The 143174-nt window shown below is 48.8% G+C and overlaps 1 protein-coding gene and 1 long non-coding RNA gene across 2 annotated transcripts; both read right to left on the minus strand.

Moving 5' to 3' along the window:
• Positions 1-11248: 11248 nt before the first annotated feature.
• Positions 11249-58441, minus strand: KY (kyphoscoliosis peptidase). The gene is made up of 11 exons (XM_040480244.1): positions 57799-58441; positions 54689-54751; positions 50820-50882; positions 41029-41103; positions 39237-39299; positions 36202-36284; positions 31249-31357; positions 29625-29742; positions 20858-21046; positions 19403-19593; positions 11249-15689 (listed from the first exon to the last, which is right to left on the minus strand). The coding sequence occupies exons 1-11, from the start codon at positions 57932-57934 to the stop codon at positions 14794-14796; spliced, it is 1986 nt and encodes a 661-aa protein (XP_040336178.1). The 5' UTR covers positions 57935-58441; the 3' UTR covers positions 11249-14793.
• Positions 58442-60894: 2453 nt separating this feature from the next.
• On the minus strand, positions 60895-72127 carry LOC121033706 (uncharacterized). The gene is made up of 3 exons (XR_005792076.1): positions 72011-72127; positions 64887-65033; positions 60895-61262 (listed from the first exon to the last, which is right to left on the minus strand). It is a non-coding gene; the product is annotated as an uncharacterized LOC121033706 (long non-coding RNA).
• Between the last annotated feature and the right edge of the window lie 71047 nt (positions 72128-143174).

The following is a 143174-nucleotide window of genomic DNA, read 5'->3' on the forward strand; positions in this document are numbered from 1 at the left end:
AAATATTACTGTCTATGCTTTTTATGTGAAGTCTTCGAAATGTTCAGTCATGAGAGGAGAGGGCCTCATGGCGGAGCCTGCCATGAGTTCTGGCACGTCATGGGCCTGCCCCTCCTCCTCTTCCTTTATATGCCTCAGCTAAAATATTTCTGCAGTTAAAATCTATTTTGATTAATGGTTAAATATACGTGAGCTACTCAGATGACAGCTCATCCATTTATTAGTTCATTCGTCAAACATTTAATCAAGCAAACCCCTCAACTAGGAAACTAGGAGCCTGAGCACCTGCTACTCCCTGCAGGTGCCAGCGCAGGTGACACAGACCCCAACTCCCTTTGCACTCCCAGAACCTGACAGGTGTGCCTGGCGGCCTAGTAACACACCTGTGCCCTGAGCACTTTGTATCTTAAAAGTGCTTAAAGATAGCCCCAGTGCCCAGGGCGATGGGGCCCAGAGAATGGAGTCTCAGAGCAGGGGGGAGCACCTCAAAGCCTGCTCACCACTTAGCAGCTGTACGCCCTTGGGCAGTTTCCTCATATGCAGAGAGTGGACTCTGATCCTTACTCAGCAAGGCTGTCAGGAGACCACGTGAGAGGCTGAGTAGGGAAGAGGACGGAAAAGCTGTAGATGGAGCCTTGTAGGTAACACCAAAGAGGGCAGCTGTAGGAAAGCATCCACTCAGGCATCTGACCCTGGCCTCGGGGTCTGGGAGTCAGAGGGGCAGGTGTGAGGCAACCCAGACAGCCAGCTCATCCAAAGGAGGGGTGGGGGCTGCATTGCAGTGCAGATGCTCACAGGCTTCTGGAGAAATGCTGGCCAATCAGATTTCGGTGTGATTTTCCTGATTTTTAAATGTTGGCACTGATTAACTTTTTTTTTTTTTTTTAAATACTGCATGCTGAGCAGTTTTCAACCTCTGCCCACACCAGTATTGGGGTGATAAGGATGACCTGGTACCAGGCTCCATTATCCCTGGCAAGGCCCCTCAGAAAGGGGGTAGCAAGGCAGCAGGAGGAAGGGTCATCTTTCTTGCCTGCAGGGCTCCCGGGGAAACTGATGCCACGGAAGGTGGCTGCCCGCCATGTGTTCCATCCTCAATGGAGAATGGGGCTCATCTTGCAATAGAGTGGACTTCTTTAAGAGTTAAAACCAGGAGCACCTGGGTGGCTCAGTCAGTTAAGCATCCGACTTCAGCTCAGGTCATGATCTCATGGCTTGGCTTGTGAGCTTAAGCCCCATGTCGGGCTCTGTGCTGACAGCCTGGAGCCTGGAGGCTGCTTCAGATTCTGTCTCCCTCTCTCTCTGCTCCTCCCCCAGTTGCATTCTGTCTGTCTCTCTCTCTCTCTCAAATAAAAATAAACTTTTAAAACAATAAAAAAAGAGCTAAAACCATAAAACTTGTAGAAGAAAACAAAATCTTTGAGACCCTGGTTTAGGCAAAGATTATTATTATTATTTTTTTTAATGGTGGCACGGATGATTTCTTTGCCCCTGAATTTAATGAATGCCAACATTTCAACATACATTCTTCAAAATTACATAGAATAAAAGACTACTGAAAATGTCTTAGTTTTGGTCTAATTCCATGCCTTTCTTCTGTCTCCAAGAAGCAAGTGCTGTCCTAGTGATGGTGTTAACATCTCACAACTATATTTTTGTAGTTGTTATATCTATATTTTTGCTCACCCACAAAGAATGCACAGCATGACTTCATGTAGTATAATCTGTATGTCCATATGCTAGAAACAATTAGAAAATGTACTTTAAAATTTATGCCATTTACCACATCATGAAAATACACCTGTAAATATCTAAAAATATATCTAACAAAAGACATTACTAAACACAAAATCTACTAAACATTACTCCTGAGAGAAAGGAAGAATTTCCTACCTCAGCCTCAAAATTGGAAGATGGAAAAGATGGGCGGGGCTAGAATGGCAGGAGATATCCAAACACAGTGTCTAATGCAAATCAGTACTTGACCTTTACATTATTATGACCCTGTAAATACCCGCATATAATATATACCATGATTAATATGACTTTTTTGTACAATATTTCTTCATGAAATTAGTATTTGCTTTGTTTTCATCATAGCTTTCACCAAATAGTCCTGCAAACTCCTCAATGTCACTGTAAAATAGCCCCAGTACCTCGGGTAACTGATTTAGTGGTTCCATTTTATTTTTTCCTGTGATATGCCTCCTGGACTGGTCTGCCCTCTTCCTTTCTAGACCGTGTCCATCCTCATTGTCATGCAGCTGTTCCCCAGATTTGTCCATTACCATCCTCCTGAGTACCCCCCTTGTCCTCCCTTTCTGTAGGAGCTTCCTGGTCCCAGTGCACACTGTTCTTGGCTTACAGGAGGAAGTGGTAATGCCTTATATGTCATAATCTTGAACATCACACACTGTTATTTCTGTCACATTCTAATTGTTAGAAGAGAGTTACTAAGTGTAGCTCCCACTTAAGGGGATGCAGATTAGGCTCCACCTTAGGAAGGGAGGAGTACCAATGAATCTGTGGAAGTATTTTAAAACCACCACAGGGGCACCTGGGTGGCTAAGTCAGTTGAGCATCTGACTCTTGATTTCAGCTCAGGTCATGATCTCAGGGGCATGAGACTGAGCCCCACATTACGCTCCACACTGGGCATGGAGCCTGCTTAAGATTCTCTCCTCTGCTCCTCAAATGTATCTCACTCTCTCAAAAAATAATATAAAATAAAATAGTAAAAAAATAAAGTAAAACCACCATAGATGCCATTTGCAAACTCTGTGTGTGAGTGTGTGTGTGTGCATGGGGAGGGATCCTAGAGGAATCCCTAGAGGTCTAATAGGGTCCTGATCCTGTCACTGGAGACCTTGGATTGGTTAGTTTTCTCAAAGAAGAAATGTTTGGAGGGTATAAGGCTGGCAGCCAGGGGCATTATGTGGGATAAGGGCTTGGGGTGGTCTCACCATACAGTATGCAAATCGTATATATTTTCTAACCATTACTTTTCTTCATGTGGTTTCAGATGCACTGGCAGGCTCTCTTGAGTGGGAGATTTTCCTTTTCTTTCCCTGTCTTTGGACTCTCCTTCCTTGTCTAGGTAGATTACAGCTGTTCCAGCCAACTCCCAGAAACCCTGGATGAGCTGGGTTTTATACCTGGTGGCTCAGGATGCCTGCCATCTAGTGATCTTGGAAAATTCTAGGTATGTTCATGGACCAGGGGGTGTATTGGCTCAACTGCTTGAATTTAAGGCAGTTACCTAGAGGGAAGGTCTTTTAACAGAGCTGTCTAGGAAGGGAATAGCTGTTTCATGGAAGGGTGAGCTCCTGGTCTCTGGAAGATTCTAGGAGAGGTAGGTGGCCAAGTTGTGGAGACAGGATTTCTGCTCTTAGAGGCTAAAATCAGTGATGACTAGGATTTCAGGAGGAGCCTGGGACGTTTGGATTCAACACCGCACTGGGAACAACACATGGCCCTTTAATATCATCCTCATAATGCCGAGGACACCCACGGTGTGGCAGTGATGACAGCTGACACTCACCAAGCAGGAACTATGTGTCAGGGGCTCTTCTGTTCACTGTATTCATGTTACCTCATTCAGTCCCCATAAGAAACTTGCATGCTGAGCGCTTTGATTATCCCTAGTTCACCGCTGAGGAAACCAAGACAGGGAGGATCAGTAACTTGCCGAAAGCAGAGGGAAGTGGCTGAGTTGAGATGGGACCCAGGGGGTTGCGTTCCTGTTATGCCAGCCTGATGTTGGCAGACCGGGTCTGAGCTACAGGCCTTCCCTGGCCTTGGGCCGGCCAGAGCTCAGTGAGAAGGGCTGTTCAGCTAGCTGCAGAGCTTCCCCAAGTTGAACCAATGTTTACAGAAAGAAACCACGGCTTCGATCATACATTAATGGCTCCCGATGACGCAAGACAGCTTTCAGTCAAACGGGACCAGCAGCTAAGAGGACATCTTTCCAGAAAGAGGCCCATTCTCTTCTTTTTAAAATGGACTTTTAACGCTCTTGCTGAGCTTTAAAAATTTCAAGTGAAGCTTTTACTGACAGAGTGGATTTCCTCCCGCAATCAGGTTAACGTGTTCTCTTCACTGTGTTTCTCCTGGGAGGTGGGGAAGGAGATCCGGCTGCTGAAGAAATGGAGGCCAGAGGGTTCATGGTGCCCACGTTTGCCCAAGTCCCAAGGGCAGAACCATCACAAAGGATATGGGCAGGGGAGGGGACAGCCTCTAAATGCCTCAGGCGTCTTGGCTACACCTAATTTTTTTTATAGTATAATAAATGTTAATTTTCCCATCCCCTTGGTTTCACGTACATACACATACAGCAGCCAGTGTTCAGGGAGCAATTTGTAATCCTGCAGTTGTTTCGATTTAAATAAACGTCTCCCCGTTTTCCCCTGTCACCATTCTTTGTCCATGTGGGAGCTGCCAGGGGCCCTTACATCTGTACTTCATTAATCATGTGGCCCAATTGTTCTTGGCTGTTCAGGGCTGTGGCTGCTCCTGTGCCCTCATGCCCCAAGCGTCTGCACAGTCCTGTCTGCCACCCGGGGCAGGGCGCCACGGCCTCCGTCCCTGCACAGCCGGGGTGCAGTGATGTCTGATTCCTTGTGTCAGAGAGGCAGTCAGCCATCCCTCCTGATGGAAACAAAGCAATCTCAGCGCAAGCTGAGGACCATGGGTTCCTTGAGAAGAAGGGTACTCCTCTGATCGATCTGGTGCCCTGATGGCTTCCTGGTGGCAAACAGTGCGAGCGCTCCCGGCTGGTGGCAGTTTCTGTCTTCCTGTAAACATACATTTCCCTCAAGGCAGAGACACTTGCTGCTGGGCATGTATTTTGTACTCAGTTGAGAAAAAGAGGGAAATGACTGCTCTGGATGTTGTAACTCAACAGCCTTTTTGGTCAACAGCCCTGGAAATTAATCCAGTGATCTAGGAATTCGCTTTTGAAATGACAAATTGATGTTTACTTCAGAAACTTACTGATCATTTATTCCAAATGCAGGTGTCATTTAATCATGACATGAGATGAAACAGCAGGAACGTCCAGCCTGGGCTCCTTCTTCCTGGGGTGGTGTATACCTGCGTGCACTTGCGAGCTCCAAGTGGGTATGTTGGGTGGCATCTCCCTGGAGCCCAGAGGCGTCGGGAGGCCTCCAGACCATCCTTGGACCTACGGTTGGGCAGCTGACTGGTTGTTAGTGGGCTAGTTGGCTCTGTTGGGATTGGTGTGGGGAGGGCTGCAGATGCCTTGAGCTATATTTATGTGCTACTAAACAGAAGCACTGAGCTTAGGCTATAGAATCTCCTTTAAATAGGGTCCTGGAAGGGGAAATCTGGGCCAGGATCCACAATTAGGGAGAGGAAAGGCAATTCCATGAAGCTATTCATGGACAAAGAGTCCTGACCACCCCCTGCCACCCACATTCACACACAGGGTGACCATTTTTCTCTTGTCAAGCTGATGCCCTTTGTTTGAGTCCTGTTCTGTGGAATATGCATGTGTTCTCTTTAGAGCCTCAGAAATAAGTGTGGGCTGCTGGTCTTGGTAAAAAGTTCACCCACGTCTTTAAAGACCACCATGAACTACCTCCCCCACCATCCCCAGGGTGGTCATTCCAGTATCTCCCCTGCCTCAGGTTCCCAGCCCTTCCTGGGGGTGTGGCCCTCCCTGAAAGCATCTTGGGTTCTCCTCAAGTTCAGGCTGTGGTGTCCAGAGCTGGGCAAAAGGCATGGAGCCAGTCTTGGTGAATTGGAAACATTTCAACAAATGTCAGTGAATTGGTTACTGGACTGTTGAGTTACGTAACTTTGCTGATCCTGCCTTCATCTTTCCTCTCTGTTTTCCCAATGAAACACTTGCCCAGCATTTATCAAACCACTATTTTGTGCCGTGGAGAAAAACCAAAGTATCTGTGTTCAAACAATTCATGACTAAGTGTGTGGAACCTCCAGCAACCCCCACAATCACATAAATCACGTAGAAGGTACCTGGTTAACAGATGAGCTGACAAAGTGCTAAGTGGAACAGGGAAGGTGGGCAGATAATTCCACATGAGATTGGTTAGTGGGAAGGCTAAGGAAGGGCTGACAAAAGATCTGGGGTTGGTTTGGATCCCTGAAGACCAGGCAGGGCTTCTCCAGAGAGAGGTGGAGGGAGGGGAAAGAACAGCATGTGTAAAAAGTATGGTGGGGGGGGGGGGGCGGGCGTGCAGTGCCTGGGTGGCTCAGTTGGTTGAGCATCTGACTCTTGATTTCGGCTCAGGTCATGATCCCAGAGTTGTGGGATCAAGCCTGCCCACTGAGCCTGGAGCCTGCTTAAGATATTCTCTCTCTCTCTCTCTCTCTCTCTCTCTCTCTCTCTTTCTCCCTCTGCCCCTTTCACCCATTTTTGCCCTCTCTCTCTCTTAAAAAACAAAACAAAACATGGTGGTATGAGGGTCCATGGCCTGCCTGGTGTTATGTAGTTAATTTTTGCAAGAAGCATCTCATGGAATCTCTAGCTAAAGTAGAGAAAACATTGTGAAGCCAGAGTGCGTGCTATAGATTGAATGTTTGTACCCCTCCCCCAAATTCATGGTTGAGACCAAATCCCCAAGATGATAGTGTTTGAAGACGAGGCCTTTGGAAGGTGATTGGGTCATAAGGGTGGAATCCTCATGAGTGATATTAGTGTCCTTATAAAGAGACTCCAGAGCTCCCTTGCCCCTTCCACCATGTGAGGACACAAGGAGAAGAGAACCATCAGGAAGTGTGTTCTCACCAAACACCAAATCTGTGAATGAGTTGATCTCAGATTTCCTCCAGAACTGTAAGCAATGAATTTGGATTGTGTTTTTTTTTTAAGAGAGACAGAGAGAGAGAGAGAGAGAGAGAGAGCGAGCAGGAGAGGGGCAGAGAGAGGTGGGGACATAGGATCCAAAGTGGGCTCTGCATTGTCAGCAGCTAGCCTGATGTGAGGCTCAAATTCATGAACCGCCAGATCATGACCTGAGCCAAAGTCAGATGCTCAACCAATTGAACCACCCAGGTGCCCATAAGCAATGAATTTCTGTTGTTGATTAGCCGCCCAATCTGTGGTATCCATTATAGGAGCCAGAACAGACTAAGACAATGGGGAACTGAATCTTATCCCTTAGACAATGGGGAGTCGTCGGCAGGTTTTAAGTAAGAGTATAATATGAGCAGATCCTTCTGGCTTTAGTGTTGAGGTTGTCCTGGTTGACAGGATCCAGGAGGCCAAGGAGGAGAGGGAAGGAAGAAGCTGCCTTCTATCAAATTGGTCCACAGCACCTTGAAGGTGGCTCTTGGAGAATGCATTCCTCCTGTGCAGAGACAGCCAGACATGGAGCCCGCCCCTTTAACAAACCCTTGGTGGCATTTCACCAATGATCGCTGGATCCCAGATGGCTTTGGAATCTTCTGTCCCCCTCCTAGAACCTCCACCCGTTCTTATCTGAATCCTCCTTGGCAGACACAGAGGGGTGCTGCTCAGATTTCCCTTCAAGAGAGAACTTGCTGATTATCTGCAAGGCGTGTATTGTATCAGATAGTTTAGAGCTTCCAGTTGGCAGCGTCTTCAGTGTCAGCCTTAGCTTTTAGACATTGTTGGATTCAAGTTGCTGATTTGGGGGGAAGATTTTTTATATCTGTGTTGATGAGAGATATTAATGTGTTGTTTTCTTATAACGTCTTTGGTTTTGGTCTTATGATAATGCTGGCCTCAGATGAGTTAGGAAGTAAGCCCTCTGCTTCTATCTTCTGAAAGAGATTGTAATAAATTGGTATACCTTCTTTCTTAAATGTTTGGTAGAATTCGCCAGTGCACCTATCTGGCCATGGAGCTTTCTTTGTAGAGGGTTATTGATTATTGACTCAATTTCTTTAATAGATTATAGGCCTATTTGGATCACTTATTTCTTCTTGTGAATTTTGGAAGATTGTGTCTCGCAAGGAACTGGACCATTTGCTAGCCTAAGCTATCAAATTTGTGGGCCTAGAGTTATTCATGGTATTCCTTTATTATATTTTTAATGTGCATGGGATCTGTAGTGATACTCCCTCTTCCACTTCTGATATTGGTAATGTGTCCTTTTTTTCTTAGCTAGCCTGGCTAGATGATTATAGATATTATTGATCTTTGCAAAGAACCAAGCTTTTGACTTTGCTGATTTTCTCTGTTGATTTCTTGTTTTCCATTTATTGATTTTCGTTCTTTTAAAATTATTTCCTTTCTTCTGTTTCTGTTGCTCTTGTTTTTCTAGTTTCCTAATGTGGAAGGTAATGTAAATTGATTTTAAGAGTTTTTTTCTTTTCTAATATGTGCCTTCAATGCTCTAAATTTCCTACTAAAAAGAGCTTTTGCCACATTTCTCAAATTTTGAAAAGTTTTGTTTTCATTGTCATGTAGTTCAAAATATTTTAAAATTTCCCTGGAGATTTCTTCTTTGACCCATTAGCTATTTAGAAGTGTGTTGTTTAATCTGAAAAAAAATTGAAGTTTTCCAGTTATCTTTCTGTTAATGATGTCCAGTTTAATTCCCCTGTGGTCTGAGAGAAGACAGCACATGATTTCTGTTCTTTTAAATTGGTTGAGGTGTGCTTTATAGCCCAGAATGTGGTCTCTCTTGGTGAATATTCCATGTGAGCTTGGAAAGAAGGTGTAATATGCTATTGTTGGGTGAAGTAGTCTATAGGTGTCAATTATATACAGTAGTTTGTGGGTGGTGTTGAGTTCTACTATGTCTTTACTGATTTTCTGCCTGTGGATGGGGTCCATTCTCTCACTCCAGATGCCGGAGGGGATTTTTCTCTGATATGCCTGGTGGGACCCAGTGGAGATCTGAGAGATAAAACTCAAAAAAATATGGGGGCCCTGATTATTGGGTCCCTAGAGAGTTTTCAACTCTCAAAGTTGTCCACATGGAGCCCCAGCAATTTGTCAATTACAATTCAGGTTGTCCCACCCAGGCAATGCTTCCCATGGAGGTTTCTGCTCTGCTGGGTTCTGATTCTCTGTACCACCTGTCAGTCTCTCCAGTTTACCTTGTGACATGACCTCACTTGTCCTACAGACATAAGAAGAGCCGTTGATTTTTCAGTTTGTCAGCTTTTTACCTGTTAGGAGAGAGTGATGGCTTCGAAGCTTCTTACATGCTGGATCAGAAATCATATGTCTGCCTTCGCTTTTGAACTGGGGCCAAGCTCTTTCTGAGAAACCCCCAGCCAGTGACTGAGCAGACTAGGGTCTGGCCTGGCCGTTTCTGCACAAGGGACTCTTCTGTTGTGTTGTCTGAGACTTGGACCACTGCCTGAAGTTCTCCCTGCCTGATCCTACTTCCTCCATTTTTATCTTTTGCAGGTATTACCCTCTGATACCCTGTGTGCATTCCTAACTCTGTCTCAGAAACTGCTTGCCAGGGAATTCAAGTGGTAAATTTGAACATACGCTCGATACTGTTGTTGGTTCCAGGAGGAGAACAAGGAAATCTATGAGCCACAGGATATGGATAATCTGATTTACAAAGTGTAGCTTGCTAACCTTCGGGCTAGGCTCCACCACTTATGGTCACACATCCCCATTTGGCTGTGGTGCTATGAGCCATCCTCCACAGTACTGCCCAGGAGTGAAGACCTCAGCACCTGGCCTCTTCAGAGTCCAGAAAAAGGAGGAGTTTCTGCCCCTCTGTTAAAACCAGTTTTTGTTTGAAGACCTACCTTTTCTACCCGCACCTGACACAAATTATGCTTTCTCCTGAGATGGTGAAGTTCTTCTGGGAGGCTTTCACGGAAACCTTGGCTTAATACACCAATAGTCCTGGTGTTCTTACAAGAGGAAACATGGGGAGTCATGGATCAGGTGGTGGTGGGGGGCCTCGGGTCATCATGGAAAGCAATCACCACAGCATGGCTGAGAGATGACAAAGGCCTGAATTAGGGCAAAGCTGTGGGAGTGCAGTGGATGTGGGGGTGGGAGAGTGGGTCAGAATGGACAAGATTTCATCATTGAGGGGAATGAAGGAGTCACTAGTGACCATCATAAATCTGACTTAGGTACCTGGGGGATGGGGATGTATTTACTGTGTTGGGGACCCAGGAGGAGTTGGAGGTAATTTGGGGGAGAAAAGTGACTTCAGTATCTTTTGACTTGGGGATGCCTGCGGGACATCCAAGGGAGAGCATCCCAATTGCTCCCTGACTTTTAGTTTTCTTTCGTTCTGCTTGCAAAATCAGAGAGAAGCAGCATCCTGTCAGGGGCTGTTGCTTTCCCTTTGGTCCCGCTGCTGGGTTTTCTCCAGCCCCATGCCCTCAGGCAAGAGAGGAGCTGGCAGCGCAGTCTGCTGGGGGCTGCAGGGCAGGCTCTTAACACAGCAGGGCCCTTCAGATGTTCCGAAACTGACAATCTCAGGTCTACCACCTGCCAGCATTTGTTCACAGAGACACAGCATCACAAACTCTCCGGACTGGAAGAGACGTTAGAGGTCATCCGTTCCAGCCTCGGGGTTGGCATTTCCAGACTGTTCTAATAATTTAAGAGTTCCTCCTCCTATTAATGTGGGAGACTTTCTTCTAACTTCCCCTTCATATGCTATTAAAGACATGGCCCTACCCGTCCGTGGGCCTTCTTCCTTGGGAGAAGTGTGCTGGGGCTCATGTTTGTGGATCTTGCAGGGAGGGACATGACGAGGCCAGGTTTGGGAACACAAGTTCTTTTTGTCCTTCACACTACAGCTACGAGGATGGTCTCCATGGTTACGGCAGCTTTTCAGAGGTCTACATTTTCATTTTCTCTATTTCCCTAAATGTCTAATTTATGAATAGTCTGTTTAGGCATCCTACTGGAAGTTTCTGTATGGATATGAAAATCAAGAAATACATATAGTGAAAACAACAAAACAAGCAGGCTGATAGGCATTTTGGGTACTTTTTTTTCTCCTCCTAATAATAGAAATTAGGATTGACTTTAAAATTTTCAAGTTAAACAAGATTCAGTGAAAGAAACACTGCCTTCATGTTCTTCAAAGGCATGTGAGCCAGAGAGGGGCTGGAGCTAACCCAATTATGTTTTCTTTAACGTGAAATAGCTATTTGCCTGACATTACATTTGCACCTCACCCATGGGACATTGATTTCCACCCCCCCATCCCCACCCCCCGCCCGGGCTCCCTTTGAACATGAAAGTGTTTTTTCCTATTTCCCCCCTTGTGAGAGCAGTGATAAGAACAGATCGATAATTACATTGTTGGATAAAAATGAATATAAATTTTATTGAAAAACAACACCAGCAACAATGTGGGGAAAGCATACGCAACAGCCACTGGCCCCCACAACTCAACACACACATTATGAAAAGTAATCACCTCTTAAGATTTCCAGCTACTTATTCCAAATGAAAAGAAATGATAGACCCCAGATAAACTGATGTGGGACACAGACGCACACCCCCTTTGAACACACTGCTAACAGCAAAGGATGCAGCAGCCTCGCTCGCCTTGTGTTTGCTGCGGGCCACTTCGTGTATTTCAAGGATTCACTGGTTTAGAGAGAATTTAGTCCTTCCAGTTAGCATGGCATCTAAAACCCAGACCACTGGGAAAACTTTTCAAGTCCTTTCAGAAGAGGATTTCACAAACTTTCTTGGCAACTTGTCTCTCCTGCTTAAAAACAGGAAGTAGTTCTTTCTGTCTAGCCTAAATCCTTCATGCTTCAGTTAATCTATTTATTTCCTTTTAGTCTCAGCAGGCTGTGAGGAGTTTGTCTTGGTGGGACAATGTAGCATATGGGGAACTCACAATGATCATAATCAGATTGAAACGGGAGTCCAGCTGTGCTGCTGGCATTTCTGAAACCAGCGAGAAGAAGGTAATTGCAGTTGTGGTTGTAGCCCATTTGCCTCCCACTGCCCGACCCTCCCCAGCCTTCTGGACCCTTCTGCCTGTGGCCTGAGGTCTGCCACCCTAGGACGTGCCAGCCAAAGCTCTGAGATTGATCAGTTTCAATCCTTCACTGACGAAGTAATGAGTGCGGTGAAAGCTGTCCCTTCTAGTCCCATATCCAGGGTTTCCATTTCACGATGTGATTCCCGGGCAAACCACTCCCCAATATTATATTCCGAGTCTTATCACCCTGCCAGGCAGTCCCCAAGCTCACCTCACAGCTTGTACGTAGCAAAGATGTGCTCCGTGTGCACACGAGGAAGCGGCGAGATTCCACGAGAAAGCACCCAGTGGATTTAACACAAACATCTCAGCAGGATATTTCAGATTCTGCGTAAAAACCCTGGTGATAGACTCAGCCTCACAGTTTTCCTCACCGGCAGCTCCACACATTGGGCACCAGGGAGCGCCCGTGTCATTCCACCAGGCGCTGGGACTCCACCGCCAGGAGACAAAGATGGGGATTTGAATAAAAGATTTCAAAATGCAACCCCGAATTCTACCCTGAGCAGCATGCGTATAAAAATTCATGAAGATTGGATTTCATTTCATGTATTTTTACTTCAGTGGAAAGAAATACAGGTGATTTTTTACTGTGCCTACAGATGTCTTTACAAAGGTGGGGGGGGGGGCACGTGGTTGCTCTGCAGACACTTTGAGAGGCTGGGCCTTGTCTTGGTTCCTGGGGCAGCTCCTGTTTTGCTGGGTGGCATTCTCTGCATGCTCCAGAAGGTATTAATTATATTATTTTAAAAAAGATACATGCCGTTCTCATCAGGACTAGCCATGGCTCTGGGTCCAGTGAGTGACATGAATCACAGAAGGCACTTACTATTTTGACAAAACACAGCACATTTCTTTCAGCCCATAAAATCAAAGGTGTGAAAAGAGGCTGTTTTCAGGGTGTAAAAACTCCCCTTGTTTTCCTGTCTTAGTGCATAGCAGTTCCGCCTCTGGGGCCTTTGTGCATTTTCCAGGCCTGAGTGATGCAGTGCCAAATGCCTGGGTGGCGGAGCCTGCCAGAGGACTGGACATAGGCCAGGGCAGAGCTCAGACCCTCGTGGTGTACTCCCTTCATTTCCAGGACCCCCAGCCTGGTAGAGGACGGGCTTCCCTGTAACGTGGCCGTGGGCCAGGTCCAAGCTGGGTGGCAGCGGGGATCTTCGGGGAGATGATGGCCTGACGTGTTGGGATGGAGCTTTAGACAGGCCTGTGCAGGGGAGGCTGCTGCTGCCCACCCTGAGCTCTGAGATGGCAGGGGCAGGGGCCCCTTGGTCCTGCCCATAACCCCAGCATCTAGCACAGTGCCTGGTGCATATTAAGTGCCCCGTGAACATTTGCTGAAGACACAAATGTGCGGATGAAGGCACGAGCATCGGGCTGGCCCTGGCTGTGGCTGAGCCTGAGGATATTTAGAATGGTGGGGGGTGGGGGCAGTGCTGGCCAGTGCCAGCTCTCAGGGTGGGGGTGCTGGGTTAGGCAGGGGCCACAGAGCTGAGAGGCCAGGAGACAGGGAGCACCTGCAGGGCCTCCAGGAGCCAGGATGGTGTTGCAGTGACCACACAAGGCCTCTCCATCCCTCCCTCTCGCGCTGCCCTTGCAGGAGCCAGCCTCTTGGTTGTTGCCATGGCAACACCGGCCTGAGGTGCTGCTGAGGGCCGGTGGGCAGCTGAGGCTCCCAGGGCTGAGCAAGCGTGGAAGGCAGGACCCCAGGGTCTCTCATGTCAGAGAAAGGAAGGAAGGGAGATGGAATATGGACGAGCACAGAAACTGCTCTCAGAGCAGGTGGAGGTCCCCCCACCCAACCCCAGCCAGGCTTTGCTGGTAGGGACCACTGGGGGCCGGCAGAACCGTGTTTTTACATGAGTCTGCTTGGAACTACGGTATTTGCACTACTTCCTGCCTGGCCTCCCTGCCCAGGTCTTTGTTTAGGGTTACCAACAAGGCCCCCTCAAGGCTCTAGCAGCCTCTTATGAAAGCTGCAGGCCAGGGCCTGCAGTCAGGCTCTGAGAGGGCCTGGAGGGCCACCAACTAACTAGACTGAACTGACCCTCAGGTTCCTCTGGGAGCACAGAGTAGGAGGTCTCTCACCCTTAGACTCAGGTGGCAGGGCTAACGTGGCATCTTTCACCCCCGGGCCCTCTACCCCAGACACCCAAGGGTGGGCACTGGGAGTCCCCTTGTAACTTTTCTGTTGCCACATCACAGGTATGCACAGGGATTGTGGAGCGTCCAGCCCATCGTGGGCCAGCCAGCTCCCTCTTCACACCTTCTTTTTTCTAAGGCTCTTGAGGAGCAAGAGGCAGCAGGAATGCTGAAGACGGTCAGGTCTGGGAAAAAAACGGCAGTGCAACCCTCCCAGGGGTCCGGGAATTGGTGAGACACACTGATGCTGCCTGCAAGGGGCTCTGTGATTCAGAATAACTCAGCCTTGCAGATCAGGTCCCTCTTGGGCACAGAGGAGAACTCTCCCACCATCACGTGAAAAGCTTTCTGCCTGAGCCGTGTCCCTGCTTTCCCACATCAGCCCTATAAAAACAACAACAGCATTAACACGAGAAGGGGGCATCTGGGCAGGGGTGTACAGTTTACAATACCTTGGATTTACATAGCACCTTTTTCTTCTAAAGGGCCTTTGCCTCAGTCCCCTCGGCCACCGCCACAACCGAGTGCAGCCATCAGAACAGAAGCATCACAGCTCCCGCGGCAGAGCGGAGAGACTGGGGCAGAGGCCTAGAAGTGATTTCATGCAGACTCGGTGTCCAGGGCTCTCTGCACTTCCCGTTGGGCTCTCCCTGGGCAAGTGTGGCCTCGGCCCTCTGGGAGGGTGTGGCCGGGGTGCCGGCCCTCACTGGGCGTTCACTTTGTATTTCAGGATGTAGGAGTAGAAATTGTGGTTGGCGTTCTCCAGCACCATGACATAGACTTCCTGGCAGCCGGCCGTGTTGCAGCTGCCCTCCCAGTAGCCCTCTTGATTCAGGGTCAGGGGCCACGTGTCCTGCCCCTTCACCAGGGCTTTGGCGATGCCATGTAGCTTCAGTTTGAACGGGACGTTCCGGTTGGCAGGAAGCACGCCCGACAGAGGCTCCAGCAGCTCATTGTCCTGCCCCCAGTTGCCAAAGCTCTCGGGGAACATGGGCCAGTTCACCTTGGTGTTGGTGCAGCACAGGAGATAATTGAAGACGAAGACATAGTTGCCTGGCTCCAGCCTCTTCTTGACAAAGATCTTGAGGGCAAACTTGCCGGCCTGGGGCAACTGGACTTTGAGCTCTGCCCGCTTCTCCCGCTGCGTTTGGAAGATGTAGCGCCGCTGTGTCTCCTCGGTGATGGGGCCTTCGTCCCCGTGCAGGGAAGCCAGGACGCTGATGCCCTCCTCCACGCCGAAGCTGACGGAGCAGCGCCCGTCGCTGGTGTGGATGATGGGGTCGGGGTGGGAGGGCTTCATGATGCCCATCTGCTCCGAGAACCAGCTGGGGCCCACGGGCTGGTGCAGCTCAGCTGGTAGCCGGACGCCGATGTCCACGTAGTTGCACTTGAGCGTGTACTCCAGCACCGAGCTGTAGATGTCAGACTTGCCTTTGGCAAAGATCTGCAGCTTGTGGGTGCCCACGGTTGGAGGGTATATGTCCAGCTTCATCCCGTTCTTCCTGAGGCTCAGCAGCCCATGCTCCTGCTTGCCATTGAGCATAAACATGAAGAGCGTGGGGGCACAGCTCTCAACGGTGACAGTGGCCTTCCCGTTCACTGTGGAGAGAGAACTAGGGTCAGGTGGGATGGGCCCAGTATGTGCTGATTTGCTGGTAAATGTTTAGCAGCTGGGTCTGTGGGCGAGGGGTGGGGGTGGGGGTGGGGGAAGCCCTAATTTCTAGTGGCTGCCCACTTCCATGGTGTAAATACTTTCAGCACGATGGATTTTAAGCAATCGAAGTGATGTCACCGACCACGATGTGAGCCAGCTGCGGCACACCGCTGGAAGGGCTCCCCTCCACGCTGCGGGTGGTTCTCTTAGAGTGAGCTGAAAGCTGAGGGTCTCCAGAGAAAATCTGCCCTGGCTGGATGTGCTTGCCCCACCCAGGTGATTCACATTAGATGAAGGTTGCATGGAGCCTTAGTCTGGTTCTGGAGCAGGGGAGAGGGTCCATGACCAGTTGGAGAGACACCCTTTGTCTCCTTCCAGTCTCGAGTCTTGCCTCACACCTCCCCCTCCTGGCATCTGTTCTTTACAGTGTCAGCAGCTGTCAGGTGAACGCAGGACCTTAAAACCTGGCTGGAATGGTTCACCACCGAAGGCTGCGCTCAAGGGGTGGGGCTGCCTCCTGGCTCCTGGAGCCCCCACCCAGGCCTCCCACATGGACGTGGCTCGTGTGTCTCTGGAAAGGTCAAAGGTGAAGGGGAGGGCCTTTTGCATCCACCCACCTTCTGCCTCTCCCTGTGCCTTCCAGTTTTGTCTTCCTCTGTCCTCGTCACTTTTTCAGGGACAGGTGGCCAGTTCTCTGGCTTTATAGCCCATGAGCATTCCCCTACTTGGTTCTCCCTGCCTCACGGGACCGTGGGGAGGGGCGGTGGCTCCTTTCAGAGCCTCACCCACCTTCCTCCATGCGGAAACCTTTCCCTACCTTCCACTGCCAACCCATTCCCACTGCAGTTCCCCTCCACCCATGTAACTCTCTTCTGGCCCCTGACCCCACTCTCCAAAGACTTCAGTCACTTCCTCCTAGAGTCTGGACTGCTGGCATGCCCTCCTGGAAGTGCTCTTCTCCCCTTTCACCCACCATGCTCTCTAGCCTAGCCCTCTTCCCAGCCCGCTGACCACTGCCCCATCTTTGCTGCCATCCCTTTCCTTCCCGGTATATCAATTGTGGAGTGTTTTGTGCTTTGGTGCTATTTTCTTTGTCTACTTTCTTTCTCTTGGTTGAATCTCTACTCTCTCTTTGCTTCCTCTTCTAAGCCAATTCAGCGGGCAGAAGCTGTCTCAGCCTTCAACTGCTCACAGATCCAGTCTGTTCCATCTTGCATGAGAGTTGGCTGGTGAGATCCTGTGGAATTCATGTCTGATGTGGAGTGCCAACCAGCACCTCCACATGGCTGCCCGAGGACCCCGAGGAAAATACCTGGTCACTCTTGGGCTCACTTGTGTGGGTCACCATCAAACTGGAGACCAGTGAGAGACCTGTCCCTCCTGCCTGGCCTGACTCAGGACCCTCCTTTTGGGGACCACAGGGCATTCTCTCACATCCTCCAGGGCACACCTCCTCACATCCAGTAGCCTTCACAGTCTTCTTCCCTCCACTGCTTTCCTCCAAACCAGGTAAGACCTTAGTATAATGTCTGACTGCAAAGAATGCAAAAAAAAAAAAAAAAAAAAAAAGCCTTTTTCCAAGCCCTCAAGTGACGTTGAGCTCCCCGGAAGCCTCTCTTGTAGCTCTGCATCTCCTTCAGAAAACTTAGCACCAGTGCAATGAATTAGTTCTCTGCAATGTCTGTCTTCCCTGCAGGGGTGGGGCTGTGGGGAACTGCACTCCTGCCTCCTTTCCTGACTGTCCAGGGAAAGGACCAGGGTGCCTGGCCCAGCAGATTCTAGGCAAAGGTGAGCTGAATGGCTGGAAGACTTGAAATAAGGGCTGGTGACTCCAGGGACTCTGCAGGAGCCTGTGACCCACCCCTGCATCCCTTTTCCCTCCACCTCCTCTCATCCATCTCAGTGGTATTCCACCCCCTACATCCTGTGTCCTCTTCCTTCCCTGCTTTTGCCCACCTGCTTCCCTCTTCTGCTTTCTTCCCGTCCCCACTCTTAACAAAACTAGCTCCAACAAACAAAAATTCTTTAAATATGCATCATGAATATGGAATCAAATTTGAGATTACTGTATATTAAGATACCCAATGTTTACAGTTCTGTGTCTCTTGCAAAGGCAAGTTTTACTCCGCTATTAATTTGATGTTGCTGTAGCCTGGTCCATTCTTCCCTGTGGTTCCATGGGCCACAACAGACCGACCAGGCTCCCCATCGGATATAAGCACGGAAATGCATTCTCAAAGACAGCAACCTCATGCTGTTATTGTAACAGCAGGAGCCTCCAGGTATTTGCAGTTTTAAAAAAGTAGCCCAGAGCTCAGCAGACTGGTTACGGCAACCACTGTGAGGTGGAAGGGACAAATCAGTTGGAAGGAGTGTGGGGACACCTGTGCTCCCTGCACCCCTATCACTGTGCAGTGTGGGGTGGGGCTCACTCACAGACCCGCGCACAGACCTCTCTGTGCTAACAGCCAGTGTGAGCTCAGGCCTTCCCAGGCCCCATGCAGCAGAGATGGTGCTGACCAGCAGTCCTTTGCTAAAGTGTGTGGTGGGTGGGTGGCTGGGTGGGGGCAGGTGCATTGACAGGGTTGTGCTGGGCCCTGTAGTGTGTCCAGGTTACGTTCCCAGCCCCAGACCAGGCACGAGGGCCTTGAACATACATAAGACAAAGTCCTCTGGAGTCGGCCCTGTGAGGCTTGTGACCACAGTTCTGTGGCCTCCCCTCCCGTCAACATACAGGTGGCCCCCGTAAACCTCAGAGCGTACAAACACACCAGGCTGGGTGCCCGAGGCCACTGTGGGGATCCGGGGAGCAAAGGTCAGTCCAGGTCAGCCATGGGACAGCTCAGCTGGGTGTCCTGCACTGCCTACTCCCAAGGAAGTTGGCTGGGAAAGGCTGGACTCTGCCTCCAGGAGGGAAGCAGAGCCAAGGGGCATTTGGGCTAGTGAGGGAAGGGCGCCGAGGAAGCCAGGCTGTTCCTCTGGAGCCAGCCCTAGCCTAGGGGTGCCGGAGGGCTTGCTGTGTCCAGCCAGTGCATGTCTGTCCCTGTGTACCGTGATGCCTGCTCTCTTCCAGCTCCCAAGACCCAGCTCGGCAGCCACTCCCCGTAACAAAGCCTCCCCCAGTTCTCTGTCCTGGGAGACCCCCATTGCTCCCCCACTAGCCGGTTAGACCACTGATACACAGATCCCAGCTTGGCTGGGCCAACACGTCCTCTTTTCCAGGAGGTCGGAACAACAGAGCAGGCTAGTGAGCTTCTGTCGAGGATCTGAACTGGGAGGTGGGTACAGCCAGGCCTGAGGCAGTCCTTTCCCTGCTGTGGGCACTGGGAGAGACTCACCTAGCTACGGACCCTTCAGTCCTGACTTGCTGACAGGTTGGGGTGTGAGTGTGGCCCTCAGGGGCTAGGGAAACCCAAGGACTTCCTACGCAAGGATGCGTAGGTGTGCTCAGGCATCTGTCCCTGCAAATGTGACCTATGGCTGTGTCCTGCCCTGATACCCTGTTGGCCTTGGCTGCCTTAGTAGCACCTGCACATACATACAGCTTACAGCAAGCTCACGGGCCCTGGCAGTCCCCTGGGGGCCCGGATGCCTTGAGGTACAGAGCAGGCTGCTCTGTCCCTGCTGCTACCCCACTGGCCACCTGCTCTGGGCTTACCTGTTTTGATCACCGAAGTCTCTGGGTGGGCACTCAGCATCCCTTTGTTGTAGAATTCACTCTTGTGGTACATGTTGTTCTCAAACTGCTTCAGAGATTGAGGAGGTTTGAGCAGTTGCCAGTTCTTGTTGTCTGGGAAATGGTCCTCGATGAACAGTGCAGGATGGGTGAGGAAGTAGAATTCATTGTAGCTAGAGGTTGGGGAAGGGGGAAGCTGGTCAGTAGCCATGTGGGGTGATAGGCCTCAGCTCTGTGGAGAAGGAGGCGGGGGCTCGCAGGGGGATCTCTGGGGCCTTCTTTTGCCTAGCATATCCACAGTAGGGGCCCTGCCAACAACCCAGTGGAAGGGCCACTATCTCCAGTCTTAACATGGGCACTGCAGATGGCCCCTCAGTGGCTGCTTCCAGAAATAGGAGCCATGGCAGGATCTGAGGCCCCTTTTAAGAGAAGACCATAGTCCACTGGGGCTGTCTAGGTGGGGAATGGGCTCCTGCTAGTCTCAAAGCCAAACAGAGATTTGAGGGAGCAAAGGCATAACCAATGGATCAGGTGCAGCTAGTGGGGTGGAAAGCCGGCAGGCAGGGAAGGTCTTGGGTGGGCAGCCCTTCTCTGGTCCCTGGGGCCAATGAGACATGGCTCTCTAAAGGTTAGTGATAGGGAACAAGAGAAGAATTGGGAGGTTCATCTGAGATGGGGATGCTTCACTCTTGGCTTATATTTGGTCTGTGTGCAGAACTGTAGAGATTTAAACTGCAAAAATCAGAGACAGTGCTCTCATTTTTCTGGATAAAAAAGAATCTGAGCTGCAGAGAGTTTATGATCCAGGATGAATGTCATGGCCTTAGGTTAAAACCACAGTTGGTCAAAGCCTTGGAGAACAGACATGCTTCAGCGCCATGCACCCTGCCACCCTGCCCCACCGTGTCTCACGGTGACTCTGTGCACCCACAGCACCCCTTCCTACAAGCCATAACCCCTTCCGCACAGATACGATGTGGCTGCATTCAGCCCAGAGAGGAGGAGGAGGAACCCTGGTGTCTGGTGGAAGCAGACACCAGGAAGAGAATTCTGGCATCCCAGTGAGAGCTGTAACACGGTCAATGGGCCAAAGGCCTGAAGGGAATCTACAGACTGCTAAAGAAGCTTCTCAGCCCCGCCTTTCCTCTCCCATACGGCCTGTGGGCAAATGCTGGGCTTTTAGAACTTGGGTGGAGGGGGCAACCGGGAGCCAGAGGAGGGATTTTCGCAGGTGGAGGGTGAGGTGACAGAAATGTCTGGACCCTTACTGTCGGCTGGGAGCTGGCTCATCTCAGAGCTGGAGGAAGGGCGGGAGTGGCCAGCAGCAAGCAGAGCCCACCTTCCCCATCCACCTGGCTTGTCTACCCGCTGCTTCAACCTGGCACCTCCCCCATGTCCACCAAGCAGACAGGCAACAGAACTGAGATTTATACTTACAGGAAGGTGAATTTGGAGGTGGCAGAGTCCACCAGGCCGCTGCCCCAGGTGCTGTCCAGCAGGTGCCATCTCCCCTCCAGGTACACAGCATTCCAGGCATGGTCAAACTCCCCGGAGAAGCTCTGTCCTGTCTGGTAGCCAAAGCCCTTGGAGTAGCCAGGCACGGTCATGCACTGCACTCCAGCGATCCTGAGGGTGGGACAGGGGGTCTGAGAGGTGGGCTCCTGCTGGCGCTGCCCCTCCCCCACAAGTCTGTCTGTCCACAGCCCCAGGCCTCAGACATATCTGCTGTCCATCAGTTCCCTGCCCCCCCTTTCCTTTTCCCTGCCTTTCACAAGCCACATACAGATGGCCTGAGGGCTTTTATTTCCAGGGCTGGGGGATTGGGGGGGACACAGGGTCGGTGGGTCCTACCTGCAGACTGGCTTTAGTCCCTACTGCCTGTGCATCCCTAAAGACTCCTGAAACATCCTTCCCTGGACTGAACCTGCCTGGTGCTTCACCTGCAGCTCTTCCGGAGGACAGTGGGTGCAATGGTGAGGGTCACCCCAAGAACATGGAAACCCAGGAAATGACGATGTTCTTGAAGAACCAGAGCAGCTCTAAACAGGTGACTGAGGAGCTGGTCTAGGTGACCAGTATCAGGGAAGGGTGCTGGATGTGAGGGTACAGAAGAAAGCGGACACCGCCCTAGGATACCTGTGTGGGGACACCTGGGGCGGGGCAGCCAGTGTCTCCAGCCCTGACTGGGAGAGGACCGGCCCGTTGCTAAGATTACTCAGGGCTGACTGCCAGGGCCACTGCGGTGCATTAAGCTCATTTGATGACTGATTGCCCTGGCCGCAGTTTCAGAGTCGCCTGTGGATTTCCTTTGGGGGTGAAAATGTTGACCGCTCACTCAACCTGAGCTTTCCACCCTCCTGAGAATGTGTTCCCCCAGAGCTCACAACCTAGGTGGCACCACTTTTTGCGGCCTGGACAGTGGGGGGATGGATGCTGGTCACCTGTGGGGACCACAGAAATCATGCAAGCTACAACCTGGGCATTTATAGCTGAAACCCTGAGGCACCACCCCAAAGCCAAAGCAAGAGCCCTGAGAGTCCCTCCATGACCAGCTGGCCCTCCTCTTCAGTGGCCCTGCCCACTGCATGGCAATTACCAGTGTAGACCGCTACTCTGACCCCGGGGACACCCTGTGCTAGCTCTCCTGGGGGCCTTTGTGTGAATTAGAGAAAGGTGCTCCTTCTTCATGACCCTTTTCCTTCACTTGTGGCAGATGGGTATAATAAACACACAGTGCATGCTATCCAGGACGTTCATGGTGGCCCCTCAAATGTAGCTCCTTTGAGTATCATGCAAGGTACCCGCTGAGTCTGCACTCCCCTCATATGAAGCAATTCTGTACTGTGGGTGTGGATCAGGCCCGGTGGTCCCTGGTGGCCAGGGCCAGGGTCCTTCTGCAGACCAGGCCTGCAGGCTCAGGGGCCTTCCAAAAGAGGGCCACGCAGCCTCTCCAGGTAACCAGCAGGGGAATGGTTCTGCATTCATCACAGGAACGGGAAACTTTCCCTCTAAAAATATATGTTTGATTAGCAATTCGAATATTGGGGGCACCTGGGTGGCTCAGCTGGTTAAGCGTGGAGTCTTGGTTTCGGCTCAGGTCATGATCTCGGGGTTTGTGAGTTTGAGCCCAGCATCAGGCTCTGTGCTGACAGTGGGGAGCCTGCTTGGGATTTTTTTCTATCTCCCTCTCTCTCTCTGCCCCTGCCCTGCTCATGTTCTCTCTCTCTCTCTAAAAAAAACCCAAAAAACCAAAAACAAAAAAATAACAAAAAAAACCCCACATCAGAATATTGGATGAAATATTATGTATCTAAATATTACTTGTCATTTGTTGAGAAAGTCTGTGAAGCCGACATGGGGAGCCTGCGCGTTTCCACCTCCCACCCTGCCAAGGTGCTGCTTCGCCTGCACATGACAACCGCTGCTCCCGTGTCTGCTTGAGCTTTCCTCCTCTGCAGGGGGCAGGCCTGCCCTTCTGCCTGCGGCCTCACAGAAGCGGGTCCAGGCCTCCCAGAAATGCCTAAGAAATGCCACACGAGCAGAGCAGCGAAGCCCTCTGGGAAGGGTTTCAGGAGCACGTGGGGGAATGGGGGCAGGGAGCAAGAGGGACTGGATCCTGATGTCAGGTTTTCCTGCTGGTAAAAGCCAAAACCCACTCCTGGAGCAAGAGGGTGGCCCTGGGGCAGGAGGCACAGGAGGCAGCTGCGGGTGGAGGAGGAGCGGAGAAGCCCCCAGGAGGAGAGAAAGTGCTTCTGGAGAGCCCCCTGCCTCATTAGCTGCAGGAGGAGAAGGGGGGGTGCCTCTCTGGGGTGGGGGGATCTGAACATGTTTGAGGTCTTAGAGAAAATGCGCAGTACAGAGGGGTAGGGGGGAAACCAAGGCCAGAGGGTGGGATGGAGGTGCGCATTGGCGGGGTGAGGGGGTGCTTTCCTAGAGGGTGGGGTTCCATCTATTCAGAGAGAGTGCCAAACGTGAGGGAAGACACGCCCCAGACAATGTTAATTGACAAATGCCTATAAAACTCTGCCATCAGCGCAAGGCCTGAGCGTGCGCGTGTGCACGTGTGGGTGCGTGTGCGTGCGTGTGTAGGGGGAGAAGCGGAGGAGGAGGGCAGAGCGAGCCGCGGCTGTCTTTACCTGGTCTCCTAGAAATGCGATTAGGGGTGATTGTAATTTTCTATTTCAAACTTCTCTATATCTACTAAATTTTCAGTAATGATTATGTGTTACTTTTAGAATTGGAAAAAATCCATAAATTCTACTTGAAATTGCATTCTTCAGTGAGTTATTTTCCTTTCTTGCCCAGAAACGTCCGTGCGCGCTCACTTGCAGGAAGGAGCATGTGGAGGGATACGTGGAGCCCTGGGAACAGTCGTGCGGAGGGGTAAGTTGACTGAGGCGGGGTAAGTTGACTGAGGCGGGCTGTACACTCTGGACAAGCCACCCACTGGGGCCCCGTCTCGCCCCAGAGCCCCCTGCAGTCCAGGAAGGAAGCTGAGCACTGAACGTCCACACGGCCCCCACGTGTTACAGGGCAACGGCCCAGGTGCCGCTGCGGGCAGTGTGGCCCACTGGAATTCAGCCTGAATGCCCTCCCGGGAGAAGCGTGTCCCAGGCAGTGGACCTGCGGGTACCCTCCCACTGAGGGGTGGAGATAGGATTTGAGACCCAAGTGGGGGAGGAGCAGTGGGCTCAGTCCCAAGCCTGCGAAGGGCAGAAGGAGGCAGAACTGGGTGGCGGGATGGGTGGGCTCTGGGCTGAGCCAGGGGATCAGGGCTCCGTCTCCGCTGTACGGTCGCCTCCAGTGTGACCTTGCCAGGTCCATCACGGGCAAAAAGAAAGGTTGGCATGAACTGATCTCTAGGGGCTAATTCTGTGACAGGCTGAACAGAAACTGGGAAGGCCATGGGGAATGCCTGGGGCAGAACAAAGAGGAAAAAATAAACTCAGCTGTAGGCTTATGCCATGCTTGACTATGATAGGAGGATATTTTGTTACCTGGCAGCAATATGCAAGATGAATTGGACAAAGAAGTCATAAGGCATTACTGTTAATAATCCATAATTCTCATGCAAAATAGTGGAACTAGTCATTCCAGCTGCTGGGTGCTAGTCAGGATGACCCACGGCCATTTCATGTTACCAGAAGATCACTGGCTGTGTACACTATGTGAAAAGCACTGTACCAGGCACCAGGGAATAATATCATATCTCATAGCATGATAAATACTATAGCGTAATAAAATATTGTAAAAGTAAAGTTCACTGGCTGCCCGAGATGTGCTCATAGTTGTAAGGGGAGCAGGTATGTGCACCATCACTAAAATGCCAGTGATGAACACAGCCCTTTTAGGGGACCAAAGGAAGAGGAATTCGCTAGAAAGATCTAGAAGAGCATTGAAGAAGGGACAGAAATGTTTCCACCTCCTACTACTGAGATCTGACCAGCCATCTTAGAGACCAAAATAGCATCCCACAACATCTACCTAATAACCTCAGGCTGCAGAATCTTGGGTTTTCCTTTTGACCATTAAAAAAATTTTTTTTTAATGTTTATTTATTTCTGAGACAGAGACAGAACATGAGTGGGGGAGGGGCAGAGAGAGAGGGAGACACAGAATCCGAAGCGGGCTCCAGGCTCTGAGCTATCAGCACAGAGCCCGACGCGGGGCTCAAACTCACAAACCTGAGATCATGACCTGAGCCGAAGTCGGTCGCTCAACCGAGCCACCCAGGCGCCCCTTGACCGTTTTTAAAACACCAACACTAGTGGTATCGATTGAGGATGTGGTAGAACCAGCCTGTGACTGTTATTTTATACAGACATGGTCAGGGTCCTGCCATGAAAACCATAAATGCTGTGTTAGCCACACCACTGCCAGGCCCCCAGCAGGGTGGCCGCACTGTCTGGGGTGGGCAATGTGCCCTGTGGGCATCAGGCTCTGACCATAGCGGACTCCCCCCAACTCTGATCACCTCTCTAAGGTGTGTGAATCATGTGGAAAGTAAGAGAGGGAGGGAGGGAGGGATGTTGCCAAGGGAGAGGTAATGAAGCATGCTTTCTTTTTTGTATCTTGATGAAAATATCATGATTTTTAATGTTAATTTTTTTATTGGAAATGTAGTTTCACTAACCTTAAGCCTAATGGTCACTTTAAGTGGACAAGCATATGCGAATTAGAAGTTTTAGGCCCTTGCTGTCCCTGAAACGTTGGTCCTCAAGAAAGTTAATATTGATGCAATCAAGGTAGTTTAGAATCTACCAAAAACAGTTTGTGATTTCTCTCCTGCAGCAGGACAATCATAACCATGGCTTATGTTTCACAGTTTATATAGTTGATTTCTTGTAAATTCAGCAGTGTCTCTATTTCTACTATACGGTCCCCTTTGCCTTTTCTGGCACCAGCCTTTATGGTGAGGTCAGTAACTATAACCACAGTAATAAGTCTCATGCTGAGACCCTGCGAAGGGCCTTGTGGGGTGTGATCTCAGGGGCCTCCTCTCTGACACGTGAGGAGTCAGCAGAACAGAGAAGGAAGCCGACTTGCCTGGGGACACACAGCCAACTAGTGGCCAGAGCCACACCAGGACTCAGTTGTCCTGCTGCACATAGTTCCGGAGGCTTTGTATTGTACCAGCCGTTTTGATTGCCAAGGTTTGTTTTAATTTATAAATGTATGGTTGGGGCACTGAGCAAAATTAAAGGATGGTTTGTTCTGGTGATGTCATCCATGTCTGCGAATGCTATCCTTTGGCGTATCTATAAGGCCGAGGGAATTCAGGTGTCCCTTTCAGAGGCTTTTTATGACAAGGTCAGATCTGGGGATAACTTAAGGTTATGCAGAGTATCTGCCTCTTCTGGGAGGCTAAGATGGTCCATCCCCAGCCTTTCGGGGCCTTTGGAACCAAGTGTTGTGCTGGGATCGTCTGGGACATCGTGCTGAGCAGAAGTGTGCCTCTGCTCTTGTTCTCAGGGAACAGCTGAAGGATGGATGCAAAACAGGCTGACATCGGATTGGTGACAATCAGTCTCCACAATATCAAAGCCTCAAATTGTAATAGGCTCCTTGCTTTACCAAAAGTCTCTAGAAAATCTGCTATAGCTGATGGCGCTAGAGCCATGATAACAAGGGGAGGGGCTGTACTGGAGGCTGACTTGGTGGCAGGAATCTGGGGAATTGAGCTTGGCCCCTGCAAGGAAGTTAAGCAGAATTCATGAAGGCTGTGGGGAGTTGAGGCGGAAGAAAGGACATTAATGCTGGATGATGGGAAATCAGAAAGAAACCAGACCAGCAGTTACAAGCAATAGCACTAACAAAAAAACCCCAAAAAACAACTCCCATCAGTTACTCAGGAAAGACGATGAGGAAGTGAAGGATGTTGCAAAAATATCTGAGTTCCCCACCAAATTACTTTATTAAATCAGTCTTTAATGAGGCCGTTGCAGGGAGGCAGAATGGACTGGCAGAAGTAATGATGGCCGCGTGGGTACTACTCTTGCTAAGAGGCCACCCTGACAACTGAGCCGGGATAAATCAGCAAGTGTGGATTACATGTCTTCTGTTATTAAGGACTCCGCTAATGAATTTACCAAACCTTCGGCAATTATTTGGAAGGTCGGGGAATTAGGAAAGTGATGCATGGCCGAGGTTACTGATCTTTAAAGCAAAAGTTAAAGGGACCCAGGGAACCGTGAGCTACGATTAAACGTCTGAGCAATGTGCAGAGTTTTCCACATGCTAACTGCCAGGCTGGAACTTAGCTTTAAATGCTGTAAAATGTTGGGATGTTTTAATGAGCAGCTGCAGGCCAGAATAGGGCCATTGTTAAGCATCCGGACCAGGCCAAAAAGCTGACAGGTTCACTCAAGGCAAGTGTCAATTTTCTGAGTCTATGTGTGTCTGTAGGAAAGTTCCACAGAGCAACAACACTCCCATACTCAAGAAAGACAGGCAAGGTTGAAAAAACAACCCGTATGTCAGGTGAGCAAACTCTAAAATGTGTGTTCTCATCTAGCCCTACAGAACTGCCGATAGGCAATACAGTCCCCATGTACAGATGAGAAAATTGAGGTTCTGAGAGGTCCAGTGCCTTTCCAAAAAACACAGAACTAACAAGTGGTAAATCAAGAACTGGAAATTAAGGACTGGTAAACTGAGGACTGCAAAAGTCTTTCTGGCTTTAAATCTGGCACCCTTTCTGTACCATGCTGGAAAGCTTGTGGTGGATAAAGAAGGATATACTATATGACTTAAAAGTCCTGAGTGCTTTCAAGTTGGCAAACTAAGATGAAAATTACACTCTGAAAGATGCCAGGGACAAATAGAGCTGAAAACAGTCTAAGGGCTATTCCGTTATTTAAAAAGAGAATAAGGCCCATTTCATACAACTGCACTCGGAATATCTTGTCATTTCCTGTCATTGAGGACCTACAGTGTGAAGGATTCTGAGTGGGTGTTCATAGGGGAAGCAGAAATAGAGAGCAGCTAAAGACACATAAAAGATGTATTAGACCTATAAGACATATAAGAAAAGATGAGCACAGGGAACACATCTGTGCTAGAACAAAGTCTGGAAAGGAATGTGGCAATGTGAAGTGTTCTCTCTAAATGGTCAGAGTAACTGAATTTTCTTCTTTTTTCTTTGCATTTTAAAAGTCATCTATCATTAACAAGTATTTTTTTTTAATTTGGAAAAATTACTAAATAGAAGCATAAGGCAAGACGGGAGCTTGTGTATAAAGTGTGCTGATGACATCAAGGGAGGGAAAAGGAGGGGGCCATCCTGGAAGGAGCATGAGAGACAGGAGCAGAGTGAGCTTGAGGACACGGAAGTGCAGGCAGTGTCACAGGTGCAGGGCTGGAAGGGTGCTGGAGGTCAGATTTTAGAGGACTTTACAGGACAGCACGAGTCGGTAGTCCTGTTCGGGAAGTCAGGGCCTAGGGAGTCTGGGCAGAGGGTCAGTGAGGGTCCCGGTTCCTGGAGGGGCCTGCCGGCACGTTAGGGTGTCCGGGTCTGGAGTGAGGGCAAAAATGTGAGGGGTCAGAAGGACCGGTCCGGCGGACTGGATGGGCTGCAGAGGGGTTGCATCCTCTGCACCAGGACCTGCCCTGGCTGCCTCTGGGACTGTGGTCTCAGGGGTAGGGCTTGGAGGTGGGGGGAGTGAAGAGTGGGGAACAGGCAGGAGGCCTGGAGCCACACGGGGGCAGGCACATGTCTATGCCTGGTGGTGGTGTTGCAGGGTGGGAACCCGACAGCTAGGTCGGGTGCTAGGTGCTAGGCCGGGAATGGGCTGTGTGTGCAGCGAGGACAGAATACAAATGCCCACCTGTGGACTCTTAAGTGTCTGTTGCTGCGCTTGGTTTGATGATGAACTGCCACCTGAGTCCTGGTGGGCTGATATCTGGGTGCCCGAGGGGCCCCTCTCCCCAGAGGCCTGTGGAGACGGTGGGCAGAACCTGTCCATCTCCCTGGGGAGGAGGCCAGGGCTGACTGATTGTGTCCTGTGGAACACCGCAGACCTTGGAGACTGGGCACAGGAGGCTGTGGGGTGGGCGGGGCTCCCCCAGCCTGGAGCCTATCTCGAGGTCACCTAGAAGCAGCAACGGTATCTCCGAACACAAGGGGTTTCCTTACCAGCTACTCGCCTGCTGTCACCCACCTGGGCAGCATGACTAGGTGCGTGTTCCCAGAGCAATGAAAGTGGAGCCCAAAGGCTCCAGGAGAAAAGCTGCTTCCTAGTTATTCAGCTTCTCCAACTGACAGATCTTTTCAGGTAGGAGATCTTTTGTTTCCCCCAAGAGAGGGCCCCTGTGCCAGCCCTGAGGACAGCTTTCACAGTCCCCTTGGCGTCAGCAGCCATTGTCCTCCTGTTCCCGGACCTGCCATTCTTCTAACCTTCAGCTGCACAGAGATCGGAGAAGGTGGGAAAAGGGCCTTTTATAACCAAATTATCTCAGTGCATTCATCTGCCATTATGTTAATGCATCGTGAAGCCCGGCAGATGGTACAAAGTCAATTATGCTGGTGTTAAAAAGGGAGAAATTGACCTTTTCAGGACTCACTTGGATTCCAGAGCAGAGTTTGCAAACTCAGGTTTCAGGCCCGGCATGTGGGTGAAGGTGCTTGGTGCTTCGGAAGGGGAGAAGGGATGGGTCAGGGTGGTCAGCCCAGGGCTCCCTGCCTTTTGCTGGACCCCTCTCGTACCTGCACATCTTCTCAAAGAGTCCAGCGTAGCCGTCACAGTTGGTCTTCTGGGTCCGCAGGATGTCAGTGGGCTTGAAGGCCTGGCGGTCCTTCTCCTGGGCAGCCTCAATGTCATACTCTGGAGGGCAGAGGAGGCTGTGAGAAACAGGTCCTGGGAGGCAACCAAGGTTGGTGCAGAGGAGAAGGGGGTGGGGAGTCCATGGCTTGCGGCCCCACCCTCACCCTCGGCTGTGCTTTCAGCACCATTTGGGTGGGCCTCTCTCAGGTCGGGGAGAAACTGCTGTGGGCTGAAGGGAACCCGTGTCCAGCCAGGGTCAACTCTCGGAAACATCACTGTGGCGAGAAATGTGCAGTGGCGAGAGGAAGAACAAGGCATTGGCAGAAGAGGCTGCTGACTGGTTCCTTCGGCCTCCAAGGAGAGGCTGGGAGGGAAGGAGACCAAGATAGCACTAGAGGTGGGGGCTCTGCCCTCCCTTCCCACCCCCACCATGCAGGTCTGCAAGCAGTTTATCCCTGTTGCAGCCACCCCCCCAGGGCCTCACATTGACCCACAGGGGGCACTCCGAGTTACCGCCAAACAGCTTGTCATTCACTAACAGCCTAAGGCCAGTTGTGAGGCCCTGAGGCAGGAATCACTGTGGCCACTAACGGCACAAAGGGAACATATGTAAGGGTGGCAGGCAGTAAATGAAGTCCTACCTAATGTTCTGTTTCTGATTCTGCCCTCTCAAGACCCAGGCTGAACTGAGCTGCTGGGCTTGGGGTGGGAGGAAATGGCCTCTCGGGCCCTATGGTCAAGATATCCTACCTGTGTCAAGTGAGTTCATGCTGTAAGCGGCATCCCTCACTGCTGCTCTGGGAGGACAAAGGAAAGGCCCAATGGCAGCAGATCAGGAGAGCCCCGCTTGTTATGTCACAAGGAAAACACTGGAAGTCCACCCCACCACCTGGCTCTTCCATCGACTGCAAGGGCCTGCATCCAGCATCCCCCTAGCAACCACCTGTGGGGCTTGGCTTGAGCTGGTCAGACCCCCAAGGCTGTCCTGTGCAGAGCTGGGGACAGCTGCACAGGCCCAGGTGCCCTGAGCTTGCCTGGAGGTGGGGTGAGGACTGGTGGCTGAGGTCACTGGTGTGAGATCAGTAAGCAGGGGGAGGAGAGCCTACTTTTCCTGGCACTGGTACTTGAAGAAACCTTTGGTGTGGCAATAACTTCTCCAACAGCTATGAATCTGCCCCATCCTTCTTGGAGATGACCTTCTGTCCTGGGTTCTCAGGTCTGTGGAGCAGGTGTACCGGGAAGCCAGGACTGAGGGAATACTGCCGCTGAGTGAAGGGGCCTTAGCTCTGGTCACGGGCTGTGGGCAGATGACCACGTGGGACCCCCCCCCCCCCGCCACTAAACAACCCTTCATGGAGACTGTTAGCACATGTTGAGTTTTACCCTCCTTCATTAGTCTTTGGTGGTTCAACCTAGCCATCTGGGAACCCTTCTCCTCCACCGTCCATCTCTTTCCCCACACACTGCTGGTCAAGGGAATCCCAGAGAGGCTCCCTTGGGAACAGGGTCCTTCAGGAAGTGGCGTCAAAGGAGTCCTAGAGCCAGTGGCACCACAGGTGGGCCTACCTATGTGGTGGCAGATCCAGATCCAGATCACGCGGACCCTCTCCAGGTCACTGTGGGCCTCCTGGAGCAGGTCGCTCACCAGCTCGTCCAGGCCACTCTTGACTGTCACCTGGGGAGTGGGAGGGGTATGCTATGTCATATGTCAGACCCTGGATGAGGGCTGTGAGAGCCCAGTGCCCTGACACCTGCAGCTGGTGCTGCTTTTCTTCCAGGCAGAGGAGGAGGAAAGAGCCGGAAGCACAAAGGCTAGGCTGAGGGCAACCTTTGGTAGGGGGCTGTACATATCAGGTAGGGCTGACCAGCTGAGTCACTGGCCCTACAGCTACACATCTTTTCACTGCAGACCCTGAGGCCAGCCAGGTGGGCAGACAGCTGGGCAGCTGTAGCAGCCTCTACTCATGATCTATACCACCCAAAGCAATCTACAGACTTAACACAATCCCTATACAATTCCAAAGGTCTTTTTTGCAGAAATGGAAAGCCCATCCTCAAATTCATATGGAATTGCAAGGGACCCAGAATAGTCAAAACAATTTTGAAAAAAAAAAAAAGTTGGAGGACTCATATTCCTGGATTTCAAAATTTACTACAAAACTATAGTAATCAAAATAGCGTGATACTGACATAAGGATCATATAGGCCAATGGCATAGAATTGAGAGTCTAGAAATTAACTCATACACCTATGGCTAACTGACTTTTCTGACAAGGATGCCAAGTCCATTCAGTGGGGAAAGAATAGTCTCCTTAACAAATGGTGCTTGACAACTGGATATCCACATGCAAAAGGATGAAGTTGGCTCCCTACTTCATGCCGTATATAAAAATTAACTCAAAAAAGATCAATGACTTAAAAGAACTTAAATGATAAAACTCTTAGAAGTAAACACAGGAGACGGGCGCCTGGGTAGTTCAGTTGGTTGAGCATCCGACTTTGGCTCGGGTCATGATCTCACGGTTTGTGAGTTCGAGCCCCACGTCAGGCTCTGTGCTGACAGCTCAGAGCCTGGAGCCTGCTTGGGATTCTGTGCCTCCCTCTCTCTCTGCCCCTCCCTTGCACATGCTGTGTCTCTCTCTGTCTCAAAAATAAATAAAACATTAAAAAAAAATTTAAGAAAGTAAACACAGGAGTAAATTATCATGACTTTGGATTTGGCAACAGATTCTTAGATATGATACCAAAGACACAAGGTACAAAATAAAAAATAGGTTAATTGGGCTTCATAACAATAAAAATCTTCTGGGCATCAAAGGACATTATTAAGATAGTGAAAAGACAACTGACAGAATGGGAGGAAGTATTCGCAAATCATGTATCGGATAAGGGTGTAGAATCCAGAATATGTAAGAGAACTTCCACAACTCGACAACAAAAAGACAACCTAATTTTAAAATGGGTAGACTGGAATACACACTTCTCCAAAGATATGTAAACGGCCGATGAAAAGCTGCTCCACATCATTAGCCACCAGGGCAATGCAGATCACAACCACAGGACACCACAGCCACTAGGATGGCTGTTGTCATCAAAAAGATCTCCAAGATGTGGAGAAATCAGAATCCTTGTGCATGGCTCATGGGAATGTACAACAGTGCAGCTGCTGTGGAGGACGGTTTGGGGGGGGTTCCTCAATAAGCTAAACAGAATTAATCATACGATCCAATAATTCTACTCCGAGGTATACACCCCAAAGATCTGGAGACAGATACTCAAACAGATACTTGTTCAAACTCCGTTCATGACCGCATTATTCACAACAGACAAAAGGTAGAAACAATCCAAGTGTCCATCACAGATGAATGGGTAAACAAATGTGGCATATATCTGTACCATGAAATATTATTCATCCATCAAAAGCACTGAAGTTCTGACACCTGCTACAGTGTGGACGGACCTTGAAAACATGATGCTGGGTAAGCCAGACACAACAGGACATGTACGTATGATTCCACTTACATGGAATCGAGAGTAAAAAAGTTCATAGAGACAGTAAGTGCTTTAGAAGTTACCAGGGAGAGGGGCGCCTGGGTGGCGCAGTCGGTTAAGCGTCCGACTTCAGCCGGGTCACGATCTCGCGGTCCGTGAGTTCGAGCCCCGCGTCAGGCTCTGGGCTGATGGCTCAGAGCCTGGAGCCTGTTTCCGATTCTGTGTCTCCCTCTCTCTCTGCCCCTCCCCCATTCATGCTCTGTCTCTCTCTGTCCCAAAAATAAATAAATGTTGAAAAAAAAAATTAAAAAAAAAAAAAAAAAAAGAAGTTACCAGGGAAAATGGGGAGGGATTGCTTCATGGGTACAGAGTTTTTGTTTGGGTGATTCGGAAACAGATGGTGGTGATAGTTGTACAATACTGTGAATGCAATCAGTGCTGCTGAGTTGTACACTTAAAAATGATTAAAAGGGCAAATTTTATTATATTACCAGAACTGAAAAAAAAACAAAAAACAAATTAGGTCAAGGTTTAGAGTTGTGGGAAAGGCAGCCCTGACCATGTTCAGTTTTTATAGAGAACCTGGGGCAACCCAGTGCTTAATTCTACAATAGCTGCCCACACCTCTGCCAGCCCCCATCTTAAGCGCTCTGAGCGCCTGGATCCTTTTCGCCACTCACATCTGAACCCCAGGGTCCACTGTCTGACGACAAGGAGACCTCTGGACCCCTCTTCTGCCTCCCACCTGCCCAGCTGCTGCCCGCCTCCTTTTGTTCGATGTCCAGCTCCAACTCCACAGTCCTGGTCTCTGTTGCTCTCCCGGGGCGAAGGACAGCACTGGACACACTGCAGGGCCTGCACACCAGCCTGGCTGCTTCCTGACTTAAAAGCCTGTGGCTTCTGGTCCTTTGGTCCCCTCTACCTGGGCCCGGCTGGCTCTGGACACTCACTGCTCTGTGGCTGAGTCTCTGGCCTCAGCTGCGCTCCTGGCACTGCTCTCCAAGCAGGACCGGCAGCCTGTCCCGTCCCTCCGGGTGGCCATTACCACACAGCCCACCCTCCTCAGACTCTGGCACTGCACCCCCTTCTCTCCTCAGAGACAGCCTGGCCTCAGACTCGACAAGGCCCAGGCAGGACTTCTGCATAATGAGCCCTCCTCCTGCTCAGCCATGCCTCCTGTCTTTGCAGGGCTTGCTCTTCCTCAGGCAGTGCCCCTGCTCACCTGTGTCCTTACCTTCTCCCTTCTAGTCCTGGCTGCCCTATCCCCTCCTGTCTGTACCCCTCCCTATATCTCTTTCTCAGGACTGCCTACACCTAGCCTTCCCCTCTTAGCCAGGCTCCTGTGGGGTCTTCACCCCCCCCCCAAACTCCCGCTTTGCTCCTTGGCCTGCCAGAGTCCGACTGAGGCTCCAACCCTCCCCTCTGGGAGTAGGAAGAACTTCAGTATTGAAGTGGCCGAAATGAGTCTGTCCTAACCTCTCTTGACCAGACTGCGCGCTATTGACCATCCCTGCCCTCAGGGAACTCTCCCTGCACCTTCCAGAACATCGATCCTTCTTAAATTTTTTTTTTCCAACGTTTATTTATTTTTGGGACAGAGAGAGACAGAGCATGAACGGGGGAGGGGCAGAGAGAGAGGGAGACACAGAATCGGAAACAGGCTCCAGGCTCTGAGCCATCAGCCCAGAGCCCGACGCGGGGCTCGAACTCACGGACCGCGAGATCGTGACCTGGCTGAAGTCGGACGCTTAACCGACTGCGCCACCCAGGCGCCCCAGATCCTTCTTGATCTTGCCTCGGCCTCAGGTGGCTCCAGGCCCTTTGGACCTCCTGCCCTGTCCTCCCCAAGATGACAGCCACCCTGTGGCTTCAGCTCTTAGCTAAATCTGATGGTTCCTGAATGAGTGTTTCTGGCCCAGACCTCTCCAGGCTGGATACAGCTCCAGGCTTGGACACCCAGCCACCTCCACTGGCTGTCCCACAGATACTGGAGCCCACTGCCCCTAAACGATCTCATCATCCCCTGAGACTGCTTCTTGTAGTGAGGAGCTGGCTGTCCCATTCTCCCCCCGCCATCCAGTCTGCAGCCTGTGAGCCCCCGGCCTTCTCCCTCCCTCACACACATCCACTGCCTTGCACACACTGGGATAGAGTCCTCCCTCTGTCCCCAGCTCAGTGTTGACCTTTCTGCTCCTCTCTGTTCTCAGTGTTCCCACTTAATCCAGGTCACTCCTGCTCCTGCTGGGACAGCTGATGGCTCCCCACTGATGGCCCTGCCTCTAACCTGACTCTGGACCCATGCCCCTATCCATCCACTCATTGGTTAGCAAACAAGATTCCTGAGTACCTGCTATGTGCCAGCCACAGGGCAGTCTTTTTAGGCTGTAGATGATCTCCCTGCTTACTGGCCTATGATGGCTTACTTCTGACATCAGCAACGGGTCCAGCTCCTTGGCCCTTCCAATCAGGCAGCACCTGGCTCCCAGGACTCTAGTTGTCTCTAGTGCTTCTGCTTTTGTAGCTGCCCCTCCCCAACCCCACCCCAGAAGAGCCTAGACCCAGACGTGTGAGAGCTTGGCAGCCCGTGTGCTCCAGGGGTGAGCAAGGCTGTGGTTGCAGTGGGTGCTGGCCAGCTGCACCCATGGCCCTCCCTCATCCTCTTGCCACCTTTCTTCATGGGGCCGGGCGTGGCCTGGCTCAGCAGCAGCAATGCCCAAATGGGCAATGGCAGGCGGTCAGCATAGGGCCGGCCAGAGGGGCCTGCCAGTGGGGTGCCTGCGGGGTGTGTGGCCTGGGGTGGGAGCATCAGGACCGTGGGTGGCATTGGGGGTGATAGAATGGTCTTCCATCCTGAGCAGGGGCCTGGTGACTTGGCCTTCTTCTCTCCATCCATGTGATGTGAGAAGGCACTCTGGGCCATCTATCCAAGGGACTCTGGATGCATTTAGGAGGGGCCTGAGCAGAGACTTCATTACTCTGACTCAGGAAACTCCGAGCCACCTTATGCAGAGAGGCCTGCTCTCTTACCTGTGAGGCATACGTGTCCAGTTTCTCAAACTCCTGCAGGTCCAGGGGCATGGATTTCAGGCTGGACCGATCCCAGGGGTAAACTGGAAACATAGGGAGGCTCAGTCAGCCGCTGAGGCCTGCTGGTGAGTGCTGCCCAGCCCAGGCCTCTCTGTCGTTTTGGAGTGCTGTGATTGCCTGACCTTCAGCATGATTCCCAGAACCTGGAAAACTGCTCCCAAGACCTATATCTCCTAGAGGGGTTCCTTGGTCAAATTGTTTTGTGAACTATGGCAACTTCTCTAGTTCGTCTGGAGAGTCACGGGGAACATGAGCCTATTTGCAGACCCTGGGAAGTCAGCAGTAAAGAGACTGGTTTCACCTCAATTAACTCAGCAGTGCCCAGGCAGATTAATGATGGAGTCCCCTTCTCCCCACCGTTTAGTTTTCTGCAGATTTCCTGCTAACTTTTCCAGGAATGAGTGCTCTGTGGGAAGTGTCCAGGCAATGCGGCCAGCCCCTGACAGGCTCAAGAAAGGAGGGTCTGTACTCTAGTTATGACGCCCAGGGTGGAGGGTGCTCTGGGTATGGGAGGAGGGTATGCCGGAGCCAGGCTCTGTAGGCTTCTGTAGGGTGAGGCGTGTTTGGCACCCAGACAGGCCTCTTCCCTTGCCCACAGTCAGCCATAGACTGGAGCAGCCCAAGAAAGCCAAGTGTGTTGTAGCAACAGGTGCCCCAGGTATTGCGGGGGGGGGGGGGGGGCGCGGGGGGAGGCCGGGCCCCAGAATCACTCCTTTGTGCCAGCCTTTCTTACAGGAAGCCGGGCACACCAGTCATCAGAACAGCCACGGATGGGCAGCAAATCCCTGTCTCAGACCAAAAGAGAGCCTGGGCTCCGGCAAGGTCCTCCCATTATTCAAGGCTGACCAAGTCAGGCAAGCTGGGTGGGAGGCCAGGGGTTAGGTGAGGAGGGTGGGGCCAAAGGGCCACTGATCCCCTAACTCAGTGATAACCCCACTCTCCTGTGGGGGTGCTGGTGGGGCCCCAGGGCACGGCAGCCAGCCTGGGAAGAGCAGAGTGACATGGGGAAGCAGCCGGTGGGGGCTGCATGAAGCCTAGGTTCTAGTGGGGGCCTGACCTTCACGACCTCCACTGTGCTAGGGGTTGCTGGACTCAGCTGCCAGGCATGAGGTGCACATCTATGGGGCAGCTGGGAGAGTGAACGAGACGGTGGATCACGCTGTAAGGTCAGTGCCGCTTTGCTCCCTGGGAGGGTGTAGGGTGGAGGTCCTCTGTGGGCAAGTACAAGGGTAGAGGTGTGAAGCGTCTGTGCCCGGTGTGGGGGCTGCAGCTGCGTTTGCCCAGACATCCCTCGAGGGCTGTGAGAGACCCAGGCCTTGGTGCTACAGACCCAAGAGATGTGGCGGGAGAGTGAGAGTAGGGAGGGGGCGGCCCACCAGCTCCGGCCCGAGCTCCTGCGAGATCCTCTCTGGGCCAGCATTGGCTGAGACACAGTGGCAGCTGGTTAGGGAGCTGACCAATTTCCAGCCACAGAGGAGATCCCAGCCTCTAGTCAGCTGTCAGGCGCAGGCCATGTGGGTCCGTCCTCATTTCCGCACTACTCCAACATCCCTTCCTTTTGAGAACGAGGCCTTCTTTCTTTGCAGCCCAACTGGGTCTGGCACATTCCCCAAGGCCACTTTGTTCTGCTTTCTCGCTTCCTGCTGACACTCTGCAGCAGCCCCTAGAGGGGTTTGGTCCCTTTGACCCTAGGCCTCTGACTGGGTCCTCACCATGTCCCGTGCTATGACACATCCAGGACCTGAGGGCTGTTCCTCTCTGAAGAGGAGGCAGACCGTGTGGGGGGCAGGCAGACTATGTAAACCCTACCCCAAGGCTGTGGTGTCACCACCAACCTAGTATTTTCTTTCTTCATTTTTCTACTTCTTTTATAAGGACCAAGATATTTCCTGGACCCTCCATAATCCTTGTGTCCTGTACAGCCTTACACTGGGGCTCTCTGAAAGCCCAGCACCACTGTGGGTCACTCCTCTGGTGCTGGCGCTGGGATCGCTTGTCTCTCATCACTTAGATCCCTGTCAGCCCCTGTCCTGTGTGGTCTGAGCACAGCCCTTGTCCAGCCAGCCTCTCAGAAGGGGGTGGGGACCTGAAGCAGGTCCTCAGTGCCTTTTCCCTCTGCGGAATCTGGCTCTTGCCATTCTCTGACAAGGGCTAGCAGGGTGACCTAAGTGGATATGAAGTGGACTTACATTTAACAAATTTCTTTTTGGTATAACTCTGCAAATGAGGTCTCCCCCGCCCCCATTGAGAAGAAGGATGACATTTCTAAAATGGGACTGAAAACCCTATTACTAGTTTTACCCTTTCTTGGTTCCATTTTACAATATCTCAACATTAAAAATACCCACAATGATTTATGCCTCATTACATTTACCTTCTGAAGAGATTATATAAGATCTAAATATGATTTTGCATAAATACATTTAAAATACCAGTGGCATTAACTAAATTATTCTAACTTTAAAGCAAAACAATGGGAAGAAGTGCCAAGCTCTCCCAAACCTTAGATGCCATCTGGTCTATGGAGAAGAAAACTGAGGCCCCAGGAAGGTGAGGGAGGGACAAAAATAGGACTCAAAGCCAGGCCATCGATCACCCCAGTCAGGGTTCTACCCTCTGTCCCATTCTACTTATTCATATGCCTCCTACCTTACACAGGTTTAGCATTCCATTTAAAGTTAACACAGTTCTGAATTCTGTGTTTAATATGTTTTCTGTAATGGGCTGCCTTGTTATTGGGGTTTATGCTTCAGCTTTGGGCTCATATGGTGTGTGAGCTTTTCATTACTCTGCCTATGTCCATGGCAGACCTTGCTAATCAATCATGATACTCCTCCCCACCCTGAGCCCAGAGGTAGCCCCAGACTCTCACATAGGACCCAGAGAGCCATTTCCAATTGACTGGAGACTGGCCCACGGGGCTAAATCAGTTCACCATCTCACAGAACGGCCCTGGAGAAGGCCCTGCAACTTACCATGGGCATCTTTTGCTCCAGGCTGCCGGGGTCTTGTGTTTCCATTTTTATCACCTTGTAAACCTGCAATATCCCAAAGGTCAGAAGTTGAGACACCTCAGAAGTCAAAACGCAAGCACAGACGATTCTCTTTGTGGTGGTCCTGGCTTCTGACCCCTCCTCTTCTATGTCTGTGCCCCGCCTTCTTGCTCCCATATCCACCCACCATCTATTACTGCTGGAATTGTTCTGGACTTCCTGCTGAGGCGGAGGAAGGACTGACAACCAGGGAGGGAATGACAAGAAAGAGAACTGCAGTCTGTAAGCAAAGGCAGAATTTACCCCGACATCAAAACTTTGTGTTCCTCAGTGGGTCCACCTACAGCCTAGAGCTCCTGCCTTCCTCTGGATTCCCCTGCCATCTTGGAACACAGCTGGGGATGCCAACAGCACCAGTGAATTCATTGCCACGTAAGAACTGACCATGGGAAGAAATGAATGTGGGCGAGGGAAAGGCAGTTTCTGTGGAGCCGAAGCCCAGAAAAGTCAAGCAATTATTAAATTATTCCTCAGGAAGGTTCAAGGGCAACCAAATCCTATCAATCCAGGACCCGTTAATGCAGAATGGTTACCAATAGTTATTAGACTCCTGGGAAACAGGAAAGGAGCTGCTGATTTGAAACCAGGTCAGGAAGATATGGGCCCCTGATGGAGCCAGGGGGAGCTGAGGAGGCAGGTTGTTTTATGCCCCTGAAGCCCACCAAAGGCTGTAAATATAACAATGGAAGGTTGCAAATGTATAGAGGCTCTGAGAAAGAGTTGTCCTTGTGTTTCTTGCACCTACATTTTATTTCCATCTCCATTCTTTGATAGGGTAATGAGGGTTCAACATAGTAGCTAGCATTTATTGTGCACTTACTATGCCTGCCTTGTGCTTTATATTGACAGTCTCATTTAACTTCACAACAGTCCTATGAAGGAAGCTGAATTATTTTCCTCCTCTTATAGATGAGGAATTTGACTCCACAAGAGAGGTTAAGCTACTTGCCCAAGGTAAGAGCTGAGATCTGAACCCAGCCTGTCCACTCTATACCTGACTGCCCTTCTGAGACCCTGACCTCTGAGGGCTACAGGACAAGGCAGGTGGGAGGACCTGCCTTGCTCAGGCATGGACACGGAGAGAACCTGAGCCCTGGATGCTCTGTAGACTTCATTCCTTGGCCAGCATTTCCCCAGGCCCCTGTAGCTATAAGGTAGACAGATGCCCAGAGAGGACCAAGAAGGGAGTGGAAAAGACATCATGGGTCTGACCCCGTGCACCTTGCACTGAAGGCAGCCAAACGTGGTGGCTAAGAGCACAGGTCTCAGTCAGACCTGGTTTTGACCCACTTCCTAGCTAGTCCCTTCGCAGTTATTTCACCTCTCTGGGTCTCACTTTGGTGATTTAAAAAGTGAGGCATCTATCAAAGGGTTAAAAAGTTAATGAATGTAAAATGCTTACCACTGTGTATGCCACTTTTTAGGCAGACAATAAATGGTATCTAAGAACAACACTCTTGTGATGAAATTCATCTTTAGCGAAGTGCTTTGTGTTACCCACACCTAAGTGCACAGACACAAGAACAGTGGGTGTTAGATATGGAGAAGGGAGTCCCTAGAATGAAGCTGTCATGCCTCTGCCTCTTTCCAGTGTGTAGGCCTAGGTTACTCCTCTCCTGCCCCCACAAGATGCCCAGGTTGGACTCTGGCCCATTAAGTGACTGTCACTCCTCCCTCCAGCCCTCCACACATGAGCAGCCCTGTACGTACGTACGTTTAGCCAAGGAGAACTTCTTGAGCAGCTGGGGCATGGCATCTCGAGGGTGGACCTCCACAGTCAGCTGTGTCCCTGCAAAGGAATGGGAGGTGACATTCTCAGCCAGATGCTGCTAGCAAAGGGTGCAATGTCCTATGACAGATGTTTGAACAACAAAACACGATTGGTTTTAAGCTTTCTTCTGAATATACAAGTAATTCTTGTTTAAAGAAATGAAAAACAAAATACAAGCAGACAGTTTCCAAACCCAGGCAAGATGAAATAAGAACACTACCTTGTCTTTTCCAGTGAATACAACTATAAACCTTGGAAAGAATGCACGGAGCAACTATTTGAGGACTCTGTAGTCCTCTGTAAATCATAGAAGGCAAGTCAGGGAATAAGATTAGCATTTAAAGCATCACTAAATTTTCAGTGAGTTTACTATTCCCTTTCCCATATGGTATTACTTAGACTTGACTCACAGGCAGCCCCAAACCCAGAAGTGCACAGTGGGTACAGGGAAATGGTGCTCCAAGAGAAGCTCTTTCTTCCAGCTTGTGGAGTAAGAAGGGAAACCTCTAAGAGTCAGAGAGCATGGGGGAAATCCCCTTTTGGACCTCCCCCATCCCTTTTTTCTATTATCTCCCCATTCAGCCTCTAGGAAAGTCTGTTGGTAGGGGTGTAGCAGTGATTTTGTTGGTCAGCCCAAACCTTAAGCACTCGAGTCTTTGAGGGAAGCTATGATTCCCTAGAGTGTGGGAGCAAATACTCACTGTTTTTTCTCTCTCTCTGTTCCCCACTGATTGTCTCTAGATGTAGACAGAGTTGTGCCTGGCAGAGTGGGGAAATTAGAGTCCAGCTATTCTGCTGGAGAATTGAGAAGCGGGTTGTGAAGGGGTGGGAGCTCAAGAAAGCAAATCCATACAGTTCTGGATGAACTCTTGTGGTCCCCTCTGAGCTGAGCACACATGGATCTCATCCTAGACATTATACCACAGTCTTGGAGAACTAAACTATGGTGTAGACCAATGCCTAGACTGGCCACTGGGGGTGCATGTTCTGAGAAGATCTATAGAGCATTGCAAAGGCTACAATCCAAAACTATCCAGTGTAGGAAGAACGAGGAGTTATCTCTACTTGAAAGGAAAAGATAATCAACAGATGCTAACCTCGGGATGATAAAGATTTTGGAATTATCAGACTTGCAAATAGCCATGGAAACCATGCTCTAACAAATAAGGGCAAATAGTCTTGAAATGAATGGAAAGATACCAAGAATCAGCAAAACGTCAGAAGATACAAAGAAGAAACAAAATTTTAGAGGTAAAAAATATAACAGTTTGAAAAACTATCTGGATATGCTAAATAATATATAGAGATGACAGAAGAGTCAGTGAACTTGAAGAAAGATAATATAAGAAACAGAGCAAAATGAATTGAACTTCAGAGACCTGTAGGATAATACTTTAAGGTCTAACATTCATGTTACTGAGATCCCAGAAGGAGAGGAGAAACAGTGTGGTACAGAAAAAAAAAGTAAAGAAATGATGAGAAAGTAATCAATGAAACCAAAAGCTGATTCCTAGGAAAGATCAGCAAAATTGATAAGCCTGTAACCAGATTGACCAAAAAGAAAAAGAGGTAAGACACAAATCAGAAATTAAGACACCAATATCAGAAATGAAACAGGTGAGAACACTACAGATCTTGTATGTATTAAAAGAATAATAAGGGAATACTACCAACAACCCAATTCACATAATTCTACAACTTAGATGAAATGGATCAATTCCTTGTAAGCTACAAACTACTAAAACTCACCCAAATAGAAAACCTCAATATCTCTACATCTATTTTGAAAACTAATTGTAGTTCAAAATCTTCCAGGAACAAACAAAGGCCAGGTCCAGTTGGTTTCACCAATAAATTCTAACAAACGTTTAAAAAGAAATAAGATCAATTTTTAAATAAGATCTTTCAGAAAACAGAATAGTAAATATTTCATTACCCATTATATGAGGCCAGCATTAATCTGATACCAAAACCAGACAAAAACAGTATAAGAAAAGAATATTACAGATGAATATTTCTTATGAACACAAAAATTCTCAAAAAATATTAGAAAATTAAATCCAGCAATATAGTAAAAGAATACCATGGCACTGCAAAGATGGTTCAATATTTGAAAACCAGTTAATGCAATTTGCCATATTTGCAGGCCAAAGAAGAAAAACCACATGATCATTTCAATGGGTGCAGAAAGTACATTTGACAAATTTAACATCTATTCATGGTGAAACTTCTCAATAAACTAGGAATAGAAGGGAACTTCCTTAATCTGAAAAAGAGTATCTAACAAAAATCTACAGCTAACAGCATATTTAATGGTCAAAAATGGAATGCTTTCCCCCTATGACTGGAACAAGGCATGGATGTCCACTCTCACTGCTCCTAACAAACATTGCACTGGAAGTTCTACCCAGTGAAATAAAACAAGAAAAAGAATAAGAAATAAGAAAAGAAAAATAAATAAAAGTCCTATAGATTAGAAATAAATAAAACTCTCCTTATTCACAGATGACATGTCTATGTGTGTAGAAAATACCAAGTAATCTACAAAGAAAGCTCCTAGAACTAGTAAGTTTAGCATGGTCACAGGATACAAGGTCAGATACAAAATCAATTCTATTTATAGTCACAATAAATGATTGGAAATTGAATTTAAAAATCAATATTTCCCATAGCTCCAAAAATTGAAATACTTAAATATAAATCTAAAAAAAAAAAAAGTGCAAGAGCTGTATGTTGAAAACCATAAAGTATGATCAAGCAAATTAAAGAAGACTTGAATAAGTGGGAAGACATACCATGCTCATGAATTGAAAGACTCAATATTGTTGTCAATTCTCCCTAAATTGATCTATAGATTTAATGCAACTTCATTCTGACTCCTTAAAGGAATTTTATAGATGTTAGATATAGGCAAGATAATTCTAAAATTTAGATGGAAAGATACAGCAACTGCAGTGGCCAAACCAATTTTGAAAAAAAAAAGTTGGAGGAACCAGCTATTTGATTTTAAGATGTGCTATAAAGCTACAGTCATTACACAGTGTTATATTGGCAAAGGGACAGATATATAGATCAATGGAGCATAATAAATAGTTAAGAAATAGACCCACACAAATATGGCAAAGTGATTTTTTACAAAAGTGCAAAGACATTTCAATTAGAAAATGGGTAAAAGAAGAGATTACAGATGGCATATAAGCACGTCAAATGATGTTCAATATGATTAGCCATTAGGAAAATGCAAATTAAAATCACAATGAGATATCATACCTATTAGAAGAGAAGTAATAAAAAATAGTGATAATACTCTACGTTGACAAGGTTGTGGAGAAATCAGACCTCTCAGACATCGCTGGTGGGACTGTGAAGTGATACAGCAACTCTGAAAACAGTCTGTCAGGTTGTTATAAAACAAAACATATACTGAACATCTGACCCAACCACTGCACTCTTGAACATTTATCCCAGAGATATAAACACTTACATTTGTTCATACAAAAACCTATACACAAATGTTTATAGAAGCTCTATTCATAATCACCCTAAACTGGAAACAGCTTAAATGTCCTTCAATGAGTGAATGGATAAACACCCTATGGTACATCCATATCAAGGAATACTTCTCAACAATACAAAGAAACTCTTAGGAGAGACAGGAGGATGTAACCACTGACATTCTGCACAAGAGGATTTTGGGGTGACAGAACTGCCCTGTATTCTGACTATAGTAGTCAGAATATGAGCATGCGTTCTGTATGTGTTAAAACCCATGCAAGTATATGCCAGACAATTCAATTTTAGTAATTTAAAATAAAACAAAAATAAATATAAGTACCAGTTGAGCAAACAAGCCTGAGAAGAATTAAAACAAGAACTGGATGATCCAGAACAATACAAAATGGAAATTCAAAGTCCAGAGCAGGATTATAGTAAACACCTGCTTCCTTCTCGAGTCTTCACACATCAGTGAATCTGGTCCTATGTCATCGTTTTAAGTGAGCTGGATAGTACTCTATTCTGTACATCGTTTATAATCCATATAAGCAATCCCTTTTGGTTGGATAGTTAACTTCTCCCAAATATTTTGCTATTAGAATCAGTGATGCATGAACATTCTGATACACATCTCTTTACACACTTTTCAAATCAGTCCCTTTGAATACATTTTTAAATATGGATCTTTTGCTGTATTTTGGCAAACTTCCCATGAATGATTTTATCAGTTGATCACACCAACAGCACAAGGGAGTGTCCATTTTGCTCATTCTTACTGTGTTTGATTGCAAAATTCATCACAAAACTTCGTACTTCCAATGAGAGGTCTTTTGTTCTGCCCCTTGAATTTGGGCTTTCTATAGGACTTGGTTTGTCTAGTTAGCATGGGATGTTAACAGAAGTGGTCCTGGGGAAGCTCTGAGCGTAGGTCTCAAGGAATTTTGCAGCCTCCACTCTCATCCTTGGGATTCTAGCCACAACTGCCGTGTGAATGGGCCCAGGCTAGCCTGCTGGGGGTGGAGAGACCACGTGGAACACAGCAGAGGCATCTCAGGTGAGGCCACCCTACCCTACCTGGTCTCCAGCCAACTTACCAGCTGACCACAAATACATGAGCAAGCTGAGCCAAGACCCGTGATGAACTGGGCGTATCTCAGGCAGGAACGCACAGCCAACCTGTGAGCTGGTAAATGCTTATTATTTTAAGCCCCTGAGTTTTGGGGTGGTTTGCAATGTAAAAATAGATCACTGATATACTCACTGACGTGTGATTTTATCAATCTCTGAAATTTTTATTAATGAACAATGACATCTCATTTTTGTGCATTTAATTTTTAATGTATTTTTCATATAGTTATTTGCCATTTGAAATTCTTATTTTGTGAATTGCCTATTTTCCTAGTTGTATTATTTTTTCCTTATGAGTTTTGTAAGAGCTCTTTTTACTAACCCTTTCCCTGCTAAATGTATTGCGATGGTTTTCACAGAATGACAATACTGACTATCTTGTATAGCTCAGAAACTTGCTCTGCATGCCAAAGAGGGTCATTCTCAAACAACTTAATAAGATACAATGTGACCTTCCCAGGTATTACTTTGAAGGGGTTAACCTTCACTTTGAGGGTAGTTTCTAGTACATTCACTGTCAAAGAAAATCAGTGTGTGACTTTATAATTAAGACTTTAAGCATTTCAGAGTTCAAAGCATAATTCAGTTCTGGTTATAGGATCGAGTGTCAATGCCAAGAGCAAACACTTCCTGTGTGTCTTCCCATGCTGCGTGAAGCACAGGCCTATTCTCCTTTGCCTTGTTACTTTTCCCATCTGAAACACTTTCGGGTGTTTTTCAAAGTGGGTGCCAAGCTGTACTTGGCTACAAGATGCTTTACAAGAAAAGGATTTGAGAAACATGTCCACTGTCTCTCTTTTTGTAGGTCGTAATGTGTAACGCTGTGAGAAGTCCTGCAGAGAAGAAGTCAGTTTGACCCAGTACTATTTTGTGAGACACAATTTGGAAAACGCTGGACTGCAACAACCTCCAGAAGCTTAAAGAAGGTGCAGAACTGAACAACTTGGTTTAGTCAACAGCAAACCTCTTCCCCCAACTTCTCACATCTAACATACAGGCGCTTCCAACCACCCCCAATTCAGCCCTGGCTCTTTGTCCAAGAATGAGTGACGTGAGAAACTAGGTACTGGTAAAGCGGTGGTAAAGGTGGGCATTGAGGTATTCTCACACCCGGATGTGGTCCTGTTCTGCAACCTCCACCTAGCACCATTTCCAATCCCTTCTCTCTTTCCTGAACTTCCTCTTTCCTCCCCCTTCTTGGACAGGGGCCCAATTTCCAATATCCTCCTGAGCCCCACTTCCTGACTCTCCTCCAAAGAGGCCCTGCTAATCAGCCCCCTGCTGAGGAAAACAGCACAGCTGCTTAGCCTTCCTGATCTGTGGGAGTGTGATACCCACTCTTGTCACACACAGGTGTGTGAGGGCATTTTCGGAGGCCTCTCTGCCCCAGAAACTGGGCCTGGGTGTGCTGTCGCAGGTGAGCAGCAGTCACTGGAGAGCCCTGTGCTCCCTAAAGGAGTGAAATGGTAAGATTTGGCAGACTACTATATTCCTATATCACATCAAGTCTTAATCTAAGAAGAAAATTAATTTGACCAATTTCCAATGAATGAGAGTGGAACATCATTTGGAGCAAAATTTAAAGTAAGATCTAAAACCTAAGTATAGTCAGATACCATTACACCAATCTTAACAGTCACGACCAAACCCACAGGAGGTCCTTCCCGGGACTTCAGGTCACCTGGCTGGCTCTCTCATGGCGTCCCTCCCTGGTTCTACCAGTCGTCACCGAAATACTACTTCTGAGGCTGCAGCCCTGGCTGTCTTAGTAGCAGCATATCAGCAGTTGCTTGAGAAGTGCCTCCCAGGCCCCTGCCCCAGGTGCCACCAGCTCCGTGTCCTTTCCTCTTAAGCCCTCAGATCCGGAGATGCAGCAGGAAGCCCCAGAACGTCCCTGCCCGTGGCCCTACTGCCTTGGGTCTGCCTTTTACCTGGTCGGGAGAGTTCTCCCTCCAGCAGCTTCTCCCCAGGTCTCTGCAGGTCTGAATCAGGATTTGTCTAAAGCCCTAATTTGCTCAGAATATCTAATGCAGAGATGGCAAACAGATTTCGTGTTGTTCATTAACTCTGACTGGCTGCAAGTAGCTGCCTGGAGTGTTGATCAATTAGCAAAGACTGTCAGGCACGTGTGTGTGTTATGAATGTGAGTGTGTGTGAGCATGCACACGTTGGGGGGGGGGGTGTCTGTGTGCCTAGGGCTGCAGGATTCAGGTCAGATACTTGCTATCCTTGCCTTAAGGTGCTCACTAACGTTTTCTGTACCTGGAACCTGGGTTAATAACCGTACCCAGGTTAGTAGCCGGGTTCCTTGCCTTGGAATGTTCCTCTGCAGTAGTTGAGAGTCAGGAAGCCTCAGCTAAAGCATCTGTAATTTAAAAACGCCCTTAAAGAGCCCCAGGGTAGGTGTTCAGCAGGGCTGTGCGTGGTTTCAGCCCAGGGACTGGTAGTCCGCTTCAGTGCAGGAAGCCTAGTGCTCTGACAGCCCAAGAGCAGCATGCTGGATGATGACAGGGACAGTCTAACTCTGCAGAACCCTTGTCAGTCTCCACTGGACGCAGCGTGAAAGGCCCACTCAGCAGCCCGAGTCACCAGGTGACAACCTGACAACCGAGTGGGCTGAGACGGCTGGGACACCAGCCAGGGGGTGATGAAGGGTGTCTCTCGCAGCCCTGACCGACCCCGGCTTTCACCGGGCTCTTGAAAACAGAGGGCCATTCATGATCCCTTCTGCAGCACGGAGCTCCACAGGAGCATCCCATATCTGGAAACATGGCCGTCTGACCCCAGTGCCTGCGTGACCAAAGAAGGAATGGAGTGTCTGCTTGGGGACAAAGGACCAGCAAGAAAGGAAGCCTCAAAAGAAAACTGGCTCCTCAGGAATCACTTTTGGGGCCCCAAGTCACAGGGGCTCCAGCAACCACCCTCCTGTCTCCTCCCTCACACACCCATTACAGATTAATCTTCTGAAGCACCCTTCCGCATGGAGATCCGAGACTCCACTGATCTGTTTGTCAGCTGTTGCATAAAATTTATCATACCTGGTGCTCCCTCTCCTGGATGCTCTTTCCCAGATGCCCACATGGCTTGCTCCCTCACCTCCTCCCTTATTCAAATGTCACCTTCTCAACTACTCTGTTTTAAATTGTACCCATGTGGTAGGCTGCATAGCGGCCCTTAAAGATAGCCATGCCTTAATTCTAGGAACCTGTGAATGCTCCCTTATATAGGAAAGGGGACTTTGCAGATGTGATTAAGTTAAGGATCTTGAGATAGGAAGATCATCCTGGATTATCTGGCGGGCCCTAAGTAATCACAAGGATTCTCATAAAACAGAGTCAAGAGATTAAACTACTAATGTGGAGAAAAGGCCATGTGACAATGGGCACAGAGAATGGAGTGGTGCAGGTGTACAAGTCAAGAAGTGCCAGCAGCCTCTACAAACTGGAGGAGTCAAGGAACAGATTGTCCCCTAGAGCAGGTGGGTGGCATGTGAGTGGCCCATGAGAGCCAGGGTGTGGTGTGCCAAGTGGGGCTCTGGTGTCTGGTGGGCCCCATACCACTCCTATCTGTCTGGGACACCATGGGGACAGTGCAGTGTGGAGGTCTGGCAGGTGTGCCTGACTCGGGGACCACAGTACCCTGTCTCAGTTTTCTTGTGCACAAATGGGGATAACACCATGGCCCTATCAGGGGGCATAGCCAGAACTAAGCAAGATTGGCGGTGGCTAATCCACTTTCCTTTTAGTGAGGTATTGCTTATTTTTGTTTTGTGGTGAGCTGTGTGCTGCTAGTTCACTTCAGGGAAGCAGGGGGGCCTGGGTTTGTCTTTGCAGTGCTCAGGGCAGGGGGCAGGTTGTGGTGGGCCCACTGAGGGGGGCCTGCTGTGGAGCCATAGTCCCCGGAGTTCTGCCGTAAGATACACCGGTCGGGGTCGTGCTGGTAAACCCATCTTGACAGGCCCTTCGTCACCGCCTGCCAGTGCCTTTCTGTGGTGATGGTGGGTTAGTCTGTGATTCTGAGAGCGATTCCGTGAGAGGCTCCGAGTCCTCCAGGGACTCCTACTTTGCCACTGCTCCCTGAACACGAGCAGATAATTTCTTTACAAGTTAGGACATCAGTGCTGAGAGCAATAGGGGTGAAATCTTAGGGCTGAGTCTATGAGAGCTCTCAGATAGATACCAGGCCCTGAGTCTTTAATGCAGAGCAGGAGGCCAAGGTGGGAGGTTATTGGTGGGGAGGGAGAGAGGAGGGGGCTGAGTAGGGGGTGGGAGTCTCTATTTAACCTGGCCTCCCCTCCAGCCGGAGCTGTAAAGTCCTCCCATCTCTATCACTGTAGCCTCACCACCCCACATACCCTGTGTTCTCAGATCTGGTCAACTGCAGAGTCAGCATGGTGATGCCCTTGCCTGCCCTCCCAGAGCCCCGGAACCCATTCCAGCAAAGTGAGGATTCTCAGGGAAGAGCTCTCTCTCGGGGAAGGGCCCTCTCACTTCCCCTTGCCGAGTTAAACTCATTCCTTGTGGGGAGGGCCCTGGAAGACTCAGACTCCGCTGTGACTCAGGAGGAGGGAAGGCTTGGACAGTGGGTAGGCAGTGGGGAGGCCGGTTTCCAGAGGCGTTGTGGAAGCAGGGCTGTGTGAGGGTTAACAGCTGAGGCCTTGGTGGTGGCTGTAGTGGGGTGGGCAGGTTCCCCCAGCTCTGACTCTCACCAGCCATGTGCTCTCAAACATATGACAACTTTTCCAAGCCTCAGTTTACTCATCTGTAAATTGAGGACAGTTAAGAGGACTTATCAGATAGGTAAGCTTCATTTACATGAGAATAATTATGTAAATGGATCGGCAGGGTGCCTGGCACTCGGTTAGCACTCATAAATGTTGGCTATAGTGAAGACAGCAAGGGTGAAGAGGACAGCTGTGAGTTCTGTGGCCCAAGGACTTTATCACTCTATCCCATGCAGCCTCTCACTGTTTCCCGTGGGACACGGGGAGAGGGAGAAGAAAAAGGTGCTCCAGTGTCCACAGGGCAGAGGGGATCCTGCTCCCCACAGTCTGTGCTGATCCAGCCACACAGGAACTGGAGGAGAGGTCACGGGTAGCAGTGAATCCTTACCTTGGTTGTCATAGGAAGTGATGACCTGGGTCTGCTGAGGGTGCTGTTTCTCCGCCAGGTTTCCTGTAGACGCAAGACAGAGGGACCTGCAGTGGCCACAGGGACTGTGGAGGAGTTTGCCCCAGGCAAAGCAAGGAGCAAGGAGCTGTGTGCGTCCGCCAGAAAGGTGAGCTGGTGGGGGTCAAGCTCACCCCAGGCCTGGCTTAACCATGCGCACACCCACGAGCACATCCCCATGGTGTACACACGTGGGAAGAGGCACAGTTCCACACATGAATGCAGAGGCAAATTACTATGAACCCGTGTGCACACACCCTCACACCTCTCAGCAGGTGCCAGCAGAGGCTGGGTTTCTTCTCCATAAGGTGGGGACAGCTCCAGTGGGCTGAGTAACCATAACTCCCAACTTTAGTGTCGCCAGGCTCCTTTGCCAAAATACAAAAAGATGCCTCGCTGATCATCATGCCTTTCTATCCCCATTTTACAGCGGATGAGCCTGCTGCCTGGAGGCTTAACTTCTGGCCAAAGACCCTCCTGCTAGGGTAGGTCAGACTGGGATCTGAACCCCAAGTCTCCTGATTCCTAGCTCAACCTCCTCCTCTGAGAAGAGTGGAGGCAGCCTTCCTAGCTTAGGAGTTGGGGTGATTGCCGCATGGGTCAGTTTTGGAGACATTTGCAGGGCATCCGCTATGTGATAGCTCTCTCCATGCACGAAGGGTATTTATGTCCTGGAACACAGAGCTGTCCTCAGAGCCTAGTGGGGTCAGCTTGCTGTGGAGAAATGCCCCGTTCCTGCCACAGGCCATGAAGGGGGAACCCACAGGCTTACCTGCCCCTCCTATGGGATGCAACACCTTCTGCTACATCTTTCCCTTAACAGCTGCTGTGGTGGCCTGGTCTTGCTGAGGCTGCTTCAGAGGGATCAAGGGAGGGGCTGGAGAAGGGCCAGGGTTGTGGCGGCAGGGGGTTCCCCCACTGTTACCACCCTCACTTGCCACCTTCTCCTCTGGCCTCACACTGGTCTGCAGAAACGGTGTCGGTGTCGGGCCTGCCATTGGAAGTAGCCACTGGGACCAGTGACTGAGCCTGGAAATAAGCATGCCTCTGGGGCACTGGCCTAGGCAGGTTCCATTCAGATGACTTCCCTGGACCCAATCAGATCTGCCACTCAGTGCTTCCCACACCTTGGCCTAGGTAGAAGCCAGTCAAGGTGGGTAGGCAGGTCACTGAGCTGGGCTGGACTTGTGATCCAGCTGGCAGGGTCTTGCCCTGGAGAACCTGCCTGCTCCAGCCTTCTCCTATGAGCAGGCCCAGCCAGGACCCTCACCCCATGGGCTGAGGTCGGTGGGTTGGCCAAGGGCTAGGAGCACTGTGTGTGCCAATCCAGGGTGATGCTGGTCTGGAGCTCTAGGCCAGACTTAGGCGAGGACAGGGAGGCCACCTCCTTCAGGCACAGCTGGCTACTTCTCTGCTGGGCTGGCCGATGAAAGAAACAGGATCTGGGAGGGAATCCTCAAGGAGGACGATTGGCTGGCATAGCTGCTGTGGGTATTTATAGTCAGGGCTGCACAATTGGTTTCCCTGTGGCTGTGGGGTGTCAGTCCCTGTGCTGCTAGGCAGACTTCAGCCAGGACCAAGGAAAGCAGCCAATCACAGTAGGGGAAGCCCGTTGCTGGGCAAGCTAGTGGGGTTGGCTGGGCCCAAACACCTGCTGCTCGGAAAAGTTTGGACCAGTCCAGGCTCCCCCCACCCTGCCAACGCCCCAGCCCAAGGAGTGCACAGGGCAGCAAGAGGGGGAACATGTGCCTTTTTGGATCAGCTCCATGTTCAGCCACATTTGTGCACACTCCACCAGCATAAGCCGTCAGCTGCCTCCTTTGCAGATGAAAGCCGTCCAGTTTCCAGGGCTGGGTGCCTTGGGCACCAGCAAGGCAAGTATGTACCCAGAATCTTGCCATTAGAAAACACAGAAAAAAAGCTGTAATTTTAACTTCTGCATGCATGCAAACGTGCAATTTGAAAAATAAATAAAAATAAAATTTTACTTTAAATTACATGTATCAGTGGAGTGGTGCAGCCATCATTTTTTCCAGGCTCAAGGCCTCTGTAGAACCTCTCTCCAGCCCTCCATTTACCTGAAACTCTCCGTTCTCGGGTAGTTTTGCAAGAACTACTTTAGTGATCTTCTTTATTTAATTATTTTTTAAAAAATATTTTTATGTTTTTTTAAAGTAATCTCTACACCCATCATAGGGTTCAAACCCACAACCCTGAGATCAAGAGCCACATGCTGCACCAACTGAGCCAGCCAGGTGCCCCACGATCCTATTTATTTTGTTGTATTTTTCCACTAAATTTCCCTCAAACCAGGGATGCTAAAGATGGTAAAAATAGGATAAATTTACTATATTTCAATCTTCTAATGTAAGAATGTGGCCAAGAAGCCATAAGATGAATTTCAGACAACTCAAGGTGAGAGAGCTGTGACAAAGGAAGATGCCGTGTCTCTTTCCTCCCACTGCAACCCACTTGCCCACTCACCCACTTGTACGCTGGCCAAGCAGTGCATACCTGTACCAGCTGCTGTGCATTTCTGCAGCTGACAGGTTTCTGGTGGTCTGATTCTTATAATTCTCATGAGCCTGAAGCATAGTTTTGCTAACTTTGGCATTTGCTTCAGTACAGCCAGAGTTGACGCATCTATCGCCCTATGGCCTCGTAACAAGGTTAAAGAAGCCATCCCACCGTGTATGCCCATTAGCCAGGACCCTGAGGGGTAGTCCTCAGGTCAGGGGTATGTCTTAAGGACAACGTGTCCCCATGCACAGGGCAGGGGACACAGGAAAGCTCTTCACTTCCAGGGAGTTGAGACTCTATTGCAGTGAAAAGCATCACGATTATAACCATCAATGTGATGCCATGAGGGCAGCGTTCCTGACTATCTTCATCTCAACAACTGGATCCCTGCCTGGCACAAAGTAAGCCCTGTAGAGCTTTATTAAGGGAATGCGTGGATGAATTTACTTCCCTTTTGTTAGCAGAGCATAGCTGTTTGGTCTCAGGCAATTGGGGTCCTGATTCCCCATCTGCAGAGGGTCATGGGGGGTGGTATCTTCACACTGGCATTTGATGGGCCCAGATCTGACTGAGCCCCCTGATGGAGCTCTGGGAGTGGAGGCCTAATTCTTAGTAGAATTCTCACGTGCCTACAGTGAAGTTTCACTGATGTTTGTTCTGGAAGCTGGGCTACTGAATCTGTGAAAGGTACAGAATAAGGCCTAGTATAGTCAGTCCATGCATGGCACTCCGAGAGATGTCCTGGGCCTGTTCCCTGCAGGGCAACAGATGCCTGGCACCAGAGAAAGGAGGCTTTGGAAACTGACTTCTCTGAGCTTATTGTATTCTGGGTCCCAGGCCATCCGGGAACCATAGCACCCATCTCCCTAGGCCTGGAGCAATAATGTCCCAAAGCAGGCCACTGTCCTCTCCATTTGGAAAAAATTTCAAAGATGGCTGCCCTGCATGACATAAGCAGCCCCACCCCCAGTGGGAACACACTCAAACCTCACCGTGCCAGATGATGCTAAGTCCTTCCCTATATATAGCCAGTGAACAAGTGGGTGCTCAACCTTATGGAATTGCTCCCCTCCCCTCACAGCGTCCAGGAAACTGGGGGACCTGATCTCAGGGAAAACTTTCTAGAGTCACAGCAGCCCCAGAGCTTTGCTGAGTCATGAGCAGCTACTTCCTGAGTGGTTAGATGTCTAGAGCCAGTTTTCGAACATGTGAAATCTAATGCTTCCAGTCATTTTTCAATGTGTTGAATTACAGAGATTGAAAGGAAAACAAAATGAAAAGAGAGAATTTACCATGCACGTCATTTCCTTCGAATTTCTGCCATCTCCGGATTCCATTTCCGACACCTTGGAGTCCTGTGGGATAACAAGGTCTGGAGTGAGGTTCTCAGTGGCCGGGAGACCCAGGCCAGCGAGTGACAGGTCAGTTGCAAATGTATCTGGGGTGAAGTGGGGCTGGTGGAACTTGGCTCTCTCAGGATTCAAGGGGGACTGCCTGTGAATGAGATGCACTTTAAAATATTAAAACAGTGGTTTCCAAGGATGGTGGGGTTGGTTATCAGCATCATCCAGGGAGAATTTTCACGGTGCAGATGCCTATTCTTCACTCCACATCTCTACCTCTTAAATATGGAAGTATTATTGTAGAAGATGTTTGCCATTGATTTTGCCTTCCTCTTCCTGTATGTGGTGAATCTCCCACTGTTAGGGTCATGATGTGAGGTGGGGGATGGGCAAAGATGGTCTATCCCTGTGGGAACTGCAAGTGATTGTTGCCTACTCTCCCAGCCTCCCTTGCAGCTAGAGCATGGATGTATGTGGCCTAGGCACAGCCAGTCAGATGCACCTGCGTCTGGTTCCATCTTGGGACCTGGTGATGCAAGAGGGAAGGGAATGGAAGTGCTTGCCTACTCTCTCTCTGGTCCTGGCTGAAAGTGGTGGCTGCAAGGTCCAGTTCCTGGCGCAGAAATGGCGTATGTTCTGGCAATGGGAGCAGCTGCAATAAAATCAAGTTCCTGGTGAGGACGGAGTATCTAGGGCTCCTTGGTGGCAACAGAGGTTTCCTCACCAGACCAGCCCTGCTGTGCAGCTTATGGCACTCTTCCTGGAAGCTGTGCCTCTAGCCTGGTTCTCCAGCCCTTTCAACCACTCCTCAAGTCCCTCTGTCCCTTCCTGATGCTCTTCTATTCTGCAGAACTCTCCGCAGCCAAGATCTGGGGCTTGTGGCTCAGAACCGTCGCTGACACACACGTAGAGTAGAATACACACATCACACTGACTTGGGGGATGAAACCTGACTTGGGGCAGGGGACTTTAGGCCACCTCCTCCATGGCTAGGGGGTATATGACAGGACGTGAGGGCACCCAGGCATATTTTTGAGAAGCACTGCACAATGGAAAATGCTAGGGCCATAGAGGGAAAGAGCAGAGAGCATCTGTTGGCAGCCCAAATCCCTGGCACATGCTGCCTTTGCCTCCTTTCCCTCTGACTCTTTTCTGCCACAAGGACAGAGCAGAAAGCCACCCAGTCCTCTGTACCGTGACAGTAATGGAGCTCAGGCCCTCCTTTGCAGAGCCAAGGACCTGGGCTGGGGGCGGTGGGGGGACAGGAGGAGATGCCTGGAAGAGGTGTGGGGGCGTTTTGGATCTTGTGCACCAACAGGAGGCCTTGGAACAAGCTTGTCTAGTTCAGTGTTTCCCTGCCTTGGGCTGTGTGGGCCCATAGGCTGGCTTAGCCAGGGGTCTCCTGGACATCACCATTGCCCAGCAGGCCTCAGAGGCTGTGCATTCTCACTCTTCTATACTCTGGTACAGAACTGTCTGACTGTAAATAAGTGACACTGGTCTCTGCACTGCCATAGTGTCTGGGAAAAAACCTCCGTCAGGAAAGTTGTGGAGGAAACTAGCAGAAAGGGCTTGGCAAGCAGGGCCTTCTTGCCTTGCATCATGGTCATGAGTGTGAAATGCATTGGTCTGGAGCCTGTAGGGTTAGTGCTAGGGGTCAGACACCTCTGAACCAGTCCTGATCCCTGGCATTTCCGAGGCTTCCCTGTGTTGTTGAAAGGCCCTCTCTTTCTAGTGTTGGAGCCTTTAGGAGAGATGAGATCAGAGGGGGCGGGGGAGGGAGGGACTCACAGACTGGCCTGGAGCCAGGCCTCGTGGGGGTCCTCTGGCCTTGCCATGCATAGGGGGAGGCCTTCCGGACTGCAGTGTCCAGAGTAGAAGCAGTCTCTTTTCTATCAAGGAGCAGAGGGCCTCTGCCGATTTCCTCATTACAAATACGCAGGGTGGGGGGCATTTCCGCCTCTCCTGGGAGCAGCTCTGGGAATGGAAGAACCAACTAACCCAAACAACTGGCCTCAAATCCCGCGGGAGATCGGAGTACCTATCAACATTCTCAGCTCTCCAGAATCTATTTCTTTCCCTGCCTTCCTCCCCAAGAGGTCACAAGGAACCATGGGGCAGGTCCAGCCTATGTGACTGGTGGGGGCAAAGCCATTCAAGGCACCATTGCTTCAGTGTGGCAGGTGGCAGGTGGATGTGCAATGCACCAAGGGCTGTTAAAACATCAGTCCCAAAGCACTGGCCCTCCGTGAACCTAGCACAAACCTCACACCAGCCCCCGTGAAGGCTCGGGATGGCCTCATCATACACCTAGGACTTCTGAGGGGCTTTAACATCCCCTATTCTCCATCTGTATTCTCTTCAGTGTGCCCTTTCCTCTGGGATTACAGAGGCCTGAGTGCTGCTTTCCAGAATTGCTCTATAAAGAGTCACTTTATTTTTCCAGTCTACCCTTTCTCAGAAAGTCTACAGGAGGAGTAAAATTAATAGATCTGTGAGAGCGGAGAGAGGAGATTTTCAGCTTACTCTAGCAAGCCTTTTACACCACCCTTATGCCTTCTACTGTAGGAGGCTGAGAGAGGCTTCAAGAAAGGGGAAACTGAGGCCATGAGTTGTGCAAGGACACCAAGGGAGCTCCCCGTCTCAAAGTCTGATTCAGCACACAGATTCCCCTGGGTCCCCTGCGCTCTACAAAGTGCCATGTGAGGAGCAGGCCTCGGTCACCCAGGGGTCAGGACTGAGGTTCTGGCCCCCTTCCTCCCAGGCATCTTCCAACCCTGTCGTGCACCCTTCGGAGAGTGGCTGGGAGGAAGCTGGCTCCCGGGGGGTGACGGAAGCACAGGGAGTCAACCCGGGGCAATCACGGGGCTGCGCGTTGCCACGGGACGGGACGGGACGCCAGTGCTTGCAGAGGAGCAAGAGGAGCAGGCAGCGGTGGGGAGAGAGGGTCGGTCTCCCTGGCCTCTTTCGGGGGCGCGTGGGGCGCCCCCCGGCGGGCGGGCCCCAGGCGAGGAGGCCGAGGTGCCGGGGTCTGGGGGCCCGGGCCGGGCGCTCGTTACCTCCTCTGCGCTGCGGCAGCGCGCCCGGGTCCGCCTGCCGGTCCGAGTGCGTGCCGTGCGCTGCGCGCCGTTTCTCCGAGTGCACGATCAACAGCATGTCGATGGACACGGCGTTGCTGTCCTTCTTCAGCTCCATGGTGCCGCCTCGCTCCCCGCCGTTGCGCCGCGGCCGCTCTCGAGGCTGCCTGCACTGCAAATGGCCCCGTGCGCGCCGCTGGCCGGCGCGGGAGACCGCGAGGGCGCGGGAGAGGGCGCTCCCCCGCCGCCGAGCCGCTGGGCGCCGCGTTTCGCTGACTCTGCCAAACACGCCATTAGGGCCCGCCTGGGAGGGCGCTACCCTAATGAAGCCGCTCTAAGTCACCTTTGAAAGGAAATCCCGGGCCGAGCTCTGACCGCACGCAGGCCGCGGGCGGCACAGCCACAGGCTCTAGCGCCTCCTACCCCGTGCGCTTGGAGCGCTCGTCCCGGGCTCCAGAGCCCTTCTCCCGCTGGCCGGGCGCTGCCTGGTCTCCGCAGCTGGTCCCGGGATTCCCGGGAGGGCCCGAGGTAGACCTTCTCCGGAGCCTTCGGCGAACGCAGAAATCTCACGGTGCTGTCAACAGTGAGAGTAAATTCGGGAAAAGGAAAAGCAGCACGGGGTGGCCCCGCTCCTTCCCTTCCCCGGGTGGGTTTTGGAGGTTGATGGCTTCCTCTATAAGAGAGAGATGGGTAGGGTGTTGGGGTCCGGACCTCTGCGATTATGGCTGCACCAGAACTTGGACCATGACTACTGGGCATCAACTTAACAGTTCTTTCTGGCTTATGGTGAAAGTCTTAACATCTCTGTTCCTTCTAGAAGCCTGGCTCATGCTCCTTGGGGAAGGGGGGAGGGGCAGAGGAAGAGGCTGGTGCAGGGAGCAGCCTGCCTGCTGTGCTCAGGGAGCTGGACCTGAGAACCCATCTATTTTTAGTGGGGCCCGGCCTGCCCAGCCAGCAGCAGCAACAGGCCCTTTGGCTCTGGGTCTCAGGAGTGTTTACAGCGGCATCTGCCTGCTAGCCCTTGGCACGGTGGGCCCACCCAACTTGGGCCAGCCCCCTAACTTAAGTTTCCACCATTAATAAATGTCGTGCACCCGGAAGCCTTTGCTCTGGGCCCCTTCGTATTGGAGTGTGATGACCCTACCTTGCAGTGTGGTTCCTGAGAGCCCCCGCCTCCCCCTCGGAGGCAGACTCTACTGTGTAGGCCTAGGTTCCAGTCTCAGCTTGGCCACTCGCTGCCGGTGTGACTGTGGACAAGCCATTTCCTTCCATTTCCCCACCTCTATCATGGCATGATACAAGTTCTCACAGGGCTGTTGTGAGAACGTGTACTTGAGGTGCCTGGCGCGCAGCAATGGTAGCTGTCATTCATACTTGATTTTAAGGGGGGAGGAAAAGGACAGGTGAGGTGACAAGTCAGTGGGGGGTGGGGGACACACAGATCTACCCTCAGATTCTGAAGATCTTTGTCCGCGGACTGTGACTCACAGTTTGTCTGCCAGTAAAGGCCAGCGCCTTGCTGCGTCACCACTACCCCTCGCCCACTGGGCATCTGAGGAAGGAGATGTCACTGGTTTCTGACAGTGTTGAATTGCAGTCCCAAGAGAGCTGAGCTGCGGGAGTGGCGTAGGTGGGTAACTCCCAAGGCATGTTTCCTCATGTAGTGAGTCCTGTCCCTTGCTGTCCTGCCTGCACGTGTGCATATGCGCGTGCACGCACACACACACACACACACACACACACACACCTGGGAGGCTGGCTGAGGCTTGTTTTCTAGATGGCTAGGGAAGTAAGAACAATGGATTCTTCAAAGTTCCTGGAGTCTTAGAGATTGCCTAGGTGGCATCCCCCATCTGACCTGAGAAAGCACCGTGTACCTCCTTCAAGGGTGTAGGTCCCAACAGAAGCTTCTGTGCAGCACCTCTCATTACTCAATGGGGCCGAGTGGGAAGGTCAAGGGAGCTGAAGCCCCCTTGCCTGAAATTTGCATTCCCATCCTGGTTCCTTACTCCCCAGCTGGAGAGCGTCACTGTGAGGAGCTTGCTCACATGACATCCCATTCCAGAGCTGCCTCTGAAGCAGGAGATGATGGGGGGTTGTATCACTCAGAGGTCCAGGAAGCTGGTCTGGGGGCCTCCTGCCCCTCCAGGATGTCTGAAGACAGATCCTTTAGAGAGGAGCCTCTCATCCATGGCACTATGGACATTTGGGGCCATAGAGTTCCTTGTTGTTGAGGGAGGGGTGGTCCTGTGCATTGGACGATTCTTAGCAGCATCCCTGTGATCTACCTACTAGATGCCAGTAGCACCCACTTCCCTGTTGTAAGAACCCAGAGCATGTCCAGATGTTGATAAATGTTTCCTGAGTGACAAAAATGCAGTGAAAACACTGCTCTGGAACCAACCCATGAAATAGGGGCTGTGTTACCTTGACTTCTCTGGAAAATGCTGTTGCTCCTGGATCCTGATGCTGCCTAGAACCTGGACCCACTCTCCACATGTTCCCACCCATGGCTCTCAGTCCAGTAGCTGGTGTCTTGGGCCTGCACAGCTGCTCCCTGCCAGCAGCATGGGCAGAAAGATGAGATGCTCTCCTCAGTCTTCATGTTCCCCTCAGCCCTAGACTCTGTCGACCCATCCTCTCATCTATACTACTTGTTTTGGCTGAGAGGAGGATGCCACAGGAAGGCATTTGGATGTATCTGGAAAGCGGAGGAGAAGCAGGAGAGGAGGCTATGAGGTATTATTCAGAGGGTCTATGTCTTCTGCTCAAACCCCCCCTCAACCGATGGGACAGAGAACAGACCCTCAGCCTGTGATTTACACCCTGGGTCCAGCCCCCTTCTATAGACTCACCTCTTCTACTTTCCCTGCCAACCCACACATGCTGTAGCCATAGCCATGCCCACTACTTCCCAAACACATCTATCTGACCTCTCTGCTTCTAGGCTTTCCTTAACATGCTGGCCTCTCCATCCTGCCACCGTCTTGAATAACATGGAATTCTGGGACTTCCACATTCTGACCTAATGAAGTCATCTGCATCCTTGTCTTAGGATCTGACAAATCAGGGGATGTCTCCGTTCTTGGGCAGACCTTTAATAATTTTCATCACAATGACTTGGAAACTTCAGGAGACCCAAAGACAAAGAGCAGTCAAAATGGTTGTATTTTTGCCGTTATCCTCCATTATCCACACTGCTTCCACACCTTTGCTTGAAGATGGGATTCATCAGTTGTCCGGATGGTTCTGAGCCCTGAGCTGTCTTGGAGATGGTGAGTGGCTGACAGGGAGAGGCTTGCTTCTGGCAGATGAGGCTTTCACCAGAAACGGTGTGTTCTGACTCACATGTTCATTTTTCCAAAGGCTTAGTGGTTCTTCGGGGGATCACCAGTCATAACTTTTTCACCCCTCTAGAAATCCTGGGAGGTAAGTTTTTCTCTTCTCTATAGAGATGTAATAGACAAAACCAGTACATGAAAGGCTTTTAGCAGGCAGTTTGTAGACATGACATGCTTTTCTCCATTGGTGCAGTGGGGAAGGGGCACAAAGAGAGTGGGGGCACATTGGTAAAGAGCACAGACCACATCCCAGCCTCTTCACACCCTGGCTTCTGCTGATATGGGCAAACTGTTACATGGGGGAACCAGACAGATGCCTTTCCCGCAGACCTTTTTGAAAGCTGGTATAGGCTTCCTGTGGTGTCTTGACCAGCCTGACTTGGCTCACTCCCACTTCTGAGTTTGTTACTGTTGTCACTTCTTCCCGAAATACCTGTTTGGACATTCCTGGCAAGTACAGTCTAGTCATCCTTTGAAGTCTGACACCAGCCCTCACCTCCACCCTGAAGCCTGCCTGATTACCCCAGTTCTTGGAGATCCTAGAGAATGCCAGCTCTCTGTGGTGCTTTTTAACCATCCTCATTTTCTTTTTCCTACTGGAATGGCACAGACATTTAAAGGTTTGAAAAAAAATACTCTCCCAAACTACGGCAGGTCTTTCCTGTTTGATAGCAAAGTGTATGATGAAGTCATGGCCTGGCCTTAGACCATGTTAAGCTCTTCGAGGGCCAGGTCACGGTCTTCCTCATTCTTGAGTCCCCTCCCATGTCCCTCTATCAGACTTGAGCCTCCTGTGTGTATTGCACACAGGAGGTGCTCAATAAATGTTTGAATCAAATCAGACAGAACGAACCCTCCCAGTCAGCCAAGATTTCTCCCTTTAGCCCAGAGGTGCGCCAGCCTCCCGTAGATTTGTAGCGTTTGCTCTGCTGTGCCTTTTTCTCTGACCATCACGAGATGGAAGAGAAGGAGGTTAAGTGAGGACAAGCAGCTCTAAAGGCACCTTCTCCCACTGCTGACAGAGCCATCTGGAGCATGAATTTGGGGGAGTGCTTGGTTCTAACAGCCCTGCTCAGTCCCATGCAGCCGCCTCCACCCCGCCCCAATCAGGAGCCATAAGCTGTGACTTTTCTGTTAAACACAATTCCCTTTCTCAGCCTTTTTGGCATGTCTCTCCCTGATCGGCCCGTCAGCCTGTTTCAGTATTTCTATCCGTGACACCTTCATTGATTTTCCCTATTTTTCTGTCTGTAGCTTATTACAATCCCATCTTCTTGCACATAACGATGTGTAAACATGGGGAGCACTACCTCCCAAATTCCAGGTCATTTGAGTTTTGGAGTCTTTATACACTATGGCATTCTTGGCCTTTTCCTGTGGATGGAGATGATGAAAATCAATTTGTCTCTCATCACCACTTCCAAAATATCTCAGGCCATGCCAACAGAGGTATCCAGTGGCACATGAAAGCCCATGGAGAGATTACCTCTTCAGCTTCCCCAAGTGTTTATTGCCGAGCTATTGAAATGCCCCTCACATATTCCTCGATCCGCCTCCCTGATGGAAACGAAAGGTCCTCTGAAGCGGACTTGACGCTTCAGAGTTTGTCCCTTGGTAATCAGCTACTTCTGTACAGAATTCTGCGTTTTTCTTCCATGAACTCATGTAGCCCTCACAGTGCCCTGGGGCTGGGCTGATGCCTTTACACCCATTTTATTGATGCTGAAACAGGATCAAGAAGTGAGTTAGTGCAGTTTTCTCAGTGAGCCACCAATGGCTTCTACGTGGGCCCAGGGCTCACGCCAAACCTAACACGCTTGCCGTTCTGCGTGTGTTAGTGAAAAGGGGCACAGATGTCGTTTCTACTGGCAGGCTGAGGTTTGGGCCAGCCGCTTTTGCAGGGCCCCAGCCAGTGCTCTGAGTGACATGTGCCCCCTGGGAGAGAGCCCTCACACCTGGGTGGTGGGAGGTTGTCTAATGAGGTGGTGAAGAGGGTCACAGGAGACAGCTCTGGAGTGTCTGAACAAAAACGCAAATGAAGTCAGAACAGCCTTTTGATCACCCCTGAAGACCCCTGGGGACTGTCGGAATGAGGTTGGTGCCCATCTGCCCCAAACGGGACAGGTGCCGTGGCCTGGATCCCAGGGGGCACAAGGGAACGAGTTTCTAGTGTCGGTTCGGACTCCAGCCTTGCCTGTCCCTGGGGCAGAGCCTCTAATAGGAGCCACGGGTATTTTTAGTCTCACGTGTGCAGGCACAGGACAAGGAGAGCTGGATAGGAACAGCTAATAAGCCATGGTCTTTATTAAGTTGGGAAGGGTGAAATGAGGGGGAGGACAGGGAGCCTAGTGGAACTTTTGCACATGCCTCATTTTCTGAGAACTCTTTTTCCATAATTCACCAAGAAAGATTGAGGTCAGGGTGATTATGCATAGCCCCAGTTAGAGAAGCCGGAATGTGGAACATGCTTACCTCCTGCAGCCTGCACGTCCCCTCCCAAAACGTTCTGCTCTGCCCTCTGGGTGACCAGGTGGGGCAGGAGGGATTCAGCTTTGGGGCTTGGCTATCAAGCCTCCCCGGTGGGGGTGACCGGGAAGGACCAGATGAGAAGCCCATTCCCGAAGGAAAACTTGCAACCTCAGAAGAGAGTTGAGCAGGTGTCAACTACTATCCCGATTTCACAGAGGAGGAAATGCGGGTTCAGAGAGGTGCAGATATTTGTGCAAGGCCACATGGATGGGAAATAGGGGAGCTGGGCTTCAAGCTCAGTGTCCTAGATCAAGGTCTACCACTGTTTTGTATTACATTGGTCTTTTCCCAAATGATAGTCAGTCATGTCTAAGACTCTTTATCCATTTTATTTAACCCCATTTTTTTCTATGCCAACTCTGTGTCAGGAGTTCTATCACTGGGATGAGGCAGTGAAGGTGATACAGTTGCTCTCAAGATCTCTGGGCTTAGCGAGGGCAGCATAGAAGCCACTTCCAGCCAAACCTCAGCGTGGGCCAGTGTGCAAGTTTGTGCTGGGGGAGAGGCAGACTGGGAAGTGAAACTGGCAAGTTTCCAGCCTTTGGTATTGAGCATGAGGACACTCAAAGCTCTGCTCACACAGTCAGTCCCCTTCTGTGCAGCATCTTCTGGGGTGGGTGAGACTGGTGGCAGTGGCCAGGGAGGGGCAAGGGTGTCCTCAGCCTTTCTCCAGTCCTGTGGCTCTGAGCACCACGATGCCTGTGGCCTGGGGCAGGACTCAGTGAGTGAGTGCTTGGCAAAGCTGCCATGAAGATAGTATCTGGCTCCTGCTGCTGTCAGCCACTCCTTTCCTTCCCTACCACATCTTTAGGGTTCGAGAGCAGAAGGAGACAGTGAAAACATTGATTTGGGATGAAAAGCATCAGAGTGAGTTCTTTGTACCTTTCTGTCTCAGTCTAGAGCCAGCCATGGCATGTGCTTCTGTCCATCCATTTATCCACCCCAAATCCATGCTTTCACAGGGTCTTTCATATCTGTCCATCCATTCCATCTCTCCACCCATCCAGTCACTGTCTCATCCATCCATCTCACTTAGCTATTTGTTCACCCACGCCTCCGTCTCTACCTGAACATCACCCCTCAGTCTCTCCGCCACCCCCGTTCTTCTATCCCTTCCATCTAACTTGTTCCACCCATCCACTTATTCATCTGTTCACCCATTTGTGCCCCCACTCCATCCATTACCAATTTTTTTCATACCATCTGGAACCAGACACTGTGCTCTAGGCCTTGTGTCTGGTGTTGTGGGGACACAGAGATGAATGAGTCTCTCTCATAGTTGACCCGGGAAACAGTGTACGGATCCACTTATGAAGGGAGAAGTGGAACCAAGACAGTCCTGAGAGGCTGAAAGAGAAGAGAAGGGGCTGTAGGAGGATCAACCAAGATACGTAGACTCTGCATTTTGGGAGGATAATAATGGAAAGAGAGAGAGAGAGACTGGGTGGAGGACAAGGAAGACAGGAGAGGAGAAAGGAAGGAAGGGAGAGAAGGAGTAAGGGTGGGATGGAGGGAAGGAAGGAAGGAAAGAAGGAAGGATAAATGTGTGTTGGGCACCTACTCTGTGCTGGACCCTGTGCTAGGTGTTTTCACTAGTCTTACTTATCCCAGCAACTTTCTGAGGTGATTCCCTGCGTTTTAGAGATGAGGAACTAGGACTCAGTGCACCTATTCCACGTGAATAAAACCTGAAGGGCAGGGCTAGGTTGAAAGTGCTTGCTAACACTGAGCATCAGAACGGGAGCCTGAAGCAAACAGGTCTGGGACAATTGAAAAGCATGCCATTTGACAGTTAACTTCTGGACTGTTGCCTGAAAGTGTGTTTGGGTAGGAACCACTCCTACGGTGACCAGTTGGAAGGAGGTGCAGGGCCACGCACAGTTGTTGGAGTTAGATGCCAGGTTGCACCTGTATGACGTGGAACTGGAGCATGCCTTGGTGGTTCTGCCAGGTCCAGGGTCCTTCTGGAAGATTCCTGGCTCTGGATTCTTTCTGTCAGGACACACCAAGCACCTTAGGCAGGGCTGTAGGCATTTGTACACCAGTCTAGTGTCCAGCTTTGCTTTACTTTTCCGGTCGGAGCTCTCCTCCTGGGGAGACTCAGCATAGCCCTAGGCAGGAGAGCTCAGCTTCACCACCCATCTGCTAGGGCTGCAGCCAGGAGTCTGTGAGCCCTAGCCCCAGACCCCTCTGGCACCCAGGATGTACAGTTTCCCACTGACATATCGCTCCTGGCACTTTCTGGATCCATACCCAGTTCTTGTTGTTTGATGCCACCAAATTGTTCCCTGACCACCTGATGAGTAACTGTAAGTGTTGACAACCACTGTCCCAAGGCCGGAGTATTTCCAGATGGTTAGGTAGGTGGCCCAAGCAATCACGGGCTCTAGCGACAGCTCAGGGAGAGGGGTTCGGGCGGGGTGAAGTGGCCCTGCAGTTTACCAGACAGAGGCTCTCTAACCCCTGCAGAGCTTGTGGAGAGGGGGGGTTGTCGGGGGCTGGGTGAGGGGCACTGCAAATTAGAGATTCTAGAATTACACAGGCCTCATTCACGTGAGCCCCTCTGTGTCTTATGGACTTGTGGGTCTTCATTTCTCTGAAGTCAGGCTGTCTGTCTGCCCTTGCCTACCCTGGAGAGCAGAGTTTGGGGGAAGGGAATGCAGACACCCAGGTATCAGTGCTGGGCCCCGGGGCCCCACAGTGGCTGGAAAGGGGGGATGTGTGTGGAGAGTGGCTGCTCGAGGCCCCAGTTACCTCAGCCGTCCTTCTTCCCCAGCTTTCCCCCTCGGCATGACCAGGCCACCCCCCTGCCAGCTCAGCTGTCCTCCCTCCTCACCATGTAATCCCTGCCAGGAAGAGAGGGGGGAAACATGAGCCAGCCTTCTCCCACTGCATCCTGCCTTCCTGTCCTCCGTCCAGCCAGGAGGGATGAAGGGAGGGGGCTGGGGACAGGGAAGGGCAGGCTCCGGGGAAGGCTCCCAGGCTCAGTGGCCTCCTAGATGCACGAAAACTACAAAACTCAGGCCTTCCCCCTAAGCCCACATGTGCAGGGCCTGCCCTCGGCTCTGCTAGCATCTGGACACCTGTGAGGCCAGTTTAGTCCAGCAGAGCCTCTCCTGCCTCCCCTGGGCTTTGCCTTCCCCTTCACCTCCCTGGGTCTAAGGTGGGGAGGCCCTGCTGGCTGTTTTTGCTTTCCTGCTAAGAAGGTCACCTACGAACGAGGGAGTTCAAGTCCCAGCATTGCGAGGCAAGTCAGAGCCTCAGTCTCCTGATCTGTAACCTGGCAGCAATCATGCCCGCTGCCGAGGGCAGAAGACAAAGGGAGGTGGTGCAGAATGTGGCCCAGCACGTGGCTGGCATGCAACCGTGACGGTCCATAAACAGAGCCAGTCTGGTCCCCGAACCTGGGACACAACCTCAGATAGGCAACCACTCACCTCATTATCAGGGCACCTCTGGGACTCTGGATGGGAGGAGCAAGGACAGAAACAGCCCCCATACGTGCACCTCTTGGTGGGATCTCAGGAACATCAGGCGGTGGTGTGCGTACCGTGTTATTTGTGCGCGGGGACTCTGCTGTCAAGACCATGCCATTCATCTGCATTCTCCTAGAGCCCCGCAGTGGGTGTTCCCTTAAAGCAACTCCAGTTGTGCGTGCACGTGTGTAACAAAGCCACTTTGGGTCCCCCACAGATGCTGTGGGGCCCTGGAAATGTCGTGTCCCTTCTCTGGGACAATGGGTGTGTTGATTCCTGCCTGACACAGCTGTTCTGGGGTCAGCAGCTGGCCTCCTGCGTGGCACACGCGGTAACAAGGGATCCCATGACATCCATTCCCTTTCTCCCTATCCGGTGCTGAGGTTTTCCCCAGGTTGCCTTGGGATCTGCTCCAGGGAAGAAGGGACCCCTCCCTTCTTGGCCAGAACAGGGGCGTGGGGAGCCCTGGCTTCTCAGGAGACACTGATGCAGACTGAGGTGGGGCAGGGCTGGCCTAAGGTCGGCAGCACAAGGTCACTTCCGGCCCCACCCTGCTGGTCTGGGAGAAATAAGGTGGGGGGCTTTAGGGCACTCCGACCAGCCTAGGTTCTTCTCCCCCAGCTCCTGGTAGGAAACGCAGAGCAGGGTGGAGGCCTTAACCATATCTCTCAGTGAGGGAGGTCAGGGCTGGCCTGTGTCCACAGAGGACCCCTAGCTCCCCGTGCTGCAACTGGGACAAGCCTACTGGTGCAAGGCTTTCCTCTTCCCCCTGCCCTTTCCTTGAGGCGGGGCGTCTGGCCCCTGGAGTGGCTATTGAGCAAGCGGGAGTAGGGAGCTTGCCTTCTCTCACAGGGTTACCTGAGGCAGGCTGGGCTGGGGGCTGGTCCAGGCCTGGAGCACAGTGATGACAGGGACCTGTTGGTGGCAGGACAGTTTGCACTCCCCAGGTGGTGGCTGAAAAGCTGCCACTGGGGGAGGAGCCTGTGATGACATGTGCCTCTGGCCAAGGCCTGACAGCCATCTGTTTCCAGCCACCAGCCGGGAGGCCTCCAGGGAGGGAGAAGACAGGGAAAGAAATAGAAAGAGAAACAGGGGACAGAGAGAGACAGAGACAGGGACACAGAGGCAGAGATAGGGACACAGAGGCAGAGAGAGACAAATAGGGAGACACAGAGACAGAGGGACAGAGAGAAGAGGAAGAACCCATAAAAGCGAGAGAGAGAGAAAGAGGCAGACAGAGAAATAGAGGGACTGAGAGACAGAGACAGGTAAAGAGAGACAGAAGGGGAGAACAATAGGAGCAGAGGAGCAAAGAGAGTGAGAGAGAGGGATGGTGGGGGGAATGAGAGGGGTATGGGAGAGAGGGAGAAGTAGAGGGACACGGGAAGATGGACATGGAGAGAGACACAGGGAGAGAGGCAGAGAGAGACAAAGAAATTCTGGAGACATAAACAGGGGGGTGCATGCTGGGGTAGCTGGGGTTGGAGAGGGGAGAGAGACAAAGGCTTCTGATCAGGCTCCCGGTGGAAGGAGAACCCTCATAAACCAAGGTCGTTTTAGCTCAGCACATGGAGAGGAAGAAGTTGCACTTGACCCTGGGCTCCTGGCTTCAGGGTCCTGACGGTGGATCTCAGGTGTTAGTAGGCAGCAGAATCACTGGGGGCACATTCAAGTTCAGGTGCCAGGTCCATCCCCAGAATCTGATTCTCTGGTCAAAGTGAGGCCAGGAATCTGCATTTCCATCAGATTCTGTTGTGGGGTCACACTAATCACAGTCAGAGACACTGCACCAGGAGGAGTCAGAAGTCGGTCCCCTTGTCCCCTCCCTGCGTCCCCTCACTCGCTGTGGGCCCTGGATGGGCAGCGACCAGGGCTCCGAGGGAACTCCCTCCACAGACTTGGAGGCTTCCCACATCCCTTATTTTACCAGCCAGTGATCCTAGGAAGGGTTGGGGCCCTCTGTCTCCCCCTGGATGGTCAGGCAGAGAGGCACCTTGGAGGTCATGATTCAGTTCCAGCCACTCTGTGCAGATGAGGAAACTCAGCGGCTAGGCCAAGGCAATGAAGGTGACATGACACATTCATTTCTCAAACTCCTGCTATGGCCCAGGCTCTGTGCTGAATATTCTTTCAATTTATGGCTTAAATAGGGGAAAGGTCATCACTGTCTCCACCTTAAAGGTGAGGCAATGAAGCCCAGAGATACAAGTAACCTTCCTAAGGGCACACAGCTAGTAAATGGCAGAACCTGGACCAGACTCCACGTCTGTCTTACCCGAAAACCCATGCTCAAGTCCCAGCTTCTTCCCTATTTCTATTAATGGCTCTACTGCCTCTCAGGCTGAGATCCCAAACACAGCTATCTTGGTTCCTCCCCTGACCCCATCCAATCATTGTCACGGGCCTGCCTGGGCCAGCTCACGGCAATCTTCAGTCACTACAGTTTCCCACTGTAACATCTCATCCCCAGTTCAGCCTTTGTATCTTTAGCGCAGACCCAGGCGGTACTCTTCCAACTCAATTTTCGCCCAGACTTGTTACCTATATCCCTGGAAGTGAGGAGGAAGACAGACAGGTAGCTGTCTTTCCAGGGTAGGAAACAGAGCCTGGGGCTGACTCTCGTGCTAACACCTTGTGAGAGCGAAGTGGGGTTGGGCTGCAATTCCAAGGCAGCAAGAGTGAGCGAGATAGGTGAAGGAGGATTCAGGAAGTGGTGCTGCTCGGCTGGCCACAGTCCCAGGAAATAGAGCCGGTTTGTTCAGGCACTGGGTTGGGTCCAGAAAAAAATTAGTGGGATGTCATCCCTTGAAATGGTGTATTTCAGAAGCTCATAGAACCCAGGACACAGTTTACTTACTATTGCTGATTTATTACAAAGGATATTTTAAAGGATAGGAGTGAACGACTGGGTAAAGAGATTACATACGATGAGGACTAGGGGCACCTCGGTGGCTCAGTTGGTTGAGCGTCCGACTTCGACTCAGGTCATGATCTCATGGTTTGTGGGTTCAAGCCCTGCATTGAGCTCTGTGCTGACAGCTCAGAGCCCGGAGTCTGCTTTGGATTCTGTGTCTCCCTTTCTCTGCCCCTCCCCTGCTTGTGCTCTGTCTCTCTTTGTCTCTCAAAAAGAGATAAAAATGTTTAAAAAAAAAAAAAGATTAAAAATGTATATAGGGTGAGGACTTGGAAGGGTCCCCAATGCAGGAGCTTCTGTCTCTATGAAGTTGGGGTGCACCATCCTCCTGGCACATGGATGTATTCACTGACCTGGAAACTCTCCAAACCCCATGCTTCTGGGCTTTTTATGGAGGCTTCATCACATAGTCATGATTGATTATTAACCCGTTTCCTTGCTCCATTCCCCTCTCTGGAGGATGGCGGCTGGGGCTTAAGCTTCTAATCATGGCTTGGATTTTCTGGTGACTAGCCCCCACCCAGGAGTCCACCAAGCGTCACCTCCTCCTAGCCTCCTATCGCCCAGGAAATTACAAGGTTTTGAGGAGCTCTGTGTTGGGAACTGGGCTCAAAGATCAAATATGAGCAGACACTGGAGGCAGAAACTAATATATGTATTTCAGGATTTCACAGCCTGGAAGTATGAAAAACCCAGTGGGACACCCATGGGTCTGCTTCACAGACCTATCTGACTAGTGACACATCCTGGAAGGGGACTGACTCTCTGGCTCCAAATGTGGCAGCTGGCAGACTTTGTGCTCTAGCCACTGAGGAAGGATTTGCAGGGAGCTGTCATACAACAGATCACGGGACTCTGCTCAGACCCTCCTGATGGAAGTGCAGGACCTGGAAGTATGGGGCTCCGGTGTGCTCTGGGGCTGCACTGTGGGGCTGCTCTAGACGGAGGACCTTGGGGCCTGTAAAAGTGTCTGCGCTTTCAAACTGTTGGGGTGCTCTGACATGACCTGGCTGGGTCATGGATGGAGGAAGCCATGAAGCCCATGACCATGGGACTCCCTGTCGGCCCAGCTGTCCACCTCAGTGTGAGGAGGAAGTTGAGGACTGAGAAAGGCTGTCCCGCTGTGAGCCAACCAGGAGGGGAGCTGCCGGGTGGCTCTTGGCTCCTGGGAGATGAGTCCAGCCAGAGCAGGGAGAAGTGGAGGTGGCATTGTCTTGACCTTCAAGACAAGGCAAGAACACATTCTGGATCCGCTTTTAGCAAAGCGGGCCTTCCCATCTTCTGAATGGCTTTCTCTCTGACTGGTATCCAGTTAATTCCCATCATAAAATCATTTGTTTCTTCACTGAACTCAACTGCTCTTCAGGTAGACTGCTGAGTATTCATATCTGATAGATTTCCATAGAGCTGAGTGCACTCTCTACTTTCCCCTTGGACTTGTTCCTTCTTAGTAAAGCACATCTTATTGCTACATGTCTATCAAGAGGTCATCACCTCCACCACTGTCACCGTTTTCCCCTCCACCTCCAATACCATCACCATCTCCACCACCGTCCCCATCACCGTCACCATCACTCATCCACCACCATCACCAGTACTACCAACACCAACCTCACCACCATCACTCCCTCCATCGCCATCACCATCTCACCTCCATTTCTACCACCAACATCACCTCCACCACCTTCACTCTTACCCTCACTACCAAAAGGATTTGTCTTATGTCTCAGAGACCATCAATCTTCAAAGTTGCAGGTAATGAAAGAGACGGGCTATATAGTAGCCAGAGGAGCACAGACCATGGCTTCAGAGCAGCAGCCCTTTTCCTCCTCTTCATGCGCTTCTTCTTGGGGGTTCTGGTCAGACACTGCGCTGGGGTGATATCCTGGCCTCTCCCTCTACCCACTCCTCCAGCCCTGATGCTTGTCACTCACATAATTCAGGTGTCAGGCAGTGCAGTAGCTCTCAGGCTCTGGGGCCCAGCTCCCTCTCTGGCCGGTTTGCAGGGTATGGGTCCACCAGGCTGTTGACAGCTGCTATCTGTTCTGATTGCTCAGCTCCTGTGCGGTGTGGATCATTAAGTATTTTACATAACACCAATGCTGCCCTAGGCTAACCGTGCCTCAGTTCTTGTTACTTATTGATGAGGCTGATGGTGATTTCAGTCATGGGAAAGCTCTCTAGTCACTACTCCATGGCTTCTGGAGGACTGAAATGCCCGGGTAAGTGGGTCAAAGATCTTAAGTAAAAATAGAGCCAGTGCATGTTAAAAAGGTGGAATTTGGGGACTGGAAAATAATTTCTGAGCACAAGAAGAGGTTTTTAACTACTACCGACTAGATCAGGTATGATTTTTCAGGCACTCTGTGCTATTTTCACAAAAAGTTTTGCAACTTATTTGCCTCTAATGTGAACACACTCCTCCCCAAACTGCACACAGCCTCTCCGCCAGGGGCCAGGAGTAGGGGGAAATGGGGAGTGCTAATGGGTACAGGGTTTTGGTGTGTGTGTGTGTGTGTGGGGGGGGGTGATGGCAATATTCTGGAATCAGCAGTGATCGTCAATATATTAAAAATAATTGTAAAGTTTCACTGTACACTTTAAAAGGGTGACTTTTAGAAGTAAGTTATATCTATTTTTAAAAAGAAGAATTAAAAAAGGTGCATCTGTTTGAGAATGGGGTCGCCAGTGAGGAATCAGAGACAGGAGACAGAGGGAGAGGAGCCAGATCCTGTGATCCCGCTTGAGCCCCGATATCCGGTTGTGCCAGAAGTCAGACTACCTTGGAATGTTTCAGTTACATGAGCCAACAGATTCTCTGTTTCTTAGGTCAGGGTAGATCAGGTTTTCCGTCACTTACCCCCAAAGGATCCCGGGCCGGCACACATGCCCTCTGCCCTCCTGGGGGCCGGGCCCTGCAGGCAGCACTTTTTTCTCCCGTCCCCCACCTCTGCCCCTGCTGGTCCTCGTTCAGGCTTCTCCTGTTTAAAAAAACAGTTCTCCCCTCATTCTATTTTATACCTTTTTCTCTTCCCCATTTCACTCACACCTCCCAAAGGGTGGTCCACATGTGCTATTCTGCTTCCTGGCGGTCCCTTTTCCCTCCTCACCCTCTGCCTCTCTGGCCTGCCTTCTGTGGGCACTCTACTGCCCTCCTGTGGCCAAGCCTCACCACATCCTCCCTCCACCAGGGTGGGCTCTGACCTCTGCTCCTCTGCTTCCTGGAGGTCCCTTCATTGATTACTCATCCCCGGATGCTTGTGCCTTCCCTGACTCTGGGCTGGGCCTCTGCCCTGATCTTCTCCCTCTCCCTGGGCTGCTGCCTCCATGCTCAGGACTTACAACTACACGTTACGGACTTATAACTGCATGTCAGACTCGTCCTCCTCCAAACCACTTCTCCTTCTGAGGCACCCTCATGGGCCAGCACCCTTTCCTCCTCTTCATGTAGTCCCCCAGTCACATCATTCCATGTCCTTTTTAAGTATTCCTGGTGTCCTTGCTCTCTCTGCATCCCCACCGCCGTGGCCCCTTGTTCTGCTCGCTGGTCACTTTGTGTTCTCCCCTCTACTGTTCTTCCCTCCACCTTGAGCTCTTGATGTGCTCAGGCTTAAAACACAAATCTAAATGTGCTACTCCCTGCTCAAACTCACATGGGATCAAGTCCAAGCCCAAGGCAGGGTACCTGAACCACCAGGCACTGGCTTCCACCTGCTTCTCAGATGTATTCTTGGTCGTCTCTACTTGGGCTTAGGCTTCCCCAACCCAGAACTGATGTTTCGTTGCCATGGGGACCCCACTGCCCCCACATCTCTCTGCACGTGGTGCCCTCCTTCCCTCAGCCCCCTCTGAAGGTATTACTACTCCTCAAGACTGGACCAGGTGATACCTTCCTGGGGATGCTTTTCTGGATTTACCATCCCATGTCTGTCCTCTCTCCACTTCCACTCAGGCCAGGCCACGTGCTCTTCCTGGTTTCCATAAATGGTTGGGTTTATCTCTGAGAGCGTGTTTGTCAGTTGTTCAAGTGTTTTTCACATTTATGTGTACCGCGTGCTTCTGGAGGGCAAGACTGTGTGCCTAGCATGGTGCCAGGCACAAACCAGCAGCTTAACCGAGTTTAATGAAAGAACAAGGTGAACCATAACAGCTAATGCTCCCTGGCCCGCCCACCATGTGCCAGGTACTGCTCTAAGACCGCATCATATACGACTCATTGAAACCCCACAACAACCCTATAGAGTGGGCACCACTCCATGAAAAGTTCCCATGTCACAGATGTGGATAGTGAGGCACAATGAGGCTAAGAGCCTTGCCCAAAGATGTGCAGCTAGATTCAAACCTGGCTCCAGGGGCTGGCCTGTACCCACCACACTGTGCTGGTTCTGCAAATCACTGACTTCTGCCCTGATCCTCTCCACTGGGAATGCCAGTGCCCACTCACGTCCTCCACGTTGCCGAGGACCCAGCTCAGGCCCCACCCTACCTCTGCACAAGCAGTGCTCAGCCACCTGGAGCTCCCTGGCACAGCAGGAAGGAACCCTTTACATATACCATTCATTGGAACAAGTCTCAGCGCCCCCAGAGCTCATTCAGGCTCCAGCCCAAGTAGGGCTGGTGACATATGGGCCCATCAGACACCGGCTGTGAAGAAGCACCGCCAATGACAGCCATGCCTTTGGAAATGTCATCTTTTTGTGGGTGACATGTTAGTTTACTCACAAGGAAGAAGTAACATAAGTTTTAATAACTTTCCCTTATTTGGTATGATTACGGTTCAAAATATGCTTCCATTTGTTTGCTTTATCTTATTTGATCTTCCCTGCTCTCCTGTGAAGTGCTCAGGACAGGTTAGCCCCATTTTACTGGAAAGACAGCTCAGTGTCAGCAATACTGAGTCGCTTGCCCAAGGCACCAGAGCTCATTGGAAGCCAGGGTTATTGGTTCTACGCTTGCACGTGTTCCTTGCTTGATGAAAGTGTCTAAACACTATCTGGCCACACGCCAGCGTGTAGGAAAACATCATTCAGCTAGCGGGTGCCAGAGGAAGTCTTGCACTTAGGTGTCTCAGCACAGTCCAGGGGCCTGTCCCTGTGGATTAGGACTTCAGTATATTTGTGTGTGTGTGTGTGTGTGTGTGTGTGTGTGTGTGTGTGTGCGTGTGTGTGTATGTATGTGCATGTGTGTGACACAGTTCAACTTCTAGCAATGTGTATGTTCTGAAAAGAGAAAACTACGGGCAGGGCTGTTCAGCCTGTACTGAAGTCCTGACCACTAATGCCTCAGAATGTGACTGTATTTGGTGATAGGGTCTTAAAATTTTTTTTAATGTTTATTTGTTTTTGAGAGAGAGAGAGAGAGAGAGAGAGAGAGAGAGAGAGAGAACATGAGCAGGGAAGGGGCAGAGAGAGAGGGAGACACAGAATCCGAAGCAGGCTCCAGGCTCCGAGCTGTCAGCACAGAGCCCAATGAGAGGCTCCAACTCACGAACTATGAGACTATGACCTGAGCTGAAGTCTGATGCCTAACTGACTGAGCCACCCAGGCGCACCTGGAGATAGGGTCTTTATTTTTTTTTTTTTTAATTTTTTTTTCAACCTTTTTTATTTATTTTTGGGACAGAGAGACAGAGCCTGAACGGGGGAGGGGCAGAGAGAGAGAGGGAGACACAGAATTGGAAACAGGCTCCAGGCTCTGAGCCATCAGCCCAGAGCCTGACGCGGGGCTCGAACTCACGGACCGCGAGATCGTGACCTGGCTGAAGTCGGACACTTAACCGACTGCGCCACCCAGGCGCCCCGGAGATAGGGTCTTTAAAAGAGGTAATTAAGGTAAAATGAGGCCATCGTGGTGGCCCTAATCCAATGGTACTGGTGTCCATTTAACAAGAGCAAGAGACACCAGCTGGTGCGAGCCCAGACATAGAGTCACGGGAAGGATACAGCCGAAAGGTGGCCCCCTGGAAGCCTTAGGAGAAACCACCCTTGTGGACAGACACCATGATTTCAGACCTCTAGCCTCCAGAACGGTGACAAAATAAATGTCTGTTGTTTCAGCTCCCCAGTCTGTGCGATTCTGTTATGACAGCCTGAGCGGACCAAGACGCGTACCCATTTCAAAGCTCTGTGTGACCATTTGTTCATGTTCAGTGTTTGATAGCCCTAGCCCTGTCCATGCCGTGAAGTCTCCCACAACACTGGCTATTGAGGAACAGGCTCAGTGACTCCTGTTACATCACCCTCTGAGCAGCATTCAGATGAGGCAAGGATTCTGTACCACCATGAGCGTGTCCAGCTCGGCCACTCCCTCCCAAGAGGTCTGGGCAAACAAATAGACTTTACTGAGCCTCAGTTTCCTCATCTGCTACATGAGCATGGGGAGGCATGTGACTAAGTCCCCTTCCAGCTCAAGATTGTCATCATTCCCTGGCAGGAGAGGGTAGAGAATTTCTGGCTTAGTGATGCTATGAGACGTTCACGTTTCAGATTGGGAGGGCCCAAAGCCCCTCACCAGTCTCTCTCTACTGAGAGGCTTAAATACAAAAGGCCCTTTGCTTTCTTGGCAGGACGGGAGCTGGTGGCTCAGTGAGGAGGTGGCTCAGAGATCTAAAAGAGCCTGGGACTGCCAGCTCATAGAAAAGGCGACAGGAGTTTTATGAGGACTTCAGCGAAAGCCTTTGAAACTTCCTGCTATTCAAGTCTGTTTAGAGCCTGCTTCTGAAACCTGCTATCTTTCAACTCTGGTATCTTAATTCTTCCTCCTGCCCTGGTGACAGAGCCCAGAGGAGCTTTGCAGGACAGCGGCACTTGTCAGTGAAGTGCAGGGACAGGTGGCTCTCAGGACTGGAGCCTGGAAACACGCAGGGGTGGGCCTCAGAGTGGGAGGAGGCTCAGGACGGGGAGAGCTGGAGGGAGGTGGGTGGTGGGCTCTCTGTAGGCCCAGTTCCTGGGAGGGGCCTTTGATTTTCAGGAGAGAACTGGGCAAGCGTGCCTTTTGAGGCAGACACCACACAGAGGGGGCTGAGGAGGAGTGGAATTAGCCTTTTGTGACCACCCCAGTGAGAATATGTCCCTTTGTAATTGTGAAGTGAGGGCCTGTTCACCACCCCACCCCCCACCTTTGAGGGTGAGCTGAGAGCACGTGGGTAACAGGAACACTGGCCAAGCACCAAGCAAGGCCAGAAGCTGCTGAAGGTCAGCTAAGGCAGGGGATCTTAACCTTGGGGTGCTGTGTTCCTAGAGGGCATGTGAAGAGGCTTCATGGAGTCTGTAAGCCTGTGGAAATCACGGGCACACGTGTGGGTATTTTACAGGGAGCACTGCCATGAAGCTATGTAGGAGATGGTAGAATCTGGGGACAGGAGGTAAGCATGAAAACCATTTGGAGTCTATGCATCACTATGAGGGGGAGTGAGTGGATCCAGGGGCTGATGTTGGCTGCCGGCACAGAAATATTTCCCAAGAGCAGGAAGGACATTCAAAACAACGGAGATGTACCATTTATTGATGTAGCAGGCCTTTTACATGTATGGTCTCGGTTCTCACAGCTACTTCGTGGGGTGAGTAACATGGTCCCTCTTTGCATTGGGAGAAACCGGGGCTCAGAGCAGTTAGGAATTTGCCCAAAGTCACCCAGCTAACAAATCTTGGGAGAGTCACAACCCAATTCTGCAGGTCCTCGGCCTGTTCTCATTTTGCTCTGTATGCTATTTGGAGGGTTTACGCCTCCGGATCGGCCGGCCCACTTTGTTCTGCAGCCAGTGAGCAGCCTTTTGGGTGCTTAGAGGGTGAGTCTCCTGGGAGAGAACTCTCTAAGCGACAACCAGGGACTGGGGCTCTGGTCTAATCTGTTGCCTCTTACTCTCAGTACATGGTCTTTCTGACTGACCGGATGTTTCATTTAAGAACGGGTTAGGAGAATTAGTTCCCAAATCCTGTTACTTCCAGGTGCCCCAGGGAATTGAGGTCTGGGGTCATCTGGTCACTCTGGGTATCTTTCAGCCTAAAGAGACAGAATTGAGAAATGAGTCTGCAGTTGTCTTGGGAGCAGTTCATATTAGGGACCAAGAAGAGCAAATTTATGCCAAGATCTGCAAATCATCATTAACTAGACATCCTAGGTCCTGCAAGCCAGTAGCAAAAACTCTAAAAAGAAAGGATTTGTTGGGGACCCGGGAGTGGGCAGAAATGGCAGGAAGGGGAGCAGGCTGTATGATTTGTTCCTTCTGAATCGCCGCTTTTATGTCTCTAGAACGCCATTGTTCATAAGTATTTACCAATAACCTATTGGACGTGAAATATTTCTGAGTACTTGATGCTTTTCACATGTTTGTTCACCTACCCGCTCAAGCAAACACCCGTGGGCACTGAGGAGTCCTTCAGGGATAATGACGTTGGAGATGAGAGTGAACACTCATGCGGTCCTCAGTGCATGCTGGGTGCTGTTCTGGGGATGTTACTCCTTTAGTACTCATGGCAACACTGGGAGGAAGGTACCATCTCGCCTTACAGATGAGGAAACGGAGGCCCCAAGAGATTAAGTGATGCACGGAGGATGCTCGAGAAGGCAGGAGTAGGAGAAGGGATTGGAGCCTGTGGACAGACATCTGACCTGGCATCTGGGTGACAGAGAGTCGCTGAGGGGCTTTGAGAAGGGACCTGAGATTCTACGGACAAAGCAACCACAGTCTTGTTTTTAAACCTGTCCGAAGATTGTTAAACTGTTATGCTTACCCCATCCCCGAATGGCAAAATGGGATAGACTGGCTGAGGCCACACCTGGAAATTCCTCAGGAGAAGGGGCGAGAGAGGGGGCGGCGGGGAGGGAGTTTTCAGGCACCAGAAACTAGCAGGTGACACATCCGTGCCATGTGGCTCTATGCTTTGCAAAAAGAAAGAGGCCTTGTGTGGTTTTCATCATCTGACATTTGATTTAAACTTTTTCAAGTTTTATTTTAATGTTTTGAATCCGCTCTCTTGAAGAAAATAGTTTTGTATCTAATTCTGAGCGTGAAGGTTGCTAAGAGACTATTCATAGAAGTGTACAATTTCAGAGCTGGAAGGAACTGGGGAGATAGGGCCCAATGCCCTCATTTTACTGATGAGGGCACACGGATAGGACTTGTTCAAGGTCAGACAGCAAGCATTTGATGACATCAGGAATAACCTAAGCCTTTTATGTAGGACTAAGAATTAAATGGTAAGAGAGAAGGAAAATCATTCTCTTCTAACGTTGAAATTTGTTAACCCAAACTCCATCACTGACGAGTGACAGAAAAACCAACTTAAGTGATTACGCAAAAGTAGAAAATAGATCATTCGCTCATGTCAGTGAAAAGTCCAGGACACTGGCTTTAGACATGGCACTTAGATGATATAATCAGGACTCAGTCTGTCTCTTGGTCTGCTTCTCTCTTTCCACGTTTGCTTCATTTTCAGGCAGATTCTTCTCATCAGCTACCCTAGCAGCTCCAAGGTGGCCAGCACCTTTATAGGCTCAGCAGATAAAGAACACTCTTCCCCACTTACCACCACGACCAGCTCCATCTCATTAGCTCAGATTGGCTGGGGTGGGGCCACCTGCCCACACTGGAAGCAATTACTGTCGGCTGGGAGGTGCAGTGCTCTCCCTGGCTGGACCTTGGACCCGGGGTGGGGTCAAATGCACTGCAAACCACACTGCCTCAGGGCAAGATGGGGTGCTGTCAACAGACCCAGGAGAAATGGGTGTAAGGCAGGCAAAACAACAGATGTGCACTATAAGGTTTCATGAGAGCAAGTTGCTGTAAGACAGTTTTCGTTCTCATTTGGCTTTTGCCGTGGAAGGAAATGTAGTGTTGACTGAGGCCTGGAGAACAGTTAAGATCTTCTTTTGGACTGGGAGAAAAGGAAAAAGAACTCTCTCATATATCAGGGGCTGGAAGGGAGCCCCTGGCAGACAATACTAGCTGTTTACAAGGGCTTTAAGTTCAAACTGGCGCAGAGACCCTAGAAAGGTGCCCACATCCCGGGAACGTGGTCGCCGAATTGCGTGTCCCCTCTGTGCCCTCTCCCATGGGGCTCACTGTCTCTCCCCTCCTCCCTTACTTCTTCCCTGAAAAATGGGGAGCCAGCTGTTTGGGGCTGATTGTGTGGTTCCACCTACAGGAAACTTCTCTCCACTTTGACCATCCTTCTCCCTCGGGGGCTGGGGCTCGAGTCTGGCCCTCCTTTCATCGTCTCTTGCGATTCTCCAATCAAATAATTTTACGCAGGGAAATGTCTTTATTGCTTAAGCGAAGGCTCCTTCATGACCACTTTACCTTCTTCCACTACTGCCTTCAGTTTTGCCTAGTTATCTCAAGAGTCCCTTCCCTTCCATTATCTCCAGGCCTGTCTCCAGCACAAGGATGCTTTCCTGCTGCAAGTTGTGGAAAATCCCCTCCAGTTCAGCAGAGGAGTTCACCGTCCTGCCAACTAGGAAGTCCAGAGGTGGGGCTGAGTGGTTCGGCACAGTGAGGCCCGGGCAAGGAGCCCTGTCCTCCACCCACAGGATGAAGGAATGTTCTTTCACATCCCTCACATCCCTCCCTGGACCCATGACAGTTGCCAAAGGGATGCCAGGTGCTGATTGGATTCTTGAACACAACACTGGTAAGAGATGTGCTTATCTAACCAGGACCTTCCCGGGAGCCGGGGCTGGGCTCGGGGCCTCCGCGTCATGTGGCTTGAGTGGAGGGGGAAAAGGCTGGGTCTGGGTAGATATGTCATGTCTGATTGGGCGGTACATGTTTAATATGTTCTAATGTAAATGTATTTTCACTAAAAGACATGGCATTGCTTACATATTATGTTTTAAACAGACCCTTATGGGTTTAAACTTCTAAACATCATGTATAAAATTGTTGTCATGAGGAAAATACATAACCTCATGACAAACGTCTTCTTGATAAATACATTTATCCTAGCTTAAGCTATGTTGAAATGAAACAATAATCAGAATAATTAAGACTTTGGGGAATTGTGGTCACTTGGACCCTTTGTAGAGCTTTGGGTACACTTTGACCCATGGCATCTGAGTGAGCACATACACAGACACACACAGAGGGCTTCTCTCTGAAGACGGTCACCATACCCTTTGAATGACGATTCTCATCTGCTTTTATCCTTTGCCCTTGGTCCCAGGGGCATGGACATGTGGTCTGCGGCTTTCTGTGCATTGGGAAGAGTCAGTGTTTGGAACAAGATAACTTGGGATTTCTTCTCTGTGTACTCATCTTTAGTGCTTTCTGAAGAACGTTCTGGATTTTGGGGCGGGAAGATTTGGGAACGTTCTAGATTTGGGGCAGGAAGAAGATTTGGACAAGAAGAAGCCATCCATGCCCGCCCCCCCCCCCCCCCGCCTTAGCTGGTGCTTTCTATCTCTTTCTGGCTGGAATCCTGAATCCAGTGATTTTCTTCTCTCTCTTCTGTTCACTAGCAGAGTTACCGGGACTTGGGGAAACAACCCAGACGTGCCAGAGAGTACCTAGTGGGTAAGAGCATGAGCTTGTCAGACCGCTTCAGGTTCTGCCTGAATGGGCTTCAGTGTCCTTGCACTTAGAGTGGGGAGACTGCTGGCATGTCTTGAGGGTTTACTCTGTGCCAGGCTCTGGGTTACCAATATTTTCTATATTACTTCAGCTCATTCTCAAAAGGCATATGAGGTAGGTATGATCAGCTGTATCTTACACATGAGGAAACTGAGGCTGCTCAAGGTCAAACAGTCGGCCTGTGACAGAGCTGAGGCGCAAGCCTCCTCTTTGTGACTCTGGGGACTCTGCTTCTATCAGTCACTCTCCGCGTAGGGCTGTAGAGAGGAAGAAATGGGAGACAGCATGGAAAGAACCCGGGGCAGTGCCGGCAACCACGGGCTGCTCAACAAATGGTGCTGGTTGCTGCCGCCGTTGTTGTTATGAGAAGCAAAGGTCCTGGATAATCCCCAAACTGACAGCCGGCCCTGCAGAATCTTGAGCTGGCCATAGTCTCCCTGAAAAGTTGTTTATTGGCCTTGTGGTTGTCTGAAGAAAGAGCTGTCTGTCCTCTCTCAATTGCTTGGGCCCTCAGAAGGTAGGCTCGAGTTACTGAGCACATACACCTGCTGTTCTGGGCGGGGAGGGGTTGGGGAGCTCAGGCGACCAAGCGCACATCTGACCTGGGGTGGGGTCAGCAGTGTCCTTGGCACACTGAGGTGCTGGCTGGCCAAGGGCCTTCCAGCAGGGGCTGCCGTGGGTTCTCATAGCCAGAGGCCTGGCGGGGCAGTGGGGGCTGCTCTGGATCCCCCAGTCTTCCTTCCTGTCATCCTGGTACCCCACTGTTCACCCCAGACATAGCAAGTCTCTTCTTGGAGACAGCTCCCCATCAATAGCCCTAAGGGCAGCTCCCGACCCAGGGAAAGGTCAGAAAAATGCAAGTTAACAGCAGCTACAAAATCAGCAAATGCTGGCGAGTGCTGCTTTCTGTCTCACAGCACACCTGCTGAGCACGGCATTATCATGAGCATCATTGTAGGGGTGGGGGAACAGGCTAATGAGATGGGGTAACTTGCCCGACTACACACGGCAGGCACAGTATGGCTTGCAGTAGACACATCTAACATGGAAGTTCATCTTCTTAATTGCGATGCCCAAACATCTCCCTCAAAGCAAAGGATTAGGGCAGGGTCATTTTATTTTACTTCCCTTCAGTAAACTTTGACCTACCAAGAAAGCTGGGGAAAGCATCACCCATGTGCTGGGATGCTGCTCTCATCCCCAAGCCTCGCAACAGTTCTGCAAACTATAGCTCAGAGAGGTTGGGTGACTCACCCCAGGACACACAGCTGTCTATGCTTTCATAGAACCAACTGTGGTCCCCCAGGAAAAATGCACCATGCAGAAGTTCTCAGAGTGCACCAGGACTCACATTTTCTGACACCCACCAAGTGTGCCTCCATCTTCATTCAATTTCTCAAAGGCTACAGGCTCTTCTCGCCACTTTATGTGCTCCTCCGGGAGAAACTCTGACGTACCTCAGCTGAGCCTGCAGCAGGTCCAGAGAGGGGAGTTGCAGACTGGACACAGGAGCTGTTTGTCACCCCATGTGCCCAGAAGGCTGAGAGATGGCTCCTTCCTCCTTGTTGCTGCAGGGGTTTCCCCAGTGATCGTCTCCATTAAGAATAAATCTTGACCCCATGCTGCCTGCTGGGCTCAGGCAAACCTTTGGCATTTTGGCTGCAACTGGGGTCAGGAACGCGAGGCTGTAGGAAGTATACAGTTTAAATGGGTGCTGTTGCAAGTGACAGAACCCCACTCAACTCAACTTTTTAAAAGCCACTTCAGAAGAACATGGGGGTTATATCTAGACTCCCAAGAGAGTAGACTATCGGGTGTCAAAAAAGACAGGAATCCAGGCTGCCTGGGTCCTGCAGCAGGATGAAGGGCAGTGTCCTTGATACACGGCTCTCGGGATGGGCCAATCATGGCCTGCCCTCACCTGACTGTGTTTAAGTCACTGTTTTTCAGATTTCTGTTGCCAAACACAACCTTTAAACAGTGCAAGTTTTCTTTATTGAATAGAAAGATTCTTTATATAAAATGGCAGGGAGCTCTTGACATCTTCTCAATGTTAATGGGATTGGCGTGGGCTCCGTGCCGCTGGCAGGCAGGTGCTGTGACCCTGTTCACTACACTGCGTCTGCACCCCCACCCTCCTGGTCCAGGAGCAGGGTGTGAGCATCATGTAGCTGGTGCCTTCCCCTCTGAGTCACCAGACCAGGCTCCGCATCTGGCTGCAGAGGACCTGGCTCCTCTTAGTTTACATCCTGCACAACACACACACACACTTTGTTGTTCTCCAAGCCCTGACTGAAGTAAAGTAAAACAGCACCCAGATCTCTGAGCAGAAGCTAGCCACCCTGATCCTCTTGTTTCTTCCTTCTTTACATCATCAGCATACATTTCCTGAGCACTTGCCTTTCCTGGACCCGTGCTGGGGGTGAGGGACATAGATGTGTGGCCACCCTCCAGGGCTTCCAGGATAGGACAGGAGACACACACAAGCCAGCCATGATGCTGCTGCCACGCTATTTCCCACCGAACCTTCTTCAAGGACTCGTTCTTGAGTGTGGTCTCATTTTACCCTTCCTTTGAGTCTGTAGGCCCCATGTCCATTTCCTTCACTGGATTCTACAACCCAGTGGTACCCTGAAACCTAGACAATGTACAGTTCTTCTGTCTCATTGACAATTAGAACTTCCCTGTGATTGTTTATCACAGGCAGAGAAGCAAGCATTCACTGTGTGTGTGCACACACACGTGTGTGTCCATGTGCATTTCAGGTGTTCTGTCACATTCTGCAGAGGAAGAAGGCTGGACTAGAACGTGGGCTAGAGGGACAATGATGTGAGGAGGGACTGCATAGCAAGTTCTTGCCAAGATGAGTTAGCCATGCTCCTGGACAGACAGCACAGGGCTCTGAAATATCAGGAAGCCCCAGGTCAGTCAGCCAGGACCTGCCTACACCGTGGGGGTGGGAAGTGGGAGGTGGGAGAGGCTGGGCACCCTGTGCTCCAGGTGTCCCTGCAAAGTCAAAAGCCACTAATGGAAATAACCACCGGGGCATGATTTTTCATGCCCTGATTCCAATCACAGACCTGTCATCCAAGAAGAATATTGAAGGGGAAATTCCATTTCCTTTTAAACCAAATGTTCCCCACACAAGCCAAAGGCTTGTGGGAACAATCCTGATTGGAAAGGCTTGAGCATATATTGTTCTGGCTTCTCGAGTGAGATGTGACAACACTCATCATTTATTGAGAGATGAGTTTACAGAGAGAGGGGGCCTGCCCACACACGGCAGTGACCTTTCTTGCTTCCTTGGACCAGATACTCAACTCACAGGAGGAGATTGGGGCCCATCTGGTCTTTGTGAACAGATGGATGTGGATCCTGGCAGGTGGGGAAGCTGGGCATGAGGCACTGCACAGCAGAGGCGCCACGCTAGGGCCCTGAGGAGTCCCCAAGGGGAGGAAGGGGCTCTGCACCACTCCCAGAGAAAAGCTCAGAGCCCGCTCTGCACGCACTTCTGCTTCTGCAGTTCGTCTACACACAGGGAATTTATTAAAGGACAGAGAAAGAGAGAGGACGATAGGCCCAATGGCCTAAGCAATTGACGTGGGGCCAGGCAGCCAGGGTCCCCTCCCTGGTCTGCCACATGTAACCTGTGAACACCGATGGCTGATAGTTTCTGTTTTATGTGTTTGGAAGAATTGAACTCAGTGAATCCTCACAACCACCGGGGTATGCAGTCCTAGTATCATCTCCATTTCATACTGGTAGAAGCTAAGGTTCAGAGAGGTTGAGTAACTTGCCTAAGGTCACACAGCTAGTAAGTGCTTCTGGGCTTTTCACCACTTCACTGAATTCGTCCCGTGTCCTCCTGGTATTACTTTCCCCTCTGTCCATATGTAAGAGACAACCACCTGGATGGGCTCTTTCAGAGTTTCATGGGGACTTACAACGTAGGTGAAATCTGCCCTTGTGGCCACCCTTCGTCTGTGATAATGACCCGGTAAGATCTGGTCCCAAGGGGAACACGTGCAAGGCAGGCCTGTTACTGTGGGCAGTATTTTATTTATTCCCCAAGTATGACTTACTCTTGAATTACCACCTCCTGTCTTCTGCTGCGTGTGCATTCTCTGTCTGGGACAAGACTTGCCCCGGGCAAAAACATGTCCCATGGTGTCACCAGCAGGGGTACTGGGTAAGGGCAGCTCCTGCAAAGTACCTCAGGGCAGTTGGCTGACAACGAGTGTGTGCTTATCAGGCTTCAGGACAAGGGAGGCAAGGACACAGCACAGGAAGAGTGATCCACACCCTGTGCTGTTCAGACAATACAAGGGCCCTGTGTCCAGTTCTATTTTATTTTATTAAAAAAATTTTTTAATGTTTTTTTATTTTAGAAAGAGAGAGAGAGAGGGAGAGGGAGATGTGGGGGAGGGGCAGAGAGAGAGGGAGACACAGAATCAGAAGCAGGCTCCAGGCTCTGAGCTGTCAGCACAGAGCCTGACCTGGGGCTTGAACCCACAGACCGTGAGATCATGACCTGAGCCGAAGTCGGACGCTTAACCAACCACCCAGGTGCTCCCAGTTCTATTTTAAACAATAACTTTTCTAGTTGCAAATGAGAAGTAGTAGATACTCATCGTTGAATATTTGAGAAATACAGACAGAATGTAAAAGAATCCTCACCCAGAATGCCACCGATACATATTCCCACTGCTCACGTTTAAGGGTGTGCCTTCCTGTTTCAGTGCATGCCCCCGTGTGCACGAGTACATGTGAGTGTGCCATGTGGGTGTGCGTCTGTGTGATACTGAGTATGTAATTACATATATTGCTTTTTTCCATATTCCCCCCAAAAATAGGATTGCATGGTTGTCGCACACTGTGTCATTATGTGGACATGCCATAATTTACTCGCCCACCTTATTGTATATTGTTCCATAATGAAGGCCAGCAGTGCGAGGGAAGAGCTGTAAGAACAACACTTGGCTATGTATGCGATCTTTTCTTTAGGATGGATTTCCAGAAGTAGATTCTAGAAATAAAAGCTAGGAACATCGTCAAGTTCCTTGATATCCATTGCAAAGGTCCAGCCCACCTTTGAGGGGCTTTGACACGGGAGAATACGTCCAGGGCCAAGAGATTGGTCTGATGTGGATACCAGCTCCTTGGAGGGATTATTGAGAAGATGAGAACCCTTTCACTTTGAAAAGGGAGGAGGTGTGAACAGAGCAGCTGCCTTGAAATGTTTGAAGGGACACCCTGTGAGAAGGGGAGTGAATTCTTACGATGACTCCATAACATGAAACTGGCACCACGGGGAGATGCGGAGAACAAGTAGCATCTTGGCTGAATGTAGGAAGAATCGAAGGAAGAGAAAACCTCAGTGTTCCGTGGAGGCTTTGCCTCACACCGCAGGATGGAACTCGCCGGGGTTGGGGGTTGGGATGCTGAGGCACATGCTGCCTGCTGGGGCAGAGGTAGCCTGGCTCTGGGCATGCGCCTTCCTGGAAGCATCCACAGAGGTGGGGTGTGGACAGGTCATTGAGTCGAATCTCATGTTAAAAATGGAGCTGGGGGAGAGGAGAGAGTTCCAGGGGGTAAACACTGAGGCCATTCCTATGAGACTTAGTCTTTCAAAATGTATGTTCCGGCACCTTAACATTCTTGAATTTGTTCTTCATTCCAATCACACACACACACACACACACACACACACACACTGCTGATTGGTGAGCCTCAACTCAGAGCTACAGGTTTGTTTTTTCCGGTAATGCCTGCAGGTTCCCACCTTCACGTCGACTGTGTTGAGCTTTTGAGACCTGTTCTAATCAATATTAGCACTTTGAAATGAACTATTAAACTAATGGGAAAATCAACACGGATGAAGCTGATGGGGCTGTGAGAGAAGGGCCAGCTGGCTGCCAGGTGGGGCCACAGAGCGGGATGGGGGCTTTTACCTGATGCATAGGGGCCCCCACATTCAGACAGGGGTGTTGGGTGGACAGCATGGCGGTGCAGGTCGTTTGTCCAGATGTGGAAGATTGTCTGCGTGGGGGCTGTGATGCAATGGTGGGGATCGGGAAAGATGCCTGGCAGCCGGACACCCTGGGAGAGGGCATGGGTGGCATACTTTCCAACTTACCTTCGGGAGGGAGCCCTGAATAGGATTTGCCTTAAAACCAACAAGCTGTGTATCTATGTGGTCGTGTGTAGAGGTTCCCAAAGCAGCTCTAGGCTGGGATGATGATATACGTACTTGGACAGTTGACTCTGGAAAGTTATACAAGGCTGGCTGAAGTAAGAGCTGAACAGTCCCTTGGCTGAGCCACGAATCAGTAAACGGGTTCCTTTCATCTGCTAGCTAGAGTCAGGCAGTCTAGTTTCTCTGGCTTCTAAGTGAAGGGGGTTGAGGTGGCACAAAGCCTGGGGCTGCCCTTCCCGCCCTCTGTGTCCAGGGTCAGTTTCCATAAGAGGTCTGGAATACCCACCTCCATTCCACACCCCTAGCCCAGGAATGCAGTCTCTTGTTGGGAGTTTTCAGTTGCTGCGTGTCAGGCTGAGATTGTTGAGAGGCTGCTCCAAGCTCCAAACTGCTGCTACAGCCACATGTTCTGGAGAATGGGATGCTGGGCTAGCTCCAGGACCCAGCCGGAGCATCAGACTGCAGATGGAATAGGCAGTGGGTTCATGGTCTCAGCTTGGGATCGGGGGGTCCCATGGGAGCGGAGATGTCTGGGCTTCCCTCGTCCATGCCTTCCTTGTCTCTAGGCAGATTGACTTTGCACACCCCTCCCGCAGGCAACCTTCATCAGTGTCTGCCATGCAAAGATCCCTTATGTATTTGTTTTTGTTGTTGCAAAAGATCATTTGAATTGAAATCAGGGTGGGCACTTCATTTATTCATCTACCATTCCATGCACGACCATGTGCCAGGCACTGTACTAGGATCTGGGCTGAATGGGCACGTACTTTGGCTTATCCTAGGCATGCATTTCCCCAGAGTGGATTGGTCTGTGTTCCAATGAGGCCATACCTCGTGGAAAGGGAAATGTTTAGGCCCCTCGCCATCCCGTGGAGGCTCACTGCGGCTTCTGGTGGGTTTGGCCAGGGGGCTTGGAGCCAGAATACAGACTCGGGCAGGTGAAGAGTTTTATCTGAAAGGGTGCAGGGCAGAGAGTGTCATGGCAGGCAAGAGTCTTTCAGGGTAACTACTTTGCCCTAATTATTTTTGTATTCACTGTGCCCAGCACCATAGCTGGCACACTGGGTTCTTCGTAAACAGTTGTTGAATGAATGACCAAAGTCCAGTCCTTAGAAAGCAAAGGTCAAGACAGGAGGCGTCTGAAGTCCTGGGGAATGGATAGGCCACAGACTGCAGGGAAAGGCATGACCTGGAAGCTGGGAGGAAGCAGAATGACAGGCCATACCACAGGTGGAGGAAAGCTGAGTTATCTGAAGTCCTAGGTGGACATATGGAGGCTGGCCGTGGGCAAGATGGGGCACACAAACATTTCGTCTTCTTTTTTTTAGGGTTTATTTATTTTGAGGGGGGGGAAGGGAGGGGCAGAGAGGGAGAGAGAGAGAGAGAGAGAGAGAGAGAGAGAGAGAGAGAGAATGAGAGAATCCTAAGTAGGCTCTGCACTGACAGTGCGAGACTTGATCTCATGAATCATGAGGTCATGATCTGAGTCGAAATCAAGAGTCAGACACTCGACTGAGCCATCCAGGCGCCTCATGCATTTTATCTTCTTCACAGGACAATCTCCGTAAGGGGTTGGGCTGTGAAGCATTCGGGATGGTCTCCTCTGCAAAGCCTTTCTTCTTGGCTTTGGAACAGCAGCCTCTCCCAGTTTCCTTCCTACTTCTCTGGCTGCTCCTTCACCCTTTTCATTCCTTTCCTCTTCATTGTTACAGGTTGGAATATCTCTCCTCTGGTCCCTCCTTTACTCTTCATACCCGCTCTCTCTGGGTTATCCAGTCTTGACCCATGACTTTCAGGATAATCTCTATGCTGAGACATTTGAATTTCCATCTCCAACCTGGCTATACCCCTGAGCTGCAGACTTGTACAGCTTGACAACTCATGACTTGTCCAAACTAAAACTTCTATCACTCTCTGTCCTCCCTTGTGACTTGTACTTTTCCCACTCATTTGCCCATCTCAGTAAACAGCACTAGAATCTTCCAAGTCAAGGCTGGGACTAGAGTGAGGTAAGCACAGCAGTTCAGGAGACCCTCACCCTCAGGTGCCCACCTGGACCTAGGTGGCCCTGGGAGCAAGGCCTCCTTGAATGCTGTGCCCTAGGCATTCACTTCTCCACTGTGACCCAAGCACCTCCAACCAGATGCCTAGAAATTAAATTTGATTCCTGTTACTTTTGAACACCTATAGTCAGTCCTTCAGGAAGTCATGTAGACTCTGTCGTGAGCTTAGCAAATGTGGCCAGTTCTCTCCACTTCTGTTCTTGCCACGCTGGCCCCGTCCTTACCACCTCTCCCCTGGACTACTTACGGGGTTTCCCTCATTCCCTTCTTGCCTTCTCCAGTCTATTCTCCACACGGCAGCCAGAAATTCCGTTTTCATTTTTACAAAAGGGCTATACGGACATAGTTTAAAAGACGGCTAGTTCTGTAATGCTTATAAAGGAGAACAGCGGGCTCCTGTTCCATCCCTCCTCCGTCACATCTCACGCTTCCCACAGGTGAGCACTTTCCACTCTCAGTAGTTGCCGCCCTCCTGATACTGCTAGCATGCGAGCTTCAGGTTTTCCTTGTTTCCTGCTGAACTCCAAACATGGAATACGTCTTCTCTCTCTCATCCCCTCCCCATCTCGCAGACGTGTCCTAATAACATCTTTCTTTTCTTTTCTCTTCTTTTCTTTTCTTTGTATAAAACTTACTTTGAGAGAGAGAGCAAGCATGAGCGGAGTAGGAACAGAGAGAGAGAGAGAGAGAGAGAGAGAGAGAGAGAGAGAGAACCCCAAGCAGGCGCCTCACTGTTAGCACAGAGCCCCACGCGGGGCTCACTCTCGCAAACCATGAGATCATGACCTGAGTGAAAATCAAGAGCTGGATGCTTAATTGATTGAGCCACCCCAACACCCTACTGATAACATCTTTCTTTTTAAAAAAATTTTTTTTTCAATGTTTATTTTTATTTTTGGGACAGAGAGAGACAGAGCATGAACGGGCGAGGGGCAGAGAGAGAGGGAGACACAGAATCGGAAACAGGCTCCAGGCTCTGAGCCATCAGCCCAGAGCCCAACACGGGGCTCGAACCCACGGACCGCGAGATCGTGACCTGGCTGAAGTCGGATGCTTAACCGACTGCGCCACCCAGGCGCCCCTGATAACATCTTTCTAAAGTAGCTACGTCACAAGTTATGTGAAGTTAGCAGTCCGTGTGTGGTTGCTGTCCGTGGGGTGGAAGGGGGTGTGGGGTTCCCGCTGTCTCTCACACGGATCATCAGTCCATCCTCTTGTGCTCAACCCCACCTGTCAGAGCAGCCTCGTTCTTCCAGTTCTAGATGCTTCAGCAGGAACCAGCTTCCTTCCTGGCTTCCCTCCCTTCGGACAAGCACAGTTCTCCCTTGCCACCTGTGTGGTGGCTGTCACCTCCCTCTTGTTCTTTTTGTCTTTATGGGTTCATTCTGCCTTTTTTGTTGGGATCTAGGGAGGACGCATGTATTCAATTCATCATGTCCAACTTGGAGGCCAAGGTATTGCATTTGTGGTCAGCATACACTGCTCAAACTGGTTTTTTTTTTTTTTTCTTTTCAAAAACCTTTTCTGGAATGATTGAGTGACATGCTGTGGATATAAATATTATCACATATAATGATTTTCACGTCCTATGCTGATCTAGGGCAGAGAGTAAAAATTTCAAAATTATCAATACATTCAACAATGTTTATTCAGAAATACTAATTGAGCATTGACTATATGCTTCTTCGGGGGTTTGGCGTAAAGAGAACAAAATAGACATGATGCATACCCTCACAGAAATTCATCCACATTGGTGGACAGACCAGATGATAATCAATTACCATAATAAATAGGTAAATTGTACAGTGTTTTAGAAGGTGGGAAGACCACACACACACACACACACACACACACACACACACACACACACAAGAGCATTAAAGCTGTGTAAGGAGGGTACAGAGTGCCAGGATGGGGACAGTTTGCTTGACTTAACAGTGTAGACAAACAGGGCTCTGCTGAGGGGTAGCCTTTGACCCAACATTTGCTGGAGGAGGGGGTACATTGTGGGCTATCCAGGGAAAGGGTGTTCGGGACAGAGGGAACTGCAAAGGCCCCAGGGGTAGAGCATTGTGGTGGCAGGGAGGCCAGGGACCCGGGGATGGAGTGAGTGAGGGGCAGTGGGAGGTGGTGGGGGGAGAGAAGTGATGAGGAGCAGATACCCTAGAGACCTGATAAGTGTGTATAAGAACTTCAGATTTTACCTGGAGTGAGATGGGAACCAAGGAGGCTCTCAGAGCATGGGAGTGGCATAAACTGGTATGCTTGGCTATTTAAGAGGCTCTCTCTGGGGGGGCGCCTTGGTGGTTCAATCGGTTGAGCATCGGACTTTGGCTCAGGTCACGATCTCACAGTTCATGAATTTGAGCCCTGCGTCAGGCTCTCAGATGTCAGTGCAGGACCCACTCTGGGTCCTCTGTCTCTTTCTCTCTGCCCCTCCCCTACTCTTTCTCTCTCAAAAATAAACATTAAAAAAAAGGCTATCACATGAACATTGCTGATAGCCATTAAAAAAAAAAAAGAGGAAAAAGACAGTTTTAATCACCCAGGTGTGGGATGACAGTGGCTTATGTGGGGCACAGCAGAGGGGTTGGTGAGAAGTATCGGATACTGACATACACCAAAGGTAAACCCCACAGAATTTTCTCAGGGTTTCAAGAAAGAGGAGTCAGGGGTGACTCCAAGATTTTTGGCCTGAGCCAAAGGCCTGACAAAGGCTGAGGGGTAGAAGAATTTGGGGAGAGATTCATTAGTAACCAGAAGATCAGAGCCATGAAATCAAGCCGAAGTAGGAAACAATGCAGAGGGCTCTTCTATGTAGTTTCAATCCCTGATGACTTTCCATCGCACATAAAATCAAGCTCTGTGTCATAATGATTAAGAAATTATATAACTGGCTTCTTCCCACCTTTCCTACCCTCTTTTTTAAGTTTATTTATTTTGAGAGAGAGCTCAAGTGTGAGGGAGGGGCAGAGAAAGAGAGGGAAACCCAAGCAGGCTCCATACGTGTCAGTGTAGAGCCTAATGTGGGGCTCAGTCTCATGAACTGTGAGATCATGATCTTAGCAGAGATCAAGAGTCGGATGCTTAACCACCTGAGCCACCCAGGTACCCCCCACATTTCCTACCTTACTCTTTCTTTCTCTCCCCAGCACCCACTATCCTCCAGCTACACTAGCCTTTAGGACATTTGTCCTAGCTCCTTCCTCTGCTTGAAATGATCTTTTTTTTGGTGTGTGTGTGTGTGTGTGTGTGTGTGTGTGTGTGTGTCTGTGTGTGTAGGGGGGTGGGGTTGGTGAGGGAGCTTAAAAGGTTCCTAACTCAGGTTTCCACATGGCTGGCTCCTTCTTGTCATTCAGATCTTAGTCTAAACATCACCAACTCAGAGAAGACTTCCCTGGCCACCCAAATTACCATTTTATATTACTACATCATGCCTTTTTAATTTCATCATAACACTTTTCACAAACTGATAATTTCTTGCTTATGTATTTATTTACTGTATAAACCGATTAAAGTGCCTGAGATACAGTCAAGTAGCCTTGCCTATCTTGTTTCCTGCTGTGTTCTCAGGCCTAGACCTATACCTGGCACATAATAGAGGTTTCACGTTGCTGAATGAATGAGCATCACGTAGAGCTTTCCCCCTGAAGGGAGTTTTCCTGCCTACTTCCCCACCTTTACCCCCAGCTCGCTATTTCATTTTAACGTGGACTGATTTTCTGCCAGGACCTGGATTGGCTGCACTTCACAACTTCCGATCAGCTGGAAGCTTATGGTTTTCCAGGAGGGTTGGTAGTGGTGCAGAGTCTCCACTAACATTCTGGGAAACAGTCAGTGATGAGATAGTCAGCAGGCTGGTTTGGAGCCTGGAATGTTTCTCTCTCTCTGCCCAAGGAAGAGCCAGGGAATTCGGAGAATCTTAAGGTTTTCTTCCTCCTCTCTTCCTCCAGTCTCAGCCAAGCTAGAAATACAATTATCATAAGGAAACAAAGAGACCTAGTTTGACCCTAAGTTGGGGATGCTTCTCTGAGAGACCTCTGATTTTATTTGCTTTCAGTTGAGTAAGGCTATGGCAGGGTGGGCAGTGTTTTGAATAAGATCCTTTTTCCTTAAGGAGGGAGAGAAGAAGGCTTTGGGTGCTATTTGCTCCTCATCCTGGCTGCTTTTAGAAGATTTGAAAAAGCAAATCTCTACTCATCTCTTCAAAGGATTTTGACTTCAATTTTTGTCCCCAGAAATCCATCCTATACTATACCCTGCGGCCATAATGATCTTTCTTTCAGATAAAGCTCTCTGTGCTTTACTTTGGATATCTTCTATTGACTTGTCTTTGGATTCACTAATCCTCTGTTTAGCTGTGTCAACTTTCTTTAATATACTATTATAGCTATTTTAAAAGTGTTCTAACTTATTTCTATTATTTGTTTTTTCTCCTTATCATCAATCACATTTTCTTGTCCCTTTGCATATCTAGTAATTTTTCATTACATATTGGTCATTGTGTATAACAGAATTATAGAGGCTTTGGGTAATATCCTCAACCAGCAAGGATTCCTTCTTTGTTAGGTAGATAGGATAAAGAGACTACCAGCTCAATCCAGCCAGAGATTGAGCTGGGCTGGAAATGGATTGCAGTTTTAGTAAGACTCAGCTTATCTTCAGTTTGTCCTTGTTCCATCGGTGAAATCTTTCTGAAGTTTTGATTTACAGCCTGCTGGCACTCTACCTCTTCAGCCCTAAAAGTTCTTCCCCTTTAAAGGGTGTATCACAGGGCCAACAAAGTATGGCTTACCTGTCATATCTTGCCACCACCTGGTTTTGTATGACCCACAAGCTAAGAATGGTTTTTAGAGATAAGAATTTGTAATCTATTTGGTGATGGGGAGCATTAACTCTGAATCCCTCCCTATTAAGTGAAAAGCTATCATGTCCAAAAGAATTCTGTTCCTCTTATAAGCAGACCTGTATTACCAAAAAAATATTCCTCTTCAAATTATTTTTACTGCATTTTTAATTTAGTCAAAAAATTTATGGAACTCAGTTTTCTCTTTTGTTATATAAGTACCTCTATTTTTTACATTTTCAAGTGTATTTATTTATTTTGAGAGAGAGAGCAAGTGAGAGAACACGCATGTGAGTATGGGAGGGGCAGAGAAAGAGGGAGAGATAGCATCCCAAGTAGGCTCTGCACTGTCAACACTGAGCCTCATGCAGGGCTTGATGTCACAACCGTGATGTCAGGATCTGAACCAAAATCAAGAGTCAGATGCTCAACCGAATGAGCCATTATAAAGATATATCTTTATAATATCCTCATTTTTGCCTCTTGATCCGTAAGACATGTATAAAAATATTTATGACATAAATCTATATTATTTATAAATAATAATGATAATAGCTTTTATTAAATAAAATGTTTACATAAGAAGTTTGGTGGCCTCTGTTGTGTCAGAGTTTGATCAGAGTAGCAGAACCAGTCTGAATGACATGGAATAGTGATTATATGAATTAGACCTTATGTGGTTATGGGAGGGGGTTGTGGAAGGCTGCTGTGTTTGTGTCCAGGGGTGGGCCCTGCAGTTGCTGTAAATCAGCAGAGGACTGTTGCCTCAATCCACTTTCCAAATCTCCAATTTATGTTGTGATCACCCATAATCTGGTACCAAACAAGGAAAAGGATTCTGGGAAAGGCACTTCCAATTTAGCTAAGTTAACACAGTTAACACCACTGATATTTTGAGCTCAGATCTTTATCTTTCCACTCTGGGTGGGTTCAAAATCTGGCAAGTATCCTAAAGGAGACTGGAATGTTTGCGACAGCCCCCCTCCTTCTGATGATGGGGGGAGACTTCACTCCTTTTCCAGCCCTGGTGCCCAGCCTCTAAGCGCTGTCCTAGGTCAAAACCAGCTTTGCCTTTGGGACTCCTCTTATTTCCAATCCATCGGCCAGCCTGTATGACCTTGAAGACTTTGCTTGTTCCGGGGCGCCTGGGTGGCGCAGTCGGTTAAGCGTCCGACTTCAGCCAGGTCACGATCTCGCGGTCCGTGAGTTCGAGGACCGTGTCGGGCTCTGGGCTGATGGCTCAGAGCCTGGACCGTGTTTCTGATTCTGTGTCTCCCTCTCTCTCTGCCCCTCCCCCGTTCATGCTCTGTCTCTCTCTGTCCCAAAAAAATAAATAAACATTAAAAAAAAATTTTTTTTTTTAAAAAAAGACTTTGCTTGTTCCTCTTTCCTTGGTAAGTTTCCTTTGGCTGGGCCAAGTCCCATCACGAGCCTGTGTCCTGAACTGGCGAGAGTCTCCAAGGGAGAACACAGCCAACATTCATCAGCTCACCTAGGAAAGGCTTTTCCTTTGCTGAAATTTAGTTCATCTGGACTTCATTGCCTCTATAGTACTCTTAGATCTTAAAAAAAAGATATAATAAAAGATCTTTAAATTTTTCACAATTTATCTTTTTTTCCCCCTAGTCACTGCAGGAGGAGCATTGGTCTGCCATGCTCTTCCATATCTGGCCCGAATGCAGAATTCTCTCTCAGGTAAATCCAGTGAGGCCACTTCCTGCTGGTCTCAGGATAAAATCCTATCTTAGCACACACTGTTCTCCATGCTCTCTACTTACCTGTTCAGTCTCCCCACCTACACTTCCTCTGCTAACAGACTCTGGCAACACCTTGTTGCCTGCACTTTCCCAAACACCACATATTCTCTCAGGCCTGGGTACTTTCACCCATGACAACATCTTTGCCTGAAACATCCTTACCTGATTGTCACTTAAACATCAATTAATCCTTTAAATGCCAACTCAAATGACAAATTCTCTGTAGCAGTTGCCCTTTTCCCTGTGCTCTGTACTGCCATGTACTTCCGTGCATGTAGATTTATGATCTCCCTTTCTAGCCCGAGAGCTCCCAGAAGAGGGATTGGGCTTTGTTCGTCTCTGCATCCCCAGCACCCAGGGCCACACCTGACATCCAGTAGATGTCTACACTTGTGCAAAGAGAGAATGAAAGCTAAAGGAGAAAAGAAAGAAAAAGAGATAAAGAATTAGGTAAAGAACAGAAAAGACAAAGAGAAAGAGAAAATGATGGAAGGCCATCTTACAAGGGCATTCCAGTTGAATCTAGTGATCATTGTATTAAAAAAAATTTTTTTTAAGCTTGTTTATTTATTTGGGGGAGACAGAGATAGCTTGAGGTGGGGAGGAGGGGCAGAAAGAGAGGGAGAGAGAGAATCCCAAGCAAGCTCTGTGCTGCCAGCACAGAGCCTGACACAGAGGCCCAACTCACGAAAATGGGAGATGATGAGCTGAGCCGAAATCAAGAGTTGGATGCTTAACAAACTAAGCCACCCAAGCGCCCCCAGAGATCACTGTATTAAGAGTCATTCCAACCCCAAAGCTGCCATCGGAAGATGCTTATGGGTCTCTCTCCTCTGGAGCCAGGGTCAGCTCACGCTTGCTATTTGCGGGAGTCTGTTCCCAGTGTACCTCTCCGATGAGCCAATCTGCCATCATGGTCCCTATGTGCTTTATTTGGACTAACTGGGCAAGCTGGGACTTGTCCATGGGCTGGAAACTTCTGCAAATAGTGTGTGGATCCCAGAATGGAAGGGCCATGGCTTGCTGGAGAGGTGGGGCCTGGCATGAGTTTGTGAACTCTCCTTGGAGGGTGACAGCTCAGGGTCTGCCAGCCCCACAGAAGCAGACAGAATGGGCTTTGTTCTCTTACTTCTACTTGCTTCTCCTCTTACTTCGCACACCCAGGTTCCAGAAATCACGGGTTCCACACAATGTCCCCAGGAACTTCCTACCTTTTCAGAGCCCTTTATATGTACTATTTTAGCAAGAGCATAAGCAGCCCTGGAAAAATAATAAAATTAAAAAAAATAACCTGGTGGCTAAGGATCCCTCATCCCACTGTGAGGCCTCAGTGCACCCAGGGTTTCTTTACAAGATTGATCCACTTTCTCTTCATGTCGGTAAGTGCCTGATCAGATTCCCACCCTCTTTCCTGGGACCTGAGTCCCCAGAACAGGTGGTGGTTGCTCACTGGTACCTGGGCCCAACCACCAATGGGCAGATCACACTGACCCCCACGTGGATGGTTGTCACCACCCTGGAGGGTACAGGTTAATGATGTTCATTGTGATTAACTGCAATTGATGGCTGCTCAGCCCTTATCTCACCCTGGGCTGGAGCACGGCTGCGGCCCCTCTGAGATGCTACTGATTGAGCTCAGGTTTTCCTGGAGCATGGAAAAGCCTGTCCTAAGAGGGCCGGTGGGGTCCCCCTCTCCACGTACCTCCTCATGGGCTCAAGGTCTTTCCCTGTCTGGAATAAGACTTGCTTCTCCCAAGGGCCATGCCCAAGAGAGAGGCACAGGTTAACCTAGGGCAGCCACTAATGCTAGGATGGCAGACAAGCAGCACCTGTGATGGTATTGTCCCTGGAGGGCTGGGGGCAGACAGCCCGCATCGATCCCAGCACTCTTGCTGTGCTATGCTCCGGCCGCAGTCTTCAGATGAGCACTTCAGGTTGCCCTACCAATCAATCATGGCAGGCTGCAGAAATGAAATCCATTTGCCGTCCTTACATTAATCTTTTATCAGAGATTAATTTGTCTGATTGGTTAGGGATTTCCAACAACAATAAAACTTTGCCTAGCAGAGGCCAGGGCCCTGAGGAAATAGGGAGGATTTTCATTATCTTGATGGGTCATTGAGGGAATGATCAAGAAGTCTGGAAGTTTAGAGGCTCAATGTGATTGCAGTGATCATTGAGAGCCCCATCAGTGAGGCCCCTCCAGGCTTGGGATGGCCCTCCTATTTCCCTTGTTCTGCAGTGTCTAAATGGTTGAGAAGTGTGTGTCTTTTATCCCATCATAGCACAAACACAGTTATGGCAATATCTCCCATTTTGGACAACTTATTCTCAGACTACCAGGTTTTATGTTCTATTACATAACCATCAATCACTAGATACTTGTACCTCCTGAAATTTCGGGACATTGTCCTGAAATGTGTGGAGGACACATGCCCTTTTGCAGCCTTCTGTACCCAACTGATACGGTGTAAGGTTGTTGGGACTTGACCATGGGAGAATGACCAGGCAGGAGAGTCAGGATGGACAGGGGGACAGTCACGCACCAGGGGACAGCTGTGTGTGTGTGCAGGTGTGTGCAACTGCATGCGTGTATGCACATGTGTGTGGACTGGGGCGTCAGCTCGCCATAGGCCCTGAGCCATGACAGTGTGTGTCTGGAAGATGAGATGGGAATGGACTATATTTATGAGGGATTGAGGAGCTTCTTGGGAAGAGGGAGACAGGCAGGAGTTAGGCTCAGGAGTAAAACCTTTGTCTTTAGAAGGGCTGTTACTTGGATTTGTCCCCAACTTAATGTCCTATGGACACAGATGAAACTCAAGGTTCAGATGGAAGGAGATTTTTTCAGTGGAGACCTTGAAAGATGTTGGGTGCAGGAGCTCCCTCGCTTTGGCCCCAGGTGACAGAGCTTCCCTTCAGGCACAGAAGGCAAGGTGGCTCCAGATGCTACGGCCACATTCTGGGGGCTTCAGGACTCCAGAGCTTTCTTGCTGTGGTGGTAGAGGAGGTGCATGGTGAGGGTGGCTGCACCGTGGCGCTGGGGTGCTTGGAGATGGCCGAGGCCTCAGCAGCAGACAGCCCTGGACAAGAGGGAATAAAGAGGAGCAAAGTGACTGCTGCTAAGTGGCCGGTCATGGGACACGTCCACAGCACAGGAGAGGTGTCTGAGCATTCCTGGAAATCAGTAGGGGGTCGGACTCTCTTATCACAAAGCTGTGCTGATTTGTTGTAGTGTCTTCCTCCCACACTGGGCTCTGCCCTCTCTGAGTCTAGGGACTGCATCTAGCATCGGACCTTGCACGAACAATTCTTGAATCGACAAATTGTGTTGTGTAGTAATGCTTACAATATTCTCCCAGGGAAACTTTGCATCCCTCCTGGAAATAAAATGTATCCCTCCCCACTTATATAGTCTGGAATAAAGGAAAGAATTCAGACGTCGGAGCCAATAGGGCAGAGTTGGCAGTTACTATCTGTATGGCTGTGGTCATTCGGCCTCCTTGAGTAAGAAGGGTAAAGTATTTATTTATTTATTTACTTACTTACATATTTCTAAACGTTTATTCATTTTTGAGAGACAGAGAGAGAGCTCGAGCAGGGGAGGGGCAGAGAGAGAGGGGGACACAGAATCTGAAGCAGGCCCCAGGCTCTGAGCCGTCAGCCCAAAGCCTGATGCGGGGCTCGAACTCAAGAACCATGAGGTCATGACCTGAGCCGAAGTTGGATGCCCAACTGACTGAGCTACCCAGGTGCCCTGAAAGGTAAAGTATTTAGACTGTAGCTGCCACTACTGGACTGTGGTTGCTGATTGGCTGATGGCAGAAAAATAGATCATAGATGCAGCCAGTTGGGGTCGTGTATGGATTTGAACACAGGGTCTTTCCTGTCGGGATTCAGTTTCACTCCACCCATGGCACTAGCTTCAGGGGGATTCTGCATGGGAAGAGGTAACCAGATGTGTAAACAAGTGTGGTGAGTGGGGTGAGGAGGTCTGGGGCTGGCAGGAGAGGGGTCACCCGTGTCGGTCTGCGCCTGGCTGGGACCCCGTCTGAGGCAGATGTGCTGTAGCTTAGCCCCAGTCTCGATGCTCCAGACTGTTTGGAGCCCCAGGATTGGCTCGCAGCCCCTGAAACCTGGCACATGGACACCACCGCTGTTGGTCTTGGTGACCCGGAAAGGTCACCTTGGAGGTTTGAGGCTAACCTGGGAGTGGCTAGTTGGTTTCTCCCTGGGAGCTTTCAAAAGCTTCAGTGGTATCAGTTGTTACAAATGAAGATTCTGCAGCAAGTGAGGAGGGGGCCACTGGCTGTTTGTTGTGAGGACGTGTCTGCCCTCCAGCTGGAATCCCCACAGGATCTCCAGGAGAAGCCCAGGCTTTGGTGGGTTCTCCTGGAACAAGTGGAAATCATTTCTATCTTCAGAAGATATTTTTGCAAAAAGAACAGGAACATAGTTTAATAATTGAAATAGCACAGTCTGGCTGATGGTGGACAACAGACGCCCTTGCTTGCCTTCTTCCACCCAAACGTGCCATTCTCAACAGAGCCCTTGCTCTGGTTTCTTGTGTCCACCTCTCTCAAAAACACACGATTATAGTTCAATTTTTTGATTTTCGAGCTTCAACATTATCTGTTGACTTGTTATTTCAAGATTAGGATTTAGCTCTTTTACAAACATACACACACACGCATACACACGAACACACACACTTCTACTCCTCCCTTCTCTCAATCTGCTTGTATCACAAAATTTGATTAAATAAAGATTTGGTGTTTACAATAGTATGACTACAAGTATAATTGACAATTAAGCAGCCTGTTGTTCCATGATTACATTTCCATTCTTTGACAAATTATTGCTTCTTGTTTTCTGGGAGGGTGGAGAAGTGGGATAATTGCCTCATTTTTTATTTGCTTAACTTTCTGTCTTTCTGTCTCTATCGTGAAATCTTCCCATTCTCTTTTACAAATGCAGCTGGGAACTGCCAGCTTCACAGTTTCTGGGGACATCTGCCCTAGATTCCTCTAACCTTCCTGGTTTCTCTCCAGACCTTTTGCACACCTGTGGTGGTCACCCTGCGGCTTTCCTTCACCCCATCTCAGAAATTCACCTGTGTCCCAGGTCCTATTTCTTCCTCTTCCTTAGTGTATTCCCTTGTTTGGTGAATCAGGATTTCCTGTGGCTTCCGGAGAAAGGTGCATGATTCTGAGATCTTGAATGTTTGTTGAACGTCTGAAAATGTTCCTCAAATTCCACATAGAAGTGAAATCATATGATATCCACCTTTGTCTGACTGACTTATTTTGCTTAGCATAATAGCCTCAAGTTCCATCCACGTTGTAACATGACTAATTAGCATCATTTTCCCTCATCCCTTTGAAAGCACTGTGCTGCTGTCTTCTAACCCACTATTAAAAGTTTTTGGTTAGAGGGGCGCCTGGGTGGCGCAGTCGGTTAAGCGTCCGACTTCAGCCAGGTCACGATCTCGCGCTCCGTGAGTTCGAGCCCCACGTCGGGCTCTGGGCTGATGGCTCAGAGCCTGGAGCCTGTTTCCAATTCTGTGTCTCCCTCTCTCTCTGCCCCTCCCCCGTTCATGCTCTGTCTCTCTCTGTCCCAAAAATAAATAAATGTTGAAAAAAAAATTAAAAAAAAAAAAGTTTTTGGTTAGAGGCCTGATACCGTTCTCATTCTGGATCATATGGACATGACTTTTATTTGTTTCTCTCTGGGAACTTTTGCCCCAGTGTTCTGAAACTTCATGATTACATGCCTTGGTGAGGGTTTCTCATTCATCCTCTGTGGTGGGCACTCAGTGGGTCCTTCAATTGGGAAATTCATGTCCTTTAGTCCTGGGAAAATCCCTTGTGTTATTTCTTCTTTGATAATTCTTCTGCCTCCCTTTTCTTTGTTCTATCATTCTGCAAATTCTTTGTTGGAGTTTGGAACTCCCGAGTTGATTATTTTATTCCTCTCCTGTTCTCCCTAAGTGTCATCTTTTTAAAAAATTCTACCTTCTTGGGAAATTTCCTTAATTCTATTTTCTATTGGTTTTTATTAAATTAAAAAAAATTAATGTTTATTTATTCTTGAGAGAGACAGAGCATGAGCAGGGGAGGGACAGAGCGAGAGAGGGAGACACGGAATCAGAAGCAGGTTCCAGGCTCCGAGCTGTCAGCACAGAGCCCGATGCGGGGCTGAAACTCAAGAACTGCGAAATTATGACCTGAGCCATCAGTCAGGCACTTAACCTACTGAGCCACCCAGACACCCTTGTTTTTTTTTATGAAATTTTTAAATTTAAATTACCATTTTTTAAAACTTCATAAACAAAATTTGTTCTCTCTTACCTCTTCAAAATGACATTATTTTCTTATAATTCTTCTGTATATGAAGTATTTTATTTCACTGTTTATTTTTTTTAAATTTTCTTCTCCCTGAATTTTGTTTCTTCCAAGTTTGTTAATTTTCTTTTTTGCTTCAGTTTGTTTGTAATTATCTGATCTGGTCTTAACTTTTGCCATGCTGTCCACCCTTGGCTATCTGTTCACATTAAGAGGATGTATTCTTGGCTATACAGGGTGTGGTGACTGGGGGTTTCACTGTAGGGAGGTCAGGAAGGGGCTTGGATATCTTGTTAGAAGAACTCAAGGGAGTTGAGAGTGGTTTCTCTTGGGGCAGTTTTTTCCAGTTTCCAGAACATTCTCCAGTTTCCTGCCTGGCCGTCAGCAACCTGGGAGCAAAGTATGGTAGGGAGATGGCGGAGACTCTCAGAATGATGCCTCATCCCACTCATCATCACCTCTGGTGTTTTCCAGTCCAAAGCTTGTCTGATTCCATTTCTCTGGAGCAAAATCATCCAGTTTCATGTCTGTGCAGCACGGGAAGGAATCCCACGTCTGTCAGTCAGGATAGGCTTTGCTAACAGTACCGAAATCTCAGTGATTCAACTCAGCAACATTTGCTTTTCACTCTCTGGGGCTGCACACTAGGACAGTTTCCCCTCCCCCACAGTCATGCACAGGCTCCTGGGGAAGGACCCAGAGCAGCCATTCCTTCCTCTTCTTTTTGGCCAACTCCCAGTTGCATTGGAATGTCCACACGTCTACCGGGGAACTCAGGGGTCCCACAGACTAGGCTAATCTCATCAAAGCATTCTCATTTCCCCTTTCAGCAATTGGTTCAGAGATGGCATGTCACCTACTTGCAGCCAATGTGACATGAGAAGAAGTCTGCTGAGAAAGGACCCCTCACTGTGAAATAGGAGATATCTAGAAGAAATAGCCCTTATTCTTCCTGTCTGATCATGATGCCAGTTGTCACCTTGTGACCATGATGGGGGTTGATCTTTGAGGAGAGAGGTATAAGCAGAGGTGGCTAGGAGGAAAGAAGGAGAGAGCCTGAATCCTTGATGGCACCATGGAACCACTGTGTTAACTTGTCACAGCCACCTTAATGGCTAGATGAGGTGATAGCTTTTGCCTGCTGTCTAGGTCCATTAATTTGTTCCTTGTACCTAGAAGCCCCCTAAGTGACAAGGTAAGTCTTACTAAGGTGAATAAATTATAGTCCCAACCTCCAGGACCTGGATATGTACTTAAATCATGGAGTTAGGCACAGAGATCTAAGCCAGGTGCAGGTTTGGTCCAGGGAGTGAGATGTGACTGGGATTGAGGGGATGCCAGCTGTGGAGAAAACACATTCTCCCAAAGGCATTGGGGAGGGGACTTTCAACAATTTGAAATATTACCAATCTGTGAAAGCCATGAGTTGGAAGATCATAAAGAAAATCCATTAGACCAGTAATTCTCAAGTTTCTGCATGCTTCAGAATAATCTAGATGACTTGTTAAGCATAGTTTGCTGGGTCCCACCCCAGAATTTCTGATTCAGTAGGTCCAGGTAAGCCTGTGAATTTGCATTTTTAGGAAGTTCCTAGATGATGCCAATAGTGTTGGCCTGGGTCAGTTTGAGAACCATTGTATTAGAGGAGGTGGGGAGAGAGTTAAGACCATTAGGGAAAATCATTTGAGGTCAATGTCTTTTTAGATTTTAAAATTTATTTTATTAAAATGATGTTATTATGGAAAAATGCAAACATACATAAAAGTAGAGAGGTGTATAAATACGCTGTCATGTACCTGTCTCTCAGCTTCCACATATACTAACTTATGCCTTCTGGATATGCCCCCTTTCTCCCCACACCCAAGAGCACAGGCCCCAGTGCTCAGAAAGAGGCCACTTCTTTGGGGTCCAGCAGTATGGAGAGATGACCAAGTCAGGCTGTTTCTGAAGAGTTGGGGCAGGCATCTTTTTTTTTTTTTTTTTTTTAAGTTTGTTTGTTTATAGAAAGAGAGAGCAAGTGGGAGAGAGGCAAAAAGAAAGGGAGAGAGAGAATCCCAAGCAGGCTCCATGTGGACAGCATGCAGGGCTCAAACTCATAGACCATGAGATCATGACCTGAGCTGAAATCAGGAGTTGAACACTTAACTGACTGAGCCACCCAGGTGCCCCAAGGGTGGGGAGGCAGTAGATCTAGGGAAGCCTTCCCGACTTGCTAATGCAGGCCCAAGTCTTCAGGGCTAAGGAGGAGAGGGCCCTGCTGTATTTGTTCATGGGCTGTGTGTCTCTTGCTGTGAGAGTCATCCTCCCCTTCTTAGCTCATGATTCCTTCCTGTCATCTGCATGCATCCTCCTTGTCCAATTGCCACGACGCCGCTGTCCTTCCTCTCCACACCGAGCCTGTGCCAGCCACAGCCTCTCTTGTGAGAGACTGTGTGGACGAGGCATGCTGGGTGGCACTGTTGAGGTTAGGGACATGTTCTGGACCCTCTACTTAAGCGCGAGGGTTGGACGTCAGCTACTCTGGGGTTAAGCAGCTTTGTGGCTCTTTAATCCTGTTTCCTCACTTATTCATCAGAGCCGTCTGGTGGTGAACTGCACTCCTTCTGGCTCCCGGGGTTCCCCCTTCTCCTGGCTTGTGTATAGAATGTGAGGGGGTTCTGGCATTGCCTGCTCCATGAGTCATGGGCATGGGATGGGGCCTGCTCTTTTGCATATTCAGGGATGAGGTTGATGACAGGAGGTCTGTGTAGCCAGGGAAGGTTTTTTTGTTTTTTGTTTGTTTGGTTTTTTTTTTTCTTTCTGAGGTAGGGTAGGAGACAGACAGACCCCAGAGGGCCTTGACCACTTAAAAGGGTCCTGGTACAGTATCCCTGTGGGGAGGCGTGGGAGGGAGTTCACAATCAATGCTTTGCAAATGTCCTCTTTAGAAAACTGTCTGCATTTCCCAACATTTTTATTACCCCAGAGCCCTTGTTCAGGATCTCTCTTCCCATGACTAAATACAATCCTGGTGATTTATCATCATCTTTATATTTGATTAAATTGCTGTTCCCCCACTTAATATTTTCAATTAAGCTCTTAAAACCAGATCTTACTTATAGATCTAAGTTTACATTGTAGGTTCTTTCAAAGACTTTGTCATGGGAGCTTTTTTTTTTTTTATTACTATTAATCCCCTATAATAAATAACATCAACTCCAGTAATGCTACACTAGTTGCTTTGTCCCGACTCCTGTCTCCTTCCACGTTTGTTATTGACTCAATTTATGTTCCTTTAAACCCGTTTCAGTCTGGGTGACAATACTCTCATTTACTGACCGACCAATTTGAATTTGTTTTATAAGATTCCATTAATTACCGTGTCTAATTCTCTCACAGTGGCTGGAACCAGTGCTTCCCTTCAATTTTTTAGAATTCCCTCCAGTCTCTCTCTCTCTGGCTGCATATTTTCATAGGAATGGTGTCTTTGAGTTAGGGCTGGTGAGCCCTCACATACTTACATTATTAGGTATTTTCAGCCTTATTTTCAGCAAGGGGCAGGTGGCTGAGTCACACGTGGCCTAGTTCTCCCTGATACCTTAGTCCTGTTGGTCTGGCTGCTTCCCTGGTGAATCCCCTGACAACCCCACAGGGAGGGGACATGAGGTTTAGAGGGGGTGGTTGGTCTCTGAACAGGGGCACTGGGGGACTCAGGTGCCTTTCCTTTTGTGCGTAGCTGGGACTTCTTAGGGTTGGTCCAGCCTGTCACACAGGTAGCCTCTATCTCTGGGTAGATTATGGACTCGTAGGTGTGAGCCTCCCTCTCCCATAGGCTGGAGGTGCAGAGGACACCTGAGCTTTGATGAATTTTTTTTCCTTTTCCTTAATCTCACCCCCTTTCTTGGCACTGTCTTCGAGGCCATGTGCAACAGACTCCCAGCCTCCTCCGCCCTTGCCATTTGGAAAGACATTTATTCTGTGTTGCCTGATGGTCCGATCAGTTTGTACCCTTTCAGTTGGTTGGTTACTTATAGGGAGAACATGAGGCTGCACACTTAAATCTTTTCTGCAACACTCAGGTGTAAGAGGAGGGATGCACGTGACAAATTTGGGGTGCAGGTTAGGTGAACACCATGTTCCATAGGTTTACCCATGGACTTGGTGAAGAGCATCCTGGGCTGTCATATCTGTATCTTCCCTCCTGGACACAGATATTTGGAAAAGAGTTGAGATTTAGACCAGGGTTGTCCTATTGTCTGAGGGCAAAGCAAGAGCTGGTCCAGTGACATTCCGCTTCCAGGACCTGAGACAGTGAAAAGCAAGTCAGTTGGTGGCCAAGTGTGAAGATTCAAACATGTGACCAATGGTTGGCCAGGTGAATAATGCAGAGTGCTGGGTGAGATGGTGATCTTGAGTGTGAGAACTCAGTAAGTTTCTAGTCTGTGAGGACTGCTGGCTGACAGTGATTCCTGTTCCAGATGATCCCCAGACACTGCTGTATCCTCCCTGCTCCATACACACACAGACACAGGCACACAGACACGCACGCCTCTTTCTTTAGTTAGCTTGAGTGATCTTGTTTTCTTGCAAAACAAAATGCCTTACCTTGAATAAGGGGTGAATTGCCAAAAAGTAATGTACAAGAGATGATAATGCTCTGCTGAAGCCTCCTCATTCCATGTGTCCTTGCAGAGAGCATCTTTAATTATGGCAAAGACAAAAGGCCAAGGACAGTCACAGAGAGTGAGTGCACATTCAGGCCACAAAAAGTGGCTGAAGAGGGAAGACAAAAGGAAATAACGTCTGTTTCTGAAAGGGCTTGAAAAATTCTATGCAATATGAATTAGGAAGCTTCTTTATGATGCAAGGTATTTTCAGGCAGAAGCAAGTGCCTGAGAATGAGAAGGAAGACGACGGAGAGCTGCTGTCCTTAGAGGCAATCCTGTGGGATCCATCCCATCCACTGTACCCTACTGGGCATCATGATGGTGAGCATTCAGCCTCTGCTTGGAGGTCTCCAGAGATGGGGCTCTCTCTCCCTCTTTCCCTCCCAAAGGAGCCTCTTTAATTTGCAGTTTTGGGAAATCTGTTGGTTTTCCTGACAAACTTCTATTCTCCCTTCAGGAAAAAAACAGCCAGTCTATTTTCTTTCTGTGAAGAATCATCTCCTCTCCAGTCTCAGTTCTCGTGGTGTGGGCAGCTTTAGTGGTGGGCATGTGATCCCAGCCTGGCACATTATCACGTTTCACACTACAGCCATAATGAACGATTGGTTCAAGAATAGGCATGTGACTCAAGCTGTGCAGCAAAAGTAAGTCCTGGGAGTTTTGATGGAATCCTTGGGAGAGAGACACTCATTCTTTTGGTTGTTAAACGGATAGGAGCTAAGTCTGGTGCTGCTAGTGACCATCATGGCACCACCAGAGGAGGACACGCCTGGAGATGGAATTAACAGAGAGGAAGACAGTGTGCAAAGATGGAATGCCTAAAACCTGTCTCTGGACTTGCGTGTTACATGAAAAATAACCCTCCCATTTGGCTTGAGCCAATTTGTGTTCGGCTTCTGAGTCCTGAATGATCCAGGAAGCTTTTAATTATTAAAATTGTATGACTCTTTAATTTATTGGAGTGACTTCCCAACAACCTTCCTTTCTTAATCTTTTTCTGCCCTCTGGGTCACAGAGAAAACATTCATTTCCTCTTTCACAGGATAGCCCTCATTTAAAGCCAGCATTGCTTGCCTGCGTCTTTACTTCTGGCTTCTAAACCTCACCAGTCATTTTATCAGTCCTCCTTGTGAGGTTTCTCATGCTCTCACCATGCACATTACCTTCTTCTAGGCAAACTAGCACTCTCCAGTGTTCCTCTTAAATGTGGCTGCCGCATCTGAACCTGGGATTCCAGAGGCCATCTAATCAGACGGGAGCACCCAGGGCTTTCCTTACTGGGATGGACTCTCTGCTTCTACTAATTCAGTTTAAGTGTCCAGAGTTTCAGTGCCTGTGGTGAACTCTTGATACATTCAGGTGATAGTTATATAGAGCTGTTTTTTATAGCAGTTGAGGAGAACCAGGCTTAATCCACCCTTCACATTTGTTAGCAACTCCGTGTCGCACAAATGGAACTCAGGCTTCCCCAGTCTAGTAGCTGTCTAACCACCTTAGGGCCCTGCTCTTCTAGGTGTGGTCCAGGCAGAAATGCCAAGTCTTAAGCTCCATCCCAGACCTGTAAATCCGAATCTGTATCTTTTTTTATTTAAATTGTTTTTTTTTTCAACGTTTATTTATTTTGGGGACAGAGAGAGACAGAGCATGAACGGGGGAGGGGCAGAGAGAGAGGGAGACACAGAATGGGAAACAGGCTCCAGGCTTTGAGCCATCAGCCCAGAGCCTGACGCGGGGCTCGAACTCACGGAGCGCGAGATCGTGACCTGGCTGAAGTCGGACGCTTAACCCACTGCGCCACCCAGGCGCCCCTCCGAATCTGTATCTTAACAAATCCCCCAGTGAATTGCGTGCACATTAAAGTGTGAGAAGCACTTTCCTAGGATAGAGCTCTTTTTTCCACCTGTGCAATTTTTTTTTAAAGAGCCTTATTGAGATACATCACATGCCACATAATTTACCTATTGAAATATACAATTCAATGTGGATTTTTAGTTTATTCACAGGATTGTGCAATCATCACCACATTCTAATTTTAGAGAATTTTTGGTCCTCTTAATGAGAAAACCCCATACCTATTAACCATCAATTTCTATTCCCCTCGGACCCGCATCCCCCAGTGCTAAGTAATTACTAATCTACCTTCTGTCTATTGATTTGCTCATGCTGGACATTTTGTATAAAATGTGTGATCTTTTGTGTCTGGCTTCTTTCACTTAGCATAATATTTTCAAGATTTGTTATGTTTCAGCAAATCAGGACTTCATTCTTTTTTATTGCCAGATAATATTCCATTGTGTGGATGTACCATACTTTGTGTTTCCATTCATCAGTTGATGAACATTTGGGTTGTTCTCATTTTTTGGCTATTGTGACTAATGCTTCTATGAACATGTGTGTCCAGGTCTCTGTGTAGATTCATGTTTTCATTTCTCCTGTCTGTACACCTATGGGTAAAATTGCTGGGCCATATGGTAACTCCACATTTATTTTCTGAGAAATTGCCAAACTCTTTTACAAAGTGGCTGCACCATTTTACATTTCCACCAGCAATGCACGAGGGGCCTATTTTCTTCAATTCCTCATAAACACAAATTGTCTATCTTTATTATACCTTCCTAATGGGTATGTGTGGTATTTCACTGTAGTTTTGATTTGCATTCCCCTAATGACTACTGGTTTTGAGCATATTTTCATGTACCTATTGGCCATTCTATATCTTCTGTGGAGCAATGTCTTTAACTCCTTTGCCCATGTTTAAATTGGGTTATTTATTTGTCTTTTTACTATTGATTTAGAAGAATTATTTACTATAGGTACAACTTTCATATCAGATATAGGATTTGAAAATATTTTCTCCCATTCTGAGGTTGTCTTCATACTTTTTGATAATGTCCTTATCAAAACACACAAAAGTTTTTAATTCTGCTCAACTTCGATTTATCTTTTGTCTCTTGCTTTTGATGTCATACCTAAGAATCCGTTGCCAAATCTTAGGTCATGAAAATTTACTCTTATGCTTTATTTTAAGAGTAGTTTTGGCTCACACATTTGACTCTGTGATCCATTTTGAATCAATTTCTGTCTGTGGAGTGAGGTAGAGTTTCAACTTCACTCTTCTGCATGTTGAATTGTCCCAGCGCCATTTATTAAGGAGACTATTGTTTCCCACTGAATGATGTTGGCACACTTGTTAAAAATCAATTGACTATGAATGTAAGAGTTTATTTCTATATTCTTAATTCTATTCCATAGATCTATCCATCTTCTCTTATGTTGGTACCACGCAGTATTGATTACTATAGCATTGTCATAAGTTTTGAAATTGGGAAATGGGAGTCTTCCAACTTTGTTCTTTGCTTTCAAGATTGTTTGGGCTGTTCTGGATCTCTTTGATTTCTACATGAATTTTAAGTTTAGTTTTTCAATTTCTCAGAAAAAAAAATGCGGCAACTGGGATTTTGATAGGGATTGCATCGAATCTGGAGATTAATTTGGGGAGTATTGCCATCTTAACAATATTAAGTCTTCCCAGCAAGAAACACAGTATGCCTTTCCATTTATTTCTATCTTCCTGTATTTCTCTCATCAAGGCAAGTCTTGAGTTTATTTCATTACATTTACACCTGAGTACTTATTCTTTTTGACGCTATTGTAAATGGAATTGTTTTCCTAATTCTAATTTTACTTACTCAATTTCATTGTTCAATTTTGAATTGCTAGTTTATAAAAATACATTTATTAGTTCTAATAGTGTTTAAGTGGATTCCTTAACATTTTTATAAACAAGATCATATCATCTGAAAATAGTTTTACTTCTTCCTTTCCAATTATGATGATTTTTATTTCTTTCTTTTACCCAACTTCCCTGACTAGAACCTCCAGTGCACGTTAAATAGAAGTGGAGAGAACGGACATCTTAGTCTTAGGGGGAAAGTGTTTAGTTTTTCACCATTTAGTATACTGCTAGCTATGGGTTTTTAAATAGATATCCCTTAGCAGATTGAGATGTTTCTTTCTGTTCCTAGTTTGTTGAGTGTTTTTATCATAACAAATCATTTTTTTTATAAAAAAACAAAAAAATTCATTGTTGTCAAGTACTTTTTCTGCATTTATTGAAACAACCTTATGTTTTCTGTCCTTTATTCCATTAATATGCTGCATTACATTAATTGATTTTTGAAGGTTAAAACAACTTTGCATTCTCTGGACAAATACCATTTGCTCATGGCACGTAATTCTTTTTATATGCTGTTGGTTTGGGTTTGCTAGAATTTTGTTGAGGGTTTTTCCATCTAATGTTATAAAGAATATTGTTCCGTAGGATTTCTTTTTCTTGTGATGTCTTTAGTTTTGATATCAGGGTAATACTGGCTTCATGGAATTGATCGAAAAGTATTTCCTCTTGGGGCGTCTGGGTGGCTCAGTTGGTTAAGTGTCTGACTATTGATTTCAGGTCAGGTCATGATCTCATGTATTTGTGAGTTTGAGCCCTGCATTGGGCTCCGTGCTGACAGCATGGAGCCTCCTTGGGACTCTCTCTTCCCCTCTATCTGTGTCCCTGCCCCTCCCCTCAAAATAAATAAATAAATTTAAGAAAAAGTGTTTCCTCTTCTTCTAATTTTCCTAAAATGTTGTGAAGAATTGGTATAAATTCTTTTTGGAATGTTTGGTAGAATTTATCAGTGAATCCCTATGACCCTGGGCTGCTTATCCTTATGGGAAATTTTAAATTTTTCCTTAATGTTTATTTTTGAGAGAGAGAGAGACAGGGCATGAGTGAGGGAGGAGCAGAGAGAAAGGGAGACACAGAATCCAAAGCAGACTCCAATGCAGGGCTCAAACTCACGAACTGAGAGATCATGACCTGAGCTGAAGTTGGATGCTTAACAGACTGAGCCACCCAGGTGCCCCAATTTATGGGAAAATTTTAAATTACCAATATGATCTCTTTACTTGTTATAGGCCTGTTCAGATTTGCTATTTCTTCTTGAGTCAGTCACACTGATTTGTGTCTTTTAGGAATTTCACCTGAGTTATCTAATTTGTTGATGTATAATTGTTTATAGTATTTCCTTATAATCCTTTTTATTTCTGTAAGGTCAGTAATGGTATCTTCTTATTCCTGACTTTAGGTATTTGAATTTTCTCTCTTTTTCTCTTGGTCAGCATAGCTAAAGATTTGTCAATTTTGTGGATCTTTAAAGAACCACCGTTGGTTTTGTTGATTTTTCTCCAGTGTCTTTCTATTCTCCATTTTATTAATTTCCATGCTTATTTTTTATTTCCATACTTCTGCCTGATTTGGATGTAGTTTATACTTCTTTTTCTAGTGTATGGTTTTTTAATCTGAAAGATGTGCATAATATTTGCTTCAAAGTGTTGTGAGGATTAAAATGTGTGCCTGGCATACAGTAGGTGTTCAATAAATGTTAGTTTCCTTTCTAATTTATTCATCTTTGTTATTTCGGGCCCATAAACTCAGACTGTTGATGCCAGTTTGAGCTTTGGTTTCGTCATCAACGGGCATTAGTCACACTACTCAGCTGTGTATCATCTGCAAATCTGATAAAACATGATTCAAATACTTACAACCAAGATGTGGATGAAAAGAGCGGAGCAGAGCAGAAGCTGATGGTATGCCACTGCAAACCTCTTCCAGATGGACATCAATCCGTTAGTCAATGCTCTTTGGGCACTGTGGTTCAGCAATAAATCTACCCAGCTGTCCACATTTGCCCCTGCCAAATGCCCTGCTAAAGCTGCGTTGTCTGTGGCGCTCCCCAATCCTCTCATCTCTACAGTGGGCTGCTGGCCTTGCCCATCTGTCATCTGCGCTCCTCCCTAGGTGTGGAAGTTGTCCCCAATTTTTCACACTTTTCTGCATTCACACCCTCGTCATGAGTTTCTAAGTGGAGTACACTTTACTTTGATTTTGACAGTGTGACTTGCTTTGGCCAATGGCACATGGATGAAAGCCATAGTGTGTCAATTCCAAGCCTGCATCTTAAGAGGCCTCACATGTTTCTGTTCATCATCTTGTACCTCTGCCATCACCTTGAGAAGAAAATGCCTCAGCTAGTCCTCTGGCCCAAGGAGGATGAGAAATGTGTGGAACAGACCCAGACCTGCAGTCCTCCAGCATGAAGCAGAGCCTCTCTAGCCAGTCCATAGATTCCTGAGAATACATGATGGTGGTTTCAAGCCAAGGAGTTTTGGAGTGGATGGTTATACAATATTGGAGCAACACCTGATTGATACACTAAGCAAGACCATACAGAAGGCTGTGCATGTGGTATTTGAGAAGGGATGAGAAGAGATGGTAGAGCCACCTTAAAGCTGAGACTTTGCTCTGAACTAGCAGAATATTGCTTTGGGCTAAGGATTGCTGTAGGAGGGGTCTAATCCTGGCCCCAACCACCTTGGGCAGTTCTCACTTCTCTCTACCTGTAGCATAAGGGTTTCTCAGCACAGCAGTCCTTGGTCATTTTTCTGCAAGTGTGGCATATCTGGTGGAAAATGGCCATATGTAATATGCATTTCCTCCAAAAGATCCAGATGTTGACAGAGCTCAGAAAGATAATTTTGGGGAAGTAAGTCACTTCAGTGATTGATAAGCACCACGACAGCCAGCGGTACTGCCGGAAAGGGCACTCACACAGGATTATGGCTTATATGGTGGGGTGTGTCTCTCCAGGTTATTGAACCTCTTTCTTTTCCATTTAAGAAAGCAGGGGAATGAGACTGTTATAATCCACCAGAAGCAAATTCACCTGGAAGCAAGTGAAGCTCCAACTTCAGGACCCTGATTTTCCAGTCCCCCTTTCAAGAATCCTGGGAGGGACCTTCACAGTGCGTGTGCATGGCTCTGCATTTTTGTAAAATTGGCCAAGATAAGAGGTTTGAACTGCAATAGTACAATGGCTGATGCCTGTCCATTCTCTCTTCTGCTCTGCCAGACTGTCACTGGAGACTGTCAACTGTCATTGGAGTGGCCAAGGGCTTTGCTGGTATCTGTGAAGGGGGTTGAAGTTGGGATCCATTTGGGTTTAGTGGGATGTATTTCTGTGGTCTGCATCAGTCTCATGGATAAGTCGTTGCTGGCCATGCTGGTACAGGAATGGCTTCCAAGAATGCTCTTCCTGCCTGTTCCGTGAACTCTTTCAGCATCATGACATGGATGTATCCAAGGTATGCAGTTCCTGAAGCATTTGGGTAACACAGGAGTAACAAGGCTCGAAATGTACAGAGACTATGGTAGGATACTGTTCTGATTATTGGGCGCATAAAACTCTAAGCAATGGATTCAATTCTCATCAATGCCTAGTCAAAACAGAAGTCCACTTTATGCAAGAATATTCTCAATAAGGCAGAGCATACAATTATAATTGTACTATATACCCTTTTTTTATGAGAATTATGTAAAATAGAATCGATTAGAATTCCTGTGCTACAGGCACAGGCCTATAGAAGTATATCAAACCTCAAGTACAACTGTGGGCAGCTCATCAATAAAAGAAACTTGATAGAAGTTTTTCTAAATCTGACAACAATCCTAAAAATGCACATAACATTACTGATAATGAGGGGCGAAGCTAGAAGAAACTTTTCTGAACTATGAATAATTTACACTAAATTTCAGCCAGCTGATCTAGAGGAAAGAGTAAAGGTCTATCTATTCTCTCTAGAGAAAATGTTATAAAATCATCTCATATGGAGATGTAATCAGACTGTATACAGCCAAAAACCATAGGACAAGAGTATTATGGAAGGATGCCATGCAGTGAAGTATTATTTTTCAACACTGTATTATCTTTCTAGATTTCGTGCATATTGTGTATATATTGTCATCCCTGTGATTTCTAATTGTCACCATGGATATTTGTCACAAAAACTGTAATTTGTTATCAATTCTTTTCTCATTGTAAATAAATATTCATTTTGCATTTAACTTTGCATGCATAGTTGTTTTTTTTTTTTTCCATAAAACGCACCTCCCAAATTGTATAGGTTTTGGCCCCCGGAAAGTCTGCTCCTGCTTCTGCCTGCCAGGGGCCATACCCCAAATGCCTGTGAGGGGCCAGGAGTACCTTCACTGGGAGTGGCGTGCCCCCTCAGGAACTCACAGTGTCCCTTGGAGAGAGACCTACTCACTGCCGAAAGGGCAGGGCCCCTCACCTCGCATCAAGGGCTGATGCTTGGGAGCACCAGCCCCAGGTTTTTCAAGAGAAGCTGATAATACGAAATTTCATAGGAGCATTCCTCAGTCTTAAAAGTGAACACGCACATACCATGTGGACTGCCACTTTGCACCCTCTCTTGAGATAGCTCTACCCTGTTCTAATTTACTTTTTTAAAGGTGAACAATTTTTAAGTGCCAGCGCTTTACCATTTACCATTGACCATAGTGACTTGCCGCGGGCCTCACAGTGACACCAGTAGGTCAGGACACTGCGGCAGGGACTGGGGCCTAGGGAGTGTCTAGGGTCCCGTGGCTCTGATGCTCCAAGGTCTCTGTCCAGCAGGCTCTCTGCCACTTGGCAGCAGTGCAGGTGAGGAAAGACTGAACTGTGGCGGCCAGGACGCTCTCCTGGGCCTCGGCAGGCCTGGGGGCTCAGAGGAGCAAGGGCAGCAGAGGCCACATCCACAGACCTGGGGCTGTGTCCTCTGTGGCCCTGAAGGTGAGGTGTCTGTGGAAGGGCAGGGGGGATTGCAAGAGTTAATGTGATAATGTCTGTTGATTATTTTAAGCCACATGGAGGAAAAATACATTATAAATAGCAAGGGCCATAACAGATTCAAAGGGTAAGTGTATTGATAGCCTTTTCCTCTTCCTAAGATTTCTGATGTTTCAAAACAAGATTATTTCGGGAGTACATCTATTTTAATTCAAAAGATTCTCCTATAAACACGTTTCATGGTGAGAGAGCCTGTCTCCTCCTGTTCTCCCCTAGCTTTTTCCACGGAAAGGCAAAGCTCTGGTTTCACACACCTCGTGCCGGCCTAGAGTCTTTAAAAACCTTTCCGGGTGCCACCTGGCCACCACTCATGTTCGCAAAGGCCTGGCTTTGGGTCGGGGTTGACATTTTAATTCCCAGAATCCACCTTGTTTACCACTTGACAGCAGGCTTCATTTCGAACGAGGTGCTTTGTAGATTCCAGGTTCCAAAGCAGGAAACAGCAGGGTGCGCACGCGTGTGCACGCAACAACAACAACAACAACAACAACAACAACGTTCCTTGATATTAGGGCAGGCTGAGCTGCCCCTGGCTCTCCCCGAAGCACACCCAGCCAGGAGATGCTAAAGGGCTGGCACAGGGCGAAAGCTTGACCTGAATGCAAGTGCTGGTCAATAAAGGGCATTTTGACTTTTCTGAAGCAGGCTCGGGACCCAGGCCACGGCTGGTCCCGGGCCTTGACAAGCCGTGTTTCTTCACTCGCACGACATAACTTCTCCGGACCTACAGCCCCAGGCTGCAGCGCCAGATGCTGAAGTCAGGCAGGCGGCTCAGATTCCGGCGGCTCCTGTTGCTCTCACTGGGATTAGCACAGGGAACGGGCCGCGGGAGCTCGGGGGTGGCGTGGCCTTCTCCTCTTCCAGCCTGGCTGCAGTTATGTCTTTGCAAGCACTTATTTTTAAAAATCGACTTTTGCTGTCTTGCAGACCTGTCTTCTTCATGATCTCTCTCTCTCCTGTCCTTTTCCACTCTGCACACCTGTAGTCCTCACATTTGAGGCAGCTTGCTTGGATTCTGATTTCTACGGCTACTTAAAACTGGATAAAAATGGTTTCACCAGAGGAAAGAAAGATACCGTCACCATTTTGGAGTTCTGTTACTGCACGAAACACAGTGTGCAAAGGGGAAGGCAGTGGGATTTGCTGCTTCCAGCATGGTAGAGAAATCTGCATTTAACAGGCAGGGAAAGGGAAAAAACCCGTTTGCCCCTCTCAACATCAGCTACTATTTAATGAAGATGAACAAAGATTTAACAGTGTTGGTGCTGTTGAATTCTGAGTTTGATTAAGGTGGGCAGCCAGTTAGTAAAACACAGGCCTGGAGACAAGTTGTTTACGTGCAAAATGCAAAATTGATGATTCTCCTCTCCTGCCTACCTGGGTGACTTTGGCAAGGCCTTGGCCATGCGTTTGTTCTAAGTGCATGACTGTGATAGTTCACCAGTACCCCATGCAGTACCCTATGCAGGTGGCCTGAAGAAGGACAAAGGCCACATTTGATGTAAGAAAGTGTCAACGGAATGTGGCGAAATGATAGAGGGCAGCATTCTGAAAGGTTATAAATAAATTCCTAATTGTGGAGTCAATCCGTGCACTTAAATAGAAATACTCATATGGCAGCTTAAAAATTCTTTAGATATTTATGGGTAAAATGCTATGATGTCTAGGACTTGCCTAAAATACTCCAGAAAAAAAAATTTTCTTAAATGTCTGAATGTGTGTGTTGGGGAAGAAACAGATAAACAGATGAAATTGTCAAATGTTCAGAATCCTTGAAGTTAGGCGATGGGAAGGTGGGGGTACGTCGTACTATTCTGTCTACTTTCATGTCTGCTGGAAATCTTCCACAGTCAACATCTTTCCTAAGCCTCTGAAAAATTCCCCGGAGACAATTAGGTAAACTATGCATCAGGAGAGAAGCAGGGAGATTCAAAATCTAAAAAGAGAAGATATAGAAGAAAAACACGAAGGTCCAAGGAGATGGATGAACACAGGGTTTGAGCAGACAACTGGTTAAAAAAAATCATGTCTTATAAGATTGGAGAGCCTGTTTAACCTCACTGAAACAATGAGGCACATTTAAATGAAAGTGATAGGATGCTTTTGGTCTTCCTAAGCAATGAGCAAAGATTCAAGGATGAGCCTCAGTACCAGGCCCCCGCTAGGCAGCTGCTGAGAGTGCATATCGGGACAACTTTTTGGAAGGCAAATTAGCAATGTGATTTCCACAACCTTAAGTTTTTTCCTATCTGTTCAGCCAGTCATTCCACTTCTAGGAATTTTGCCTAAGGAAACAAGTGAAGACGCGTGTGGTGATTTGTGGTTTATGTATACAGATGACCGTACTAGTGTTATTTAGGAGATTAAAAACAACTGGAAATGACCCAAACACCCAACAATAAGCATCTACTTAGATGCTTTTGATTAATTAATTTGTGCATTTCTCCATCAGATAGTTACCAAGATCCCTCTACAAGCCACACACAGGGGACACAAAGATGGAGAAGACACAGTCCCTATCCTCAGGGAGGTGATAGGGCGATGGGAACGTAGGCAAGTAAACAGAACAGAAAGGACATTTATATAATGGAGTATATTGCAGATATTAAAACAGAGGTTGCAAAGGATGTCATTGAGTTAAGGTATATTGCCCTATGTAGAAATATTTAAATAAAATATAAATATTAATAAGTAATATGCAAAATGTTAAGAGAGTTACTTCTGAGTGGTGGGAAAATGGATGATGATTTTTCCTTAGACTTTCCTCTAACTTGCAAAATTTTGTCTAATCAAACTGTATCATTTTATAACTAGAAAAAAACTGTAAAAAAGAGAAGGGTGCTACATTTAATAAATCACCATCATATGCCATAGTAAGTTTCTGGACGCCTTCACCCCCCCCCCCCCCATAATACACTAACACACATAGTCTTATTTAACTCACAACTTTTGGAGTAGACTTTATTTTATTTTATTTTTTTTAAGCTTATTTTGAGAGAGAGAGCATGCAAGCAGCAGAGGGGCAGAGAGAAAGAGAGAATCCCAAACAGGCTCTGCACTGTTAGTGCAGAGCTGATGCAGGGCTTGAACTCACAAACTGTGAGATCATGATCTGAGCTGAAACCAAGAGTCAGACACTTAACTGAGTCACTCAGGTGCCCCTAGACTTTATTTTAAATTTTGTATGTATGTATGTATGTATGTATGTATGTATGTATGTATTTCAATATTTTATTTAAATTCTAGTTACTTAACATACAGAGTAATATTAGTTTCAGGTTAGAATTTAGTGATTCATCGCTTACAACACCCAGTGCTCATCACAAGTGCCATCCTTGATAACCATCACCCATTTAACCCATCCCCACACCCTCTTCCCCTCTGTTCAACTTTCGATTTATTTTTTTTTTAATTTTTTTGTCAACGTTTTTTATTTATTTTTGGGACAGAGAGAGACAGAGCATGAACGGGGGAGGGGCAGAGAGAGAGGGAGACACAGAATCGGAAACAGGCTCCAGGCTCCGAGCCATCAGCCCAGAGCCTGACGCGGGGCTCGAACTCACGAACCGCGAGATCGTGACCTGGCTGAAGTCGGACGCTTAACCGACTGCGCCACCCAGGCGCCCCTCGATTTATTTTTGAATAAGATATATTCACATGTTTTCAGAATCAAAACAGTGTAAGAAGATACACAGTTTAAAAATCTCATTCCCACCCCCTTCCTGAACAGCTATGTTTTGCACCACCAATCCCCCATGTTCACACCAGATTTAACCACTTTGATTACGCTCTGTGTATCGTTTCTATAAAATAAGAAAATAAAATATGTTTTTCCATTTTTTCTTTCTTATACAAAATGCTGCATGCTATACATACTTGTTTCCATCTTGCCTTTCTCACTAAAATGAAGTCTAACTCTTGCCCCTGTGAGGACAAAAGAATTTCCTAATTTGTAATGCCTGCCTACCTGCAGATAGATACATTGTAGTCTGGCTATTTGCTTCCTAGTTCTGCTGTAAAAGAAGCTTGTAGTTTTTTTGTTTTTGTTTTTTTCCTGTTCATCGCTGTGGCTTCTAAAAAGTTAAGATCTAGTTCAAATGTGGGGTGTGTAAAACGTTTTCCCCTGTCAGTCTGAATGGTTTCTAACAGAGTAGGGTGTGGCTCACAGAAGGCATTTGTACTAGTCCCACTTTATAGATTGGGGATAGACATCTTGAAGAAGGTCAGTGAATTGGTCCAAATCACGAGCTATTAAATGATTGATTGAGGCCTCAAACTCAAGCCTGTTTTGAGCCCACGTTTTCTGAGAGCTTGACTGAGAGATCGTCATCACAGATATAATGGAAGAATATACCAGAAACTTGAAGAGTTTTATACAAAATGGTTAACTATTAGTTTATTGTAACTATTTTAGGAAGGAGAAGAAACAGTGGAAACCTCTAAATAATTGTTAGCAGGAAAATTCATGAGTGAGGATGGGGGTGGGGAGTGACCAAAAGATACTGGCAGATTTTGCAGTGATTTTGGGGGCTCACACCCATTGGAATCAATACATATGTTGTTTTTAAGCAAGCAAGGTCCTGCTGGGGCAACTGGTTAGCAGTCTTCTTGAGCTTCGGAGGACACAATACCTGGCCATGATCCCTCAGTGTGGGTTTTTTTCTGGTCAGTTCCAGCTTCTAAGGTCTGAACCTGCCAGAAGGTCTGGGTGTGTGTGTGGCGGGGGCAGGGAGAGTTGTTAGCAAGGGGCCAGATTGGAGCTCTGGGATGCTGACTCCCTTAGGCTGAAAACCAATGACAGTAGTGTCCTCATTCCTTAGATTAAGTGCTAACGTGGCCCTTGAGGGAGCGTTGGCAAATAAGAGATGATGAGTCTGATGCCCAAACAGAGGGCATACATTTCAGCTCCATTCAGCAGGGAGAGACCAGAGGTTTACAGGGAAGAGCCCTCTTGCGCCCCCTCCACTCCCCTGTGTAATGCATGGGTGAGACCACTTGAAATATAGGACACACAGTTATATCTCAATCGCAGACATACAGCATATACATTTTTAGTATAAGGCTATCTCGTGTCATGTTTTTATTTGCTAAATCTGAAACCTTACCATAGGGGCTCAGCTCAGACACTCCTGCTTGCACCCGTTCTTTTTCTGCACTTGTTTACTACTTGCAAGTGAAACCACTTAGAAGAGGAGGGATTGACGAGATCCTGCCTTCAGAATACTTCCATTTTATGGCTGTTGGTAAGTCTACCTGTGTGTAACAACATCATTTCCATATAACTTTTATTTGCTCATTTATTTATCCATTTATATATTAAACTCTCTACCTTTAAATAATTTTTATATTACAGAGATAATATGTGTTCATTGTAGGAAAAATAGATACAAATAGAAATGTGTGTATGTATACATATATACAAGTATGTATGTAACAATACATTTTTTTAAATGTTTGTTTATTTTTGACAGAGACAGAGCATGAGTGGGGGAGGGGCAGAGAGAGAGGGAGAGACAGAATCGGAAGCAGGCTCCAGGCTCTGAGCTGTCAGCACGGAGCCCGACGTGGGGCTCGAGCTCACAAACCGTGAGATCATGACTTGAGCTGAAGTCGGACGCTCAACCGACTGAGCCACCCAGGCGCCCCTGTAACAATACATTTAATTTTACTTGGATTTGACAGAAAATATTAAAGTGTAACTAATAGAATTACTAAATTCCAGGTAAATTTTTTTTTTCACAGCAAGAGAAATCAGCTTAAAAAATCTGTAAATTAAAAAAATAGTAGTTGAAGTAAATGTAAGAAACAAATAACACAGAAAAATTCTACATAAAATTATTCTAAAATTATTCTATATAAATATATAAATATATCTATAATCACAATAGAAATGTACCAAACTGTAGCTAAAATAGAGAATTATCAGATTCAATTAAAAAATCTTTTCTGTTTGCAAGAGCTATACTAAAGCACACACAAAATCACTCCCAGAAAAATAAAGGCAACAGTAAGTGTCAAAATACTGAGCACAGGTCTGGGACACAGTAGTTCCCAGCATCAGCCAAAGGGAAAGTGGCTTGGTAGTGAGCTGGGCAGGAAATGGCAGCTGCAAAGAAGCACAGCTTCTAGTCAATAATCAAATAAGTAGGGATGAATTATGCCCTTTGTAGATTGACATAGTAATCATATCCAAGTGAATCACAGTATATCACAGTGATACAGTAAGAGAGGAAAAATACTGACCCTGCAGAAATGAAAAAGGAGCAAGATATGCCAACCTTTTTCATTCCTCTCGTGATCATCTGTAAGGAGATTGCACTTTGCTAAACGGATGAAAGAGATACTCTTAAACTGTGAACTCTGTCTACACTATGCTCAGGAATGAAAAAAAAAGGAAAAAAAAAGCAAACGAAGTCCATATAAGACAACTGCTGACCAAAATTCTTCCATAACAAACACCAACAAAATGAAAGAAACTGATAACACGTTTCAATGTGAATTGAATACACTTAAAAAAGCACTCGGAGATTTAAAAAATTAGAATCAAAATTAAGAAACTAAAAACAGAAATGAGCAGGGGTGCCTGGGTGGCTCGGTCAGTTGGAATGCCTGAGTCTTGGTTTCAGCTCAGGTCATGATCTCACGGTTCAAGAGTTTGAGCCCCACATCAGGCTCTGTGCTGATGGTGCAGAGCCTGTTGTTATTTTCTCTCTCCGTCTCACTCTCTCTCTGCCCCTCCCCTGCTTGCTCTCTCTCTCTCGAAAATAAATAAATAAACTTAAAAAAAAAAAAAAAGAACAGAAATGAGCAAAATGCAATAAACATTGACCAAACTCAGGAAGACAACTGAAGAAAAAGGAAACACAATTTCAGAAATAAAGAATAAATTAGAACGTGTGAAAGAAGGAATATATTGAAGTGAAAAAAAACAATGAAGACAGGCAGAAAACCAACCAAAACAATAAAAATAAAATAATGAAAGAAGTGAAATGCTTCTGGGAGAAAGTGATTGAAATGGAAGATGGGCAAAGAGGGTTCAGTCTACACGTATTTGGAGTTCCTGGAAGAAAAGATCAAAACAAAGGAACAAAATAAATATTTAAAACTGTATTCAAGGAAACTTTCCAAAAATAAGAGAAAATTAAATAACTTTATTAAAATGGCCCATTATATTGTCAAGCACTGGGAAGAGTCTTATATTTTATCCTACTTGTAAGCTGATGTTAGCTTGCCAGTTTTATGGATGTTAGTAGAAAACAAGAGCCTCCTAGACCAGAGGGTAAAGATAATACATTGCTCACAGCAATGGTAGTACCCAGTGTATTGTCATTTTTATATTGGTTCCCTAAGCTCTAGTGTTCAAGGGTGATGGGCAGAGGGATGGCTGATATCTGTACATACAATGTTATAGGAGAGAAATTCTGAGTTTAGGGAATCTGAATTTTTTAATTTTAAGTTGGCTTCACACCCAGTGTGGAGCCCAATCGGGGCCTTGAACTCATGACCCTGAGATCAAGACCTAAGCTGAGATCAAGAGTCAGATGCTTAACTGACTGAACCACCCAGGCTCCGCTGACCTGAATTTTATATAATGGGCATGAAACATCCCTTCTCTTTGCTTCATTATGTTGACCATAAGCATGTTCTTCTCTTTGTCCTGGAGGCTGTCTCTACCTTCTGAGGCTGTTTGCGATACAAACTTCCTTGAAAAGATAGTCTGGAGTGAAGGGCAGTCAGTGCCTCACTCAAAATATATACAGAAACATGAGTGACTTGTGGAGAATTGTCTCCGAACACATTTGCCTAGAAATTTGTCCCAGAACGATCACATCTCAAATCTGAGACATAACCTATTAGACTTTATAGATAAAGAAAAGTCCTCAGGGCTTCCAAGAAAAACCATGAAATTACTTCAGTGCATAAGAAAATTAAGTTTCCACCCTTCCTCTCAAGAAAAACATACAAAAGAAGGCAGAGGGTCCTTGCCAGTATAATTACTTACGATGAGGTCACATGGGAGTAGGGTGGGCCCTTACTCCTATCTGACAGTGTCCTTATAAGAAGAGACACAGAGACGTGGAAGGAGAAGGGAAGATATCACGTGACAATGGGGGCAGAGAGTGTAGCGCTCTGGCCTGCAAACCAGAAGCTATGAAGAGGCAAGCAAGGATTCTCCTAGACAGCTTTCAGAGGGAGCATGGCCTTGCCAACCCTGATTTGAGGCTTCTCGCCTCCAAAACCAATTCTGTTGCTTGAAGCCACCCAGTTTGTGACACTTCGTTATGGCCCTGGGGAACCGATTACTTCCTTAGCATGAAACTCAAATCCTAAAGCCAGGGTACTACTCGATGGGGAAACACTAGAGGGATTCCCACTAAGGCAAAGATGCCCACTATCTTGGTATGAGGTGGCATTATCCTTGAGGCATTAGCCAATGCAACTGGGTAAAGGTGAACACTTAAAGATATGAGAGTTGGAAAAGAAGCCATCTCTATATGTATTTACCATAAGGCCCAGTCATCACACTCCTGGACATTGATCTCAGGGAAATGAAAACTTCCGTTCACATAAAAACCTACACATGGATGTTTACAGCACCTTTATCTGTGTAATAACCCCAAACTGGAAACAACCAAAATGTCCTTCAACAGAGGACATTTATTGATTAAACAATAGCACTCAAGAAAATAGATTACAAATTTAAACAGAATACTAGAAATCTGAATCCAACAGCAAGTAGGAAAAACATCATGATCAAGTTAGTTTTCTCCTGGGTTTATCTTGCTCTCCCCTCTCCCTTTCACTGATTGTCTTGGAAGTCAGGGTGGATCACGTATTCTTTCCCATTTTTCCTGTCCTGGACCTTAGATCCTCACCGCTCAAAATGTGGTGTGCCAACTAGCATCCTGGGAGCTTGTGAGAACTGCAGAAACTCAGCCCACCCCAGAGCCATGAAAATCTTCCCTTTAACGAGGTGCCTAGGTGACTCCTTTGCACGTGAAAGTTGAGGAACACCGATGTAGAATTCAAAATTAAGACTGACTCCTTTGCCTTCTGGTCCCTTCAAGTTAACTCTCCTCAAGCATGAGGGCTGAACTTAAGGCAGAGGCTCATATAGGTACATCCCAGAGCACCAGGGGGACACACATAAGTTCACATTTGACAAACTCTTCCAGCCCGTTTTGTTCCTTTCACCTTGCTTTTTGGAGGACAGAGGCAGACATCCTGTACTGGTTCCTATTTGGATGTTACTCATCAAGCATCTCTGCTATTTGAGGAAGAAAGGTGGTGGGCGGGCTGGTGGGTGTAAGCTGAGGGCAGCTCCCAGTTTCACGTGGTAACATGAAACACCTCTGAACAGACGTGCGGTGCCTGTGTACTGAAGCGGCTCCCTCAGTCTCAGTGGCCTCCACTTCTGCCCCTCCGTGCCTGCCTCCACGCTCTGCATCACAGGGCAGGTTTTCATGCAGCTCTAACTCAGAGGACACAGGCGTCAGTCTGGCCTGGAGACTTGGCTATTTTGGTCTTTGCTTTGTTTTCCCCCTTCTGTAAACATACAAGGCAGGAGGTCTGGAGATCTGGCAGGGAGTCCCTCCCTGGCCTGGGTTCAGGGTTGTTCATGGGCACGGGGACACTGTCTTCTTTAGCTGGGGTGTGTGTTCTCCCTCTCTCCAGGGTCTCTCCCGCACACACCTACACACAGTGCCTTCTGCTTCCCTCCCCGCTGCCGGACCCCAGGGGACATAGAGTTGAGATGCTGATCCATGGCCTTGGAAGACTTTCATGTGGTAGGGAAATGTGTCTCAGGTGCGTATTGGCTGTCAGCATCCACAATGGCTGGCTCTCTGACCTTTTTAGCCTTAGCTTCTTTATCTGCAAAATGGGGATTGTAATTCTCACTTAGTCAAATCTGATAATCATTTTTCTTTATGCTTTCTGCCTTTGCTCCATGCTTAGAAAGGCTTCACCACCAAATGACTTTTAGAAAAGACATTTACCTATTTTTTCCCCAGTTATATCATGGTTTGTGTTTCCATTAAACCCATCTGGGTATGTTTTGGTGTGTGATAGGAGTTCTTCTAATTGTCTGAGGGCAAATTATTAAATAGCCCTTTATTTCCTCTATGGTTTTAGGAATGAAAATTTTATCATAAACTAAATACGGGTGTTTTTATGTTTCTGGGATGGTTTGTTCCCTTCTGCTGCACTTCCTAGACCCCAAGGGGGTCCTCAGACTTGCCCCCATTAAGGGATGCTCAGGACGTCTGCGTTTCTGCTCATGGAGGCTCACACTGAACCATAGAAAGACAAGCCGGAGACGGTAAGCATGTGACCGTGGAGCGTGCGCCTAGGAGTGCGCGTGCGCGTGCGGGCGCGCACGCGCGCTCCAAGGGGACGCGGATTTTGATCCCATTTCCTACTTAATTCAGATGGTGGCGGCCGAGGATAGGATGTCCTTCAACGTTCATCACTCACTTCTGGCCCGCCAGCAGTCGGCTGCCACTCTTTCCTCGCTGCCTCAGCCGTCCTTAACTTGGGCCTCCTTCCATCTGCCATTCTTCCTCTCTCCTGCAACTCCACCGTCTCCGTCCCCCCAAACACAGAGGATGAGAGGGTCTGGTGTGTGGAGTGGATGGTGACGAGTCCCGAGGGGTAGGTACATGGGCCTGGGTGGGTGGGAGATGCCAGGAAATGTGACTAAGAGCAGCATGGGGCCGGCACCGTGTGTTTCCGCAACGTGTTGCACGAAAGGCGGGTACCATTGTTTTAGAAAACTCTCCCTGGTGGCAGAATGGACAGGGCTGGCCGGAGGGTCCAGGACCGGAGGCAGAAATCTTGGTGCGGGAACCCACATGAGGGGTGAGGATTCGGGCCAGGCCGTGCGAACAGAGATAAGGGGGCTGTTAGAGCTCCTGGAACTGTTTGGGTTAGAATTCTCTCCACACCGTGAGCACCTGGTACTACTGGGCTTACCATGGAGCCGCTGGAGTGGACCCGAGGCTTCTTGTCCCGTCAGGAATGTCATAGGATGCAACAGTTTGCAACAGCCATGACATCCCACCAGTCTTTCTTCACTCAGTCCTGACACGAAGCCTGAAAGCTGAGCGTATCTGCCTTAATAGGAACTTGGCAAAGGCTGCTTCTTTCATTATTCTCCCAGACTCTCCCTTCTGACACACTTCCATCAAACTTCCAGCCACAACACAAGTTCTCCTTCCCCAGGATCTAGGACGTTCTAACACAATCCCCTGCAGTTAACAATCTTGTCTCCCATAGTGCCCCCTTTCCCCTACCATTCCCTCCAAGAAGGTGTTGGAGTAGGAGACAGAGCCTGGAAGTCATGGTACTCTTTACAGTGCTTTATGTGGGCCATCCTGACTTTTTTTTTTTTTTTAATTTTAGAGAGAGAGAGAGCATGCATGACAGGCAGAGGGGGAGAGAGAGAATCCCAAGAAGGCTCCATGCCCAGCTTGGAGCCCCTTACAGGGCTCCAACTCATGACCATGAGATCATGACCTGAGCCGAAATCAAGAGTCAGATGCTTAACCGACTGACCACCCAGGTGAGCCACCATCCTGATATATTAGTATGAGCCTGTGTGGGTCCTCAGTGGAGTGTGATGTTCACCCAGCCTCAAACACCCACCTATGCTGACTTTCACTGGGCTCACAGTCCCATTGGGAAATAACCAGAGCCCTGTCCTCTACTGAGGTTCAATTATCTATAGCTTGATGGTAGATTTGCTGTGTGTTAGGGGGTGTGTGCGTGAGGAGGGAGTGTACCATGCAGACTGATGCCAGGTTGTCAAGAAGCATAACAGGGCCCTGAGGGGAAAAAAAGATCACCTTAATACAGAAGGGATTTGGCCCAGTGGCCAGACTTAGCCTCAGGTCCTGCAGAGAAGGGAGCACCAGGCTAAGCTTGAATACGTGCCAGCAAAGCTCCCTAGGGACATCTTTGGATTCTGGGGAGGAGGTGGGTATAAGAGCAAATGGAAAGAATTGTGTCTTTAAGAACTTAAGCTACTCTGCTAGGTAAATAGGTGGTAAATTGGGAGGAATAATTTTACTAGGGGCCCAAACAGCTCTGCAGGGGCCTCCTCCTTCTCCTTGCCCAGGGGGAAGCAAGGGGCTGAGTGATCAGTGGAGGGACCAGTGGCTCCACCCTTGGAGTGGGAACCTGAGTGGTTCATGAGCGGGGTGATGGGTGGATGCAGAGAGGATCAAATGACAGAGAGCTCAGGAAGGTGGCAGTAATGATCCAGGTGTGGCAGGGAAGCTGTGGGAAGGAGCCTCCTAGGGCTTCTCTGGCGGAGGCAGTGGAATGTGGGGAACAAGGTTAAAGCTCTAGAGGAAAATAGGCTGGCAGGTGGCCTAGTAAGCTGGATGTGCCCCTCTTATGGCAACTGGCTCAAGATGCGGATGGGGGAGAGACTCATGTGGAGCTTATAAATGTGTTTCTGGTTGTATAGGCCTGCTCTCAAAGTCCTGAACCCTCACTGGAAACTGGATACAAATTTTGGACAAAGATCATTTGTCAAAAATCAGAGAGATAAGCATCCTACCAGAAAGATATTGATTACTTATACACTCTTTAATGAGTTTCTGCATGTGTTTTTATAATGTAGATTATTCTTCATTATCTTAACAGAAATACCAGTCCCCTCAATTATCAAAAAAAAAGCCTATTGAAGTATAATTACATTCTTAAAGTGGCATAGTTTAAAGCAAACAATTTGGTAGGGTTTTTGGTTTTTTTTTACATTTTATTTATTTTTGAGAGAGAGAGAGAGAGAGAGAGAGACAGAGCACAAGTGGGGGAGAGGCAGAGGGAGAGGGAGACACAGAATCCGAAGCAGGTTCCAGGCTCTGAGCTGTCAGCACAGAGCCTGACATGGGGCTCGAACTCACAAACTGTGAGATCATGACCTGAGCAGAAGTCGGACACTTAACCAACTGAGCCACCCAGGCGCCCCCAATTTGATAAGTTTTGACATATGTATATACCTGTGAAATCATCTCCATAATCAAAGTAGTGAACATATCCATCACCCTAAAATGTTCCCTCATGTCCCTTTGTAATGTGCCCCTCAATCCTATACCTCCCCTCCCCCCCCCCCCCCATCATCTCCTTTTCTCACTGCTGCCTGGAAACTTTCCATGAGCATTAAACTGGGGCAGTCACAGGGCTCACCTCATTTGTTTTCCGTTTGTAAGGGATAACCCTTCTTTGCTGCCCAATGCCCAGTGTCTTGAGCACCATGTTTCCTATAGGTTGTCTGGGCTTGTAGTTGTTTCAGGTCAGAGGGGAAACCTGGTCTCTGTTACTCCATCTTGAATGGATAGTGATTGTCTGCAACTTAGTAAGAAGATGGTACATTCTCTCCTTTGATTCAGTAAGTCTGAGTAGTGTTGCAGTTGATGCCTTGGGTATCTATTACGTGAGAGGTACTTTCATTCCAGGCATTCAACAAATAAATGGTTTTGAGAATGTTTGTGTCCAGAGCTCTCTCTCCATTGGGGATACAGTGATGGGAAAGACAGACAGAGTCCCTGCCCTCAAGCAAATCTCTGTCAAGTGGAGACACGGACAACTAAACAATCTCAGTTCAAAGGAACAGGGCCCCATAAGGTGGTCATGGCGTTCTACGGGAGTGCGTGTTCACAGACTGGAGCAGATGCTTTTAGGGCCCCATTTCATATTCCCTTGGCCCACCTCTGATTTCAGCTGCAGCTGTGGTGGAAAGTTCCACATGAGCTCAGTCCCACCTCAAGTGCACCTTGCACCTCTCCGCTTCTCTGCCTCAGGCATTCCCTGAAGCTTCAGAAACCCACATATCTGCAACAAGAGCACCTCAGAAGGATAGTCTGGAGGAGGGAGTGGGGAGTTAATGGCCATGTCAGTCCTTAACCAGTGGCAGATGGGAGGTGTGATGAGTGGCACCACTTCCCGTGCTTTGGGTGGACAGCCTTAAGGGGGCATTCTGTATGCTTCTCGTATGCTTCTCAGAGGTTCCGGCAGGATGAAGGCCCGATTACCTACAGCAATAGTTATGCTGGTGTTCCCTCTTTCCTGACTTGCTCTCCCCAAATCTTTTCTCCCACTCTCTGGGATAACCTTCTAAATAAGTGACCTGCATCCAAGTCCTTGTCTCAAGGCTCTGCTTTCAGGGTGGACTCAAATTAAGACATATACTTATCTGAACTTAGATGTGCAGTTCCATTGTACAGGTGAAAACATTGAGTCATGGAGCTAGAAAGTGGTAGAGCCAGGATACAAACACAGGTGCTTGGACTCCAACTCCCTACTTCTTTCCACATACTCTGGGCACCCCCAGAAGACATGTTAATAAGAGCACGGGTCTGGAAGAGCTGTGGGAAACTTGCTCTGCATCATCTGGGGGCCCAGCAACATCTCTGGAGGAATAGCAAACCCAGGAGTGAAGTGAAACAGCCACCCCCGTGTGGCAGTGTGTGTCCAGGGAAGTTGTGACAGCCCAGGGAACAGTGCTTAAGTCGTTGAGGCTTCGGAATCAGGTGCCATGTGTATACAAAGTGCTGGGCTTCAAAAGGGCAAACTTGTGGCTCTGCCCTCAGAGAGCTCATAGTCTAGGAAGAGAGAGAGGGACAGGCTGCTATTAAGTAGTAGGATTGTAGGTGAGGCAAGGCTGGAGGGGACATCCAGAGAAGGAGTGGCCAGTGTGCTCTGAGGGGAGAGGAGAAGGTCTCTTAGTGTGAGGGGACAGGGCACAGGGGCCTGCAGCAGCCCCTGTCTAGGGAGCCATAGGCAGGTGGGAGGAGTTGAAGCAAGGTGTGCTGGGGACAGGGATGACTGTAGAGGGTGGGAAGGAGGAAGCGGGCTTCAGAAGATAGGCAGGGAGTCGGTCCCAGAGGTTCCAGATACCATGCCAAGGAATCTGGGTCTGGCAGTGGGAACCACTGAAGCTTTTAAGTAGGTCAGTGGTTTTCAACTTCAGCAGGTATCACAAACAGTTGGAGAGCTTGTTAAAACACAGATTTTTGGGCCCTGCCCCAGAGTTGCTGAATTGGTAGGTCTGAGATGTGTCCTGCAAATTTGCTTTTTAACCAGTTCCCAGGGGATGCTGATGCTGGTGTGAAGTGCGGAAGTGAAATGCTCAGAGGTTTTCTGGGAGAGAGAGGTAGGTGGGTCAGAAGGCTTTTGGCTGCCACAGATTCAGTGGAGAGCTGGAAGGGCCCCCAAAGCAGTTGGGGGGAGTTGGAGATGGGGAGAGGGGAATGGGAAGGAGAAATGGAGAATCAACAGGACTTAAGTTGTTTGGGGGAAAAATAGTATAAAAACCCAAGCGGATCTTATCATCATCTCAAAATCTCCAGACCAGGAGTCCATGTGTCCAACTAGGGGGATTGTATGGAGAGGTGCACACCTTCCTTCCCTTTGCTCCTTCTACCTCCTTCCCCACCTAGTTAGAAGAGCAACAGGAATGGTTAAAAGAGAGGAAAAGTGCCATAAGGGAGGTAAAGAGGGCTGACAAAACAAAATTAGAGACAAGCAGAAAGTAGATCTCCATCTGAAATCCAGAGGCCAGGAGAGCTAGGCAGACAGGCGTAAAGTAAGAGGAGACAGACCCAAGCTTCCAGCTCTCGGCCTCACTTGTGGAAGGTTGAGTGTCCCAAGCCACTGATGGGTCAAGATGCCCTATGGTAGGTTCATTCAGCCCATGCTACCAACCGCTGGTGGATGGCAGCTTGGCTTTGGAGAGAGGGGCACTTAGAAGCAAGTGCCCCACTCAGTCAAATGACACTTTACCATTTCATCTGCTTTGCCTGGGTTGCTGCTTTCCCAGAATCCTGCAGCTCGCAATGCTCTAGGACTGAGTCAGCCTTAGCATTCCCCTGGCCAACAGTCCCAGTGTGTGAGCCCTTTGGGATTCCTTCCAGTAGGAGCATTTTTGTCCAAGACCAGGCCAGTCATTCACCAAGGCTATAAGGCATGATGGAGAGGGGCCTCCGGCTGGTCTCTGGCCTATCGCTTTGGCCAGAGCCCTTCCCCCCACTGCTAATAAATGTCCTGGCCCTATAGGCAGCTTCTGGAGGAGCAGCCCCAGCACCTCCAGAACCCATCCTCCCTGCTCCTGACCCTGGGAACTTCTGGAGCGGGGCTACCCCCCAGCAGTCCTGAGCCTAGAGCTGCAGGATTCTCCTGATCTTCTTGCTCAGCAGCTCATGGGATGGGGTGGAGTTGCCTTCTGCTCTGAAGATCAGATAGCTGCAAGGCTGCTCTGAGCATCTGAGCTGCTGGGGTCAGGCCTCAGTGCTGGTGTCTGCACCCCACACAGGCAAGCTTCTCTTTCCCAGGGCTCCCAATTCTACACTGACAAGACAGCATCCTCCTCATGAGGGAAGTTGGGGGGAGGCCAGCTCATCTGAGGAGGGTTCTTTTTTTTTTTTTAATTTTTTTTTTAATGTTTATTTATTTTTGAGACAGAGAGAGACAGAGCATGAATGGGGGAGGGGCAGAGAGAGAGGGAGACACAGAATCGGAAGCAGGCTCCCGGCTCTGAGCTGTCAGCCCAGAGCCCGATGCGGGGCTTGAACCCACGGACCGTGAGTTCGTGACCTGAGCTGAAGTCGGACGCTCAACCGACTGAGCCACCCAGGCGCCCCTATCTGAGGAGGGTTCTAGTGGACAAAGGGACTTTCTGTAAGCTCTGTCTTCCCCACTTAGTGTCCACACTCTAGCCTGTCTTGTCTGGAAGTTGCTGGTGTTCCTGTTCTGATAACAGGAAGGGGTCTATGTCCAAGATCAACAGATTCTCCAGAGAAAACCTTATAGCCTCCTTTAAAAATATTGAGGTGAAATTCACATCATATAAAACCAACCACATAAAGTGAACAGTTCAGTGGCATTTAGTACATTCAAAATGTTGTGCAACCACAACCTCTATCTGGTTCCAAAATGTTTCCATCACTCCAAAAGAAAACCTTGTATCCATGAAGCAGTGACTTCTCGTTTCCCCTTCTCTCCAATCCCTAGTAACCACCAGCGCACTTTCTATCTCTGTGGATTTGCCTACTCTGGACATGTCACTTAATATGTGACCTTCTGTGTCTGGCCTCTTTCACTTAGCGTAGTTTCCAGGTTCATCCGCATTGTGGGTGGTGTGTTCTGGTACTTGGTTCCTTTTTATGGCTGAATAGTATTCCACTGTGTAGATACACCCCATTGCATTTATCCAGTCATCCACTGATGAACATTGGGTTGTTGCCTTGGCTGTTGTGACTAGTGCTGCTATAAGTATTTGTGTACAAAGATTTGTTGGAGTATCCGTTTTCAGTTATTTCGGGGGATATACCTATGAGTTGGAATGGCTTATATGGGAATGGATTTTGTGAGGATTCAATGTTTATCTTGTTAACTTTTAGTCCAGGGGTTTTCATGTCTCGGCCTGACCTGGCCAGAGTTCTCAGGACACTGTGATAGTGCAGATGGCTCCTGGGTTGTAGCTCAGACAACCGGTCCCATGGTTGAATGGTGGTGTCGTCACCACGGAGAACACAGTAGGGGACGGGAGGTGCACTCCGTTGGGATCTGTCAGATTTGCAGTGCCTGTTGGATGCCCCAGGGACCGGTCTGTGGGGAGGGATAGCTGTGCTCGCCTGCAACCATAGGAAAAGGTGTGAGCTGCACACTGAAGTGGGGCTCATCCGTGGCTCAGGCCGCCACATACGCCTTCACTTACTGAGCACTTATTTTCTCAGGCACCATTGTGAGTACTTTCTGCTGCTTAACCACCTCAACACCCCTATGAGGTTCTATGAAATATACTCATTTACCATATAAGGGTAAAAGTGCTGGGCTCCCTCGGCCCTTCTTATAGCCCATGAGCACAGAGCTCATCGATTTTCTTGTTGCTGTTTCTAGCTGCTCTTGTGGAAGGCTGAGCAACCTGAGGGTACGGGCTGGTCTTTCCTCTCTGCTCCTCTGGGCCTGGCTTAGGGGCTGGTGTTCTTGTGCAGTGGGTCCTGAGGGTGAATGAATTTCCTGAGTTAGGGCTTCACAGTGCGAAGAGGGCCAGAGTGGCACCTGGGGAACCCTGACATCTAAAGGCAAGTGGGAAAAGACTAATCAATAAAAGAAACGAAGAAAAATGCTCAGAAAGGTAGGAAGGAACCAGGGAACCCACAAGGGGACATAGTTTAAGGTAAGTCACCTCATCCCAACAACACCTTGTGTGTGGACATTGGGCACAGGTTCCCAGAGCAGAGGCCATATCAGATGTCACCATCCCAGTACCAGAGGTAAACATTCAACATGTATGTCTGTGAGCACGCGACATGGCCACCATTCTCCCATCAAGGAGCTGGAAGCCACCCTCCCCCCACTCACCCCCCCTTCCTTAGTGGTGGACATCAGCCAACTACGCTTCTGGGTGAATCACCAGAGGGATGGCAGATGATTAGGTACCTGGACAGTGCGCTCATTTATCCCCCTTGGAAAAAATGAATTACAATCATAAAAAGAAGACAGAAAGAATTTCTACCATACTCCCCCACAGAGTAGGTGAAGCCAGGACAGGAAAGAGGTGTAGCCTCACAGGGCCAGGAATCACAGAAGAAAAGCACCTTCTCCAGGGAGAAAATTGCACAAGGTCTCATTAAAGTCATTAGAATGCAGGGCTGACAAGTAAAGGTCCTTGGTGATTGCCCATGGCCCCACGGGGACTGAGCTCTTTGAAGAGCCGTCTCTTCCTTCTCCTCCTGCCTGGGCTTGCTGGTGACCTGCGCTGCCCCCTCCTGCCTGCCCCCGCCAGGCTTTGCCACTGCCCGGGCACGAATCGGGTCTGGTAGCCAGAGGCCTGGCAGAAACTTAGTGCCCAGAGAGAAAGGCCCTTGGGATGTCCAGGCAGGAAGTGGGCACAGAGGTCATGGGCGGCTGAGGCTCTGTGTTTCCATCCTTTGTTCCCCGTCGTCCTCAGTTGTGGGCGGCTGTACCTGTGTGGTTACTCAAGCCCATGGCCCTGGACAGTGGTCCTTCTCTCTGTCTGTCGGTTGGCTGTCTGTCTCTCCACGGCCTTCCTAAGCTGCTCTCTCTACACAGGCCATTTCTGCTCATTCCCTTTGCATCTGTCACTGCTCTATTTACAGTTTCTCTTTCTCTATATTTATCCCAGCTCTTTCCCCGCATTGTCTCCTTGCAGTCAGTGCCTTCCTCCACGAGGACTTGTCATTAACTCCCTCCCGGTTCTTCCAGGCAGGCGGCAAGCAGGCTGGAAAGTGCCCAGCTCCATCCCTCTGATAGTCCCCAAGCTTCAGGCCTTCTGACACTGGCTGTGGACCCTCATTCCTCAGGGAAGACTGCAGTGGGAAAACTGGCCTAAAAGCAGTGATGGCTGCCCAGGCCATGGTCCAACACTTAGAGTGAGTGAGCGCCTCCTGGTTTCCAGAGTCCCCTGTGCAACACTGTTGTCCACGCACAGGGCCAGGCACAGATCTCTGGCTAGGGTTTTGCAGACCATCTTCCCATTCAGCTCTCATAATAAGCCTTGGAGGTAGATGGTTCTGACACATGCGGTTTTACAAAGGAGAAAGCAAAGGCTCAGAGAGGTGGAGTAACTTACCTGAGGACACAGAGCTAGACAGTAATAGAGTGCTCTTGGCCCAGGATCCACCCACCTGACCACTTTGCAATACTGCCTCAGGGCACTGTAATGTGGGCCACAAATGTACGTAAGCCACACACTCATGTGTATCTCATATTGTATCTGTGAGGTTTATATGTGCACATGTGTGGGGATTGTTTGTATGTTTGCTGCTAGGTATATTTTAAGATCTGCTTCCTTTTTGAGATTTGGGTTCCAGAGAATTTGGGCACCAGGGGAGGCCCAAGGGAAGCGAGGCTCCTCATGGCCCTAATACTCCATTCCCCTTGAGATCTAACTGCGCAGGGCTGGGGACGGGGTGCAAGAATGTGTGTGGTTTGGAAGCTTGTGGACAGAAACGGTCCATTGATGAATGGGGCTGTGACTCCCCACAAGCTCTGTCACCATGTTTCCAGGCCTGCCCTCCTCCACGTCGCCTTATCTATCTCCCTCTACAGACGTTAAACTCTTTGAAGACAAGGACAATGTCTTGTTCACCTTCTTACTCCTGCACCAGGGCTGTTGGTCTAAATCAATTCACTTGCAAGCATTGTGTACCAGGCACATGGCAGGAACCCAGTAAATACCAGCTGACAGAATGAACCAATCATCCAGGGATGATTTCTACCAATTAGAAGTAATTTTGGAAAGGCTGCACAGAAGCATTTTTGTGACATGGTTAGTCAGGGGGACAGTGACCATTCTCTTTATTTTTCCCTAATTGAAAATAAACTTCATGTGTGTGAGGTTTACAGAACCTGTGGAACCTGGGCAGAGGTATTGGGATGGTGGCCAGGGGCAGAGTTTGCCCTGGAGTCCTGGAACCTCTGAGCTTTGCACAGGACACAGGAGGGTGGCTGGTCAGCATAGTCGTGTTGGGACTGGCTGCGGCCAGAGAGGTGTGGGCTTTGCCTGCCTTGCTGGTTGGACCACAGGGGAAGACGGTTGCCAGAAATGCTCCCCGAGATGAACTCTGGGGCCAGAATTCTGCAGGAGAGGCGACAGTTCCCACCCTTGGGTTGAAGGAGGCATTCTACAGAGGGGAGGGTCTAGAGCCACCATGGAGGACCCCAGGCCCAGGGAGCCCCAATATGGCTCATACCCCTGACTCATACCCCAATATGGCTCATACCCCTGACTCGTATCGTTTTCTTTTACTCTGTGTTGTAGGGATTCTCTGAAAAGGATCCACAGGGTTTCTTATCTTTCCAAATGTGTAGTTCATGCTAATAAAATTGGAAAACAAAGATATTTAAAAGGAAAAAATAAAAAAGCAAAGCCTTTTAATTCCATCCAAAAAAAAAAAAAATCTGCTTCCTTTTTAGGGACTCCCCTAGGACAGTGTAAAATGCTCCTTTCAGTCTTTACTAAAAAATGTGACAAAACAGTGTCTCTGAGCCCAAGGGACTTGCCCAGTGCAAGGCCCCTGCCTCCCAAGCTGAAGCACACTCCTGCCTCCTTTGGCATCCTGCACCACACAGGCATGGTACTTGGGGCTGGGCCAGGTAGGCGAGGTTGTATCTTGGCCTCAAGGAGTCCTTGTGTCTGAGGCTGTCTCTGGCTGAGGCTGTGACAGTCATGGGAGCAGTGGGGCTCATGCTCAGAGACCCCGGGCTATTCATTTTGCCCATCAGGAACCTACTTGGAAGGTCAGAGGTTTTTTCCTAGGGTTTTTGGGGATGACGCAGCTTGTCTTATAAACAGAAGGGCTGGCCCGATGTGAGGAGTGTCCCTTCTGCTTCCTAACCCCCTTCCCTTTATCTGGCAGGAGGTTATTCCCCCATGCGCATTGGCCTGGGGCTGCCTGGGCGTATGACTAGGTACAGGGATGGCCTTTAGCAAGACTTGCCTGGTGATTTCCAAACTGTATCCTTGAGACTCTCAGCCTTTCCAAGAGGTGCTTCAGTGACTGCTCGAAGCCAGGACTGGAGAGAGTGGGTAGTTACAGGCTACTCGGAGGATGGGAGTCTGTTTACCCTCCACTGACCAAAGCAGTCCTGATTTTGTGTATTCTCCAAATTGGGCTTTTTTCTAATAGCTTGGCTAAGCCAGTACCCAGGCCCGTGCCACATTTTTATCTGTCTTCTTAAAAAGGGCTCTAGGCCCTACCTCCTGATTCTTAGCTAGGGATAAGCAAAATTTCAACCCCTTAAAACCCTCCCTGTCTCCCCCGTGGTTCTGAGAGAAGCAGACCACTTGAGAGAGCTGGAAGGGACATTCAGGGGCTGCATGGGTGGTTCTGACATGCCTCTGCACATCTCAGCTGCACCCTCGGCTCTGTCTTCACCCCAGACCAGGCCAGGCCATCTGGTTGTGAGGTCAGTTTGTTGTGACCTCAGGTGGAGGGTGCTGGGTCATTCATGTGGTCTCTGAGAGCTGATTTATGGGGAACCCAGAATGTACTACGGTAGAGGGAATGGGAATACCTCCCTTATCCTCCACTAATCTGGGAGCTCCTTCCAGAGCCTTGATCCTTGGAGGCCCTGGGAGCTCCCAAGAGGAGCCGCAGAGCCCTGCCCCCGCTCAGAGCTGCCCTCTAGTGGAGAGTCTGCAAATGGCGACTGAGCCCTCAGGTGGGTCAGCACCTCTCAACTTCCAGAAGGCATCTCCAGGGGGCTCTGCTGGAGACAAAGAGTGGGGTCCACCATATTGTATGCACCGAGCAATTTGGCTTAAGGGCAGTCACAGGGCTACTTCAAGGCTGATTGGCCTCTATGTGGGGAGAGATCATTCCTTCCTCCTTAGGTCTTCAGTGCCAGCTGCTTGGGGCTCCCCACATGGCAGAGCTTCCCCCAGCCCCACTCAAGGTGTTTCTTCTGTGGCTGTGGCCAAATCTCAGCTTCCTTCCCCTCCCTCCTTCAGCCCGGCTCCCTTTGGGGAGAAGATCCCTGAGAGGAACTTCAGTAACTTCCCACACAGCTGGGCTACTGCTGCTAAGTAGTTGTAAGTTGAATGCTTACCTGGTTCTCGGACTGTCTGATGCCAGAAAGAACTGTGAGAGCACTGTACTGGGGCTTCGAATACCCCCAAATGCGAAGTTCCCATAAACAGTTGCTAACGACACAGCACAGAGTGGTATTCTCACTTTGCCTCTGAGGGATGGTGCAGGGGGAGTTGCCCCTGGATTGGAGAAAGGCTTGTACATGTGGTCCGTAGGTGGGCCAAGCCCACTTGTGGTCCTGCTGGGAAGCTGGAGTTAGTGGAGCTGGAGGCAGGGATGGACAGAGGAGCTCCTAACAATCACTGAGCCCTTTGTGCTGGGGCATTTGCCCAGCAGAGGGGAATGTCTCCACTCAGTGCCTCAAAGACTATTTTGAGTATTCCTGGTCTAGATGGCTTTCTCCAGTCCACATTCCTGAGTTCAGGTTAAGATCAGAAGAGAAGAGGGCCCACGCCTCCATGTAATGAGCATTCCCAGAGGGATTGTCCATGGACAGCTGGGAAATTCTCATCCTGGCACTGAATGCCATGCAAAGTGTCAGGGAGGCCATGAAACAGTTAAGCAGAGTATCTTTATCAAGAGGCTGGTGTGGGAAAATTAAATGCCACTATGTGCAGGCGTGGAGGGTTGCAATGTTTGGTACTATTTCAAGGACCAGTATGAGGTGGGGTCTGGAAACCAGTTCCGTCCTGATAGCTGAAGGTCCAGCTAAACCTGGAACAAAGGAGACACAAGGGACAGAGCATCTGTCACATCTGCAAGCTTGTCCTGAACTCTGTCCTTCGGGTTCCAGAAGGATTGGTAGGAGATTCTTCTATATGGGCCCAGATTGAGCTCAACGGCAGAGAGACTCTCATAGTAATATCCAGGTCTCTGAGTGAAATAGGATTTGGGACCCTGTGGACCTCAGTCTCTGTCCAGCCCCGCAGGTTCTGAGTGTCTAAACATAGGCTACTGTCTTCCCACAGAGACATCAAACAAGCAGAGGCCTTTGCTTTTGCATCTTTTGCCCGGAGGACTGGCTGCTTACACATGGCTGGTGACTCTGGGACCAGGAGGACCTGCAGGGCACAGCATATGTCACCCTTAGGCCAGGACTGGCCACCAGGGAGCATGTTACTATGCAGGACAGAAGCATGATTTTTCCAAGGAACACAAAGAGAAAGGATGTTAAATGGGTAACCAGCAGTGTTTACCAGAGTCTGTAAAGCTCTTCTAGTCCAAACCTCCACTTTGCAGATAAGCAAACCGAGATCCATAAATAGTTCTATAGCCAGTGTTAGACTTTGTTCTAGAACTCAGAACTCTGTACTCCCACAACAAGGGTGTTTTATCAACACTTCAGTGCAACAATGTTTATGAAGTATGGACAGGATTTGGTGACTGGCAGAATATTAAGGGCAGGTATAGGAAAAGAGGAATCAAGACTTATTCCAAAATTTTGAGTCCTCAAGTGAGGAAGAAGATACACAGTAAGGGAAGAGATGAGCAAGTTAAGATGTGTGTGTGTGTGTGTGTGTGTGTGTGTGTGTGTGTGTGTAGTAGATTGTGGGGAGATGGGATGGTAGTCGTGGAAGGTGCCACTGGGAGGGAGGATGGCATCAGGATGGCAGAGTCCCTGGGACAAGGGTGGGACCTTCCATGGTCACCTGTGTCAGCAGGGCTGAGTGGATCCCAGAATGGGCTGAGCACAAGGGCACTGGGATCGAGCCTGAGGGCAGGGTGCTGTGGGAGGGGAGCCGAAGGCAGCCTCGGTGCTGAGGATTCACTGCCAAATGAAGGGAATGGGAGGAGGGATGGCGACATGGGGGTAGAGGGATCAGGGAAGGACCAGTTTACAAACAAGGCTGAGGGGAACACGATAGAGGTGTAGTCTGTGGTGGAGGTGTCCAAGGGGGGTTGGGGTGCGGAAGTGAGTGGAGAGACTGAGGAGGGAGGAAAGGAGGCAGGAGGGGCCCTGGCCCTGAGTGAGAGGAAGGGTCGGTGTGGGGGCTTTCGCCCTGAGTCCAGATGAGGGGCTAGGAGAGCAGGGAGGTAGTGAGTGCCGGCCCAGCTGAACCTGAACCAGAGCATGTGTGTGCTCCCCTCCCTCACCCTGTGCTTGTGTGTGGTGAAGTGTGCTGAGCCCAAGATGAGATGTGGGCCGGGAAAGTGTCCATTTCAGTGCTGTGTGTAGAGACGGGACAACAAAAACATTTAAAAAGCACAACTTGTCTGCGACAAAGTCCCCCTTGATCCCAGCTGTTATCGATTATTGCCACTTTTGGGCTGCTACTGGGGAGTGTCAGCTGGGGCCTCAGGAGAGCTGGACTAGATGGGCCCAAGCCCACCCCCACTGCACAGTCTGGGGAGCCCAGGCTCCACCACGTGTCTGCAGGTGTCTAGGCAAAGGCTGCGCAAGGCCTTCTCTGCCTCCAGTGCTGCTTCTGTTGCTGCTGGTGTTGTCTGACTGCCATCCAAAGTAAGCCTCTCCTTGGAGCTCTCCAGAGACTGAACAGCGCAGGCTCCTCTGAAGGAGGAGGTCAGGGTCCTTGAGGTCAGGTGTACGTCAAGGCAAGGCAGTGACCATGCAGCTGCCCCTTCTTTTTTTTTTTTCCTTTTCCAATTTTTTTAAGTTTATTTATTTTGAGAGAGAGACAGTGCAAACAGGGGAGGGGCAGAGAGAGAGAGAGAGAGGAGAGAGAATCCCAAGCAGGCTCTGCACTGTCAGCACAAAGCCCAAAACGGGGCTTGAACTCATGAACTGTGAGATCATGACCTGAGCTGAAAACAAGAGTCAGATGCTTAACTGACTGAGACCCCCAGGTGCCCCTGCCCCTTCTCTTTACTGTCTTCATTGTCTGTCCCCCATGGGAGCGTCACACCAGCCCTGCTGCATCTCTGTCCCTCCCCAGCTCGTCCCCTCACCTCTAGCTCTCTCCTCTTCCTCTCTTTTCTCCTCTGCCTTTTAGAGTCTTCCTGGGGAGGGTACCCCTACCCTGAAGCCTTGGCTCCAACAGGTGTATGTGAAGAAGTTCTTATCTAAAAGAAAAGCAGGCTCCATCAGAAGACTGCATTAAATCAATTTTCCCCACCCACTTCATATTCACATTTCTGGTTAGCTTTATTTTAGGGAGCCCTTGAACTCTGCACTCAACTCTGATCATGTCTGTCAGGTTCTCTACCACTCCCAGGGCCTGATGACCCTCTGGGTAATGTGGTCACATCATTGTGACTCCCCAGAACACAGGAGACAGTGACACTTTCTACACAGAGGGAAGGTCCTGGGCCAAGAGCAAAGAGCCAGGACTCAGCTGCAGCTGCAACATTGACCATTTTAGTTTGAGGGGGGAGCGAGTGTTGTCTCTCCCTGGGCCTCAGTTTCCTCACCTGTAAAGTGGGGCTGGGCCAGTAACCCTGACAGGCTATTTCAGGTAGAAGAGTCTGGCTGTGGGTTTCCCACCTGCCTGCACCTCAGCAGTCCTCACTTGCTGGGCCCATCTCAGCCTGTCTCTGGCCCCCTTGTTCCAATGCAGCCACACCCAAGTCCCCTAGACATGGCCCTGTACTATTTCCTTTCTTGCTCTTTGTTACCCAACCGTCTAGCTGCTCCAGTCCAAGGCAGCTCCCAGATGTTTTGCCCACATCCAAACCCAGGGTGTGTGCTGTTTTGACACCCACTTCTCTAGGGACTCAGCTTCAGCTTTAGGGTCAAGCTGGTGATGCCCTGCGGTCCTTCCAGCCCACAGACCATCCTTATGCGTACCTCCCCATGGGATGGGGTCCTGGTTATTAAGGAGCACACACATATCCTGCTCATTAATTCATGTGCCCAACAATTCCTTCTGTAATGGGTTGAATGGTGACCCCCCAAAAAGTTATATCCCAGTCCTCACCCCCAGTACCTGTGAATGTGACCTTATTTGAAAAAAAGTTTTTGCAGATGTAATTAAGTTTAGGATCTTGAGATGAGATCATTATGGATTAACCAGCTGGACCTTGAATCCAGTGACAAGTGTCCTTATAAAAGGCAGAAGAGGAAAAGACACAGGGAGAAGGTCAGTGGAAGGCCATGTGAAGGTGGAGTCAGAGATTGGGATGATGTGGCCACAAGCTATGGAGCACCTGGCACCCCCAGAAGCTGAAAAAGGCAGGGAAACAGATTCTCCCCTAGAACTCACAGAAAGGATGTATACCCTACAGACACCTTGATTTGAGACTTCTGATCTCCAAAACCATGAGATAGTAAATTTGTGTTATTCTAAGCCACTAAGTTTGTGGTCGTTTTTTATAGCAGCATTGGGAAACAGATATAGTCTGTAACCAAGTGGTTCTGCCTTCCCTGTTAGAAGAACAGCCCTGTTGGCTGGGGCCAACATGTCTTCTTAGGAATCAGAGCCT

This window comes from Herpailurus yagouaroundi, unplaced genomic scaffold (assembly GCF_014898765.1).
Source record: "Herpailurus yagouaroundi ecotype Mexico unplaced genomic scaffold, PumYag 159, whole genome shotgun sequence".
Lineage (NCBI taxonomy): Eukaryota > Metazoa > Chordata > Mammalia > Carnivora > Felidae > Herpailurus > Herpailurus yagouaroundi.

Bases quoted from the DNA above. Each gene is read 5' to 3' on its own strand.
- KY (XM_040480244.1), bottom strand. From the start codon at position 57,934: ATGGAGCTGAAGAAGGACAGCAACGCCGTGTCCATCGACATGCTGTTG. The intron at 29,743-31,248 runs GTAGGCCCACCT...TCTGCCCTCCAG, and splicing joins CTGGATCTGCCACCACATAG to AGTATGACATTGAGGCTGCC. The intron at 21,047-29,624 runs GTACGAGAGGGG...TCCCACCCTCAG, and splicing joins CTCTTTGAGAAGATGTGCAG to GATCGCTGGAGTGCAGTGCA.